Here is a 137,943-nt window from a genome sequence, read left to right on the forward strand (position 1 = left end):
TGACTGAAGACGCCTCGACTCGACGCCAATCGAAGACTGACGACGCCGACTGACGCTGGCGACAACGGTCTTCTCAGCTCTCATCTGATCTGAGGATGGAATCGGTATGGAGAGTTAGTTCGATTTCGATTTCGAATTGATTTTGAGTTGGATTTTGGGTTTCAGCTTGTTTGGGAGCATCAGTTTCGGATTGATCTTACTTGGGTTAAATTTTGGTTCAGCTTGTTTCGATTTGATCTTAAAACTCCATGACTGGTTCTTGGAGATTGGTTTAATCTTTTGATGAACAAACTCAATTCTCAGTTTCTTGGATGATTGTCTTTGTATATGAACTATTACCCTGCATCATTTTCCGTTTCTTGGGTTTGTTTGTGTCAAAAATGTTACTTGGTTGGTTCATAAATTTGGTCATGTTTCTTGGATTTGTTAGTTTTTGAAGAATGAACTTGATCTTAGTTACTCTGCATTCTCTGAAAATGGGGCATTGTTCTTAGCAGCTCGATTTTGGGTTCATCAGTTTCTTACTTACTGTTTGAGAATTGTGGTTTGATTGGGAATGTTCGATTTACAAGTGTGTTTTTTATTTTACTGTCAGGAAGTGGAGCATCGCAAACTCCCAATGCGACACCAACTGGGTTAAGCAACCGGAACAACACCAACTGTTTTTTAGTTTTGGAAATTGCGTTTTGGTTTGAAATGTTGAACAGTTCGAGCAAATTGTTGATGTTTGAATGTTTGATAGTTGATCTGCAGGTTTGACAGTGTTAATGTATTTGTCTAGTTGAGAACTTGAGATGTTGATGTCATGAACAGGTTATTTGAAATGTTCATTACTTAGATTTAGTGAACAGATTATAGTGGTTTTATTTTGTTGATATTTTGATAGTAATGGTTACTCATTTTAGAATAGCTAAATTTGTCGACTTTGGTCGAAATATGCGAAAAAATAGAAAGTCGAACACAACCGAAACCGATCCGCACCGCACCGCAAAAAACGGTGTAAACCGAAGTAAGCGGTTGTAGGTTTTTAAAATGCGGTTGCGGTTTTAAATATAGCACACAACCGAATGAAGCGTTCGGTTGCGGTTTTGGCCTAACACCGACCCGCACCGAAACCGCGCCCACCCCTACCGACTATCACTTTAGTCCGCCAGTGAATTTTTTCGATAAAAAAAAGTCACATGACGCCTAACATGTCATTTTTTAAGGGTTATTTTCGTCCTATTAATTTCAGAAAATTTCAACTTATTATTCAAACCAAAGGTCTCACATCTCTTCACATCTTAAAATAACCCTTGAAAATGACATGAGAGGCGTCATGTGACTTTTTTTATTAGAAAAATTCACCGGTAGACTAAAGTGATAGTCGGAGTTTAAATTTGAGTGACTAAAGTGAGATTTTATAAACATGAGTGACCAAAGTGTCAATCAAGCGAAAGTTGAGTGACTAAAACTATATTTTTTCTGAATTTTAAGTGAAACTTTTGGATATGTTTGTTTTATCAATTATCCACTATACTTTTATAAAAAATCTTAAATAAACATTATTACATAGTGAATGTAGAAATTTAAGATGAAATATTATATGCGGAATCAAATAACAATTCTTATATGCTACATCATTTTTTTTCTTTTTTCTATGACTCAAAATCCAGTCACGCTTAAATACAATTTTTATACATATCATACAATTGCACATTCAATTATAGAATAAAATTTAAAAGGTAGTTGTACATTTTTCAACTAGTAGGTAAATCTAAATTTTCGCTGAAAGTTGTTTAATAATAAAAAAGTTTTCACAGTCGTAGAGAAAGTATTTTGTTTATATAAGTCACAGACTTAAATCATGCAGAGAACTAGCAGACTTGGTTAAGTCCCTTTTGTGATTCTTAGCCAAACAGGGTTCGAAACTTGCCAACCACCAATTGCCAGCCTTTTTTTATTTGAATTAAAGTTGGAAAATAACTCAAGCAAGTGGGAGAGAGATATGGAGCACGTGGCAATTAAGTATAAGAGTAATAAGGTCACGTGGGCGGGTAAGTGGAGAGAGAGAAGGAATATTCCCAAAATATTCTCCATAATCTCGAATATATCGTGAACTTTTGCGAAATACTGAGAGATTTCAGGAAATATTGTAAATTTCGCACGAAATTTAATTGTACCCAACAGAAATATCGGGACCTTAAAAAAATGAAAATTTCGCCGAAACTTCGGCAATTTTTTTGATTTTTTTGTTATTGAGCGGGAGAGTATTAGTGCACCGATATGCACTTACACCAACATGAATAGACAGTTAGATAACATCAAGTATATTTTTTTGGTTATTAAAAGAAAGGTCACATATAAATATAAACGGCTGAGATTTGCTGGATTTGTTGATTCACAACGAATAAAAAAGTTATTGCCCGCGAACTGATAAGCTATTGTCGTTATTCAAAAAAGTTATTAGCATTCTCCCCAAGAGTCACTCTCATCTTAGAAAAGTTATAGAAAGATTGTCTAAGAGGGGTGAATAGGCAAAAACATAAAATAGCTAGCTATTCCTAGGATCAGAAATCAATTAAACTAGCACTGCAAACAATAATTCAATGCACAGAAACAATAAATTAAGGAGAGATAAACACAACAATCCAAAACTATTTTTGGTGGCCAAAGGAAGGAAGCGTTTTGACATGACTCTTCGACATGAATTAGTCTCTGGACCTATAAAGCCTTTGAGGATACCATGTGATCTCGATAAAAAAAAAATAACAACAATTGTTTGCACAATAAAACTCCGACGGTGAGATAAACAATTGGGACCTTAACTCTTAAAGACCAATTGCTTAAGTAAGCACTATATGAATATAAACAAATAACACAACAAACTTACAATCGTCGCAGATAACTTTGAACTCAACTATCTCTAACTAGACTCATTCTAGCTAATTAAAAAATATTTCACCTATTTGTTCACCACTTCTAGATGTCCTTGCAATTGTCTTAATGATTTGAGTACTTCTGATCATGACAAACTGAAAAGCTATTGTTAGAGAACATAAAAGATGGTGCTCTAATCCAGAAACTACTGACCCATTTTTAGGCCAAACCTAACCTGGTTTGATATCCGCTGTTTTGCCAACTTTTAACAGCGAATTGGTGTTGATGTGTTCCTCTTGCCAGTGCGAGTCTATCCATGCCCATGGCCTATGGATCGGCCATCACTTATATTCCATCTTTAATATTTCTCTCTCTCTCTCTGCATCTCTGCGACTCTTTTTTCTTTTTTTTTTTCTTTTTTTTTCTTTTTTACATAAGTGTTATGAGGCTTGCTCACTTAAGGGATTGTATTAAGGGACTGTGAGTGACAAGTGAATCTGACGGCTGAAAATAAATGCACAGTTTAACTTATTTTTTTTTTAGAAGTAGATAATTTCATTACTTATCCATAGCCAGAAGGCACGTACATTATATGTTGTCTCACACCCAGCAATCCTAGCCGGTCTAAGCTGTTAAGCACATAACAGGTAACCCTCATTAGGATCAACTTGAGCACAAATTTTGACCTAGCCATAAGGAGACAAATCCAACAACTACCTAATTCAACCCTTGCTAGAGTAACTCTAATTGCCTAAGACCTCATTTGGTGTACAATCAGAGAAACTAGACTTAAATAGCAATAGACTGGAATCAAATGCTAGGTGTTTTAGCCTAAACTAGATTGGGACAAAGCCCACTAGCACACCAGAAAAGGCCTAGAGACCAAGAGGTAAGGATATCACAGCCTCAGTTTAGGGCCCAGCCCAATTCTGACTCAGCACAAGCATTGGGCCGCCTCCACCAAAACTGGGTCGCCACCGCCCGAGACCGATCGCGCCCGCCTGCAACGGATCTTCCCATGCATCCGGCCATCACCTGCAACGGTCCACTACCTGCATTGAAGCTTCCATCGAAGCGAATCGAAACCTGCAAACAGATCGCCGCCCGCCACCGCTCCAACCCAATTGCCCCAAGACGCTGATCTACCAGCCACCAAGCCTTGATCGGATCTGGAAAAAAACTCCCATCCCCAAACCAAAGCGGATTAACTCGCATCCACCATCTACGAGTAACCAGACTGCACAGCGCCACCTCGGATCCGACCTCCATAATCCATCCGACCCGCCACATCGTCCTGCCAGAACTGAGCATCACCCACCCCTCCTCTACTAACACCCCTGCCACCGGATAACTGACACCTTCGATCTGGAGCAAGAACCCCCAGTAAAGGAACCTTAATTGCATAGCAATAGATCCCGTCCGACGACAGCGTCCTTAGACGGGGCCGCCGGACGGATGTAGACCAAACTTTCCAAAACCCTAGTTTTGCCTGGGCAGAGAGAAACTTTCGAAAACCTTTTTGCACAGTTTAACTTATTATAAGTTAACCTTTTTATTTTAATACATGTGGTTAAGATGCATTTGTTCCTCATAGTTCCTTAAAACTGTCTCTTAGGTGAGTAAGCCTGTAAATGTTATAATATGATGGTCTAATTGATAATGATATAACTCTTAGAAAGGCATTTATGACTAATTTGCTAAAAGTTGTGTTCAAACCGGTTTTTGACTTATAAAATATGTTTGTAGTTTTTTAAAAACTATTCGTATGTACATGTATTTTCGACAGAAATAATTTAAGTTCTTTTGCAGAAGATACTTAAGATATTTGTTATATTTAACAAAACTGCTTCTACTAAACCACTACTTAATTAGCAATAACACTCTTAAATAATTTCTCTGGCAATCAATTTCAACGAGAGCATTTCTTTAATCGCGGTATCCCAAAAGATTTTCTAGACCCAAGGACTTATCCTTTTGGGGCTCGGACGACCAATAAAGCATTGCAGCCCCTCCACGTATATAATTCAGCAATTACTCTAAACGAACCCAACATTCAAATGCAGGATGTGGGGATTCCACATCTTGAATGTTCCTGTGGGAAAACCTAGTGCATCTACTGAGTCACTTGTTGTGGGTAAATAGAAAAGCTTTGCCTTGCTCACAAGCGGGATAGGAATTCAATAAAATTTAATAATTCATGTTAGCCATATAATCACTTGATCTAAAACTTTTGTCATTTACTTAATTTTGAGACTTTGTCTTCTATAATTTTGTAGTTTTCTTTATAGAAAATTGAATGCATTTGGTAGTGGTTAATGTTTAATTTTGAATATGTGATGTTGGATGAAATTAAACCATGCAAGTTTGTATATCAAAACATACAAAATAGCAAAAGAAGCAAAATGGTTTCCATATGTAGATCTAAAACATTAGTATATAATGTAGGAGACTATGAGTTTTAGATCAATACCTTTGGTGTGTGCAAATTCTGCCTGAAAACTTCTGCTTGTAAATTCGCAATCTTGAAAATCCACCGAAAATCTAGTAGAATTTCTCTAAAGAAATCCACACTAGGATTAGAGACATATACTATGGTGATATGGTAGTATCACAATCCTAGAAACACAATTTGGAGTTAGAATGATAGAGAGAGAGTTTTGGATGAGAGATGAGATTGATGTAGGAGGCTACAATGAGAAAACCCTAATGGAAAATCGGCTTTGTGAAAGATTATAAAGTCCACTCTCTTCTAATCTTATCCATTCATTTGTCTCTTATAATCCTAACCCTTCATTATAAAATTTTTCCAGTTTTTCCCTTTGGTTTTAAATTATTTTAAATTATTTATAATTGCAATATACGACCTCGTGTCTGTTTGGAACCAAAATGAACATTTTGGCCTGACAAGGCACGTCTTGGAGAAATTGAGCCAATATCAGTGGCTCAAGCTATATATTGTCGACAAGCTCGAAATATATATTTAGAGGCTAAATAAAGCCTGCTATGGAAGTATGACAAGTCAACTTTAGCATATTCTCCTACTTCGGCTAGGAAAAACCGAGCTAGACAAGGAAGGAGGGGTGGCAGACTAACCAAATGAAATCGAAATATGCTGAAACTTTCCAGATCCATTCTAGACAGCCCAAGGATCATTTCTTATGAAGAGTGCAAGAGCTTTTTTTGAGTGGAAGGCCTTCAAACAATCAGCCCAATTTTCTACAAAAGCAAAACTGGAAAACTGGACCTGTAAGAGGTCCAGCAGCATTTTCGGCCCAACCACATGGAATAAAAATCTGAAAATTTGTCAGGATGATCTACACTCATAGTGGAACATTTCATATGAAGAAGTCGAAGGCATATAATGAAGTCTTGTTGGAGAAATAATTGAAGGAATAAAGGGGCAGAAACTGATCTAAAACCAGCTCAATATTCACATGTTCATGTTTCCTACCCACATGAAGAAAGCTAGATGCTTTTCTCTTTTTCCTTGGATATATTTTTCTTCTACAATCTCTTTAATAGATCATCACCACTTCCATGTTGCTGCACCTTCATGCTTTGCTTTCATTTCATCTTTTCTCTATCTTTTCCATATTTTACAAGTGAACTTAGATCTACTTTCATTATTTTTCTTCCACTCATCATTTCACTCTTCTTTTTCTTCCCTATATAAACACCTTCTCCTCTCATTCTAAAACACACATTCACATTCAACAACAACATCTCTAAGATGATCTAAGTTCTCTATAGAGCAAACCTCTCTAAGAGCAACTCCTCTCCTTCTCTTTCTCTTACCGGTGATCATACTCCTAGTCCTAGTCTTCTCAGAAGCCGACTTTCAGTGCCACCAAACCCTCTGTCAACGTGCTTCGGTCCTAGTCTCCTCGGGAGCCGACGGTAGTGCCGCGACCATAACGGTTACAGAACCAGCCAAGCAAGGGTAACGCCCTAGCAACCCAGCCAAGCTAAAGTCACGCTTTAGCAAGTTCTCTCTACTTCCCGGTGGTTCTCGCTCTGCTCGATCTACAACATCGAGTATCGATTTGGTGACGCAAGAAGATTAGCAAAAGTCCTCACCACGAGGCACAAAGAATCCCACGACGAGGTTGGTGCTCTCCTCGTCCACAATTGCTTGAAAGAAGTCAGGTCAAGGGACACCCCCGACGACCGCACCCGAACGGTGCTGGCACGCCCGCGCAGAAAAGAGACTGTTGACCAGCTGCAACAAAATTGGAGCCAAACATTTTGGCACGCCCAGTGGGACAAGGTTAGAATTTTTTTTTTTTTTCTTTTCTTGAAGACATTCAACCACCGGGCTTCAAAACAAACATTTTGGCACGCCCAGTGGGACTACATCAGAAGTTTTTCTCTTGAATGGGATTACACCAGAGTCTTTTTATGTTCACCATCATTGGGATGCCAGAGGAAATTCTTTACCAAAAGAAATTCCTGAAGTCATGGCGACGATAGAAGGCTATGTGCCCATTCCCATTCCAGAGAATGCGAGCATAGAAGAGCGGCTTGATATCCTTCAAAAGAATTCTACCGCATACCATGAGAATCTGAGTAAAGCTCTCGCGGAGGACCGTCGACGGCTCGATGAGTTCACGATTCCAGAACCTGCTCGCGAAGAGGTCATTTCTGGGACTAACTTGCCTATAGGTGGCAATCAACGTAAGGGTTTCACTGTTGAGTCACAGCCTTACACAGAGGTTGTGCATGGAGAAGACGGTCCACAAGAATGTTTTTCTGACAATGAAATTGTCTCTGAACATATGGTTGTCAATTAAGTTGTGCATGGGGAAGGTGATCAAAATCAGGACCAACTTAATTATCAATTAAGTTGTGGCCTACAGAAGCCAATCTGTGGCTTTATTAATCAATTCAACTTGAAGTTCTTCATATATTCTTCAAGGCCAAGCGGTGGCTTTGATATATGTGGAGGGCACATCTATAACCCACGTTGCATGAATGGCCAGAACAATTATTCTAGTGGCCAAGTTGTCCTTCACAACTGTAAATTTGAGTATCATCAATACAAGTTAACTCTTATTTATAATTATCCAACAAGTGAAGCTCTTGATGTGGAGAATTCAGACCAGCAAGTGGTCGTCTATAATGGCCAATCTGTGGCTAATCCTGAAGACACCATGTTCTATGACATGGTAGTTGGCAACAAAGCCGATCTTGGAACATCTTCATCGCCAAAGGTGCAATTGAAGATCATGTTTCGCCAACCAACAAAGATACTTGGGGGGCAAGATTACTCCTCCTATAAGCCAAATTTTTCCCAAGTTTTCGATGAGAAGTATATTTGTTCTTTTCCTACAAGCTCTCACAGGAGGGATTTTTACCCTACAAATTTTGATACATCGGAGCTTGGAATGAAGCATAGATGGCCTCCCCCGTGGTCTTCTAGAGGTTAGCCAAACATGGTGTTGCTAGCTTCTTTCTTTCTTTGCTTTTAATTTGCTGTTAATTTTTCGTTTCTAGTTTTCTTTTCATTAAAAAAAAAATAAAAATAAAAAAATATAAAAATGGCCTAGTTTTCTAATTACCAAAAATGAATTTGGTAAGGGGTTGTGAATCATAAAGGAATAGGTGAAGTCTCTTTTGTTAATATTGGCCTAAACTCCTTATTGGTGCCTAGTTCAGGTCTCTTAAGGTTAAGGGCGGCTTTTATTAACACTTGTTGAACTGTCTTCACACTTATGACCTTTCACATCTTAGTAAGTATAGCCTATGTGAAATGGTGTCTAGAAAGGGGACAACGTTCATGACAGGTTCTTGAATCCAGAAGTGCGTGCAAATGGGCCTAAACCACTATGTGGGAGTAGCTCATGCCAAAATGGATTCTGCCTCTCTTGTTCGCCCTCCCCCACCTGGCCATTTCAGTAAGGTTGCCCAAAGGATTTGAAAGAAAATTTGTGTCTAGGCGACTATACTTGGGCCGCATGTCTAAACCTTGATTCACATTGTCTTATTGAATTCAACTACTTATAAAATATATATATATATATATATATATATATATATATATATATATATATATATATATATATAAAATAATAATAATAATAAAAAATTTAAAAAGTCATAAATACAACTCTTAGGGAGCAATTCTAAGTGTTCCTACACTCGCAAAGCTACTAAGCCGAGTCAGCGGCTCCAAAAACTTTTTCCAGCTTTGCCCTCGCAGGAAAGGCTGAGCTCAAGGGAAATGTAAGAGCCACCACCGTGACCGCCACCTCCATCGGAAGTAGTCTTCATGTTGCCAAAGATGTCCTCACCATGCATGGGAAACAGAGGAAGGGTTTCAATCTCCATGTTCATAGATCCATAATCGCCATAGTTCCCCATCTGCCCGTTAAAAGCAATCATCACACCAGCGGAAGAAGAAGCAGGTGCAGAAGATCCAAAGTTAATATACTGATCCTCATGTTTCCAATTGGTAACTTTGTCATCACCAACAAGCCCTGATCTTTGCATGGGCACATGAACATCCGAAGTGGACCTTTTCTTCTGCTTCTCTCGAGACCTTTGGTTCACGAACCAATAATAGACGTTCTTGAACTCGATCTTGCCGTACCATTTCAGCTGGAGACAGATCCTCTGAACCTGCTCTATAGTTGGGGACCTAACTCCCTTGTTGTAGAAAAGCTCATTGAGGATTCTTATATGATCTGTAGTGGGAGTCCACCTGCTCCGCCTACAAAGCATGTTAGCACTACTCCCGGCTGCTTTGTTGCTTCCTCCATCCACGGTTGGTTGCTGGGTTTGTGGTTCCATTGGTGATGGATTGAGAGAATGCGAGAATTGAAGAGTGATGATGATGAGTAATTGCTGTTAGAAATATTCGAGTTGATGATATGATTTTGGGATTGGAAATTTGGGTTTATAATGTGGAGGAAGATATAGGCATGCAAATATCCACCCTTGGATGGACGGTCAAAGAGAAGAGTCAAACTAAGTGTCAGTAAAGCGTGATTAAAGTTGCCTTAAATCTCGGAAAAGAATGGATTATTGGCACGTGGGGAAACCGAACGGTTTCTGAGGAGGTAACTGTTCTTTTCACGAGATTATTTTTCATGACTGTTGTTTTTCAACGAGTGATTAGTGCCTTAAATCTCGGAAAATAATAAGTTATTGTCGCTAAGAGTTTTGAGTTGGGAGCCAGCAAGTGGATCCAAAAGATACATATGTCCTCAAAAACCTCGCCACGAGGCTCTTTTTGACGCGGAACATATTTTAAAAGTTCATATTATTTTCAATATACAACTATGGGGGCCTATATTTGGGGCCTTGCGAGACACAATTATTGGCTTCTCACGGATATTTGGATATCAGGATAAGAAAATATTATTGTATTCATAAAGTGGCTTTGCGGCCAAAAGCAATACATTCATTACAAAGCCAAAAGTGGCTAGAATACAAAACAAGAATCTTCGGATTATCTTCTAAATCTTTTCTCAAGTGGAAGCAGCTATGAAATCCAACGTCGGGTTGAGCCGCGCCATTATCTCAAGGAGGGGCAGACTTCAGGGAAGGAAAAAGAGGAGTAACGGAGCCCCCGCGCCCCTTTACATGGAAGCGGTAGAGGAATACAACATAGGCTTGGCCAACACCATTATTCATGAGAAGGGGAGACTCCAGTAAAAGAAAATGGAGCCTCCAAGCTCCCTCAATTGGAAGCAGCTATGGAATCCAACGCCGGGTTGAGCCGCGCCATTATCTCCTGGAGGGGCAGAGAGTGAAGGAACCAAATATCAGCTTGAGTCTCTGCACCCCCTCTAGCCTTGGTAACCACCTAGCTGGACGTGAAGTACAGGAACAGCCATTCTGTAGCTTGAACCCATTCCTTCAAAGAGTCCATCCCTTCTCATCCCTCCAAGATTCTATCAAGAAGAGAAAGGGGGAGAAGGAGGTGAGAACCAAAGCCCCTTCCATCTGGAGGGCACAACACGGGCCAGGTCCAGAAGAAAGGAAACAGAGGAGGAAAGATGAACCTCAGAGTGGCCGTCCTCCCTCTCCCCGTTTCGCTCCGCGTATGGGATTTTCTCAAAAAATGATCTTACATGACCGGAGATCCCACACTTGGAGCCCCCTCGTGTTTCTAAACCAATCTGAAGCCTGGCATTTTTGTTGCAGAACTCCAGAAGGACGAAACAAGGGGTTGCCTAAGATTACGCCATGAGGCCTAACCCAGGCTTAAGATTACGCCATAAAGCCTAAAATTTAGAGGCTAAAGGTCATATCATGAGGGAAGATTTGTGAAGAAGGAGAAAAAGAAGCAAGGATTGAAAGGCCATTTCTCGAATATTTCAGAAAAGTTGTTGTGAGTATTCCCTTCCTGAAATACAACTATTTATAGGGACTTCAGGCAAATCCCCACCCTTGGATGAAGCTCAATTTCAAAACCGATGTCAGTAAATCGAGATTAGTGATTCCAAATCTCGGGAAAAAAGGGACTAGCAGCATGTGAGGAGCGATTTTTGAGGAGTTAGCTATTATTAGAGGAATAATAGCATGTGGGGAAACCGAACGGTTTTCAAGGAAGTAACTGTTCTTTTCACGAGATTATTTTTTCACGACCGTTGTTTTTCAACGAGTGATTAATGCCTTAAATCTCGGAAAAGAAGGGATTAATAGCATGTGAGGAGACCGAACGGTTTTCGAGGGGGCCTATAGAGATTGGCCCGCGAATCTCAATCTCAAGCAAAGTTCCTCCACGCGGAGTTCCGCCACAATGGCACCAGCTTCGGCCTGAGTGGCCCATTCTCTGGCACGGGCCAGGTTGCGGCCCATTTCTTCAGAAGCAGCCAAAGGTTCATCGAGTTGGGCTTCTTTTGCAGCAGTTGCATTCTCAACAGAGAGCTAGCAAACAAGGCAGATACTTGCTGCTATTCACATGGTGAAGCTACCACCAAGGAAGAGAAAGATACTCATTCGCGATCAAAAGCAGTCTCCTTCGCATGGGGGGCACGCAAAAGTTCTGATCTCCTACAACCTGCCCAAGTTTCGCCAGATCCATGGGGGGCAATAAAGTTGGCAAAGGAAGCATCAGTTCATAACAAAGGCAATCCAGATTGTGGCATTCAAGCTTTATGGCCTATTTAGAGGCCTATATGGAATCAGTCAAGTATTATCAGTCAAGCCAATACAAGTGGCTTTGGAGCAACAACATTATAAGAGCAGTGCTGATTCAAGACCTCTTCAGTCAAGACGAAGACCCTTTGACTTCGAGGTCTGGGGGGCAATGTTTGGACCCAAAATGAACATTTTGGCCTGACAAGGCACGTCTTGGAGAAATTGAGCCAATATCAGTGGCTCAAGCTATATATTGTCGACAAGCTCGAAATATATATTTAGAGGCTAAAAAAAGCCTGCTATGGAAGTATGACAAGTCAACTTTAGCATATTTTCCTACTTCGGCTAGGAAAAACCGAGCTAGACAAGGAAGGAGGGGTGGCAGACTAACCAAATGAAATCGAAATGTGCTGAAACTTTCCAGATCCATTCTAGACAGCCCAAGGATCATTTCTTATGAAGAGTGCAAGAGATTTTTTTGAGTGGAAGGCCTTCAAACAATCAGCCCAATTTTCTACAAAAGCAAAACTGGAAAACTGGACCTGTAAGAGGTCGAGCAGCATTTTCGGCCCAACCACATGGAATAAAAATCTGAAAATTTGTCAGGATGATCTACACTCATAGTGGAACATTTCATATGAAGAAGTCGAAGGCATATAATGAAGTCTTGTTGGAGAAATAATTGAAGGAATAAAGGGGCAGAAACTGACCTAAAACCAGCTCAATATTCACATGTTCATGTTTCCTACCCACATGAAGAAAGCTAGATGCTTTTCTCTTTTTCCTTGGATATATTTTTCTTCTACAATCTCTTTAATAGATCATCACCACTTCCATGTTGCTGCACCTTCATGCTTTGCTTTCATTTCATCTTTTCTCTATCTTTTCCATATTTTACAAGTGAACTTAGATCTACTTTCATTATTTTTCTTCCACTCATCATTTCACTCTTCTTTTTCTTCCCTATATAAACACCTTCTCCTCTCATTCTAAAACACACATTCACATTCAACAACAACATCTCTAAGATGATCTAAGTTCTCTCTAGAGCAAACCTCTCTAAGAGCAATTCCTCTCCTTCTCTTTCTCTTACCGGTGATCATACTCCTAGTCCTAGTCTTCTCAGAAGCCGACTTTCAGTGCCACCAAACCCTCTGTCAACGTGCTTCGGTCCTAGTCTCCTCGGGAGCCGACGGTAGTGCCGCGACCACAACGGTTACAGAACCAGCCAAGCAAGGGTAACGCCCTAGCAACCCAGCCAAGCTAAAGTCACGCTTTAGCAAGTTCTCTCTACTTCCCGGTGGTTCTCGCTCTGCTCGATCTACAACATCGAGTATCGATTTGGTGACGCAAGAAGATTAGCAAAAGTCCTCACCACGAGGCACAAAGAATCCCACGACGAGGTTGGTGCTCTCCTCGTCCACAATTGCTTGAAAGAAGTCAGGTCAAGGGACACCCCCGACGACCGCACCCGAACGGTGCTGGCACGCCCGTGCAGAAAAGAGACTGTTGACCAGCTGCAACAAAATTGGAGCCAAACAGTGTCATCGTCATTGACTTTATCAATTGATCATTTAATTATGTGACAAATAACATCTTATTTATCAAATGGTCACACACACACACACACACACACATCTCTAATCATCTCTAAATTGTAAACTCTTATTTTTCCACAGACACAGAGAACTTCAAAACTCTTTGCGATTTTCTCTTTTGTTTTCCATCAAAAACTTCTCTAGCATAGTTATTCTATCTCTCTAATGTGATGCTTTGAAGTTTATTTGGTATAGATTCGTAGTGCCATTAAGTAGCAACAATCTTTTGCTTGAAGTGCTATTGTATTTTCTTTGGATGTAAGTTATGTTCTAAGCGCTCATGTGTTTTCTCATGTAGTTTTCTTCTGCTATTGTAAATTTAACTTTTGGAGATAGATGATTTTTCCTTATTATTTTGAGATTAGAAACAGGGGTTCCAGAGTCTTCTATCTTGAGATTCCTCAGGATATTACAAACTAGATTAACTATATAAAGTATTGGTGGTATCATGAAATTTTGTTGAGGTAATCATTCTACATGATTTAGAAGATGCTGACTAACATTGTTGACAACTGTATGTTCAATCATATTTTGATTATTATAAGCCTTGCATAATACATTTTTATTATTGTTTTCTATTTTTGCTATGTACACTAGCTAGACATAGATTAAAGGGTCAAAAAAATTAGTCATATCATCACTCTACAGAATTTTTTTTTTTGAAATGACAGAATGCTTTATGTCACTGTGAATGATACATTGAATCAATGTTGCTTAATCAGATGTGAGAGGTTTTGGATCTCCTTTAGTTTAAGTGATAAAGGTATATTTAGTTTTGTATAGCAGTCATGACATAACTAAATCTCTAAACTTAGTTACATCGTGATTTTTCATCTGAGCCCTAAACTTTCTGCCGCACTAATTGCAGAACTTTTGACATATTGCACTTCGTCCTGCCCATCAGTTTTTTTTTTTTTTTTTTTTTTTTTTTTTTTTTTTTTCTAATTAGCAATGACATTCACAATAAAAATTGATTTATTGTATAATGATGTTTAATTCACAAACAAAAAATAAGGAAAAAAAAACCCACATTTGTAACCATCGGTGGTATTTTGCTGCCTTCAAAATTTTTTTTCTTTTTGTTTAAATTCCTTAATTTTTAAAATTTAAAATTTTTTTTTTTATAAAAGCAAATTGGTAGTGCATGCGAAGAGGCTAGTTAATTAATAAAGTAAGAGATTCTATTTAGACTTTAGATTGTTTGATTCTTCGGCGGATCGATTTGATTGGTTGTTTAGACTTTAGAATTGGCGCGAGGATCAATTTAGCCAAAATGATAAAGAAATTGGCGCATGTAGGCCGGGTTTCCAATTTTGGGCCCAATTAGAGTGACCCGTTACTCTCAAGCCCAAAATGTATTTGATTAGCTTTAGAAAGGGCGCGCTAAGCCTTAATCCCTTCCCTTCATATAAATAGCCAAAACGCACACACTGAGTTCCTCACTCTCTCTCTCTCTCTGAGGCTCACAGCTCTCCAGCTTCTGCAATCTCTCTCGTACCGGCGTTGAAATCTGTAAGTCTTCTCGGTTCTAATCGTTTCGTAAGCTTAGGGTTTCGGATTCGGTAGTCGTGAAAATCAGCTCGATTTCTAATCCAGTCGCCGTTTGCTTTGTGCATTTCTCGATCGGTTACGATTATCTTCCTCGAAAATTTGCTTAGTTTCTTGTAATTTTGCATATAATGTAATGTAATTGATTACTCCTTGTTGATCGCACTTCGCACAATTGCTTGATTGTTTAGCTCCGATTCGTAGATTATGGTTAGAGTCTAATGTTAGTGTGAAATCGCTACTGTACTTGCTCGCTGGATCAGTTTGATTTCAAAATTACTGCCTCAATTTTCAGATTTTGTGCTTTCTATTTTCTAACGTGCTGTTGTTTTTTTTTTTAAATGAAAAAGACGATTCTGCTCGGAGTTAGGGTTTGCCTGATTTGTCATTGATTCCAATTTTGCTCTTAATTGTTTTTTGCTAAATGAGAAGGTCCTATAAAGAGGCTTATTTTCTAGAATAATGAAAAAGTGCGTAGCAGTTAACAATTTTTACACTAGTTTGATGATGAAACCGAGGGTTCGTATTTTCAATTCTTGTTTTGAACTTCATGTTTCTGATCAGGTTTTCTGTTAGAATTTATCATGTAATTTATTTTTAAGCTTGTTATCAATTGTTACAGAAGTTTCTTTTTGTCACTGTTTTCTCCCTGGTTATATCGGTTACTCAAGAAATGGTTAGAGCTTTCTGTGTGTGTATTTTTTGCTGGGATATTGAAAAGGGAAATCATTTGTAAAATAAGGTTCCTAATTTTCCTTTTCTCATCCTGCAATTGCATGATGGTTGGATAAATGGATAGCAACAAAAATTTGTAATGTAGACGAGAATTGAAAGTGCCTTCTTCTTTTCGGATCCACAATGAAAAGTTACTGTCTATATGCAGAGATTAGTGATATCTACGTGGCTGTGCAAATGGCAGAACCATCAAAAGGGAAATCATCCTCTGCTGATCAAAAGAAAAAAAGCTCATTTCTAGGTAGTCTTTTGGTTTCCCTTAACTTTTCCTTTGCTATGTAAGTCGTTGGATGCTACACGTATGTGGAAGTAAAAGTTACCAGCCTTGAATTTTTCATTTGAAATTAATAGCAGAATCTAATCCTGCGGTTCCTTTTAATAACAGATGAGGAAATTGGTGACGATTTCCTCAGCTCCTGGAAATCAATGTCAGTAATGAAAGATGATGGGATGGATTTCAGCTTTGATACAGGGGCCAAAAGCAAGAAAAAAGTGTTTGACTTTGATAAGCTGTAAGTTCTAGAAATTCTTCTATCTAACAAAAACTACAGAACTTAATTGTTAAAATTTTATGTGACAGTTACTTTCATCTCTTCTGTTGTGTGGTTTCTTATATAATGGTGTATTTGGTTTAATCCTTTAAAGTTTGCTTTTGAAAAGGGGATTGAAAAATGTTTCCCGCAATTTTTTCATATTTCCCTGCTACATACATGTGTGTGAGTCCAAATTCTAGACAATACTTATGAGCTTCCTATTCAGGGATATGGATTTCAATCTCGACGGTGACTTCAACAAGATATCATCTTTCAAAATGGACATGTCTGATTTCGACTTCTCAAGCCCGCCCAAAAAAGATGCGAAAACCAAGGAAGTTGACATGTCAGACCTTGATTTATCAAGCCCTCCCAAAAAAGCTGCAAAAACCAAGGAAAGATCTGAAGAAGAACCTTCCACAGGAAGCCGTCAAGGGAAACAAGACCATTTTAAATTCTCTTTTGATTTCAATGAGTAAGCTTTGGATCTTCTTACGTGTAGTTGTTTTAAGTTAAATGAAATACACTCTGCATTTACAGCAAGTTACCTCACCTATTTCTTCTTTTAAATAGGTTAGATAGTTTTGATCTCGATTCAACTTTGTCGAGAAGAGAAAAGAGTTCTAAGAACCAAGATAGCAGCAAAGAGGTTGTCTCTGATGGAGCTGGGTGCGAAGGCTCTAAAGTCGATCTAGCAGAAGGGATTAGTAAACTTGATGGTGTATCTGAGACAGTAGCCACATCAAAGATTGATACTGTGTTAGTTGATCCAGGGAATACTAATTCTATGAATGACTGTGCATCAGAGTCTGAGACCTCTGGAAATTTTGAATTGCCACCTGGTCCAAGATGTCAAGAACAAATAATGTCTGAAAGCATAGAAGAGTCAAATCAACAAAGTGACGTACCTGAAGAGGCAATGTCCATAGAATCATATGCTGAACAGACAACACATGATCTGCCTGCTGAACTTGTAGTTGATTCAGATGGGGATGCTGGTGTAGACGGAAAGAATGACAAAATGCTGATAGGAGATGGTCCTAATCATGAAGACTCACCTTTAAAAAATTCATCTCCATTAGATATTGGTAGTTTGGGGAGTGGTGATAGAAGTATGTCAGGCAGTGATACTTTGACAGAAAATGATGAACCAGCTAAAGGTAATTTAGATAATGGAGAGGCTTTGGCTACATTGGTCTCGAGGAAGACATCACATGACATCAAAAGTATCAAGGGAACTCAAAACTCAACTTTAAAGCTTCCTTTGTCCACACAGGCCAGGTTAGAGAAATCTGTGAACCTGTACCAGTTGCCACCATTTTTATTTTGATTAAGTTATTCAAGACAATTACTTTGGTTTTGAACTATGAGAACTAAAAATAAAAAGGAACCCTTAGTCTTTCATATCCAGGTTATGATTGCATAGAGCATTTCACTTATGAGTTAATGCATGTAGAACTTTGTATTTTTCTTTGAATGCGTATGGCGAACAAATACAATATTGCATTCAGCAAGTATGTTCATGAACTGTGTAGATAACATTTAATTGAACATCATATATGAGTTTTAGCGTCATAGCGTTTTTTATGTTTTTCGCTCTGGTTGATGCAGTGAATCCACAGTTGGTAAAGTTACGCCTAGAAAGGAAAGCGGAGCTGCAGAACTCTGCTCAAAGATTTCTAAGAGATTGGATGACACTGGACCTCGGTTGTATCAGCCACCATTAATAGGAGCTAAATCTCTCTTGTCTGGAAACAACAAAATTGGTTCCATGTATCTAAACCCTGTAATTGAGAAAGGGTAAGTGATGTTCTCTCATAAGAATTGCAATAGTTGACAGTTAAGTTATAAATGTTCTAATTACCTTTGACAGGGTGAGTGTTAATACTAGTGATGCACAACATGGAAGCAAATTGCTCACTACACCGGTGTTATTTGATAAAGAAACAAAAGTCAGACCTGTAATAGCTGGAAGGTAAAGAATGTTATTAAAAAAAAGTACATCAGTTGAGCTTGAGGCACAGTATTCCCATAATCATTATAAGAAAAATAATCTGGAAGTTCTGAACTTTGACATTCAATGGAATATGAGTTACTCAAAAAGGGAGCAACATTTTAACTATTAGAAACTAGAATACATTCATTGTATGCTGACTGTGTCCTTGTGATCATCGACAGGGAGGACTCTGATTCTGAAGGTGTACCAAACGGGACCAAATTAGTTGGATCTCCACAGCTGTGTGACAAAGAAGTAACAGAAAGGGAGCCTGTAGTAGGAAGTGAGCAGAGAAAAAATCTTAAAGATCTCAGGTGAGGCATCTAAATATGATCCTCTTCGATCATACACTCTGCTGTTACTGTTTAAAGTTGGACTTCTGTGGCTCTTTACATGCAGGGTTTTCAATTTCATCTATGACCACTTGTTATGACTTGGTTATTGCCAGTCTCCTTTTACATTTTGACAATTTTTGGGACAGATTTTCTTTTCTTTTCCACCTACATTTGTGTTTATTCAATATTATTGAACCATAGTTTCTTTGAGATGGATATGATACTGCCAGATCTTTTAAACTTATTCTTAAACTTTCTTTGTTATTGAAAACGGGGCTTTTGAATAATGCTATCATTCAAAGATGGAACTGTGTTCATCTTCTTCAGGCACATGACAACTTATTTTGTTATTTGTACCACAACATGCATAATTGTCCACAGAACCTTCAAGTGAAATATCTGATTGTTGATATAAGCTTCCTGGCCATCTGTTAATTTCTTGCAGGGTTCAAGTGAGTCCTTCCAGCTCAACTGAGAAGACAAGCAAACCCAGTAGTCAGAGTGTAAAACCTAATATCATGCTCCCAAGTGTGCAACCACTAAGGAACTCAAAGATCATTACTTCTGAAGGGAATAAACGTTGTCCTGACAAACCTGCGCAGAAGAAAACCAACATGTCAAGCTGGATATTTTCCAAGTAAGATGCGTTTATCATTGTTTCTCTATTCAGTTACTCTCTAGAATTGTTCTGATCGTTATTTTGAATTTTATTGATATCTAAATTTAGGAATATTGGTGGCAATAAACTTTCTTTGAATGCTGCACCTCAAAAAGAAGTTAAATCCCAGGGGAGTTCAGAGAAAAATAAGGAGCTGCAAGGCAATGTGGAAACGGAAACTAGGAAGATTGTTGATGGCAGTGAGAAAATGCCACAAAACCTTCCCCTGAAGCGAAAAACTTTTGAGGTCATATATACTTGAAAACCATATGTTTTATTTAGGGTATTCTTTTTAGAATGATATCATGGCTATAACATTCCAAATTTGAGCTTCAATCTGTTCTGTCTAAAAGCTTTATGAGTTTTCTTAATTTATTTTTCCAAATTTCTTATAGAAAGTTAATTTTGCAGGGATTAAATCCAGGTTTAGCATCCTTGAAGCCTCTAAAACGCCTCTCTCTGTCACCAAGAGAAACCAGGTCTTCGTCTACTAGTACATATATTGGCAATTTACATTTGCAATCCCAATAGCTGTAGAAATAAATAGTAGTAATGTAGCAGTGATTTTTTGACATATCACATTATTTATCCCAAACACATGCAGAAATTTCACAGAACCTTCAAAAGGAACTGTTGAACAGGTTCGATCTCAAAAAACTTCGTTGAATAAATGTTTCAGATTGACTGCTAAATGTGTACAATTAAAATAAGTGGAAGCCTTATATTGGATAAACTATTTGATACAAACTTCTTTATGTTTTGGATAGGTTTGCACTCATGAAAACCATTTGGAGATCAAGACTAAGAGCCCAAGCTCTAGACTTGGTAGTCCTTGCATGGTGAATCTGATGGAACTTGAACTTCCTTCAATGGAAACTGATGAGAATGTTGAAAAGGCTGAAGCATATACCAAGGAGCTTGAAGATGTGAGTAAACTATGACATCTAGTGCACTGGCTTGCTTGTGCAATATATACAAAGGATTCAAACACTTAACAACAACTTCACTTAACTTATAGAAAAAATTAGGAGTTCATGGCATCATTATCTTCTTAACCTAATCGCAAAGGGCAACCTAAAGCTTTATATTCTTGCTGCCAAGTTCTAGAAAGACATCTCAAGTTTCTAGTATATTATAGGTGGATGTAGATGACCAGGAACAACTCCTAGGTCAATTAAGAATCAAATGTTGGAACCTAATGGGTAAGGATAAGGTAAAGGAACTGACAGAGAGCTTCAAAGACCTAGGTAGGATAGGAGCATTGATAGAGATTATAGAGATGATATAGAGGATCATACTGAGAAATACCGTACAGTTACAACTCTTATTTGAATACATTGATCAAAGCTATATTAGATTACAGACTAGTCAACCAAACTCTGTTATAGTTGAGTTCAGTTATGTCTTTTAAAGGCATATTGATCAAATTTATGGCTTGTATGTAACAATATGGGGAGAAAATATAAGCATCTATAGATATGCTCTTTCCACCTTTTAACTATCTGTAGATTTGTATGGTATCATTCTGAATATTTATGCAGGGGTCATTAATCCAGTATGTAGTACTGCAATATATTTACCATTATGTGGTATAATGGTCTCTCTCTCTTCCTTGCAGATATGCAATATGCTGAAAAAGAAACACGAGGAAGCCAAAGAAATACTTGTAAGAGCTGTTGTGAACAACAATAATCTACTGATGCTTAACCATCCCATCTATGAAGCCAAGATATCCTTTCAATTTTCTTAGCTGTTACTGTGTTGTCATTTTGTCTGCCATTTTGGTATAAAAATAAAGTTGCACATTCCTTAACAACTGAGAACATTCATAAAGTTAAGAAATTTGCTGCGGAACTGGCATCCAAGGAGCTTCAAGCATGTTGAAGAGGACCACCAGTGGGGTCACATAAAGGTATTTTCCGTATGCACTGGTATTTGGCTTCATTATTTTCTTTAACACTGAAAACTGCTTGTCAAAATTTTGGTTCTAATGACTCATTTGAATGTCAGGGACATGTTATACCATGTTTCCTGCTTTGGTTGAGACGAAGCTGTTCTTCCGAACAATCCAGCCAACATGGGCAAAAACTAAAATGGGATGCTTCAGAGGGATTAGTTTGCGAATTCGTTCTCACAATTTCTTCTCTTAAATTGAACAGTTAGAATCTGTACAATATCATACCGGCTGAAAATGTGGCCGTGGTTAGTAGCATCCTTTGTATTCCAGACTTTCTAGTTGTGCTTTCTGTTTGTTTTCCCTTGCTCATTAGATTTACTCTGTTGTTACTAGATAGGGCACAATCAAGTTTCACTAGATTCTGTTAAATCACTCCTGAAATCAGGGTAGGTACTCTTTAAGACTACAAATATATATATAAATACCACTTTCTCTTGTGTGGGTGGATGTGTGTGCACTGTGTTTCATATGGATGATGCAAAGGATCATATGGTGTTTAGATTTGTTTCAAGGTACTTAAGGATTATTGTATCTACATGATTGGTGTAGATAACAAAGATTATTAACTAGAAGGCTATATAAACCACTGCAAGTGGCCTAGTGGTTTTTGCCTAGTTGGGTGTGCTCCCCAACGGCCAACCTAAGTTCGAACCCCGAAGCTGTCAAAGTGGTCAGGCACTGTGTTGCAATGCACAGTTGGAGCATTTCACATGCGCCGAAGGGGTTTATCTTGGGCCTAGGAAGCCTTTGGGTTCCCCTTGACAAAGTAAAAAAAAAAAAAAAGGCTATAATGCATAAGTCCTTTGTTTACTTCATTAATCACTATTAGTTAAGAAGCTGTTGAATGTACCTGGTCAGGCCTTATGAGTCAGTAAAGAGATAGAAACTTCATACGTTATGTTGGTCAAGTGATAATGTTTTCTGGTATCGAGTAATGTTCATTATTGGTTTAAAGCTAGGATTTTCATCAATATACTGAAAAGACCAGTTATTAATCGTTGGAAGATCATTTAAATTTGGTTCTTTTGCATGTTTCATGTTGTTGATGCGATGCTTGCTTCATCCACATCTTCATTTAAGACTTCAAACCCTCGGCATTTTATATTTTCTGGTGTCCTTATTCATGAAGACTTCGTTCATATATTTTTGAATAACCATGTGGAAAACACCCAGAGAAAGTTAAATTAAGTTGGGAGTGGTATATGTAGTTGCTCAGTTATATTAAGAACTCTTGAATTCTTGTAGGAGATAACGTATTTTCTGTTCAAGGTCTGGACATTGTGACTCTGGCAGATAAATTATATACCAGGTGTTTTCCCATTATCTGTCGAGAAGGCCAAGTTTTCTCTCTTTCGTTTTTATTTTATTTTATTTTTTATTATTTTTATTATTTTTATTTTTTTCCAATGTGTGATGAACAAGCTGGACAACAAAGACAATGCATATATATACTCAACCGGGTGAGACTGATTTAGAGAATAGCTACACCAGATGACCACTTAGGTCTCTTCACACTTCCTAACCCTGCAGACCTGTTACACACACACACACACACACTCCAGTGTGCAGTTTCTTTCGGATTCTTTTAATTTGTTATTATAAACTGTAGAATAGGTATCCTGGTGTGTCTAGGAACTTTCATCAGTAGTAACAAACAAAAAGGGTCATATGATTTTTTTTTCAGGATCTAGAAAAAGACTCAATTCGAGGCTAATTTGAGATTATGTAAACTGGTGTGTCTAGGAACTTTCATCAGTAGTAACAAACAAAAAGGGTCATATGATTTTTTTTTCAGGATCTAGAAAAAGACTCAATTCGACAGAACAAGTTAAATTTCATGAGTTTTCGACAGAACAAGTAAAATGAAACACAACCGTATCACATCATAAAAATTATTTTTCGTAGAAGACTAGAAATATATATATATATATATTATCATCATATAAACAACTCAAATGTTACAACTAGTTTTTCGTGAGTTGAACTCACAACCTCCCACTTACGAATAGGAGACTATGCCACTAGACTAAATGGTACTGGACAACTAGAAATATTTTAAGGGGTATTGACCATTTACACAATTTGAGCCTAAAAATTGCCCACTTGCTCCACTAAGAGTTTTTTACTCCCATTTATCCAATTTAACATTTATTGACGGTTTTGCCCTATGAATTAAACTGAAACTCATCGATCTCTCTCCTCTCAGACTCTCTCTCTCTCTCTCTCTCTCTCTCTCTCTCTCTCTCTCTCTCTCTCTCTCTCTCTCTCTCTCTCTCTCTCTCTCTCTCTCTCTCTCTCTCTCTCTCTCTCTCTCTCTCTCTCTCTCTCCCTCTCTCCCCACCGTCGCTGGACTTAGGCTAGAAATCCGACTCCAGACCAGAACTCGACACCGCCAGCTCACCGGACTACAACCCAGACCACCAGAAAACTTGTTTCTGCTCCACTCTAATACGATCCGACAGATGCTCGACGCCGACATAGACCTCGATCAGCCCTGCTATCAATCTCCACATTCAGCCCTTGCTCGACGTCGTTCTCGAGTCTGGCAAGGCGAGGAATCGGAATTCTCTCTTCGATCTATACTGTTTCTGCACTCTCTCTCTCTCTCACCCCTCTCACTGGACCTACCGCTCACCGGCGGAAGACGGCGTCGGCGTACTCACATCGATCTCGCTAAGTGCCTCATCAACGATCAGGAAGGTAGTCGATCTGAACGAGCTCGCGATCCGAGGGATGAAGTGGGACGATGTCTAGAGTCGGAGGAGAAGCTCTACGCGGCGGTTCATGCGCTTGAGAAGCTCTTTTTTTTTTTTTTTTTGGGTAAACTGTGGGCAGAACGAGAAGGAAGATCTCGTTGATGACCTCGTCGGGAAGGCACGTTGATTATTGGGGGCAATAATATGATTACTGGGGGTCAATAATACCATTATTGCGGGACAATAATATGATTATTGGGGGGCAATAATATGATTACTGGGTATTATTAGGGGGCAATAAAATCGGACGCCGGAATTCGGTCACCGGTCCGTTAGGCAGATTCAGGATTCCGGTCACCGGAGTCCTCAGCCGACCACCAGTCACCGAAGTCCGGCGAGGTCTCTGATGACTTCTCTCGCTAAGTGACAAAGAAGGAGATGGCAAAATTGTCCTAAAAATAAATAAAAAGCAATAAAAAAAATACTTAATTGGTTATTAGGGAAAAATATATATAAAATATTGTGTAAGTGGGCAATCTCTTAGAGTGTTTGGGTAAGTGGGGTTAATTAACCCCAAAATTGGGTAAATGATCATTTTCCCATATTTTAATAACCTTGTGTTTGGAAAAGCAGTGAGAATTTTTTTTCAGGGTGAGATCATGGGGCCCACCTAATGGTAAGGATTAAAAAAAAAAAAAACATAATTGACAAAATGCAAATGCTCTATTCGGTATCAAATGTGTTGTTGGAAAATCCAGAATGTTGGGGCGTCTTCACTCTATCATCCAAGACATTAGGCATCTCGCTTCCAGTTTTACCACAATTGCTTTTAACCACACTTTAAGAGAAGCTAATTTCGTAGCAAATGCTCTTGTAGTCACAGGCCATGCGTCTGATGAGCTCAAATCTTGGGATAGTCGATTTCTTTCCAGTGTCACCTCGGTTATGAACTTTGACATGTTCTGTGCGAGATGCTCTAGAGAAGCTTCCTTTTAGTTGTGTTTGCTTTAGTCGTTTCAAATAATAAATCCTCTCTCCGATAAGAAAACCCATTGGCATTGGCCGCGGTATAAGATAAAAACAAAAGCAGAGGTCAGTCTTATTCATGGCATTTTCTTCACTTTTTGAGGAGTAACAAAGTAACCAAAGGTCAAACCCTTCTTGTATCAGCTTTTCATATTTTCAGTTTTATTTTGCTAAAAAATGTCATTTCTTGGTCTATTATGCAAATCAAAACAAAGATTTTTATTCTTCTGTGTCGTGGTTGTCCTCTCGTTCTCCGGCCCACTCTGGTTCTCTGGCCCACTCTAGCCTCTCAGTCACATGAATGTTGTCTCATCCTTCATTAGTAATATAGCGGTTAAACACTCTAGATGAAATGACGGTATTTAACATGCTACAATTACGACGATCCATCCATTTGTGATGAATCTTGAATAACATTTGAAGTCGATCATACGAAGATTTTGTGAATATATTATTCAATAGAATCTGGATAAGTCGTTTAGGAGAACTAAGAACAAAAATTGTTTACGTCTGTTAAACAAAAAACGAATAGTTAAAGAAATATACTTGGCTGTTTTGGAAGTTGAGAAGATATGGACAGTTTAGAAGATAATTTTTAATGTAAAAATACAAACAACTCACTTACACATTTGTATTAGCAAATGTGTTTAAGAAGTCATTTCTTTCTTGCCATGAACTGTTTGAGAGAACATGATTCTCGAGCATGCTACCAAAATTTTGAAAGTCCTCTATGATCATTGGCTGTCAATTGGATTGGTTAAGACGGCCACCAATATTGATAAGGTACCAATTGTGGTCAATAACAACATAGTTAGAAATATCAGAGAGTGGTAGGTGAAGCGACACCGTAGTATATGCCCCAGCTCTTATCCCTCTCATATATCGACACGTGGATTGGGGGGGGGGTTAGTGGGCTAGGGTAATGTAATAAGAAGGGGTAGAGGATGAAACGACACCGTAGTATATGCCCCAGCTCTCATCCCTCTCATTCATCGACACGTGGATTGGGGGGGGTTAGTAGGCTAGGGTAATGTAATAAGAAGGGGTAGAGGATGAAACGACACCGTGGTATATGCCCCAGCTCTCATCCCTCTCATTTCACACACACTTCTTTTTTGGTCAAAAGTTCTCTCTCTCTTTCTCTCTCTCTCTCTCTGAGTCTCTCTCTGTGTGTTAAAATCTAGAGAATCATAAGCGACTGAATTCTTGGTTGAGAATTTGGTTCAAATTTGAGGGTCTTGAGTCATTGCCGGAATTGGTAATTGTTGTTATAAAGAATAGTAGACAATACTGCTTTAAGCCTTTAATTGCAATACGATTCTCTCCTCCTCTGCAAACCTGAACCTTTATCGTCACCAACATCACACTCTGACCTTTAACATACCTTTACTTAATAAATTTATAATCTAATGGTCCATATCTTAAATAAGCCTTTAAAGATCATCTCTGTAAAAAATCAATCGAATCAGAAATCGTTTAATTATCTAATTGAATCAAACAAAGGATGGTTCTAACAACACTTACTACTATTATGATGAACCGTCCATGTATTTCATAGAAATGAATAACTAAAGTCGGATTAAAACCAACCTGAATGGTTTTTTACAGAACTAATCTTTGTATTACGTTATACAACATGAATGGTCGGATTAAAAAATTATAAAGTTATTATGCCTTAAACGCAAGAGAGGGTGAATATGCTCATTCACCCAAGGGGTGAACCTAAGAATTGTTCCAGTATTTGCACCCACAATGTTGTAGGGGTGAGCGTTCGTTATTGCTACATATTAAGGCTTTACCCCGATTAGGTTTGAAAACTGACACTTAAACATATTATAGGCAAGCCAATATGAAATGTACAAAAACATAATTTATTTTAAGAACGACAAACATAAATCATTTTTCTTCTAAAAACTCGATGCATAATCCGAAAACACGTATGAGATTTACCTGATGGCCTGGTCTCACAAGATCAAATAACTGACCTTTTTGGTTACAAGAGCGCCAACACGAGTTTGTATTGTAGTATTGACACTTCTGCTCACAGTGGAAGAGCGAAAACAAGAATACTGGTGGTATTGATTTCTATTCTGGTTGGTTTGGTTGCTATATTAATTTTGTTACTGTGTGTGAAGAGGAAGGTGATTGTCATAAGAAGTGGAATTCCACCGGTACAGATGACATTAGGAATTGTGAGAGAGGAGCAATAAGGTTGTAGAATCAATAAAAGATCAACACCCTAAACCAGTTAGCTGATCCATTTACCAAACCTTTGACTACTGTAGCTTTCCAACCTCATGCTTAGAGTATTGGCATTCTGGCCAGCTTCAATATTGAGGTTTGGTGGGAGCATTGCTATTTCCAATGGGAACCATTGTTTTGCATTAGCTAAATTTTTGTTCTTATTTTGAATTTCTGAGAACTTATTGAGATGTATTTTTCATAGTAATTTTACTAAGTTAATAAATTGAACCGGGTTGGAATAAAAGGCTGCACCAACCCTAACCTACTCGGACCCTAACCAGTGGGTGCGTCCTGTAACGTTTTGCAAAACATTTTTTTAAAAAACAGTTTTGCAAAACAAAAAAGGAAAATTAAATTTTGTATTTTTAGGATTTGAGAATGCGTCTGGTGACTAAATTTTAAAACGACTTTTTGAGAATGAAAAACAGAAAATGCATTTGGTACAGAAATCTCAAATTTGAAAAATTGAACCGGGTTGGAATAAAAGGCTGCACCGACCCTAACCTACTCGGACCCTAACCAGTGGGTGCATCCTGTAACGTTTTGCAAAACATTTTTTTAAAAACAGTTTTGCAAAACAAAAACGGAAAATTAAATTTTGTATTTTTAGGATTTGAGAATGCGTTTGGTGACTAAATTTTAAAATGACTTTTTGAGAATGAAAAACAGAAAACGTGTATAGAAATCTCAAATTTGAAAAATTTAAAAATTCATTCGACAAGAATATTTTGCAAAACATTTTTATATAATATACACAAACTTACTTAAAGAATTAAAAGTCACAAATTAATTTAATATTTATTCACCATACTATCTTCCAACAAAATTGCGATCATATCATCGTCCAATTCTTGCACATGAAAGGAAAAAAAAATTGAAACTAATATTGTAATATCCTAACAAAAATTGCTTGTAAATTTTATCATCACCGAACAATCTAAGGGTGAGGGGTAAAATCATGCCACAAGTCTCTTGCAATTTCATTTCTAACATTAGCCATTTGCGCAAGGTTTTCTTGTGACATATCTAAGTTCACTGGTGTACTGTACGCTTTCCTCCTCAAAAATCATATATTCTACATCAAAAACTTCAAACAATCTGTCGCGACAAGCTTCCTTCCGAATAAAATTGTGTAAAACATGACATACAATAGGGATATGTTGTTGCCTTCTTGGAGGATTTAGGCATATATTTCAAAAGTGGAAAACGGGCTTTCAATACACCAAAACATCTGTCAATTACATTTCGTAATGAACAATGTCTGTAATTGAACAAACGGGCTTTCAGTTCATCCATTTTTTTTTGGGGAAATGATCATTTACCCAATTTCAGCTTAAAAATTGCCCACTTGCACAACGAAGAGTTTAAAAACCCCATTTACCCAAAACACTCTAAGGGATTATTTCCCCTTTACCCAATTAATTCTTTTTTTTATTATTTTTATTTATTTTTGGGACTTTTTTGCCCTCTCCTTCTTTCTCACTTATAGAGAGAAGTCATCCTCCACCTTGCTAAGCTCCGGTGACCAGTGGTAGCCGCGGACTCCGGCGACCGGTGACCGGATTCCGGCAACTGGTCGCCGAAATCTCGAATCTGGCTACCGGACTGGTGACCAGATTCCGGCGTCTGAATTTATTGCCCCCTAATAATGCCCAGTAACTATATTATTGCCCCCCAGTAATCATATTATTGCCCCCCAATACTCATATTATTGCTTTCCAATAATCATATTATTGCCTCCAATAATCATATTATTGTCGTCCAGTGAATTGTATAAACTCCCAAAACCAAAATTAATACCCTACAGACACAATTGATCAATTTATATGCATATTATTGCCCCCCAGTAATATGAGTATTGTCCCCCAGTAATCATATTATTGTCTCCCAATAAACATATTATTGCCCTCAATGCTCATATTATTACCCTCTAATAATCATATTATTGCCCTCAAGTGAATTTCGTAAACTCTCAAAAACCAAAATGAATACAATATAGACACAATTGATCAATGAAACCAATATGTTCAGTTGTGCATATTTTTTCCTCCCCCATTCTCGGAGCTCTTCCCATCGAATCAGAAACAAAAAAAACCATCGAAATCAGGAAAAAAAAAACCATCGAAATCAGGAAAAAAGAAAAAAAAAAAAATTTCTCCGGCCACCCACGCTCCTCCAACCCGATTACGGAACGATTCCGGCCGGATCGCCTTCGTCTTCTCCACGTCATGCACCCCATGCCTTCTTCTTCTTCTTCCTCCTGCTCCTCTTCTCTCTTCACTATCCAATCCGTCACAAAATTAAAAGGAAATGGCTGGGCTCGAAATGGTGCTCCTCGTCGGACATGGCTGGGCTCCGATCTTTGAGAGAAAGAAAGAGAAATGGAATTTATCAAAGGATGAGAGACGAGCAGCGTCAGAGGAAGGGATTGCAGCGGTCTGATTCGCTGATGTCCTGAGTTGTAGATCTGAGTCAAGGAGTGGGCAAATCGGTCGTGGGATTCTTCGAGGTAGTTGCAGTCGCAGAGAGCATGGATGACGCTGCTGAGGTTGAGCGGGTCGGGGCGGTAGCCACAGAGGCGGAGGTGGTAGAGGAGGTGGAGGGCTTGGTCGACATTGCAGTGGCAGGTGCAGAAGAAGAAGAAGATTGAGAGGTGATCGGTGGTGGGAGAAGGAAACGTAGGTGGGAGGGCCGGCGAGATCCAGTTGAGAGAGTGAGTCTGAGAGAGAGAGATGAATGGAATTTATTAAGTAAAACGAGGGTAATACTGTCAAACACTGTTGATTTGGGTAAATGAGGTTAAAAAACTCTTGCTGAAGTAAGTGACAATTTTTAGCCTAAAATCGGGTAAGTGGTCACGGCCCCTTTTTTTTTTAAAGGAGGAAACACCTTTATTCAATACTAGAAAGATTACAAAATAATGGAGTGACTGGTGGTGGACATAAATTTCCCACTCTCCTCCTAAAAAACAACCTTAGTTACCGTTCCGGTATCAATGATAACATCCGTGAGCCAAGCGGGCCCAACCCCTAACCACTTTAATCGCTCTTTAATTCGGGCTACAGAACGAGACCAATCCCAAGAGTCATCATGAATTCCCACTGCCAACAAGAAAAACAACCATGTCACCCTCTTCGACACCGTGTCTTTAAACAGCCAGACCACGTGCAAGGGTAAACCTCCGTTATACTAACAATAAGAAACAACTGGTTTTCAGAATGCCAAAACAACTGGTAAACCTCCTTTATCCCATTACTGTGTAAATAGAGTGGCTGACAGACCAAAGAATAAAGCAAAACCATAATAAGTACAAGTCTGAAAACCAAAGCTTATCCAGGGTAAATATCAGTATCAATTTTGATGTTGTGTACATGCAGAAGCAATTTGTTAAACAGAGGTAACGTCTCATTCGCTCTGTTAAGGTGCATGAACTGATCTAAATCATCTCGTTAGCTACTAGCTAGGTGTGTACATAAATTGTTTCTCCAATTTTTCATGTCATGTAATTCCCATATGCAGGGTATTCAGGAACTGACCAAGTACTTGAATGTTTCTCCAAATCTCCAATGTTACTTAATGATTTTGATGGGTCAGGTTATTCTGCTGCAGTGAGGTGTATGAGTCAATTGATTTTAATTCCCCCCCCCCCCCCCCCCCCCCCTCTTACTGCTATGGGTTCGATAAGGATCCTGAGCATTATATAAAGAATATTTTAGGTTAAGAATTGAAGCTCCAATTGGGTTGGTCTGGTTTCAAATCTAATCTAGCACTTCAGTCACTTCGATACTGGATCTACTTGGCTACTTGCTGGTATATAGTTCGTATTTACTTTATGCTACAAGTAAGACTCATATAACATAGGAAGGAGCTCAAAGTTTGAAATCTCTCCAATATTGCTCTTCAGTGCAGGAAGCATCTTCCATCTTAAAGTTCATTTCTGTAAATGAAAATGGCAGGTAGACCACCAAACCTTCATATACGAATAAGTTACAGAGATGAGAGATCAAAAGTACGTTTTACTTAAATGGATAGTTGATAGACAGATTGGAGTGGACAACTACCCACAAGATGTGCTGATGGAGCAAAAAAAAAAACAAAAAAACAAAATGTACGAATGACCCAGTTGTTGGGATGTGATGTTAGAAAACTGCGATAAGAAAGGATAAAAATAGAATGTGGAGATGCGGGGTATCGATCCCCGTACCTCTCGCATGCTAAGCGAGCGCTCTACCATCTGAGCTACATCCCCTTGTTGACAAAATGCCTATAAGGTTCTTAATGCTATTGTGATAGTTGCATTTTGTTTCACTTGGCTTTGATTATAGCACGAATACTCTTGAAACAATCATAGTTAGTACTTTTGAGTTTTGATCATGCACTGACAATTTTTGGGTGATCAAATAATAAAGAAACGTATAGTTAGTTTGTGCGGGATTGTAAAATATTGATGCAAAAAGAAAACCATAAATAACTTTGCTTGAGACAAGCATCAAAACGTAACCGAATTTACCACAGACATAAAACACAATTGTCAATTTGTCATTGATCCGCTGAAGAAATTCATTTCTCTTTCTCATTCAAATCCAGCTCATAGCCTTTCAAATGTAAAAGAAAGGCCAGGAACGCTTTCCCTTCTCGTCACCTCACCTAATACAAGCAATTAAAACCCCCTAAAAAAAAGACCTTGTTTCTAAGTTCTAAACCCAGAAAAGAAAAGAAATACATCCATAAAGAGATTATCTAGAAATTGCATTAATAATAAATCTCATTCTTCACTACTTTCTACTTTTTCACCTTTTAATTCTATGCCTAATTGGTTTCATGTATTTACCCACATTGTATTCTCTCCTCTCAAAACTTTACATCAATCCAATCCATCACCAGTTTTATGGCAACAAAGAATTGATTTCAACTTTGCCACACCATTTTACTACTAGTAGGAGACCCAAACCATTTCTGCGTCAACATCTTCAACCTCTCATCCCTAACCTCACAAAACATTTCCGGCCACCCTTTCGGCTCCACCGGCTGAAACCCTAACCCCGGAGTCCTATCCTTGGACATCGGATTAAGCCCCTCAGTCCAATCCACCACGTAAGCCGACACCCTTCTCCGGAACTTGGTCTGAAACTCGGGCCAAGCTTGGTACTTATAATGGTTCACTATAGCATCCTCACTGCTCAGTTGCTTTGTTCTGAACTCTTTCTTTATATCAAAATGGTGTATCACGTTGAGCAGCGAGTGCTCAACCGCCTCCAGCAGCACAATCGACTTGTGCCGCTGCTCGAACCGCCTCCGACATGTGTACCCCTGCGTGACACCTTCCAATGGGTGCGTTTTCTGGTTCGAGGGGCCAAACTCGTTGCAGTGGATCGAAACTTGTCCGATACTCGGGTCCTTCGGTATCAGAGACTTGAGCATGTGCCTCCCCGGCGCCGGAGACTCGCCCCATGAATTTGGCGCGAAAACGAACTCGTCGACGTCAATGTAGATCATCCATTTGCACAACGACTTGGCGTACACGGCAGTGTGGGAGAAGCCAGCTTCTTGAGTCTTAGGCCAGATCCAAAACGTCGTCGTAACGTTGAACCCTTCCTGGTTGAGCTGCCGCACCACGTGTTCCAAATCGTCGTCGCTGTCGTTGTCGTACAGAATGAACCGGTCGACGCCGATCCGGGAGTGGTATGTCACCCACTCCCTTAGAAACTTTGCCACGTTGTACACCATCGTGCACGCGCACAGCTCGTGACTAGGCTGCTCCGTGGGGCCCGCGTTGCTGCTGCTGCTCGTGCGTCGTCGTCGTTTTGGGGCGGTGTAGTAAGCCACGGAGGGGATCACCCGGTTCCCATCGACGATTTCCAGTGAGATTCTGGCGTTGGCGTCGTCGTTTAACGCCGCCGTCAGGTCCGGGTGCGGGCACCGGAAGACCTCTTGGTTTGAGCTCGTGACGGCGGTTCTAACGGCGTCGGGTTTGGAAGCGTCGCCGAACACGCACCGGAACTCGCTCAGAGGGCGGTTCACGCCTTGGCGATTGTTGAGGCCTTTCGCCAACAGAACGACGTCGTCTTCGGTGGAGAACGACTCGTAGACGAGGAAAGTCCACCGGATCATCTCCGGAACCGTCGTCGGGCCCGGCGAGTCGTTGTTGATGATCAGCGACTTCCTCGACAGCACCGGCTGGAGAAACGGCCGGAGTCGCCTGACTCTGTTCGGCATCGCGCAATAAAACGCCGTCCGGTTCCTCGACGGCAGAATCCCGGCGAATCTAGCACGAGAGGTGCGGTTGTTCTGGAACACGCAGACGTAACGGTCCTTCTCCGAGAGCGGAGTCTCGGGCGAAACAATGACGAGGACCTTCCAGGCAGGTAGAAGCACGGCGACGGTGGAGACGGAGGAGACATGGCTGAGAGGCGGAGATTGGTCGTCGTGGCGGAGGAGGTGGTGGTCGGCGGCGGGGCTGGGGATGGGGTAGCGGTGGATGAGGTCGGAGCGGGAGAGGTGGAGGGAGAAGGAGGCGAAGAGGAAGAGGGCGGCGATGGCGAACAAAAGCGCAGCGGAGAGAGAGCGGCGCATGGCGGTGAGGGTTTGAAGGGAGAGGAGTGGTGGGAAAGCGTGGGGCTTATTTTGGGTCGTCATTATTTCTGGTTGGAATGAAAATCGGGAATCGTCGAGAAATATAAGGGGCCTCGTTTTTTGATTCGTTTTGACATGAAAAGGAAGAATTAAATTTGTGTGATCTTGTGAATTACAAAAGAGATGTGAAGCTAATTCCATTGCAATCCTGTTTGGACAAGGAGATTGGGTGGCTTTTTCGTCTTTTTCACTACCATAGAAATTAGCACACGTGTATAACGCTAAAATGTCTGGGAGGACCGACCTAGCTCTATATATTTTTGAACCAAATGAGTTGTTTGTTGTTGAAATTTAACCATCATCTTCTTCTAATCATGCTTTTGTAATTTGGTTGTGTACATGTGGTGGTAGTTGAAATTTCATGAATCTAGCGCATTGTTATCCATGCTTGAAAATGTTTAATTTCTCTAATAATTAAGCAATTCATTCATTCGCAACTTAAGACGTATAATTTAATTATTTAATTCAAAGCTATATAAATATATTATAGAAAATTTTTTAAACTAATGGTATTAAATCATATGTAGTATATTGAAACCAGATTTTACAGCTACAAATAATTTAAAAAAAAAAACTAATTAGCGGTTATTCAATACTACCATGGTTAATTGAACACCAATTTAGAGAAGATTTTCTCTTATGATCTGGACTAACCTTATATTTTACTTAATACATGAAGAACACCTGGTTTTCTGGTCTAATAAGTATCCTAAGGTGCAAGGCAGGTAGTAGAGAAAGTCAGAATGGCTTTACAGCTAGGAGTTAGCTTGGCACATTCCCTAATAAGCATAAAGGTTTCTGCTTCCAGTGTACACAAAGTTCATTCCTAATGTTTTATATATGCCATTTTCTTAATTAAAGTGCAAGCTAGAGAGATTATCCTTTAATTGCTCCAAAAGTTAGCTCACATAGTATTTTACTTATATCCATTTTTTGATGTATATTAGTTTAGTTGGATAAATTATTGATGATACAACAAAGACTCGAGGGATCTTTTTTCTCTACTCAAATTATGAGTTTCTAGTGATTTGCTATATATATATTCCACAAATGTATTAGGTATATGGAAAAGATGATCTGACAAGTTGAAAGTATGGAACTGAAAGTTGATCTCATTGGAAGCTGATATATGTTGAAACCTTTAATACTACTTAATTTGGATAGACCCACTTGCCAAAGCACTATCGGGCAACATTTTTTTCGATTGGATATCATGCAGCATATTTTGATAAGGACATTCAAGACACCCTTTTCAATCTTGTTGCTAATTGGAAACTCATTTAATTAGGAGGCGTATTGGAGGTGCTCTTATATAATTAAGATTAGGAGAGTAGTTTCAAAGATATTTTTGCTCATCTAATTCTCCAACTAGCTTTTAACAACTTTTTATCCATTTGTTTTTTAAAAAAGAAAACGTCAATCAAGATATGCATCATCACCACACAAAGTGGCAAGAACTATGACACTAGTCCACTAGCACTGATAGCTCCCTCTCTGGGGCGAAACTAAATATCAATATTGAATAATGTCGGCTAAGAAATTAAACGATGGTAAAGGTCTATATATATAGCTTCATGAAGAGCCTCGATCATCATAATTTGCTCCTCCATTTCTGCACCACTTAAATTAGGGGTTTTGGGACCTTTAGTTTAATCCATGCATTTGATTAATTCACAATACCATATGTCACGCAACAACCATAATACATATTAAGTTATATATATAATTGAAGCTAGAAGATAGCATTTGATTTGCTGGTGTTCAATAATACGACTTATAATATATTGGCTTATCACGCTAATATTTTAGCAAAGACAACGACCGAAGAGTGCTGCTGTTCCATTGGCTTTATGACAAAATTCATGGGGAATTTGTTTCATCAAAGCTTCCGTGCTGGATACTACAAATGACATCTTAAAACTAAGCATATATACATGATCGCAATCTCAAGTAAAGCAAAGAATATATATATTCTAAAAAGCAAATTCTCTGCTGCGAAAGATATGTGGTGACTCATATTGACATCCTGATTTTTTTTTTTTTTTGTCAAGAACACCATCATTAATGATGAACTGCTTACAACGAGTTTTAGGCAATATCTCATACACAGAAATTGCCACTAGAATTCACACTGGAACCCTATAATAACTGACTCAAGGGGCCAAAAAAGCCCCGACTCCAAACTTGCACTACAACTATATGACAATGACAACAAGCACAGGAGCAGTGAATCCTTAACATCTCACCCCTTGTCCAGCCAATACGAACCCTGAAAATAGACAACTCACTTGTGTCAACACTAACTCGCCAACCAGAGTCCACTTGACCAACTTTTGATCGACCAAGCCTACACTCATTGAGACCTAAACCCGACCAAAAGGATTGCCGGACATTCAGACCTGGGACTAAAATAAACCCAACACTGTCACCACCCTATTGTCAACACCGTCAATTCACAACTGCTCCAAATCACCATTGCCTCCGACCCAAAACCAGACATGCAGGAACGATCCACTAGAAGTCCAATAATGCTCGTCTATGGCACAGCCCGACTTTTTCGCTGACCCAAAACCAAATAGGAACGCCCCACTAAAAGGCCGAAGAGAAGATTGTCTCTGCCACATCATGTAGTATCTTATTACCAACAAAACAAAAACATTAAAATAAAACCAAGCGCTAAATCACTAGTAACAGCAACCCAACAACACAACCCGACCCAACAAGTAGCAGAACAATGCCTAATCCACTGCCTAGATTCCGGTGCTTCATTGACATCGATCGCCACCGGCCAGTATCACCCCATCACTTGCCTTACCTGCGTTCACCAAAGATCCAGAAGGGACCGATTGAGATTGATCTGCCCACCCCGAGATTCAATAGCCATCCATCTTCCTTGGACTACGCCTATGCTAGAAGGTCTCACCGCTCCTTGCATAAAGACGTCGCAACCGCCGCCACCTCTATCATGCCACCTATGTCGGCAAACCACCATCAAGTCAAGGTCTCGATTGCCATCACACCACCCTAGCAACCAAACCGTACCAGATCTAGGTTGAACATCCCAGATCACAACCCTCAGAGATCGTGGTCGAAACAGAAGCACAGATCCATCCCATCGCCGCCACCCAGGTTGCTCGTCCCCACTTCTACGACACACGATCAACTCAGCAACAGACAACCCGTCCGGTTGCACTCACCACCCTCCGACGAGGCCAGAAGCCTGCCTCAGCGCAGTGAACTGCCGGACGAGCAGAGAGGAGCACACGAGAACCTAGTGTTTTTGAGAGCTGCACAACATATAAAGTTGTCGCTGTGTTATCTTGATGTTGAATATTCTTTTTATTTTATAATATTTACTACATTATTAATTAATCTAGCCATATTCTATCCCTCAAGAGACATGGCAGAGGTTTTTCACTTTTGTTATGTAATAATTAAGAACTTTCTAATTATGTACTTGAGGTTCCTGCAAAAAGGTTTGGGGACTTCGACTGAAATGCAAACACTATTGTTGTTTTACCGCATTATACAAATTAAGGAGATGCACATATATGACATGACGAGATTTTTTTATTTTATTTTTTTTTTTGGAAAAAGGGAAATTTTATTCGCACATCCCTAAATACTTAATACACACCTCTTATTTAATACACCAACCTTTTGATTTCTTATTCTATCATTTTATTAAATACACCACTCAAACTACTTGAATTATCCTCAAATCTCAAAATTCTATATGAAATCACTATATATAAATTAATATGAAAATCATCATGCCAATCTTTATCATAATCACAACATTCTATATATATCATAATGAATTTAAATGCATTTAATTATCAAAATCATCATAATAATTTTAATTTTCTTTCAATTATTATCATGACACCTGTACAATCTTAACAATTTTGTTATTCAAAAGAGTGATGCTACATACCCCAAATATATTTACCAAAATTTGATCCAAATGATGTGGCAAGTGATGTGTCAACTGCCACATAATGACCTTAACTTGATAATTTCCAACTTGCTTTATTATTTTCACTTTGTGCCTATTATTTTCATCTATTTTCAAGGAAAAAACTGAAGATCATAAACGCAGCAAGTTTCTTTCATATGCAGGCCATTGTTTTCTCTCTTTTCAAACCCTAGAATCGAAGACCATTCTCTTGTAGGAATTAATATTGAAAAAGACATTCTAATTGGTTCCATAGATCTTATCTTCCCAATATGCTCATTCTCTAATTGAAGAAATAAAAAATTCTAAACATCCTTAGGTAGAAAATTGATGGGCAGAAAGTGGACATGTCAGAAACTATTGGGATGAAAATGATTATGTTCAGGTAGGTAGAACCCTAAATTTGAACATTGAAGATAAAAATACCGGAGTTTCTTTTTTCTTTTCTTTTTCAAATGAAAACAAATAAATAAAAAAGAAAGTGGACATGTCAGAAACTATTGGGATGAAAATGATTATGTGGCAACTGCCACATCATTCGGGACTCAATTTTGGTAAAAATATTTGGGATCCCAAGCATTTTTCAAGCAGTTTTCTAAAAATTAAGATTGTTGAAAATAATCAAGAACACATGATGAGGATCCCAACTAGGTTCATAACTACATTGTTGTTATTTTTTCTCCATTAATTATCATGAAACAACATATACAATCATAAGGATTTTGTAATGCAAAATTGCTAGTAGTCAAGCTTGTAGAAGAAGATTCCAATTAGGGTTTATATATATATATCATACTAGTTTTTATTTTCTTTCTATCTATTAATTACCATGAAACAATATGAACAATCATAAGAATTTTGAAATGCATAATTTATAACAATATTAAAAGCTATTAAACATATTCCAATTATAGTTCATTTTCTAATATGGATGTCTTTTTAGTCATTTCATATACCCATATAATCTGATTTTAAATGTAGAAAAATTTCAATGTGTATTAAGTATTTAGGGATGTGTTAGTAAAATTTCTCTTGGAAAAAATAGTAAAATATAAAACTTGGTATATATGCTGGAAAGATTTCCCTGGAACAATGTGTTTTCAGTATATTGACAATTAAGTAAAATTAACATGAAAAAAACGTTCTTTCGAGTACACCCATATAGAGAGTTTTGAATTATTTTCCATGGTGTTCATGGCGGGCGCATATTGCCTAGAAGTGGTTGGAACAAAGTTGCTCATGTTGTGGCTAATAAGGTAGCTTCGAAGTTTACCAACAGTGAGTTAATTATTTGAGGGAGTGGGAGCCTTCTCATCGCTTCCTATTCTTGTAGATGACTTTCCAGTTCGAGTTTGGGGCTTGTGGTACTATTTCTTTGCAAGGTCACGAGTTTCAACCAATCAATGAGTGTGTTTATGAGAAATACAAACCAGCTGAAAGAGTGAAATGTTAGTATAGTCAGATATAACGAGATTGAGAGAATAAATTTTCTGATATTTGATTCATCTCACAGTGGACGTATATAAAGAGGATTACAGGAATACAATTGACTTATGTTTCTATTCTCTACCACACATAGAACAGGTAAGTACTAACTACGATATAATTACAATATATTCTATTCCTAATGTTACGCCATAACTCACGCTAACACTCCCCCTCAAGTTGGTGCATACACATCAACCATGCCCAACTTGCTTAGGGGGTCATAAAACGCCTTCCTAGAAACTCCTTTGGTAAGTATATCTGCAAGTTGCTCTTCAGTTGGAACAAAAGGAAAGCTAATAATTTTGGCATCTAGCTTCTCCTTTATAAAGTGACGATCAACCTCCACATGCTTAGTACGATCATGTTGTACTGGATTTTGTGATATGTCAATGGCTGCCTTGTTGTTACAATACAACTGCATAATACTTTTGAGTTTGAAACCCAGATCACGTAACAGATTTCTCAGCCATAGCAATTCACACACTCTGTGAGCCATACCTCTATACTCAGCCTCAACACTAGATCGTGCCACAACTTTTTGTTTCTTTCTCTTCCATGTAACCAAATTACCTCCCACAAAGGTCAAGTAACTTGATGTCAACCTCCTGTCTGTAATATTTCCAGCCCAATCTGCATCTGTAAAGCCACAAACCTCAAGGATGTTGTTGTGTTTAGAAAACAGTACTCCCCTTCCTGGAGCTGACTTCAAGTACTTTAAAATTCTCATAACAACATCCATGTGACCTCACTCGGGTTATGCATGAACTGACTCACCACACTCACTGCATATGCAACATCTGGTCTAATATGGGCCAAATAAATCAAGTGCCCAACTAACCTCTGATAGCGAGCTTGATCAGTAGGTACTTGATCTGGATACTCAGCTAAACAATGGTTCTGCTCAATAGGAGTATCAATAGGTCTGCAATCCAACAAACTTGTCTCTGTCAGCAAGTCAAGAACGTACCAGGTAGATCCCTTCTCTCCCCCTGGCTACTTCAATTCCTAAGAAGTACTTAAGTTCACCTAAGTCCTTCATCGCAAACTCAGAGGCTAGCTGTCTCTGCAGTCTATCCATCTCAACAATATCATTGCCAGTGATTACCATATCATCCACATAAATAATTAGAGTTGTTACCTTCCCTTGTTGATGCTTGAGGAATAAGGTATGATCTGAGTTGCTCTGTATGTAACCAACCTTCCGCATGAACTATGAAAATCTTCCAAACCAATCATGAGGTGACTGTTTGCGGCCATACAGAGATTTTCTCAATTTGCATACAAATTTACCAGGAGAAGCAACTACATACCCAGGTGGAAGGCTCATGTACACTTCCTCGACTAACTCTCCATGAAGAAACGCATTCTTGACATCAAACTGTCGGAGTGGCCAGTTTAAACTAGCAGCAAACGAGAGCAGAACTTGAATAATGTTCATCTTAGCAACAGGAGCAAACATTTCATCGTAGTCTATTCCCTACGTCTCGGTAAACCCCTTTGCTAAAAGGCGTGCTTTGTACCGATTCACTGATCCATTTGCATTATGCTTCACGGTAAACACCCAATGACAACCTACAACCTTCTTGCTTTATGGTAGAGGCACAAGTTGCCAAGTATTGTTCTTCTGCAACACCTCCATTGCCTTCCTTCATTTTGGATCTCCCAACGCATCCTGCACTTTGTTAGATATTGATACAGCAGATATTTGATTCACAAATGATTCATATGACTTAGACAACCTCCTAGTGGACATATAATTGGCTACTGGGTATTTTGATTTGGCAGTAAGAGCAGGTTCATATCTTTTGGCTGGTTGACCTTGAGTAGTCCTATTTGGTAACACATATTGCCTAACATTAGACTCACTACTACCAGTATCAGTGGGTGGACATACCTCAGATGAATGATCTTCAGTACCAGGAAGCTGTGGGTCAGGGGTAGGAGCGATGGCAGGAGGGGCAGTTGTGTCTTCAACTTCATTTTCAGTGATTGAAGGTGCCTGGATGTCTGAAGCTTCTGCTTCTGGAGGCGACGGGTTGATGGTCTAAACTGGATCCGTCAAAATACCTTCTGCCTGCGTGACTTCTTCTCCTCCTTCTAATTCCTCCCCCTCTCCATGATACAACTCTTCAAAATATGAGTTCTCTTCCTGAAGAGCTGTATCTGAAGAGGAAAAATAGCTCATGTACTCAAAGAAAGTAACATCCATAGTGACATAGTACTTTCTGGTAGGTGGATGATAGCATTTGTACCCTTTCTGATAGCCTCCGTAGCCAACAAAGACGCACTTAAGTGCCCGGGCATCCAACTTAGACCTCTGATTTTTAGGAACATGGACAAAAGCAACACACCCAAAGACACGAGCTGGAAGATTATGAAATGAAGGTAAAGAGACATGAGATGCAAGAACCGCAAATGGAATTTTTCCCTGAAGGGCACTAGATGGAAGACGATTGATAAGATGGGAGGAAGCGTGTACAACATCGTCCCAAAGATTGATACGCTCAAAGCAAGCGCATAATTTAACCCTGAAAAGATCGTTAGTAGTATAAGCAAATAGGGATCGTTCTATTCCGGGGATTGAGGGTACACCTGTCATTGTCAAACAATTAAACAATTAAAATTAAAACAAAGTATAATATTCACAAATGTATTCACAAAATATAAACATTTTACACGAAAAGGGGGGATTTTGTTTTTGGTTTTTTCGAAAATGAAACTAAGTTAACAAAAACAATTAAAATGCAAAAACATAAAAATACGAATGGAATGAAGGAACAAAGATCAAAACCGAAACTTATGATTAAAATTGATTCAAACCCTAATATTGTTCATCTAAGTCATGAGAAAGGAGTTGATCATGTGAAACATTCGAAAGCAAATGAATTCCCATTTTTTACTTTTCAATGCTAATTAACCTAAGCGAAAGCACCTAGATTAATCCTATCAAACATGCAATCAAACCCTAGAAAGCTAGTCAATCATGTCATGTTTAACGCATTACACATAGAGAAAGGCTATCAACTCAAGTGTACAACTTAGTATGGAAAAGTCCACCTAATTGCAATTCTCTTTAATTAAATTCGATCTTTGTACAAAACCTTTACTACTTTGATTCAAGTTTACACAAAACGAAAAGTCGATTTCATGTTCTTAAACCTAGCACCATTCATATCGAAACCCTAAGTGTTTGCAACCACATAAGATTAAAATACAAAAGTTATCTATAACGCAAATTTAATTAAACAAACCCACATAAGCAACTCTCGAATCACAATATATGAATCTGAAAATTCTCAATTAATCATAAAAATTCCAGAAATAATACTTTGTTCAAACATATATGTCAACTAGTTCATAACCAACGAAATTCAAAGCAAAGGTTACAAAGGAGAATAGGATTACACCGTGGATGAAGATGAGATGGATGATTCACGTTGTGGATTCTTGAAACTCGAAAGCAAGCTTCAAGGATGGCTATGGATGGAAGTGCTCACGGCTTCTCTTCTTCTTCTTTGGCCTTGCTTGAACTCGTGGAGATGACTAAACTTGAAACTAGAGGATGGAAAGGAAAATGGAAAGACAAAGAAAATGGAATGGATGAAGGAATGTCCTTTCTTCTTTGTTGTAGCCTCTATTTATAGGCTACCAAGCAAAACTATTTGGATTTAAACAAATGATGATATGTTAGGTTTGAGCATTTAAACATTAATGGAATTTATTAGGTTTGAATATTTAAACACTAATGGAATTTGTTAGGTTTGAATATTTAAACACTAATGGAATTTGTTAGGTTTGAGTCACTTTCTACTCATTTTTCCTTCAATTAATTCTCCACCAAGACTTCAGATTTTGCCCGTGACTTCTTCATATGAAATGATCCATCATGAGTGTAGATCATTCTGTAAAATTTTCAGAATTTATCTCCATGTGTTTGGGCCGGAATTTCTGCTGGACTCCTTACAGGTCCAGTTTTCCAGTTTTGCTTCTGCAGAAAATTGGGCTGACTGTTTGAAGGCCTTCCACTTCTTTTTGGCTCTTGCACTCTTCATAAGAAATGTTTCTTAGGATGTCTAGAATGGATCTGGAAGGTTTCAGCTCATTTGAAGTTCATTTGGTCAGGTGGTCGCTCCTTCTTCCTTGCTTGGCTTGGTTTCTCCTAGCCGGAGTAGGAAAATGTGTAAAGTTGACCTTTTTAGTGCATTTCCATTTTTCTCCATCATTTTATGGACCTAACACTTATTTCATCATCATCTACTCCAATGTACCTAAAAATAAAAATTGAATTAAAAATCGATTCGTTAAGGAATTAACTAAGCAAAATGTGAGGAATTAACTATTAAAATACCACATTAAAATGCTCCTATCAAATTCCCCCACACTTAGCTTTTGCTAGTCCCTTAGCAAAATCAAAAACTAACAAACCAAAAAGACTATGACACAAAACAAAGAAACCAACGAAAAAATTGACTAAGTATGGAAACAAAAACACAAAGACTCAAAGAAACCAAAAACGTAAAACACAAAGCAAAACACAAAGAAAAAAAAAAAAAAAAAAAAAAAACGTCACACATAAAAGAGTAAATTCAAAGACAAAGACCATGATGTTGACATCACAAAGACCTCTATTGCCCTTTAACATATTGTCTCAGAAATCTCATACTTTCAAGACACCAAGATTAGCACTTAACCAAGAATCACATCATCAAGATATTCAAGAGGTAATTACAAAATATAATCCACATATAAGCATGTAAGACTTGGGAGTAAACAATGGTGGTGAGTGGAGCTCAACATATTTCAAACAAGTCATGATTCAAACCTCACATGGATATATCACTCTTTCTTCTCTAAGATTCAAGGCTCATGCTTAAAAGCTTATAATCACTCAATTATATGTGAGAGAAAATATTTTGAGGCAATCAAATAGCTCACATATATAAGAAACAAAAAGCACTTTGTGAATATAATTTTTTTTTTTTTTTTTTAAAAGATCTCATGAAAGATATCAACTACTTGCACGAATGGACCCAAGCCATATGTTCAACTCTTGTAACTCATCTCCACATCAAAGGCTGTCCCATCTTAAGGATCAAGAAGGTCTTCTCAAAGGTTGTAATGGGGCTAAGGCTCAAGGTTTTAAGAAATGAAAGGGTAAGGAATTTTAACAAAGTATCCTAAAAACCTAGCAGAGCTCATGTTGATGTAGAGAGACTTCTAGAAATCCACCAAGGCATAACGTCATACTCATGAGGCTTTATAAAAGGGCTTAATGTCTTCATCTTCATTCTAAACTCCCTTTGATTCTAGTGAATTGGACAAAGACCAAATTTTTCGATAGTGGGCCTTCAATTCAAAACAATCTCCAAACTCACCAAGTATGGGGGACTAAAATCCATAAACATTCTTTTTTTTTTTATATTTTTTAATTTTTATTTTTTTTAATTTTTTTATGGACAAGTCTACCCCCACACTTGAATTTTCACCTCTTCTTAATCCTTGTCACCATCATGTAGTAAGTCTCAAAAGATAGCTCCACTAAGTTTTTAGAACAAAGGGTAGGATTATAACTATACTAAGGTTCAGGGGTTAAGGATTTTTAGGGTGATGAAAGAAAAGGCTTAATGTAGGCTCAAAGGGGTTTATCTAAGGGGGTCCCACGACGGGCACAAATAGGGACACAGGCTTATTTGGCAATGGTGGTAGTTCCTAGGTGCCTCTATCCTTTCCAGAATCAGGGCCATGTATTGACAAAAAGTCTTAACAAGCACAAGAGCGAATTCTAGCATTCTCTAGTCCATTAAACTTAATCTATGGCATGTAATCAATCAAGATGAAAGAATAATGAGATCAACAGAATCATCGCCAAGAAAATAAGAGTATAATTCATTTTTTTTTCCATTAATCACTCAACAAAGAAAGGGCACATGGCTCAAATTCTCACAAGGGTTATTATGAATCATAACTTATCATCCACATGTTCATATTCTGTACCAAAGTTACGCATGCACCATATCTACTACACATTCATATGCTTTTCATAAATCATAATTAACCAAAGAATATCATCAAATATTATCCCAATCTTGTGATCCTCTTTTAGCCTTAATTTCAGAGATATAAGCTCATCCTAGACAGTTAAAAGGGCATCCTATGACTCAAAAATAAAAACAAAGGACTAAGACTCAATAAATAAAATCAACGAAATTTTTTTAATTTTTGACATTTTTCGATTTTTTTGTATTTTCCAATATATCTGACTCAAAATAAAAGACTCAAATATAAATCCCTTCCCCCACACTTAAATATTGCATTGTCCTCAATGTAATCAATCATAAGCATGCAATGAAACAAATAAGCATAGATAGAAGACATTTATGAAAATAAATCCTAAAATAAAAACAAAAGAGAAAAAAATAAAAAATAAAAAGAGATAGGGAAAGAGAAAGCAAATCTGTGTAGGTGACTCCTTCACAGCTACTTCTGAATTGGGTTGCCTCCCAAGCAGCGCTTGAGTTTAACGTCTTTCAGCCAGACAGAATAGAAATTAGAAAGTTAGTAACTATAATTAACTAAGAAATACAAAATATACAATTTGGGAGATATTTTATTTTTTATTTTTTTTATTATTATTTTTTTATTTATTTATTTATTTATTTTTTTTTTTGTAAAAAGCTGAATTTAATAAGACTGAATGAATGCATTTTATTTTATTATTTTTTTATTTTTTATTTTTTATTTTTTTTTATTTTTTATTTTTTATTATTATTATTATTTTTTTTTAAAATATAGGACTCAAAATGAAAGACAAAAATATTTATAGGATTCAAAATGAAAGACAAAAATATAAATCCCTTCCCCCACACTTAAATATTGCATTATCCTCAATGTAATCAATTAAAAGCATGCAATGAAATAAGTGAGCATATAGGGATGAAATTTACGAAAATAACTACTAAAACAAAAAGAAAATGGAGGAGTAAAAGGGGAAGAGAAAGCAAATCTGATTATATTCTGAATTGGGTTGCCTCCCAAGCAGCGCTTGTATTTTACGTCTTGCAGCCAGACGGTACCTACATTAAATAAAGTTAGTAACTTAATATTAACAAAGAAATACAAAAAAAAAAAAAATAATAAACAAGTAACTATGAATTACAAACTACAAGTATAATTAACAAGTATTTTGTACATAAGACACAAGTTAAGTACACAAGTGAGTATAAAACGTAAAAAGTATTTTTACAAGTATAAAGTGTGAAACAACAAAATAATTTACACGTAAAGAGTATGCACAAGTATTTCTTTTGTTATAAACATTATTGATATCAAATCTAATTCCAAGCGGTAAATCAAGTGGACGTGCGGCCCAAGTATAGTCGTCTAGACACAAAGTCCCTCCTACATCCGTTGGGCAACCTTACTGAAATGGCCAGGTAGGGGAGGGTGAACACGAGAGGAAAAATCCATTTTGGCATGAGCTAAGCCCATTTATAAGCACTTCTGGATTCAAAAACCCGTCATGAACGTTGTCCCCTTCCTAGACACCATCTCACATAGGATATTCTTACTAGGATGTAAAAGGTCCTAAGTGTGTTAGACAGTTCAATGAATGTTAATAAAGGCCGCCCTCAACCATAAGGGACCTGAACTAGGTACCAATAAGGGGTTTAGGCCAATATTAATAAACACGACTTCACCTATTCCTTCTTTAATTTACAACTCACAATTAAACTCGTATTCAACAATAAAAAAAAACAACCTAGTTAATTTAAACTAAGTATCAAACAGTTTATATACAACAATTATAAACAAAAACAAGTGATTTTTCAATTCCCCGGCAACGGCGCCAAAAATTGATACGCTCAAAGCAAGCGCATAATTTAACCCTGAAAAGATCGTTAGTAGTATAAGCAAATAGGGATCGTTCTATTCCGGGGATTGAGGGTACACCTGTCATTGTCAAACAATTAAACAATTAAAATTAAAACAAAGTATAATATTCACAAATGTATTCACAAAATATAAACATTTTACACGAAAAGGGGGGATTTTGTTTTTGGTTTTTTCGAAAATGAAACTAAGTTAACAAAAACAATTAAAATGCAAAAACATAAAAATACGAATGGAATGAAGGAACAAAGATCAAAACCGAAACTTATGATTAAAATTGATTCAAACCCTAATATTGTTCATCTAAGTCATGAGAAAGGAGTTGATCATGTGAAACATTCGAAAGCAAATGAATTCCCATTTTTTACTTTTCAATGCTAATTAACCTAAGCGAAAGCACCTAGATTAATCCTATCAAACATGCAATCAAACCCTAGAAAGCTAGTCAATCATGTCATGTTTAACGCATTACACATAGAGAAAGGCTATCAACTCAAGTGTACAACTTAGTATGGAAAAGTCCACCTAATTGCAATTCTCTTTAATTAAATTCGATCTTTGTACAAAACCTTTACTACTTTGATTCAAGTTTACACAAAACGAAAAGTCGATTTCATGTTCTTAAACCTAGCACCATTCATATCGAAACCCTAAGTGTTTGCAACCACATAAGATTAAAATACAAAAGTTATCTATAACGCAAATTTAATTAAACAAACCCACATAAGCAACTCTCGAATCACAATATATGAATCTGAAAATTCTCAATTAATCATAAAAATTCCAGAAATAATACTTTGTTCAAACATATATGTCAACTAGTTCATAACCAACGAAATTCAAAGCAAAGGTTACAAAGGAGAATAGGATTACACCGTGGATGAAGATGAGATGGATGATTCACGTTGTGGATTCTTGAAACTCGAAAGCAAGCTTCAAGGATGGCTATGGATGGAAGTGCTCACGGCTTCTCTTCTTCTTCTTTGGCCTTGCTTGAACTCGTGGAGATGACTAAACTTGAAACTAGAGGATGGAAAGGAAAATGGAAAGACAAAGAAAATGGAATGGATGAAGGAATGTCCTTTCTTCTTTGTTGTAGCCTCTATTTATAGGCTACCAAGCAAAACTATTTGGATTTAAACAAATGATGATATGTTAGGTTTGAGCATTTAAACACTAATGGAATTTGTTAGGTTTGAATATTTAAACACTAATGGAATTTGTTAGGTTTGAGTCACTTTCTACTCATTTTTCCTTCAATTAATTCTCCACCAAGACTTCAGATTTTGCCCGTGACTTCTTCATATGAAATGATCCATCATGAGTGTAGATCATTCTGTAAAATTTTCAGAATTTATCTCCATGTGTTTGGGCCGGAATTTCTGCTGGACTCCTTACAGGTCCAGTTTTCCAGTTTTGCTTCTGCAGAAAATTGGGCTGACTGTTTGAAGGCCTTCCACTTCTTTTTGGCTCTTGCACTCTTCATAAGAAATGTTTCTTAGGATGTCTAGAATGGATCTGGAAGGTTTCAGCTCATTTGAAGTTCATTTGGTTAGGTGGTCGCTCCTTCTTCCTTGCTTGGCTTGGTTTCTCCTAGCCGGAGTAGGAAAATGTGTAAAGTTGACCTTTTTAGTGCATTTCCATTTTTCTCCATCATTTTATGGACCTAACACTTATTTCATCATCATCTACTCCAATGTACCTAAAAATAAAAATTGAATTAAAAATCGATTCGTTAAGGAATTAACTAAGCAAAATGTGAGGAATTAACTATTAAAATACCACATTAAAATGCTCCTATCAAAGATACTTAGGCATATGAGCACTAAAGAGAAGGGCACGATCCATATCAAGTAAATGACGGTTTTTCCTTTTGGACACTCCATTTTGTTCTGATGTTTGTGGACATGTAGTTTGGTGAACAATCCCTTGGGTTTTAAAAAACTCTTGGAAAACATGATTAACATATTCTCCTCCATTGTCAGAACGAAGGACTTTAATGTTGTGGTGGTATTGTGCTTGAATAAGAGTACAAAAAGTTTGAAAAGCTGGAAAGACGTACTTCATCTTTGGTTTTAAGAAGAGCAACCCATGACAATCTTGTACAATCATCAATAAACAACACAAAGTATCTCATACCCGATACAGTGGGCTCTTTAGAAGGTCCCCAAACATCAGAATGAATCAACTCAAAAGGAATAGCCACTACTACAGAAAATAGGTTTAAGGACGTTTGAAAAACGTCCTAAAAAACTTTAGATGACACGCAAAAAAAACGTCATCTATCAAGGAGTCATAGTAAGTCATCTATTAGGACGTTGAAAAAACGTCCTTAAATATCTACAAGGACACTGGAAAAGTGTCCTTGTTTCCATAAATAAACGTCATATAATGTTTATAAGGACACTTGAAAAGTGTCTTTGTTTCTATAAATAAACGTCGTCTAATGTTTATAAGGACACTAGAAAAGCGTCTTTATAACTTAAAAAAGCGTTACCAAATATGTATAAGGACACTAAAAAAACGTCCTTGTATCTTTTTCATGAAACAAAAAAAAAATTAAAATATGCAAATTTACACCATTACTAACCAAACTTATATATAAACATCCAAAATACAATATCAAATGAGCACAGATTTATTTTCCCAAGTGCACTAAACTATAAGTTACAATCTAATCTAACTACAACTTTACAAGTATTGCCGCATCACATTCATTATGAGCATCCATGAGTTTGTCTTGAACTGCAATATCAATCAAATAGTAGTGAAGAATTATAACAAGTGCAAATATAAGCCTTACCAAAAAAAAAAAAGCAAATATAAGCCTTTTTATTGAAGTCTCAATTAAAACCAATATTCTCACTCTCAAATGGAACTGGAGAAAAGAAAAAACAAATTGAACACTAGTGAATTTAAGTACCTTTTCAATCCGAATAGATTTTGCTTCATGTAAATTTTATGGCAAGCATTTGAGAATGCCAAACCTGTGTTCGACAAAATCAATTCTTAACAAACAAATACGTGATAACTTAACAAGATTATGATAATGAATGACATGATTATGAATAAAACATTCATCTATAGCCTTCATAATGAATGTTTTATTTATTCAAAACAAAAACTCAGTTTGACAATCATTAAGTGAAGGACAAGTGATTATAGTGCGCCTGCATATATCACAAATACTAAATCTAAACAAAACATAAAGTTACATAAGTGACTAATTCTCAACAAATGCTCAATCCAGTTTTATAACTTCAACCAATCCAAATCATCTATCAAGTTAATTTATGTTTGGGACCTTCCTCGTCCTCAATTGCTTTCTCAATTAGGCAAAGGCTACTTCCACTTGAAACTTCATCTATAGAAATACATGCTAAAAGATGACTAACTTTAAAGTGGTAAGACCAAATCACATGAATGAACAGAGGAAGACAAATGATTTACCTTTCTTACTTATACTGGAATTGGAGAAACAGACTGAATACAGAAGTCAAAAATAGAGCGATCAGAGGCTGCAAAACAAAAGTTAAACAATTAGAATGAAATATACAAGCTAGAAACTTAGATCTCAAATTGAGAAACAAACCAATATTGCTGCACCAAGTACAAGTTAGAAACTGAAATCCCAACTGAGAAACAAACCAGTATTGCTGCACTAAGTACAAGCTAGAAACTGCAATCCTAATTGAGAAACAAACCAATATTGTTGCACTACGTATAAGCTAGAAACTAGATAACAATTAAGAAATAAGCCAATAACACAATTATTTATCTTTGTTACCAAACTCGAACTAACTAGCCTTCACATATAATACTTAAATTAAACAACACACAATACAAGCATATAGACTACAGAAATAGGAGAATACCTACCATGCAAGCTGCCAATATGTTCAGAGGTGGGTAGAAATCCTTTACTGGCTAATGGAAATATCCTTTTGCATCCTTTTTGAACCATTGACGCTTATCATGGTGACCTGATTATTCATTAAGTTTAAGACTTCAGGGGGCAAAACTTAATCAATAAGCCATAACCTATGAAGAAAAATTAAAGCAAATAATTATTACCTTCACACTCTGTAGTTCCTCTTTAAGATCCCAAGGTTTGTCTTCTTCATCCCTTTTTCTCCTCCTGCACTGCTGAGCTTCTTCTTGTACACCTGATGCTAGTCTTCTAAGACTACTCACTTGATAGTCATAATTAGCACAGAGACGACCAGGTCTATGTTGCCTATTAAGAAGAAGAACTGTCTGAACAGAACCATGCAAAAACCTAAAAACAAGAGAACACTCACTGGGAGACTACTGACTGCAATAACCATATGAAAATGGTAACACATTGAATGAGAGTAATACATCCTTGTCCAAGTCAATTATCTTTCACAAGCCTTAGAAAATTAGATTAGAAGGTAAGAAACAATAATCCATAGGTTATGAAATTTAGAAGCAAAGCAAAAGTTTCTCAGCCAGTTTTAAATCTGAAATTTTAATGCATAAACAAATAGGATATGCATCTGTCACTTATATTTTATGCCCATCTATAGAGTGTAGACCACCTTCAAATTGGGGATCCTCTGGTCAAAAGCAACTTTCTTTCCCTCATAATTTTAACAAGAACTTGCCTTCCAACACTTCCCTGGAAAAGAAAAAATGGTTGAGCAATCATGTGAAGTTAGGAAGATCAACAATATCAAATGACAAATCATGTAGAAACTGGTGAACTTACCATATCTACCAGGACATTTACCACAATATAATTTTCAGAATGGAGAAGAGAGAGTAGTTGGGTGCCTTGTCTGTGGTAGCATACGAGGTGGAATATTCAACCTACACCAGAAAGTAAGAGAGAATTATAATCATAAAAGGAATCAACATGCAGTGTATGAAATAGAATTAAATCTCTACCTTGGTCGTGAAAAGTCATATATGATTATCTGAAGGTGATTGTACTGTGCTTCCCTTGCACATGTTCTGAGAAGTTGAGAGAGATTGGTCCAGCCAGAATTTTGAAGAATCAAACTCAAGATATAAAATTGATAAAATTAAACATATATCTCCTCTGACCAGAACGAACATTGACCCTATAAGAGATAAAATTGATAAAATTAAACGTATATATCCTAATACCCAGTGATTATAGTCATTAGATTATAGATTCACATCAGCAAGAACATACTAACATATACCTCGCTTGTCATAAGGAGTTAGATCTGACCCAGCCAATCTACGGGTTTGGTCGCAATGAATATCCCTCTTCTTTTTTTCTTCTTCGCTGCACCTGCCAATACAAACACAATTGATGGATTAGTGCAAAGACCCAGGATTTTATTCAATAAAAATCATAAATTATCAACAAGTAAGAAAGTGTACACTAAAATCACTAACACCAATACAAAACAAAAACCCAACATGAACCTTCAATTTTGATTGAGCAAGGATTTCACTCGTTTGGATTTTCGATGGCAGGGAAGAATATTAGGGTTTTCTAGGTGATGATGGATGCATCGAGATGAAGGTGAGAAAGAATAGAGAATTGTTGATTGATAGGATGAAATTAGGTGAACTATTTCCATTTGACGGGAAACTTTGATAGAAATTGAGGGAAAGTGAAAGGGAAGGGTTTGAATCTGAGAGGGAAGACGAAAATTTGAGCCATTTGGGAAAACTTGAATAGTGAATCATACGCCTAGCACGGGACTTTTCTATTATTTCCCTTATTCAACTATTATGGTTTTTGGGTATCCGTGATTCGAACCCGAGACCTCTTTGGATTTTAGATGCGTTGGCCTCTGCGCAACTTTTCCCTGTTTTTGCTTTTGAAGTGCTTGAGTGGTGTTGACGTCGTGGCATATATGCAAGGACATTCAGTAAAAAAAAACGTCTTAAAAAAAATTAGTGGGTGTCCCCAATACTGTTTTCTGTAGTAGTGAGCACTTTTATTAGAAACGCTAGGAGAATAAGTAGCACAATGACTCTTAGCCAAAACACATGTTTCACAATGTAAAACAGACTCATCCACACCAATAAACAGAGTAGGCATGGTTTTTCTCATAAGACTAAAAAGGGATGCCCTAAACGGCGATGCCACAACCAAATTTTACTTAACTTATCAGAACTCGAAGTCAAAGAGGCGCGGGACTGTATTCCTGGTTTCTACCCTGCGTATGTTTGATCCAGATGGAACAACCTGCCCCTCAGATACTCCCGACCGACTATCTCCCTGGTGAGAAGATCTTGAAAAATCACATACATATGATAAAAGGTTACAGAGCATTTAGACGTACTCAGTATTCAATTGTGGAATAGATATAAAGTGATGAGACAAGTCAGGCACATATAACACATTATGAAGTTCTAAGGTGGAAGTAATACGAACTGACCCTGATCCTAACACAGGAAAGGCCTCACCATTGGCATTGGTGACACAGGACACTGGTGGGGAAGACAATTCAGTAAAATATGATTTATCATAAGTCATATGATCGGAGGCACCAGAATCAATAATCCATGTATTAGAACCAACAAAGTTAGAAGCCTTTAAAGCCATACCAATTTTACCACGACCAGTTATAGAGGCTGTAGGAGTAGCCCCACCTACCGTATGATGATCCTGTCCGGCCACGCCATAGAAGTCTTGTTCTTGGACCAATTGAACAGCAGCTACCTTCGCCTTAGGACGATAACCCTTCTTTTTAGGGTACCCATTTAGTTTCCAACAAGTCTCTCATACATGTCCATGGTCGTTGCAATAAGAGCATTGAGGACGACGACAGTTGGTGAACCCTTGTTGATGAAGTGGGACTGAACTCTGCTGCTGAAGAAAAGGTGCCGGTGACTTGGCCTGAATGGCTAGGCTAGACACTTCAACCTATGCATGTTTAATGCTTTCCTACTGAGACTCATCCTTGCAGATGTATGTAAAAGCTGTGTTTAGACTAAGAGGGTCTGTTATTCTGAGCAATTCTCCCTTGACACTGCTATGCTTCTCATCTAATACGTGAACCTTTTCAAGTTCCTTCTCCTTTCGGTACTACACAAGATCTTCTTGATTCTTGATCTTGCAAGGATTCTTTTGATCAATTTCAGCCCATACATTCTTCAGCTTGGTGAAATACACAGCTACCGGTTGCCCATTCTGTTGCATACTGGCAGCTTTGCATATAAATTCATGAACCTATATGAAATCAGACTCATTTGTATACAGATCCCATTGGTCTTCCATATTGCTTCAGCAGTCTCACACTCTTCCACCAATTGTAGCATATCTTCAGTCATGGCTTTGAACAAGATTGCCATCACATATCCATCATCATCCTCCCACTTAGTATATGCATCCACATCCTCCTCACTAGGTGTTAATGTTAGAAACCGAAGACTCTAATTAACGTTAGAAAAGAAAGAGAGAAAGAGAAGACACGATGTATAGTGGTTCGACTCCCGTCTTAGCGGGAAACTACGTCCACTTTAATATTGCACTATATGTATTTAGGCCTTGCGGCCTAGCATGATTACAAGAGATGTTGTAATGGGATGTGGAGTAAGTGGGAAGGAGTCTCCTTTTATAGGGAAGGGAGGCTCCTTCCTTTACATTTTCTTCAATGTGGGACAAGAAGTCCCATTCTAATGTAGAAATACATATTGTGGAGGCATATTGGCAAGGCTGAAAATGTTGCTTACTGGCGAGGTCTTGACCGCTTCTGACTACCACGGGGTAGGTTATATGTCGGGCTGCGGTATGCATGTCGTGGTTGGGCTCCACCATGGCTTGTGGGCCCCCTAGGATGGTGTTACTTATACTTGGTGAGATAGCAAATTAGTCATGCATGCTAGTGAACGGTATCTACACTAGGAGCTTTAGTTGTTCCAGTTACATGCCCCATCTTGTGTATGCCACGAAGATGGACAGACATAATTTTCTTCCATGTTTGAAAATTGGTACCATTGAGTTTTGTACCCTTAAAAGAACCATCGTTGAACTTCGGACAGAAACTTCAACCTTTTGGACCTCATTGATCTTGGAACTCTGACCTTCACTTTCATCACCACCCATTGCAAAATACAGTAGAAAAATCACAGCGGAATAAAAAGAACAGGAGATTCCAACAATAACAGAACGTGCAGCAAATATTCTCTCTCTCTCTCTCTCTCTTTTAAAAGAAAATTACACAGGTTGAGACGGTGACCTTAGAACAAAGTGAAGATCCGGTATAGGTTCTCCCTAATTGTTTGGATCAGAGAAACTGTTGGCCTAAACTAGAGGGAGGAATTGAACAGGGTTGAACGACGAAGAAAGAGTGCTGGGCGACAGAGGCACGCGACGGGTCGGAACCCTCGAACTGGATGACGCTGTGAACTGGACGACACCTTGAACTGGTGCGGCGCACGTTCTGGTATGATCTGAATGACTAGTCTGGGGATGATCGGAGACTGAAGCAAAGCTGGAAACTGGAGCAGATCACCGGACGGTGCGGCGGAGGAAAACGATCTGGAGAAGTTCTCTAGTGCCCAAAGCCAATTGTTAGGTCTGAATGGAGGAAGACAGAGGCGGTCTGAATAGAGGAAGACGAATCCGGTCTGGTCATGAGATGGAGAATGTTGGTCTAGCAATGTCGAAGTCCAAGAAGAAGACGTTTTGGTCGTTCTTGGACGGATCGATGTCGATGCAAAGACAGATAACAACGGGAGAGTAACGCCGTTAAGAGGACAATAACCCTATCAATGGGGTTTTTGAATTAATTCCTTGAACTGAAAAACAAGAGACAAAGTCCTCTCGGATCTTTGCTCTGATGCCAAGTCAGATATAACGAGATTGAGAGAATGAATTTTCTGATATTCGATTCATCTCACAGTGGAGGTATATAAAGAGGATTACAGGAATACAATTGACTTACGTCTCTATTCTCTACCACACATAGAACAGATAAGTATTAACTACGATATAATTACAATATATTCTATTCCTAATGTTACGCCATGACTCACGCTAACATGTATTGCAAATTTATCAGGTAAACATGCAGTAGGAAGGATTCATTCCTATTCCTGAAAAGGTTGTGACGACAGAAAATAACAAATGATTTCTGTTGTTACATTTTAATATTTTATTTATTATTGAAATTAAATTTGGGTGAATTTATTTTGTGTTTAAATTCTGAATTTATTTCTGTTCAAATTCTGAATTTATTTTGAATTTTATTTGTAACTCATGTTGTTTTAATGGTACCCTATTAATGGTAGGGAGTGTCCTAAGAGCCTATAAATAGCACCATTTGTTGCATGCTCAAACACATCCTTGCTTTTACGTAATACTATTACGAAACACTACTATTCACCCAGCAACTTTCTTTCCAAAATATCCTAAAGTGTCTTGTGTATTGTTTTTTGGCCAAAGAAAGGTGTTCTTTTGGTGGAGTTTTGGGTTCCTCCAATTTGTGCAGATTGGTGTGAGCCGTACAACTTGTTGTTAGGCTGTTGTATCCTGGAGATGACAAGTCAAGAGATTTCTGGTGCATCAGCATTGTTCCGTAGAGGGCTTGAATCTCCTCAAAGAGAGCGAGATACTCGCGCTTCATATCTCGCGCTTCAGCCTATTGTCAACGAATTTCTCAAGAGAAATTATAATTTTATTGTAATTTCACTAACAATTTCAGTTCTGGATGGACCACATTCTATCAAAACGAGCACCACTTCACCTTCCTTCTTTTACCTCTTTTGTGATGACCTAAATCCGGTGACCTGCGCGCCAAAGCATAGTCCTATGCAATCATCTTAATTGAATGTACTCCGTTTGTTTTTACGATCTCACTATTAGTGTTTGACAGCCATATATCTTGAATGCATGCACACATGCAGTTTCACTTGTTTCTATAAACTTGCAGACACTGAAAAATGCATGCATGGCTTGCAAACATGTTGTATACATGATAGTTATACTACAACATAACAATAGCTAGAATGCATGCGGTTAATTAACTTCAATCTCAGCATGCTCTTCTTCCTTGTAGACACTAGTGACCAGTTTAGGCATGGAACAGATATATCAACATCAATACAGAAATCTTCGTGCTCAAAGCCTATGAATCATATATAGATTCCCATGGCTTTACTTTGAGCTTTAATAGAGGAACAAAGTCTTAGAAGATGACAGATACATCGCGCAATTAAGGGACAAAGGGGATATATAGATATATAAACCACCTGATATATATATCCAAGAGTTGATCCTCTGATGTACTTCATTGATGCTGACGGTAAGTACTACTCTATTTAATTTGTATCATGATTGCATGATAATGTTGGCTGATAGTACTCCGAAAGATATCATGTCGTTCCTGCTCTTCAGATTTGATGTGATATGTGCACAGTTAAGACGGAAGATGGATGCTCCAGATCAGGCCTCCAAAAAATGTAAATATTTCGTTTTCAATCTTTACCATATAGTCACTTTTAACTTGTCTATAAATCACACTAGGTTAGAAGGTTTTTTTAAAAAAAAAAATTTTAAAGGAAAAAAACGTAATTGTCAATTTTCAATTGATAATCAAACAATAATTGGTTAAGAGCTAAACAGGTTACCAAATTTTAAATATTTTAGATAATTGGATATATATATATTACTAATCCAATAGTTCAAAATATTTAACAAAATGAGTGTATGACAAACACCCGGGTACCTAAGAAAATTCCCTAGAAATTAAGAGTCATAAACAAACATTATAGCAGTTGAGTATTTAGAATGAAATTACCATAAGCTTGATTGTTTAAGACCATTAATTAATTGCGGCTAGTTTAGTGAGTTTGGTAAGCACTTCATCTTTTTTGATGCTGTCTCCCCTCTGTTAAGCTCGTCGTCATCTTGCAACAAGTTAAATCCTGCATTGACCAAGGCTGCAAAGAGGTATAGTCAGAAAAAGTCTAGATTATGTCTTTAATTTTCCTCTGAAACTCAAGAACACATGCTAGCTACATCAAAAAGGAGGAAATGTAGCACTAGCTATCTAGTATTTTTATGAGTATATTTGCACCCCAAGTAGAATTTCCCATTGGAGATTGCAAGAAAACTTGATTAGGCTGTTCTAGCTGGGTAAATTAGTATGATTGCTTGGACCGTGGATCAGATGATCGCAAGTTGCTGAATTTTTTTGTCCATTAGTCAAGCTCACAGGTAAGACAAAACAATATTTTAATTGAAGTACGTCAAGACAAAACAATATTTTAATTGAATGGTGCCGATGCATCATCCACAACAATAGACCAACAGTTGACGCATTCTTTGTTATTTAAACCATCCGCTCTTGGTGAACTACAACTACCCATTGCCTTAACCGTTGCATCGATTTCTACTCTTTGAGGGCATGGTACTGAGTTTTAGAAATTTTGTCATCAGTAACGACGATCCGAATGACCCTCTCCATTAGGCTGGTATATCAATAGAGTGGTCTGGCACTCTGTTGTGAAGGCATATGTTCAAAGAGAGATTACTTTTGTGAGAGTACAACAATCCATTGTTGTCCATGAAGTCATCCAGGCCAAGTTGCCCAAAGCACAATCCAATTTGACCTTAGTATGGCGGTTTATCCAACTGTAAGTTGAAATGTCAACCGATTCAACACAAGGTAAGCATTGCGTGAAAGCCAAGGTAAGAAACAGATTTTGGAGTCCTTCTTCTCGCTTTTCATGGTCACCAAAGATGCAATTGAAATAACCATATACTACACAAGGACCATGAAAATGTGCTCTGTCGTTAATTAGGGATATATAAGTCTTGCCAGATAGCTCTGGCTTCCCGTGATCGTTGTCTTTGCATAAACAGCGATGAGAATACACAACATACCATCACGCAAGCAAGAGATCGAGATTTATTGATCTGTTGCCGAAAGCACTAGCAGACTGAGAGCTTCATGACAAAAGCACCATATAGATTGGGGTCTCGCAAGCCCCCATAATTGGTAGCAGCTGGGCGTAAGCCCAACGATCGATCTCCAAACAGAAGAGGAACTGAATCAACTAGTATATATATATAAAAGATTCAGAAATATATACTATAATAAAATGGAGATCACATACTATATTAGCCAACATAGTTAGTAATTTTTTTATTTCTTTTTCAAAAATACTTCCGTGCTTTGTATTTTTGAAATGGACTAGTTAAATTTCCTGTACTTTTGAAACTAAAAGAATTATACACGTACTATAGACGATTTTTACATTTTTTTCCCGTACTTTACACATATATATTATTGAACAAAAATTAATATAAATTAATATTTTTAATTTAAAAAATTAATTATTTAATTAATTAAAATTATTTGTCAAATTTTTCAATAAATTATTTGATAAAATGTCTGAATAATACGCTTATATATTTTTCACGTACCATACACGTCCTATTTTTTTACTAACTATGCTAGCTAGCGCTCTCATTGTTTGCAATGCTACGGGCATTCCAATAGAGCATCTTCATTAAATTGTTTGTGACTTTGTGTTGCTGAGAACGCTAACGCTCATAACGTGTCATTATTTACAATGCTACGGGTATTCCAATAGAGCATCTTCATTAAATTGTTTGTGTTACCGAGAACGCGGCTCTTGGTCTTTAATTTCAGTATTTCACTTTCATCTTCTCAGCCAGTTTACTAAGCTTTTTGGTACGTTTCTTTGACTACAGTTGTAAAATCTCTTTTTTCAAGTGCTTTAGTGGTGTTTGGCAGTTAGACAACGTCATTTTCAGTTGCCATCGAAAGTTTGTACAACTTTCAAACATGTGTGGACGAAGAGCTGGGCTCGCATGTGTTCTTTCTAACTTTAATTACGAGGGAAACCTAGAGAGACACTATCACTTGAGGAAGAATTCTGGGCAACAGCTTGACTTACAATCAGTGGAATTGGTGCCTCTGCATGTGCAACCTGCTTAATACGTTTGCCAAGAACAGGGGTTTCTGAGGTAGTGCGAGCTGCAACTCATTCAGCTAGGGTACGTAGTTCTTTCCCATTTAGCAAGTTAGAGAATGCCCCAATCTTAGGCGTAGCAATGGCTTGATTTGAGGGCCTTATTTTTCAGTGCATGTGAGAGCGTGAATGTCGGCAAGGAGCTGGGTGAGCCCGCACTAAGGAACGACTATGAGTATCTTCACCTTTGTCAGCTGGCCGGAAAAGAGACTTTGCACTTGGAGGCAGGTGGCCAATTATGCCTCACGTACTATAGAATTCTGGCTTTGATTCATACTCAATTATTTAATCTAACAATGTACCAAAAAAAATAATTTAATCTAACAAAAAAAAATCTTATATTTTACTTTGATAATACTTTTAAAAGTTTATCTAATGAAAACTGTTGATTTCATCGAAAGAAGAATCCAGAGTTCTTCCACCCAAACTCAAAACACACTCATATCCTAGAGTTCTAATAACCTGAACTCTAACTAAAAAGATTCATAGAATAACATAGAAAAACTCAAAAAAGTCTAAATCTCTCCCACATTAATCACCACAATCTAATGAGTCGTTGGGAAGATTAATTATTATAGAATTTTTTTGTAAGATCTAATTAAAAGACACGACTTTTCACTGAAGGGATATTTGATGCATATTAACATCCTTAGTTAAACATCTTTCACAAGTAAAATGTTAGCATTGAATCGTATTACAACGACGTGGTTTGCCTCATAATGAAATTCATGTGCTAGCTATCTTTTACAATGTTATAGTATAGATTCAGTTCTAAGTTTTGAGAGACTTGAAACGACATTTTATTTTAACTTGTACTACTTTTAGACAGAAGTAAAAATATAATAGAAAAAAAAGGTATTATGATCAAATTGATATAGATTTATATACAAAAGACATTCAAAGATCTCTCAAAAGAGCAAATTTTGTAAACTACATAACTTGAGGGGAAGGAAATGAAGGAAGTAAGAAAAGGCACCAAGGTAAGATGCATTCATGGAGGACAGATTTTAAAGTTTTAAACAAGTTTAAGAAACAGGTTTAACCCAATCATGATTATGCCCACTAGATCCCCGTAATTAAGTGCATGCATGTATTAAATGGGGCGGTTGGTTACGCCTAATTTACCCCATATTAACATATTAATTAACACAAGGGTCCCACAAATTAACCAAAATAATTCCCTCGTGTACCCCACGCCCACGCGCTTTCAGGATGGGAATGCCCTACGTCACACCTGGTGTGTGACGCATCGGAATCCAAAGGCCGGTCGGAAAAAAAGCGAGTCAGTTCAGATGCTCTGTCAGTGTCACCCACCGTGAAAACAACGAAATCCCAAGGGCAATTCGGTAATACCACCCCCGCGGCCAGCCGGAACATTTAAATCGAAAAAACAGAGAGGGACCGAGAGCGACTCGCAGAGAAAGAAAACCATAAATATGCAAAGCTTTTCAAATTCACGGGCGGCCGAAAAACAAAAATTATTTTAAATTCATATAAATTCGAAATTAAAATATATTAATTGCTGGGGAGGGGGGGCTCATTCTCATTTTTCTGGTTGTACGCGTTGTTAGTTTTTATTTATCTTGCCGTTTTTGCCCTCGTCTCGGTTCCAGAATTTCCAGTCGGGCTTAATTTGATGCGGGTAGTTTTATTCAATGAGTATTTATATATGGTTGTATTAATGGGTGTGCATCTTAGTCCAAATCTAAATCCCAAATATCCCCCATTTGGGTTTTTATAATTTTTTTTCTTTTCTTTTCTGGGGAATTTGGCAAAAGGGTTGAAGGCTCCGGCTGCGGAGAGAGAGAGAGAGAGAGAAGACAAAAGCTTATCTGTTTAGTTTAGGGATTTAGGGTTTTTGTTGGGTTGGATTTTTATTTATTTATTTATTTTAGTGAAAATAGATGATACATGGAAGTTTGAGTTATGAGTTGCTTTGGGTGCTTCAGTCCTCGCCGGAAAGATGTTAGCAAGGTCGAAATTGATAATGGTACTAATCGATCCTCAGGTCTGTGTGTGTGTTTTTATGTCTTTTCAAGTGTCTGTTTCAGTTGGGATTTGTTAAGTTCGATTTTCGCTGAATGTGATAAAATTGCAGGTAGTGGAAGAGGAAGGGGAAACTTTGATGATACTGGTACGGCTTTTCAAGCACCTTGTTTGTAATTGTGTGCTGAATTTGATTTTTTTTTTTAGGAGAAGTTGAAAAATCAGCTGTTTATCGCATTCGATTTTGGGGTTTGACTATTTTTGCTGGGAATTTGTGTACACATTGTGTGGAATTTTGAAGGTTCTTATTGTGAAGTTAGGGCTTGTAGGTGTTGAGTTAATTTAATTTAATGTGCAGAGAGTGGGAAGGGAAAAGGAAAGGGTGCCAACAGCGCACAAAAGAGTGTGGCACGAAGCTTCACATTTCGCGAACTTGCAGCCGCCACTAAGGGATTTAAGGAAGTGAATTTGATTGGGGAAGGGGGCTTCGGAAGAGTTTACAAAGGTCGGCTTGAAGCAGGCCAGGTAAGTTGCAGGGTTTTCCCGACATCCTTATAACCTTTAATTGCGTAATTGTGGCGTTTATATTAGGAAAGTGATATGTGTTGTGATGTATGCTGCTAGTTATTAGGTGAAAGCTAGAACTGTTTTAAATAAACCAGGATTGAAATCTTTAACACACCCTTATGGATGAAAACTTAATCCACTAGATGTTGCTAAAATAAAAGTTTTTATTTGGATTATGTTGAATTCGATGTTTATGTGGTGCAGCTTTTGATTTCTCTGAGCAGGTTGTTGCGATCAAACAACTTAATCATGACGGTCTTCAAGGATTTCAGGAGTTCATCGTGGAGGTTCTCATGTTAAGCCTACTACACCATACTAATCTCGTCACCTTGATCGGCTACTGTACTGATGGAGATCAAAGACTCTTAGTCTATGAGTACATGCCGAGGGGTAGCTTGGAAGATCATCTTTTTGGTAATTTTTCTGATCAATAACTAAAGTACATCCATTTTACATAATCTAATTGATTTCTTTAGTTATTGTATAATCCTTATTCCATAAAAGATTGGTTCTTTGATATTCTAAGTAAGGAGTGGACTATATTTATTTATGTTGGGTATGTATGGGTGTTGTGCACCAAAACAGTTGGTTGAGAGGAGTAACAGAGGAGGTTGAATTGAATTTATTGAAATGCATGATATTAGTATCCTAGTATGTTATTGTCTTTCTATTGAGCATGAATTAAGGAAAATATTGGATAACACAAACATTTAAACTTTCTTTTTTTCTGTACTGTTATATTTCCATTGTATACAACCTAACATATGAGGTACTAATTCAGATCTGAAACCTGATCAAGAGCCACTTTGCTGGGATACTCGAATTAAGATAGCTGTTGGTGCAGCACGGGGCCTCGAATATCTTCACTGCAAAGCTAACCCACCTGTCATCTACCGTGACTTGAAATCAGCAAATATATTGCTGGACGATCATTTCAATCCAAAGCTTTCGGACTTTGGACTTGCTAAACTTGGTCCTGTGGGAGATAACACCCATGTTTCAACCAGAGTTATGGGAACCTATGGATATTGTGCACCAGAATATGCTATGAGTGGCAAGTTGACTCTTAAATCTGATATTTATAGCTTTGGTGTGGTTATGTTGGAGTTGATTACTGGCAGGAAGGCAATTGACAACACTATGAAGCAAGGGGAACAGAACCTAGTAGCTTGGGTTAGTATCGTTTCTATTTCCTGTTTTCTTTCTACTTGCGACTATTTGATATGAATCTCACTTTTTTGTGGAATCTCCATCAATGGGATACTATAGTAACTTATATTTGCTTTTACTTCAATATATTTCTCCCTACATTTCAGTGGATTTATGTAAGGTTTCTCTTTCGCATCATCCTAGAAATCAATGAAACGGTAATTTAAATTATAGTTTTGTTGTGGTCATTGTGAAGTTGCTGCACCTTCTCTAGGACTTGTGAGATGAATACTTACTTTTAAGACATGTAATATGGAACCTTTACTGAAGTCTCTCTTATCAGCTCAACTTTTTTTGACTACTTTCTTCGTAATAATTTATCCTTTTCATTTGTTATAAACTCTTTTCAACACCTTTGTGTTTTTAACTGCAGTCTCGTCCATTCTTGAAAGACCGAAGGAAGTTTGTCCAGTTAGTTGATCCTTTATTACAGGGACGCTTTCCCATTCGTTGTTTGCATCATGCAGTTGCTATTACTGCCATGTGTCTTCAAGAGCAACCAACTTTCCGTCCTCTTATCAGTGATATTGTTGTAGCACTCGAGTACTTGGCTTCACAGAACCACAAACCGGGCAGAGCTGGGGTTCATAGTCCCATTTCTTCATCACCGTCACAGCAGCACAGGGATACTTTTTCTCGGGAATCAGATTACAGAATGAGTTCAACTTCTGGTTAGAAGTTCTTGGGAGCAACCTGCTGAAACACTCTCATTGATGTAAGGCACAAGATCACATGTCTGGGAATCTGCCATTATTTTGGTCATCCTTGGTTTACATAGATAGACAATCAACATATTCATTATTACTTTGAGAAACCATATACGGTGTCATTTACTGGGAAGAAAAAAAAATAGCATATATGATGTCGCTGCATTATATGTATTGTATTACAAATGGAACTCTCAAGAGCTTTTAAAGAAAATAAGAAGGCAATAGGTTCTTGGGTGTGCAATAAGGAACATACATGGTGTCAATTTTTTTCTCCTTTTCCTCATTGTGGCTGATGTTTTAATTGATTTTTAAAGCATACACCATGACTAAATAACCTATTTAGGATGGAAGGAGATCCTAGTATGGCTCTTGTCCTCTATGCTGCGGCTTTTATGCCAAAGTAAAGAGCATGAAAGCGTCATTTGAATCTCATTTTTTAGTGAATCAGTTCAATTATTATAATATGCATGGGTAAGAAATGAGGTGCTTATGGATAAGGGACCTCGCCTGTCTAATGTTATATGTTGGAGATTTATCAGTTGTAGAGGATAGTGTGTCAATGGTTTAGTATACAAATGATTGTCAACATGCTATCCTTAGTATGTAATAAAAATCCACAAATTCTGTTTACTTACAAGTTTTATACCTGAATTTCAAACTTTTTTATTTTTAAGATTTCTTGATTCTTGATGAAAGGAGATTGTTTGATAGTGTAAAAGGAATGAAGATGATCACAGTTCATCAATGTAGCAGCAAGTTTATGTTTTGTGCTGTGCTATGACACAGATGTAACAGCAACATCTGTAATCAAATTTACTCGTCTTTTTCATCTGTCTCCCTTCTAGTTCTAATTTGATGAATGCTTATGTTTCATACAGTTGGTCTGCATATGAATGACTAATTACAAGAGCTAATAAATGATTTCTCTGCATAGTAACTGTAACATGTTCCCAATCCATGTTTGCAGGTGACTAGCCTTGTGAGACTCAGAAGGGAAGAAACAGCTGATAAGTTCCAGATACCAAATGTACACATATGAAGAGTTGGTATGTAAATGCACATGTATGTATATATGTACACTTGGGTTTGGATATGTGGCTTTTTGGATAAATTATAACTCCTGTTCTTGTGGTTGTTTGAGTCAGATAGCATCTTGTGTTGCCAAACTTATGTCATCAAAAATAGTGAAAAGTGAGATTTTTGATTTCCATAGGGTCGTAAAGTAAGGACTTGAAGTAATATTTGGATATGGGGATCAGTGGTTTTGAATCCATGTTATGTTAGATTAGCAATGGTAATATATATATATATATATATATATATATATATATATATATATATATATATATATATTTTGGGTGAGTTATACTCTTAGCTTAGCTATACAAGGATCTGATTGATGAGCAAAACTTAATTGAAGGAGAAGGAAACTGAGTTTGATTGACTAGAGACACTAGTCAACCAGAAGAACCAGAGTTTGGTTGCCTACAAGAGATCTGCTATTATGGGGTTTGAAGCTTAAAATACTTCTTTGCTGATATTTTCTGCTGTTTAAGTCTGACATATCTTTGTTTTGGCTCTAATTTGTTTCTCCTGCCTTGGGTTTCTGCCTAAGCTTTTATTTTCTTTTGGGCTTCAGCCCGCTTTTTTTGTTCTTCCTCTGCCTTTGCTGCTTTTGAAACGTTTTTTGGCCCCCAAAAAAAAAAGAAAAAAGAAAAAAAAAAAGAAAAAGAAAATGAAAAGAAATGAAGGAGGTTTTCTGGCACGTGGATGCCTTGGATTAGTGTAACATGACGTATCCAATATAAGAGGAAGTGTATGAATGTAAGACTGATTAGGATGATAGTGGAATGAGGAACCACATTGTCCCTGTGTCAATTAGATCAATTAGACTTGAGACAAATGCTTTAGTCCTCTCTGTTTGTTCATTTCTTACAAGATACAGAAAATGAGAATGGATTGTATGAGGTGGATGCTTTGCACAGATCACATGTACTGAGGATGTAGGGTCGTAGCTTCAGCCCGCTTTTTTGTTCTTCCTCTGCCTCCTCTGCTCTTGAAACGTTTTTTTGACCCAAAACAAAAGAAAAAGAAAAGAAAAGAAGCAGAAGGTTTTCTGGCATGTACATGCCTTGGATTAGTGTAACATGACGTATTCAATATAAGAGGAATGTATGATTGATTAGGATGATAGTGGAATGGGGAGCCACGTTGCCCCAGTGTCGATTAGATCAATTAGACTCGAGACAAATGTTTTTTTTTTTTGATGATAAGACAAATGCGTCTTAGTCCTCTCTGTTTGTTCATTTCTTACAAAGATACAGAAAACGAGTATGGATTGTATGAGATAGATGCTTTGCACAGATCACTTGTACTGGAAATGTACGGTTGGAGAACACAAATGGAGATTACTGCCCAGTATCATTTAGTTTAGTGGCATAAGTCTCCCATTTATAAGTGAGAGGTCATGAGTTCGATTCACAATAGACTAGTTGTTGTATATGAGATGTTTATTTGATTGAAAAAAAAAATAATGGAAATTACCGATGTCCTTTCTAGTTTTTTCTTTCACTTCCTTTTGGTTTGTACCAATGTCCTATCCTTTGTTTAGAGCTTGGTAGTTTGGTACATGTTTAATATTCTTGCTTTCTTTTCTATTTTATGCTATCAGCAACGTTCTTTTCTTCAACATGTTCCATCAACCTCCTTCTCCTTCCCATTCCTCAAATCTGATTTTATCAAACAAATTAACAATTAGTTAAAATAATTTACTGTTTGATGACAATGAGATATCAATTGACTCTATAATGTCTTGTTTGGTCGATTTTTCATAGACAAGATTTCTAAATGATGACTTTTGATCGTTTTTATTTTCATAAACTAACTTAACAAGCAAGTCTCCTAGAGGTGATTGCGGATCATAAATTTGGATTGTGTAACATATATAGAATAGCTACTATATATTTCTCTGAACGACTTCTTTAGTTCCGTTCAAGAAGCATCCTCGATCCTCTGGAGAAGGGGATTCCAGTTACAAATAGCAGATAAGGTCTTAAAACAGCACTAATTCGTTGACAAGGTTGTTCTCCACCAAAATTAGTGAAATGCGTATTACCTGGACTAATGCGTTTTACCTACAATCATAAATTATTTAAGTAACATGTTCATTCTCATCCAAAGAAATGGAGTAGATTAAATTAAGCTTAATGCTATTCTACCTATCTGATAATAAAAAAGAACCCACATCATGCATGACCACATCTTAGAATAACCATCTTTACATCTTCTGACTTATGTAGCATTGCATGCTTTCAAGAATTTCTTCCAGTCTTGGACAATATTTTTTGTTAAAATGGGACCCCAAATCCCAATCACCATTATCACCACTATCACCACCAAGAAAACAAGAAGCAGAAGAAGGAAGCAAGCTGGGTCAAGGTTCATTCTATCTGGATCCAGCTGCACTTTTGATCCTTTCCCAGGTTGACTGCAAATTTGTTCTAGAAATCAAACTATATATATTGGCTAGTTTCTACTTTCTACGTCTAATGTTTGTTTATAAATTACGAGGTTTTACTTTACTCCCACAAGCTTCTGTCCTTATATGAGCACACCAAGAAAAGTAGAAAAAATTATGGTCAACATAACAACGCCATTTGGCTGCTACTTTTTACTCGTCATTATAGTAAATGTGTTCATACTGAACTTTTTTGGTCGGCAGGAATGTTTTGTCGCAGCATCACGTACATTATGTTATCTTTAAAATAGCATTCTTTTGTTTTCTTAACTTATTTTAATCTAACTCGAAAAATAACACGACTTTCGAATATGATGAAAAATAGTGATGTTGAATTGACTCTAAAGTGGACATAATTATAAATTCACCCGCCAAACACTAATACATCCTCTTGCCAAAAAAAGAAAAAACACTAATACATCCATTGGCGAATAGGTGCCTGGTTTTGATACTATGGGCATGTTTAACTTAGAAAAATTACAATAAACATTATAATTTGCTTCTGAGGGGCGGGTCAGAAAAGGTAATTAGCAAAGTAAATTTATATTTTACATAGAAAGAGCGTAAATAGGAAGAACATCTAAGTGGACATATATCAAGAAATTAGGGTTGTAAATGGGTCGTGTCGTATCGGGTTCGTGTTGTGTCAAGGTATTAAACTTGTCGCAATAAAACTCAACTCATTTAGTAATCATTTTAAAAATGTAAACTCAAACTCAACCTATTTATTAAACGAGTGACCCACGATGACCAACCTAACTGTTTAATAAACAGGTCACGCCGGGTTCAATTTGGTGACCTATTTAAACCGTAAACATGTAACCATTTGAACCATTTAACATACTTTATTGAAAAAAAAAATGCATGAAATGTTCAAATAATAGAACATAACTTCACCAATGGATTCATTTAAGACATTGAAACACTATATATGTTTAAAGTTTTAATAGGTCATGTATGTAAGTTATATACAACAATATCATATTTTTTCAATAATTGGTTATAGGGGTTCATTTTGTGTTGGCAAGTTAACATGCAAAGGACCTGCTTTTTAATCGTGTGAGTTCAACCCACTTTATTTCGTGTGAGTTTTGAGCCATGTTTGTTATTGGGTCAATATCGCAATTGACAATCCTACAAGAAATAATCGAGTCTTCTTTCTAGCTTGAAAAAGTTGAGACTGCTGTCAAGAGTCGAACGGCCAATAAGTTAGATGTCTTTGTAGGGCGCTACAATGGACATGGTTGCAACTTGCAAGTAAAGCAAGCCCAAAATTACCTTTACGAATTGAATTGCAGCAAAATCTTATACAGAAGAGCTCAAGAGTCGGTCGCTTCACTAGCTGGTTATGGAAGAGAATCTACTTTTTTGACCTAGCTGCTTGGTTTAGTTCCACAACTAGGATATTAATCGCACAAAAGGCTTAGGAAGCACATTTAACATTATCGAGGGTGGCAGCCAGTACTAGTGATGATTCTAGTCTCAACACATGCAAACGTCATGCTCGAAGATTGTCTATGCACGGTGAAGTACAGAGAATTAATTTCAAGAAAGTGAAATCGCAACTACTGTTGATGATACTTGATCAAACAAAAATCTTACCTAGCATGGCGAGTCTATCACCTGGAATTCAGTCATCCAGGTCCTGAGCGTCGGAAGTTTGAAGGTAAGGGACTTTGACTCCGAGGCTGGATATATATGGTTAGTACAAGAGAGTGAAATCCACACTCCCCATTTTACAATCCACACTCTTTATTTATTTATTTTTGGTTGAAATTTTGATAAGGAGACAAAATTCAAGTCACTAAAGACAAAATTTATGTTACTAAAAAATGAAAAATAGAGTGTAGATTGTAAAATGAGGAGTGAATTTCACTGCTCTTAGTACATTACTGCCTAAATATCTGTTTTTCTTTTAATCGATGGTTTTAGGCGTTTGAAAGTCGGAGTCTTAATAGACTCTTGACATTTCAACGCACCCTACAAAGTGTGGGTCGAAAAGTCAAGGATGTTCGTGTGTAACCACATTCTAGCACGAACAATAACCTTAATTTTTTTAGTAAAATAATGTAGAATAACGAAGGATCTCAAATTAAAAAATGATAAAATAAACTACAAATTAAGCGATGGAAAAATGATTAATCGATGGTTTTTAGAGAGTTTGAAAGTCCGAGTCATAGTGGATTCTTGACATTTCAACACGCCCGACAAAGCGTGGGTCGAAAAGTTAAGGATGTTTGTGTGTAATCACGTTCTCCCACTAATAATAACCTTAATTTTTTTAGTAAAAGTATGTAGAATAACGAAGGGTCTCACATTGTAAAGGTCATGGATCCGATTCTCACTGACATATGTAATAGTGGGTGGGTTAAGGGTTTTTTATTTTTTCTTAATAATTATTCTATATAAGTGAGAATCGAACTCATAACCTTAATCATATTGTAAAAGTTATAGGTTTGATTCTCACTCATATTAAAAAAATGATAAAATAAACTACAGAATATAAGTTCGTTTATTAATAATTGCATTGATATTTTTTTTCCAAAAAATCTCACTCCTAATGACAATATTAGCATTCTAATGATAAGTGACAAGTCATGAAGCTATGCTATTCCAAAAGTGGTAGATTGTACATCCCGATCACATTCCGAGCCTTCTCGATCTACTAGGGCTTAACTTTTGATGTACTTCTAAAACATGTGCTAGCTCCGGCTTAAACATTAAATGAAATATGGCTTTGCTTTTGAAAAGATCTCCATCTCAATCTCAAGTGAATCTCAAATCAGTCCACTGTACCCAACTTAGAGCAAGTTCACCCGTTGGGTCACCGGGTCACCTACTATTCACTGCTTTTTAGTGTATATTTTCATTCTCTGGGTCACGAAATACACTGTGCCCATGACCCAGGGCACGAAATACACTGTGCAGGTCACCATGGTGACCCAGAGCACTGTACAGGGTGACCTAGGGCACGAAATACACTGTGCTCGTGACCCAGATGGTGAAATTAACACTAAAAAGCAGTGAATAGTGGGTGACCTGGTGACCCAATGGGTGAACTTGCTCTTAGGGATAGTAGCTTGCTCTTTCTTCCGGGTCTTAATGGATAAGCAATTAACAAGCAAAGTTTGATTTTAATAGTTGTGCTAAATTATCATAAATTTATTATACCCAGATATTTAATATGTATACATAACTATGCATGAGGTTCACGATTGAATGAGCCCGTCAACGGGGCCAACAGCTGCAAGAAAATGCTACGTGATTGGTCTGCACTTATCATTTTGTCCATGATTCGCTAACATGAGCTTTCACTATTAATATTCTATGTTTCCCAACTTCCTCCTAAATAATTTAGCACAAATTTTGGGCTGGAAAGAGTAGCAATTAGACGACACAATCAAGAGTGAGAGGAATAAGTCCAAGTCACAAAAGTCCCATATTCCCATATAAGATGGTAGGCTATAGTCCTATTTGTCTATGCCCTTAGTTAAGCTTCTCCTGCTTGGCTATTTCTTGGTTCTTTCTCCTCCCTTTTCCAGGAACCTTGGTGAATCACATCATATAATATCTGCGTCTATCCGAATATGCCTAACTAGTTAGACTTCAGAAACGTACTGCAGAATACAGATCGACTGAACGATCGACTAGTGCTAGCTGTGATCGATATCATCGCGATGGGAAACTGTTTTGGAGCTCGTGTGAACAATCATACCAGCCTACCCTCCACTAAGGCGCTTAGCCCGCCTGGTATATACTCGATCACTTTCTAATTTGTTTATATTTTTGGAGACCTTCTTGGGTACATGCATGTTTTAAAGTTTGATCGACTGTTCGTGTGTTAATTAACTATACGCAGAAACAATGTTAGACATTAAAGGCAGCAAAAAAGATGGATTAGAAGCTGGAAGAAGAAGAATGATCGACTCCAAGAATGAGAGCAGTGAAATAGTGATCCCGAGAATTACTAGTGTTAAAGATCGTCAGAGAGCTGTAGCTGAGGAGAATAAGAAAAACTCAGAAACGGAAACTCATAAGCTTCCATGTCCGGATCCAAGTACTACCGGAAGGATCGTGAAGCCCAACTTGAAAGAGTTTACGTTTGCGGCGTTGAAGAAGGCGACCCGAGACTTTAAACCGGACACGATTCTTGGGGAGGGAGGTTTTGGGAGGGTTTTCAAGGGGTGGGTGGACGAGAACACGTACGCGCCGTCTAGGGCAGGCATCGGTATGGCCGTCGCCGTCAAGAAATCCAACCCTGATAGCTTTCAAGGCCAGCAAGAATGGGAGGTAATGAGTTTGAGTTTATATAATTTATTCTCATCATCTCATGTCATTTCATGTGTAGAATTTCCTGGGTAGTTAGGCTCTTGCCGGCCAAGCAACAATTTCAAAATATAAAGAATTAGATATGATGATCATGATCATATGGTTTTTCAAACAATAAAATAGTAGCTAGTTTAGAGGGATCCTATAACTGTAGAAGTCTCAGTTCCCGGTGTCTAGTAAATTTGATTACTGAATTAGTTGATATAAATTAATTTGTGCAGGCGGAGGTCAATTTCTTGGGGAAGTATTTGCATCCAAACGTTGTTAGGTTATTGGGATATTGTTGCGAGGAAGATCAATTTCTGCTTGTGTACGAGTATATGCAGAAAGGAAGCTTGGAAAACCATCTCTTCAGAAGTAAGCTAGCTACTTAATTAATTAGCTACGTACATTAACTAAATGTCAATTTAGAAACATGTGCATCGATCTTAATTAATTGAATGGATTACATGCACAGAATAAAAGTTTTCATTAATTTTTTTAGGGTTGTTTTTCACTTAATGCAGAAGGTCAAGAACCACTTTCATGGGATTTAAGGCTTAAAATAGCAATCGGAGCTGCGCGAGGTCTTGCATTCTTGCACACCTCTGAAAAAGTAATCTACCGCGACTTCAAGGCCTCCAATATTTTGCTGGATCCGGTAAGTACCATTCTCAACTTGACTCTTATTTAACGATGTTGAGAGAAATACCGTTGCACTCATATATAGTCTATTGTTTTCCAGGACTACAATGCAAAACTTTCAGATTTCGGGTTGGCAAAGCTCGGACCAATAAATGGAAACTCGCACGTAACAACACGTATCATTGGTACTTATGGCTACGCAGCTCCGGAATATGTCGCAACCGGTAATATACCTGCAATTTCCATAGATAAGATTTCTCATATTATCATGCATTATGCATATCTTAACCCTAAGTTGCTTCCATACAAAATGTGATTTTTTTTAGATTGTACGTATCTCATGTGCTCTATAAATACAATTCTATTTTCATAGGCAATAAAGTAAGCCACTTGTATAATATTTGTTTAACCTAACAAATCATCCACAACTATCTTACTGAAATTTAATAAGTCGGAAGGCGAACGTTTTTAAGGTTACAAAGGAGATATATGATACTTTATTTTAGTCGAAAATGTTCTTTTATTAGGCTATTTCCACTTCTTTTTGCTTTCCTTGATCAATCTTTATTACCTGTTGTTTATAATGAAATCTTTTTAATGCAAAAAAAAATAAATAAAAAAAAAAAAAAATCTATACATATAAGTTGGATTTTAGGTTTCCCTAGCTATATCAATCCACTAATCCACTATCTATCTATATTTCAAATAATATCAACTTAAAACTTTATTTTTTTTGAAAGAAAATAAAAACTTACAATGAGAAATCACGACTAATACTCCTGCCCTGTTGATCGAAATGAAACATTAGAATAATAATCAACATAAAACTTTATTTTTTTTGAAAGAAAATAAAAACTTACAATGAGAAATCACAACTAATACTCCCGCCCTGTTGATCAAAATGAAACATTGGAATAATAATCAACATAAAACTTTATTTTTTTTTTTTAAAGAAAATAAAAACTTACAATGAGAAATCACGACTAATACTCCCGCCCTGTTGATCGAAATGAAACATTGGAAACACAGATAGGGGCAAGCAATTAAACCAAATAGAAACATTATTAGACTTATGCCCAAGAGGGACAAATTGATAAGCAATAAAATTGACATCTCTATGTGGTCGTTGTAGCTGATATGCTCCACTAGTGCAACTTGCAAATAGCGAATCATACACGAATATTTCATTGACAATTGATTTTCTTGTGCAATGGTGTACTAGTCCAGGAAATTGAAAGATATTTAAAGATATAAGACACCAATCCATGCCAAAAAATCTCGCTATATATACATGGTGGATGGCTCCTAATTAATTATATGTCCGCGTACTAATCCACATATTAAGCTTTTTATAAATCAATGGTATAACTAAAGAACCTTAATCATAGAACTTTGGAACTTCACAGATAGTTTTTTTTTTTTTTTTTTTTTTGAAAAACTTCACAGATAGTTAATAAGGGGGTTTACTTTTTATATTTTACAAACTGTTTAAACCCTAAACTTGCCATTAAGGAATGTTACATGCAATTTGAGCAATTTGACCTTTTCTTTGGCCATAAAGCACTCAATAAGCAGTTTGGACTTGCAACAAATTAACTTATTTATTATTTTGTAATGAGTCAATACAATGAACAATTCTTTTTTCAGTTTAATTTGGAACCATATATATCGACAGAAGAAGTCCTTTGATTTTTTTTGTTAATGAATTCCTTTGATAGTTAAGTCGACTAGGTGGCTGGTCATTTCAACTACACCAATCACTTTTCTGTGCAGTACGCCAATTATAGGTCAAGAGAGACTTGACTAATTAATTTCATGCAAATGCCAAAAGAAAAAAAAAATCATTTTTATTCATTTTGGACACTCCAAGAAGGCTTGGTCAATACTAGACTAAATATATTTTTGGGTCAATAATATAGACTTTCCACATAAAGTAATCAAATATGATCTTGTGGACTTGGCCGGTAATCACAAAAAAAGTATTGTTTTCACATTTTTGCCGAAAAAAAATTCCTGCATTTTGACTTTATCCTTACTTCTAGTAGTCGAGACATATAGATATCAAGAAATTGTCATCAATTGACTAATTAGCCTCATATTTTTTATGCAGGACATCTGTACGTAAAAAGCGACGTGTACGGTTTCGGCGTGGTGTTACTGGAGATGTTGACCGGACGACGAGCTCTCGACACTAACAAACCGGCCGGTGAGACCAATTTGGTGGAGTGGGCGAGGCCTTCTCTTCTTAAGAAAAAAGAGCTGAAGAAGATGATGGACCCAAAGCTTGGAGATCAATACTCTATAAAAGGTGCACACCAAGCAGCTGAGCTTATTTACAAGTGCCTAGAATCTGATCCAAAAGACAGGCCATCCATGGTAGAAGTATTGGCAGTTCTAGAGAGGGTCAATGCCGTTAAGGAGAAACCAAAAGGCACAAAACTTAATGTCAGAAGACAAGAAGGAAGTTCAGCACGCCAACACCAATTCACAAGTCACAAGTCTCCAATTCACCAAAAGAATGGTGGCAATGGTGTAACTTCTCAAGCTCGGCCACACTAGTAGTTCATTCTTATGGCACAGCGTCAGAAATAGTCATTGTAGTTTTGGGTAATTGTCAATGTATCTTTCAGGAGGTAGATAAGTTTTCAATTAATAACGCCTTTACGGTGAAGATAGATTCTAGCAATTTGTGTCCAAATGTCCAAATTTGGTTGCTAGCTCCAGCACTCTGTATATGATTGTTTACTATGGTATTGTTGTTAACCTTAGAGACGATTGCTATACTTTGTAGTTTGTTATATAGTCTTCATTGACATTCTATTTTTTTTATGAGAAGACGTACAACAATATATTACGACTAAAAATTACACATATTATACTCGTATTTCTAATTCAGCTAGATCTTCGAATCAAGAAAGCTCAAGGTGGTGGTGGGGGATTGGTAACGGTGCCTCGCTGAGAGATGGTTTGATGGTAAAAGTTCTAGTTGATTCGTGAAGTTTCTGATAATATTCATATAATTATAAAACCTTAAAGTTTGTATAGTTTGGACTGAGATGTTAGGACATGAAGATTATTAGATCATCCTCTCCTAATCTTTTGTTTTTTAAAGAGGATCAAAGGGTTTCACTCCTGCCCCCATGGTGACTCGAACCCATGACTTCGTACATAGGTAGTGGGTGCTCTAACCACTGAGCTAACACCACTTCTTCCTCTCCTAATCTTCTTATCTTCCTAACCTACCTAATCTTTTAACACCAAACTGACACATGTCCAAACTTACACCCAATGGCCTACAATAAATTTAGGTTTTTTTATCTCCATTATTATTTGAGTTCAGGTTGCCGCATGATTGGTTTTGTTTCCCTCGCTTTCTCCCTTCTCCGTCTTTTGTTCCCTGGCGCTCTTGATGAAGTAGAAACACACGAGTCTTCAGTCGTGAAATTCAATGGATACATGCAGAGAGATCTAATCAAAATTTCAGAACTTTAGCTTTGATTCTTCTATCTATCTCACTTTCCCTGCATTCCATTACGACATGTAAGTGTAATCCCCTTTTATTTTGGGTTTTCTTTTCTGAACTCTCTTCATATTGTGTGTTTTAGAGTTTAGGAACTCTATATTTGCTATTGACAAAGAGGAATTCTTTGCTTCATTATTACAGAAAAAAAGGACCCAAAATGCAATTTTCATTCAAGTTTCGATCTATTCATGTATCAATTGTCTTTCGTATATTGATATCAAACCATAACAAAGCATCAAGGCGATCTTATTCTTGTAACTTTTTATTTTTTTTGGGACTGATTCTTGTATCTGTAGTTGCATTGAATTTGGCCTTGCTTAGTAAAGTGAAAATTAAGTATGAGAGGGTAGGGGACAAATTTTTTTGCTATATTGGTTGTGTTCTCTGTATTGATTGTATCTTTTCAGTTGACTGTACAAGGAATTGGTTGCAGATGGATAATGCATTGGGTGCAACAGATGTTAATGTAGAGAATTTTGATTTTGATTTGGAATTGGATTGGAAACCAAGAAAAGGAATGGAGTTTGATTCTGAACAAGCAACTTATGACTTCTACAATAGATATGGAGGAAAAGAGGGGTTTAGTATTAGAAGGGAGAGTCATGCTAAGAATAAGAAAACCGGTGAAATCACTTCAAGAGTATTTGTTTGATGTAAGGAAGGTATTAATTCGATCCAAAGATAAGAGGGATTACATGATTAGAAAATCCAGAGCAGAGACACGAACAGGTTGCCATGCTGAACTTTGTATTAAATTGAATAGGGAGAACAATAAGTTCTTTGTTACCCATTTTTGATGAAGAGCACAATCATCCTCTTGTGGTGAAAGAATGTTCCCACATGCTTCCTTCGCAACGGAAAGTACAAGACTGTCAAGGCATTGATATAGACTTAACACACGATTCTGGAATTGGTGTCACGTCTCTATATGAGTTGATGGGTAAGCAAGCAGGTGGAAGAGATGTTGTTGGGTATACAAAACAAGATGTGAAAAATTACCTTAGATCAAAGAGACAAAGAAGCTTGGAGTATGGAGAAGCTGGATATATTATGAAGGATTAATTCCAGTTTACCTACCTGAACTTTCACCCATTCTTCATGTTAGTCCCTGAACTTCCAATTTCATCAAGACTACCCCTGAACTCCCAATTTCCATCAGCCGTGTCCAATTTTCAAAGCTCCGTCCAATTTGAACGTTAAGTGATGACGTGGCAGGAGATGGAATTGCTAAATTCCTATACTACCCCTTGTCAAAGAAAAAAATGAAAAAAACAAAAAAAAAAAACTCTTCAATTTTCTTGGTATGCCTAAGCCGCACAACCTTAAGGTTAACACTGTTGTACATCTTCTCAAAGGTGAAAACCATGGCCGATCTAGACAAGCTTAAGATTTCAATTTCTAGATTATTTTGCCTCTCATGCCCATGCCATGTTAATCACGGTTGGGTTCTTTGAACTTAATTTGCTGCTAAGACTACATAAATTTCTTTTGACTTCGTCAACATGAATTTAGATTCCAACATGAACTCAGATGTCAACATGATCCCAGATTCTAACAAGAACCCAGATTTTATACAATTCCATTAGCAAAATCAATTCAAAGCAACCAAACGATATAAAAATAGAGCAACCCACTCCTAGAACAATCACAATGAAGACAACCCGGATGAAAATTCAATCCCTTTTGAAGCTGGAATTGAATCTGAGCCACAACCAAAATCTCCATTGCAAAAAGTAAAACCAGATTGACCCACAGTATGAAATATACCAAATCAGAGGAGCTTAATCAGTATACCTTGAGGCTCTCTACCACTCTGGAAACCATTTCGTGCTCGAGCCCGGCGTAAGTGCTCTTTTGATCACAGTGATGAATCAAGGTGCAATGACCAAAGTAAATCGATCTAGTACTCTGCCTTTTTGGACTGAGACGTCAAGGAGAGTTGGGCATCCTCGACCAAATCGTGCACGTCTGAAATCGTTGTTGACAAGCGGAGGTTTTGGCGTGATGGCGGTGAAGCAAGGAGGTGTGCCTCGTTTTGCAGGGATAGCGGCGCAAAGCTCTGAGTTCCGATCTATGGTCGGGGTTTTGGGGCTTTGGTCTTTCGTGCAATCCTTACCGAAGTGCAGAGCCAAGAGCTCCGGCGACGGTGCGTGCTTGGGTTTTCCGGCGTCGGTTCGTGATCAAACTTCTAGGTTTTGAGGTTCTAATTAATCTAAACATGTTGCTGATGAAGGTGTGTTGAAGAGATGACTGGAAATCGACGAAGGTCGCCTAGTACCACGGCGGAACTGTGATGTCTTCGCGTGGTGGCTGCAGGCGGTGTACTCCAAGGGCTAAGACAGGGTGTCAGCAATCCTTGCCCTCCGATCACTATCGACCTCTGCCAACCCCCGCATCCCATTCGTCAATCTCCTCACCTCCTGAATCCTAACCTTCTAGATTGTCGGCCACGCCATCCCCACCATCCATTCTCTCACCGAGGCCTTCATTGTTAGAATCGTGAACCCATTCAACTTTCTTTTCTTTTTCCTTCAGAATCGCCATTTTGGGTTTAGAGTTTTTCAGTGAGGGGGTGGAGGGAGGTGAAATGGAAATCGAGGTTAGATCAGGTCAGAGAGGAGAGAGAAGAGGTCGAAGTGGGATTGAAGGAAGAAGAAGTTATATTTTTTTGTTCTGATATTTTTTTGTCTTGAAATGACCATTTTAGCCCTTACAGTGGGCCCTGGCATCAGATTTAACGTTCAAATTGGACGGAGTTTTGAAAATTGGACACGGCTGATGGAAATTGGGAGTTCAGGGGTAGTCTTGATGAAATTGGAAGTTCAGGGACTAACATGAAGAATGGGTGAAAGTTCAGGTGGGTAAACTGGAATTAATCCTATTATGAAATATTTTTCAGACCAAACATTGGAAAACCCTTCATTCTACCATGGGCCGGCAGCAATACTGATTTCAAATCTCAGCTTTCCCATATGCAACAATGGAATTCGGTGGATGAGTTTATCACTGAATTCACAAAACTCTCGTGTCGAGCTCCGGAGTGGTCCGATGAGCAACTCTTACCTATCTTCCTCGGCTGTTTGAAACCCGAGATACGGCACGATGTGATGGCCATGGAGCCATGCTCCTTATCCCACGCTCACCGCCTTGCACGGCGTTACGAAGCTAAGGTCAAGGACCTCCACGCTGCCACAAGCCGACCTTTCCGCCTCCAACCTTGGTCGTACAGTAGACCAGTAGGTGGTCCACCCCACACCCCATTTCCAGCTATGAGTCATGGTCCCACCCCAACAACCCAGCCCCCAAATTCAAATCTTGTCTCCACTGGTCGCCCTGCAGGTCCTTACAGACGATATTCCACGGCAGAGCAACGTGATTGATACGCTCAAAGCAAGCGCATAATTTAACCCTGAAAAGATCGTTAGTAGTATAAGCAAATAGGGATCGTTCTATTCCGGGGATTGAGGGTACACCTGTCATTGTCAAACAATTAAACAATTAAAATTAAAACAAAGTATAATATTCACAAATGTATTCACAAAATATAAACATTTTACACGAAAAGGGGGGATTTTGTTTTTGGTTTTTTCGAAAATGAAACTAAGTTAACAAAAACAATTAAAATGCAAAAACATAAAAATACGAATGGAATGAAGGAACAAAGATCAAAACCGAAACTTATGATTAAAATTGATTCAAACCCTAATATTGTTCATCTAAGTCATGAGAAAGGAGTTGATCATGTGAAACATTCGAAAGCAAATGAATTCCCATTTTTTACTTTTCAATGCTAATTAACCTAAGCGAAAGCACCTAGATTAATCCTATCAAACATGCAATCAAACCCTAGAAAGCTAGTCAATCATGTCATGTTTAACGCATTACACATAGAGAAAGGCTATCAACTCAAGTGTACAACTTAGTATGGAAAAGTCCACCTAATTGCAATTCTCTTTAATTAAATTCGATCTTTGTACAAAACCTTTACTACTTTGATTCAAGTTTACACAAAACGAAAAGTCGATTTCATGTTCTTAAACCTAGCACCATTCATATTGAAACCCTAAGTGTTTGCAACCACATAAGATTAAAATACAAAAGTTATCTATAACGCAAATTTAATTAAACAAACCCACATAAGCAACTCTCGAATCACAATATATGAATCTGAAAATTCTCAATTAATCATAAAAATTCCAGAAATAATACTTTGTTCAAACATATATGTCAACTAGTTCATAACCAACGAAATTCAAAGCAAAGGTTACAAAGGAGAATAGGATTACACCGTGGATGAAGATGAGATGGATGATTCACGTTGTGGATTCTTGAAACTCGAAAGCAAGCTTCAAGGATGGCTATGGATGGAAGTGCTCACGGCTTCTCTTCTTCTTCTTTGGCCTTGCTTGAACTCGTGGAGATGACTAAACTTGAAACTAGAGGATGGAAAGGAAAATGGAAAGGAAATGGAGAGACAAAGAAAATGGAATGGATGAAGGAATGTCCTTTCTTCTTTGTTGTAGCCTCTATTTATAGGCTACCAAGCAAAACTATTTGGATTTAAACAAATGATGATATGTTAGGTTTGAGCATTTAAACATTAATGGAATTTATTAGGTTTGAATATTTAAACACTAATGGAATTTGTTAGGTTTGAATATTTAAACACTAATGGAATTTGTTAGGTTTGAGTCACTTTCTACTCATTTTTCCTTCAATTAATTCTCCACCAAGACTTCAGATTTTGCCCTTGACTTCTTCATATGAAATGATCCATCATGAGTGTAGATCATTCTGTAAAATTTTCAGAATTTATCTCCATGTGTTTGGGCCGGAATTTCTGCTGGACTCCTTACAGGTCCAGTTTTCCAGTTTTGCTTCTGCAGAAAATTGGGCTGACTGTTTGAAGGCCTTCCACTTCTTTTTGGCTCTTGCACTCTTCATAAGAAATGTTTCTTAGGATGTCTAGAATGGATCTGGAAGGTTTCAGCTCATTTGAAGTTCATTTGGTCAGGTGGTCGCTCCTTCTTCCTTGCTTGGCTTGGTTTCTCCTAGCCGGAGTAGGATAATGTGTAAAGTTGACCTTTTTAGTGCATTTCCATTTTTCTCCATCATTTTATGGACCTAACACTTATTTCATCATCATCTACTCCAATGTACCTAAAAATAAAAATTGAATTAAAAATCGATTCGTTAAGGAATTAACTAAGCAAAATGTGAGGAATTAACTATTAAAATACCACATTAAAATGCTCCTATCAGTGATAGAAGAGAAAAGGGCCTCTGTTACACATGTGATGAACCATATTCCAAATACCATGTCTGCAAAAAGCCTTTTCTAGCGATAATGGAAACACCTACTCTGACTACCGCAGAGGAACTGTTCGAATTTCATGACGCAGCCACCTCCTTGGATGAACCACCAACTGCCTCGGAAGAACTTCTTCCCTTACATGCCATCACTGATTCTGCAATTGGGGAAGTGATGCGCATAGATGGGTCCATACTAGACACACCTATCCGGGTCTTCATCGACTGTGGCTCAGCCTCTAATTTTCTAAATCCTATGATTGCTCACCGCCTAGGCCTCCAAATTCATCATGATTCGAAGCTCAATTTTACCTCTGCTTCTGGGCACCATCTACAACCAATGGGTACTGTGCATAACGTCACCGTAACGGTCCAATCCTTCACTTTCACAGATGATTTCCTCCTTCTTCTAGTGACAGGGTGTGACTTGGTGTTGGGTGCTAAGTGGCTTAATACACTGGGTTTTATTGGGTGGCCCTTCGCTAAAAGATAATGGTTTTCTTCGTAGATGGTCAGTGCTACACTCTCCATGGCCTTTCGGCTACTAACCGGAATCCTGATACTTCCGGTTTGCTCGCGTTGGTCCAAGCCGAGCAATCATCTTCTCTTCACCAAACCGGTCTCAAACACACCCAAGTCCACCCTTAGTGTGTCCAGGACCTCCTATCCTTGTTTGCTGATCTGACCTATTTCAACCCCTAACTGGGCTGCCCCCGAAACGGGCCATTGACCACAAAATTACCCTCTTGCCTAATGCTGGCCCAGTCAATGTCAGGCCTTACCTCTACGCCCATTCTAAAAAACGGAGCTAGAAACACAGGTTCAGGAAATGTTACAGGCCGGCTTGATAAGGCCCAGTTCAAGTCCCTATTCTTCACCAGTCCTGCTTGTGAAAAAGAAAGAAGGGACATAGAGGTTTTGCGTCGATTATAGAGGACTTAATGTCGTAACGGTCAAAGATCAATTCCCAATTCTGGTCGTCGATGAATTATTGGATGAACTCTATTGGGCTACATATTTTACCAAATTGGATCTTCAATCCGGATATCATCAAATAAGAATGCACGTAGAGGAGATTGAAAAAACGGCATTTCAGACACATGATGGCCACTTTGAATTCGTTGTTATGCCTTTCGGCCAAACGAACGCCCCTTCATCCTTTCAAGCCTTGATGAATCACATTTTCAAGCCACTACTCCGTAAGTTTGTGTTGGTTTTCTTTGATGACATCTTAATTTTTAGCTCTGATTTACTTACTCATCTTTCTCACATTAAACATGTATTTGAGTTATTGCGAGCTAACAATTTAAAGATCAAGCTGTCCAAATGTGCAATTGCTAAGACCCAAGTTGAATACTTAGGCCATGTGGTCAATGCCAAAGGAGTTGAAATGGACCCATCCAAGGTCATATGCATTACTGATTGGCCCAAACCCAAGTCGGTCAAGAGTCTTCGAGGGTTTCTTGGCTTGGCCGGATATTATAGGCATTTTGTGCCATACTTCGGTGTGATTACACAACCATTGACTGCAATGCTCAAAACTGATAATTTCACTGTAACCCAGCCTCAGAGCAAGCATTTGAACGCCTGAAACAGGCCATAGTCTCTACTCCGGTTTTAGCACTTCCAAATTTCACAAAACCATTTGTGGTTGAAACTGATGCTAGCATATCTGGAATCGGTGAAGTGTTGACCTAGGAGAAACACCCAATAGCCTTTCTCAGTAAGTCACTCTCTCCTAAACATCAAGCTATGTCCACTTATGATCGTGAGATGTTCGCAGTGATGTATGCCATTGACAAGTGGAGACCTTATCTTCTGGGCAATTCCTTCAAAATCCTTACTGACCATCAAACTTTGAAGCATTTGATGGATCAACAAATCTCAACTCCTGCGCAACACAAGTGGATAGCAAAATTACTAGGCTACAATTATACAATTGAGTACAAGGCAGGGAATACCCACACTGTACCAGACATACTTTCACGTCGACATAAGCTTTGTGCCATTCAAACGGTGTCCTCACCGGTCTATGACAGCATCCACCTTATTGACAGAGCTTGTCAACATGATCCTTCAACACAAGAAATCATCGAAGCACTCAAGGACGGCATCCCCACCAACAAGAATTTCAAACTCCACCAGGGAAGACTATTCTACAAGGATCGTATTTTTGTGCCTGAGTCATCAGAATGGCTTTTTAAACTCCTCACTTCAACCTGGACATTTTGGATATCTCAGAACACTCACACGTCTCTCTCGAAACTTTGCTTGGCCTGGAATGAGGAAAGATGTGAAATTGTATGTTTCTTCTTGTGACCAATGCCAGCGCCAAAAATATGAATCAATCCACCCACCTGGCCTATTGCAACCATTGCCAATTCCATATCACACTTGGGAAGACATTTCCATGGACTTCATCGAAGGGTTGCCGGATTCTCAAGGCTACAATGCGATCGTGGTTGTAGTTGATTGCCTATCCAAATATGCACACTTTGTGCCTGTGTCTCATCCCTTTATAGCCTCCCAAATAGTTGATGCCTTCATGAAGCACATCTTCAAACTCTATGGAATGTCTAAACGGATTGTGAGTGACCGTGAGCCTGTTTTCTTGAGCCATTTTTGGACTGCCTTTTTCAAACTACAAGGCACACAACTCTGCCATAGCTCTGCATATCACCCACAATCTGATGGCCAATCTGAAGTGGTTAATCGTTCTTTGGAACACTTTCTTCGCTGCTTCATGCTGGACAAGCCATCTACATGGAAAGAACTACTACACTGGGCCGAGTGGTGGAATAACACCACTTTCCACTCCATAATTCGAATGTCCCCCTTTGAAGCTCTCTATGGTCATCCTCCACCCTCAATTGAGAAATACCTTCCTGGTTCAACAAAGGTGAATGTTGTGGACTCCGCATTACAGAGCCGAGACCTTCTCCTCCAAAACCTCAAGTCTCACATGGCTGAAGCTCAAAACAAAATGAAACAAATTTATGATAAGGGCCACACCGAGAGAGAATTTAAGGAGGGAGATTGGGTCTTCTTGAAACTTCAACCTTACCGCCAGCGGTCATTACTCAAAAGAACATCCCACAAGCTGGCACCACGCTATTATGGCCCATTCCAAGTTGTGAAGAAGATCGGGACAGTGGCTTACCATTTTAACCTTCCACCATCTTCCAGACTACACCCGATGTTCCATGTTTCTTTGCTAAAGAAACACATTGGAGATGTCATCCTAGTGTCACCAACCCTGCCTCAATTTGAGAAAACTGGAGAAATTCAATGGCAGCCCCTCAAAGTACTAGACATGGGTACCAAGATTCAGAACAAGAAACGAATTACCACCTGGCTCATACAGTGGAAAGGCCTACGTGCAGAGGATGCAACCTGGGAAGATGCTCATGACATAGCTGCTCGATTTCCAGTTTTTTGCGCCTGAGGACAGGCTTGTTCTTAAGGAGGGGGCACTTGATAGAGCCTGCTACATTACACTTGTGGTCTATCATCACCTTAGCCCAATTACTAGTAGTAGTCCAGCCCAGCTGCTGAGAGTAGTTAGATATTTTAGCTCCCATGTGGTCCTAGTCTGCCAGCTATCTCTTTTGTCTGTTAGTTACAACAATTCGGATATGTATGGGAAGTTGGGAACCAAGCCATGGAGGCAGATATGAATGAAATGAATATGTTTTGAATTCCTTTTCTCTCTGCATTTCTCGTGTTCTTCACAGTGGAGCCCCAACAGATTCTGTCTCAATAGGACATTTATCATTACTACCTTGTGGTTTAGGTCCAAAATCAATTCAGTCCTTGAACTTCCAATTTCATCAAAAACACCCCTGCACTTTCAATTTTGATCTAATATATCCAATTTGTTAGTTTTCCGACAATTGAGTTATTTAACTTGTTAATGTGGCTCATATATGGCCTATGTTTTATGATGTGATGTCGAGGTGGTCTGCATAGTCAATTTAGGAGTGAGTCCTACTATTAAAAATAAATAGTTTTTCAACAAATAATCCAACTATAACTTGAACCCATAACAGAATATTAACGAATTGGATCTATTAGATCAAAATTGAAAGTGCAGGGGTATTTTTGATGAAATTAGAAGTCCAGGGACTGAATTGATTTTAGACCTAAACCACATGGTACTAACTAGTAATTAGCCCTATCATTAATAATGATACCAAAGTCTCAATAGTTTGCTCCTTCTTTTCAATTTTCCTCTAAGAGTAACTCCAACAGCTTCCCTATAATTTATATATAATATGGAAGCAAAAGTCAAAGTTTTAGCATCTTTTTCTTCTCCAACTCTAACAGATTTCCTATTTTGCAGCAATCTCTAAAATCTCCATATTCTTTCTTAAAATTTTAGAGATTGCTGTAAATATAGAAAATTTGGTTTTCTCTTTCCTCACTTTCCCTAAAATATAGATAGTTATAGGAAATCTGTTGGAGCAAAGAGACTCATTTTTCCCTAAAGTAGAGAAAAATCAAAATATGGGAAAGCTGTTGGAGTTGCTCTAAGTATATTTACCCTAAGTGAAATTTTGAGGTTCCACATTCCATTGAGAAGAGCAGCATTCTCAAAAGCAGCAATACCATCATTTTTTTTTTGGCGAAACAATACCATCATTTTGAAGCCAAGTAGCAGATTTCACTGAAAAAAATATCATTTGAGGTAGGACCCCCAATTAAAGAAAATCTTCTTGGTCTAAAATAGGGAGAGTAATGCTACTATTGTTTATTGTTTTAGTTCCAAGTGTGATGATAAAGAATTATTGATGAAGAAAGAATTTCACTATTGAGAATTATTGAAGAATATCCTGCAAATCACTATTGAGAATTTCACTATCAATAATTATTGAAGAATTTCACTAAACGTCGCATAATCACTTCATCAGGTACCAGGCAGCAAATTAATCTACCAATCTTGAATCCAAGGGTATCAAATAATTTACGATTGTAACATATGGGAATTGACCTAGAAACCATACTCTGTTTTTCAATTGAGATAATAAATTCTTTGAATCCCAACCAATTTCCTGCATTTCCTTTTTTCATCATCAATAATTCTCAAGGAAAAAAAACTTCGCATAACAAAATGATGAAATTCAAATACCTCGATTAATGGAAGGCAATAACCATCATCTTCAGATTGCTTAAGAAAGGCCTAAAAGAATCCAAAGCAGAACATTTTTGGAAAAAGATTACTCTGGATGGTAAATAGTAAAGTCCTTAAAAGTATGGCAATATCCTCATTAATCATTAAAAAAAAAATTACAATGTAATTGTCAGTACACAGGAACCAGCAGATGCACACACTACACCACAATAATAGCCTTCATCTGTAGGAAATTCTAATATGTTTCAACCATCAAAAAAAATCTCAAACCCGTCAGGAATTTGTGATCAGCAATTGCTCAACTGCAGCTCTGTTTCAAGGACAGGGCTGAAAAATTGCCAACTTGAATCATGAAAAGCACCAAAATAATCATCTGAAACTGTCTCGATACTAAATTCATTTGTGAATCTTTGGACAGCCAGGATATAGTTGGTGGAGTGAATGATAGGCGAGTTCTTGAACTCTAACAGATGCTGCTCATATGTCTGAAAGCTATTCCCAAACAATACTATACAATTCAACTGCCGCACTCCCCAATTCGCTTGTAAAAGATTATCATATAACTCAGCCTCACAATGTGGCATGAAAAACATCGTTGGTTTTTTAACCTCACGCCGACCTTGCTCATTAATAGATAACACAGAGCAACCAAGAGCATCCAAAACCCGAGATTCTGTGGAAGAAAGTATAGGATCAAACACCTCTATATCTCCAATCCAATTGAACCTTCTTTTCAGCAAGATGGCGAGGCTCAACTGCAATCGAGGGGATTCATATGATTCAATGCTGCCTATGCCGTATATTACCATCTTCATCTTCAACTCGGAACTCAAAACTCTATGGAAGCAATTCATCATCTCTGGAGTTTGCATTTGATCCAGCAAGGTAAGATAGAATTGAGAAAGCTCCAATTTCTTCATACAGATCTGTATCTTCTGCATCAATTTTGATTCTCGAACAAAATTGATTTCAATATCAGTTGGAGCCCAAGTTTGTTGTTGTTGCTGTTTCTCTACAAGACTTTTCAGTATGGGAGGATTTCTTCTTTGTCTTCCACGACGAGATGAAACAACTGTCCAGTCTCCATTTAATGTACCTGGAGCAACGAGAGTCTTTGCAGAAGATGCCATTGCAATACAATAATTCTTCTGACAATTGTTTGCAAAGCCTAAACAACTGGTCTAGGCAATACAAAGAGCTGTCACAATTTGTGGAGAGAAACCACATAAGGACTGATGCAAGGGACAAATTCAGATTACAATATAACATATATACAAGTTCATTCAAGTGTTAAGCACCAAATAAAAAGTGCTTTTTATTAAAGAATATTGAAGCAAATAATGAAAATGAGCTGCATACATATGAGGAAGTTGAAAGCCACACACATAATGAAAATGTGCTGCAAACAGAATATGAAAATAAAAAAGTTGAGAATTGTATATCAGTTAGAACAACAGTAAGGAACCATACTATCTGAAAAAGACGGCCAAGCTAAAGATAACCTACAAAGTGTGCAGAAAGGGATTGTCTGTAAGGTGTAAGAATGTAAGATTAGGTAAATGACATTTTTATGGAGCTATATTTGGTTATTTTATTAACAGGGCACTGCTTTGCCTGAAAGATTATGATAAACATAGCATTTATGTTCTAAAAGTGATACCCACAGCAGAGTAAGCATCTCTTTAAGAAAAGACCAGGAAATCACATATCATGATTTCAGAAAAGAAAGAATGCAGAAATCTATAAATGCAGCAGTCGTCCCAGGTCAGCACCAATCTGTTTGGAGAGCTTTAGAAACTATTTTTCATGTCTTATGCTAACTCATCAGAATGTGAAGAACTACTGTACTAGAGAATAAGGAAATCTTTACTGATGGTTGGGCTAACCTAAACTCATATCAAAATCTGAACTGATAAGGACACCCAAACTCATATCAAAATCTTTGAAGTGAAAATTGATTCCAACAATGGGATTGAACTGAGAAAGCTACATATGCCATAGAGCATCATTAAGATAATGCGCACAGAAACTCTATGAATGTAACCCCTCCCAGGCTTAGCCTGCTCTTACTTAAAGGCAATCACCATACCCACCACTAATAGTCATTAGCACCTTGTGAAAAGTAACTAGCACTTTTAGTTTCAAGAAGCTCTTGTCGATAGACCAACCATGTTTTGTATATAAACAACAAGGATGACTGTTCCAGACATAACTCGGCCAAAATACATGAGAAATTTAGCTGGGTATATATAAACCAGGGAATGGCTCTTTATGTTCAAAATTGGCCATCAAATGCACATAAATATCTCAGTCTCACTATTTAATTCAGCCAAAAAGTAATCACTGAAATGAGAAATTTAGTTTCTATAAACCAGGAGGGCATGTTCTTACTGTCAAGAATTGGCCATCATATGAAAACTATGAATGTCAAGAAAAAGAAGTTACAATTACAAATTGCTGTTATGGGCCACTACAGTTTTGTTTCATGCTTCTCTTTATGAACTAAATTTGCTAGATAAAAATTTAGTTAACCACGAACATCAAGAAATTTACCACCAGTTCTCAAATGGGCACCGCTTCCCTCATAAACTAGAAGTGTCCCAAAGAAACCCTAGAACCCTAACCTAATTCCTGAACAGGACCAATTCAGCGCCAATCAGAGAGACAGAATTCACACCTATCCAATAGAGAGGGAGACATTTGAACCTCGCATTGGCAAGCATTACTGAGATTGAGCTTTACTGAAGGAGACAATCCTGGTGCACGAATTGGATGCTTCCGCTACAAGCACATGGGTACCAGATTGGGTTCTGAAGAGACATCGGGGTTGATGGAGAGAGAGGCCGGAGCAGTGGGACAGAAGCCTTCCGGAGAAGGAATTTAAGGCATCAACAAAGAGGAAGAGGCGGAGGCGCTGCCGAGGGTTTTGCAGACGGATGAGAGAGAATTTAGGAAGAGAGAGGAGGGGTTGAGGTGTGGTGAGGTGTGAAGTTTAACTTCTGAGATAGGCTTTTCTTTTTTTTTACAAGGAGGTAAGTCGATTTTTGGCCAAAATTTTTGGAGCACTGAAATTGCAGACCAGGCGTGCATTGCCAACACGCCTTACATTTTATTACAAGTATTGAGTTTTACGGCGTGCGTTGCAAATACGCCTTTTTTTTTTTTTTTAAGTGCAAGATTTACATGCACGTCATAAATGATACTCGTTCACGACACGCATTTATTCACGTTGTGAATAATTAGTTTTCCTGTAGTGAGCATACAAAATAGTATTCCTCCTCCTATGGTCCTAACAAAGTAGTCTTCCTAATTTGGTTCCATTTATTCGTCAAATCATTATGTCACAGCTTCAGTACCAAAGGATGTAATACAAATGAAGATTGAATGATATCAAATATACTGACAACGCAAAAGAAATATAACTCATGTGTATGCTTACCATCAAATCTGTTACATATGGTACAGCTCCAATTCAACTCCACATCCAAGTCCTGTAACAACATGCAGCAAAATTAGTGTTCGCAACAAAAGGCTTTCCATGTCCACATCAATTCTTCCTAACTACTTCCAGTCCCTCTGACCACTCTATTTGTGATTCAAAAGATGATGCAGCTAACTCTGTGTGCTTAATATACGTAATATAGCCAAAGTTGCCTCCCAATATTAGGAAGAATTACCAATAATGCTCTAGATCGAAATAGCTATTGTCAAACTAAAATGATCAAAAGCCATCCAAAGTAATGAGAAAGCAGCTGTGTGGATGTTATGTTGAATATGTTTATAAAATTTACTAACTGAAAGGGAAGAATTTACAGTGTAGAAACACAAGAAATTAGATAGTAAAGATTTTTTTGGAAGGTTTATTCTAAATGGGTGCATGGAAATCTACACACACCGTGATCATGATAAAATACAAAAGAAACAAAGTAAAATAGCACAACAATAGCAACAATAAAAATTCAAAGAGCAATCCACAGTCAACAGTAGCCTATTAACTAGAGAACCCATCCACAACCAACACCATCTCAACTTGCAAAGAAGCATTCCAGAAAACATTAGAGTCAAAACCATCTGAATTTCCTTTTTTTTTTTTCTTTTATTAAGAAAAAAATCAAGTGGGAAACCGCCAAGTAACTGTTTAAATTGCTTGAAGATTTTGAGATGAGGTAACCTGCTTGATGTGGCAACGGCGTTGAGGGTGTTGCTTCACTAAGACGTCTGAGAGGGAGAGAGCTCAGCTCTCAGAGAGGCTTTGGAAGAAGGTGTAGAGGTTTAAGCATGACTGGCTTAAGAGAGAGGGTGATAACTGATAAGATACTAAGAATTGTAAAAGCAATTTTACTTTGTCTTCCTTTTGATTCCTCTAACCTTTAATAGTTTTTCGATCGGAGCTCATTCATAGGCAGACAAAGGCTTATTATCCCCTTTGGTACATTGGTATTGACCTAAGTGTTCAGTCTAGCTTTTAATATCCATTTTATTTTGGTCAAAACTCCAGGCACATCAGAATAACAATGACAAAATAATACAAAGACAAAAAAACCATTTTGCTCTGCTCTTGGCCTGTTGATTAATTTTCTCTTAAAAGAATCATATTGAGGAATGAAAAGGTATCACTGTGAAACAACAAAGTAGACATATGAGACACATTTCTATCATTGCAGTCTCTTAAAAGCAGAGAATACACAAGCTAAATGCTCCAAAAACAGAATATACACAAGTATTTCGAACTATCAAGTACATTTGAAATACTATCCCAGTCAGCATAACTCGCCTCATCTACCAACATTATTCCGACCCATTCATGTCAAGCAAAGAAACAGTTCTATAAAACCCACTTCCATTGCTGAAAAGCAAGCACTTCCACACAGGTTCAAAATACAAGACTACAAAATGGAACCGGTTCGAGTACATTTGATAAATAAAACTTTAGAAAGCCAATCCTCCAGAGAGAAGCACAAATAATGTTCATTCACTTCACCAAAATCAAGTAATTCGTTCAATTTTCTTGAGTTGAATTCAGACCCACATAGCACTTTTCGAATTCCAATACATAAGCAATCAAAAAAGCAAAGACTCGGCCAACTCAAGGTGGGATTGGGTAGTCCAATTACAGAAGAGAATACAAAACCAACAATTGCATACAGAAAAAAGAGGCACAAAAATAAACAAAAATTAGAGCAAACAAGATAATTGAAACGATTTACCCTACAGTTCGTGAAATTGAATCAAACATATAAAGAGAGACAGAGTAAACCCTACAGAGGAAGAAGAATGGTACCTGCAAATATTCTGCACTCTCAACTAATCGAAAGAGCAGACTGACAAGAAGGGAAGAAAAAGAGGAGTTTTTTTTAGTGAGGTTATGATGTAAATACTAACTTTTTGGAGGGTATTTTTGTCATATAAAAAATAACTGAACTGTATAAACTCGTCTTTTTTTTTTTTTTTTTCATCGAATAAATAAAATGAGTGGTTCTAGTTAGACCTCCTAATTTGCTATTTGCACCTCCCATCTCTATTTTTTTTTTTAACAAACTTCATATTTTGTCATTGTTTGTATTTTACTTTTTTTTTTTTATATACCTCCTACTATGATACGTGCAGTTTCTTTTAACATTAATTTTTTTTATATTTGTCCGGTAACTAACTATATACATAGAGAGGAGAGGAATGATTAATATATAACCACACTACTAACTTTTAAAGTCTAAACTCTATACATGGCGTGGTGGGTTATCGACAGGTTCGTCAAAAGGGATAAATACAGGCATACAACAGAGTATTTAATTGAGAACTACAAGTGCAATTGTGTTGGAGGATAGAAGAATGACCTAGCTGGAGGATAGAAGAATGACCTAGCTGGAGGATACGTTCTCAACCCAAAAACCCACAAAAATTTCTGGGTTCTTGCATAATTTAAAACCACCTACACATCTCAAGTGATGTAATCCACTCTTTACTCGTTCTTCTTTTCCTCTTAAATTTCTCATGGCTATGGAGTTATGAAGTGCATCACAAATTTTGAATAAAAACAAATAAAAACTCTATGATTCATATTTGTCAATTGGCTAAGAACAATTTCTCTTCCTTAGAGTGTTTTTAGAATAATGACTCTTGCGTATCAATGGTATTCATTCTATATATTCAGTTTTTTTTTAATTATAAAAGAGGGTTAAAATAGGGATTAAATTTTGACAAAAATTTAAATAGGTCCAAAGAGCAAATTGGGAGGTCTGAATAGAACCTCCCAAATAAAATTATAAGGAAGATTTTTTTTTGAAAAATAAGAATTCATAAATTAAAAAAAAAAAAAAAAGGTTTTTTTAAGATTTGATTACCAAACACATTTTTCATCTGGAAAATGCATTCTCTATTGAGTTAATGACCACTAGCTACAAATTCTTTCATTTCTTTCCCATGCGCAAGGGCCACAAACACGGTTCCCGTGCGGTCAATTAAACCTCGCTACAGTAACGATTCAATATATTAAGGACAAAAAGGACAGTGAAATTACAAAAATTGCCACTCATTCTATATCTATCATGATACAGCTCTCGCTCTCTCTTATATCTCTTTCAGATCCATTTCTCCCCAAAATCAAAACCTCTCTTCCATTTCTGCAGCTAAGCAACAAATCAGAGTAGCAAATCGGAGTAGCAAATCAAGGCTCCGATGGCGAAGTAGTCGGTGAGGCGAGGCGGCGAAGCGAGGCGGCAAAGCAAGGCGGCGAGGCGATCGGCGAAGTGAGGCGGCGAGGCGATCGGTGACGAGGCGGCGAGGCGGCGAAGCGAGGAGTCAAAGCGAGTGGCGAGGCCGCATCGACTACCATGGAAGCCCAGAAAAGTGAGACCAGCGGCTCAGCTCAACCTATGAAGCTCTTGTTCGTGGAGATGGGTGTGGGCTACGACCAACATGGGTGAGCTTCCTTTTTCCCAGTTGACTCTGTTCTCGGTTTGTTTCACACACTTGATGATTGCCCAGATGAGAATCTTTGTGTAGTTTTAAGTTTTGATCATAAAAAGATATGGACTTTATGCTAGAACATATTTGATGATTACCCATTGGAGAGTTTTGTGTAGTTTTAAGTTTTGATGATCAAAGATTGGTACTTTGTGTTAAAGATGGTAGTTTTGTAATGCTGAGTTTGATGAATTGTGTGGTGAAACAGGCAAGATGTTACGTCCGCAGCAATGCGGGCTTGTAGAGATGCCATCACTTCCAATTCGATCCCTGCTTTTCTAAGAGGTAAAGATTGTTCCTTTATAGAAGTTTTTGATTGGAGAACTAAATTCTATGCTGCATTTGATGGTTTAGTGTTGAATTTTGTTTTGTGAATACATGTTATGTTTTGATAAAGGGGTTCAGGGTAGTGAGGTTTTGACATGGGGTTAGTTGTTGGGCTCTGTGTATGGAAACCATTGTGTTGGATGGTTATAAGTGAATGTGATCTGTGTCTGTAGTCTTGCTGTGGAATCATGGTTTTAGAATTGTGTTGTTGCTGGTACTATTATTCCTGTTTGTTCAGAATTCTATAGAGATTATTAGAGATTAGGCTCCAAGTTTAGTGACAGTTCTTATGTGTTTGAATGCTATGATTTTTGAAGAGAAAGGATTAGAGTTGTAATTGCCAAAGCAGTTTTGGGCACACTTTGTTATCCCTGATGCTCTGTGTTGTTGGTTGACTTACAGGATGGAGCTAATGAAACTATGAAAGCAATGCTGAAGTGAGCAAATGCAAGAAGGCCAGGCTAGTATACTACTGGGGGTCAGTATACTACTGGGGGTCAGTATACTACTGGGGATCAGTACACTACTGGGGATCAGTATACTACTGGGGCTAGTATATATACTACTGGGGCTAGTATATATACTACTGGGGGTCAGTATACTACTGAGGGTCAGTACTCCAAGAAATCCTGCTGGAGAAACTTCTTCACCATGAGAAGAGGTGAAATTCAAAGCAACTTGTATGTGAAAGCAGCAAAGCCAGAGATAAATGATATAGTGTTCAAGTTTCATATTGTAATATGTATAAATAGTTTTTGGAATTATTAAATAAATGTGTTGTTTCTAAGAAAAACAAAGACGGAATAAATATTTTTCATAATGGTACTGACATTCAGCAGTGTTAATTCACATTATCAAACTCACAAGGACAGATTCGTAATTTACTTGCTAATTGAAATAATTTAAAAAGGAAAGGAATCTGACAGCAAGGTATAATACCTTGCACATGGGCCCTACACACTAGCTCATGGAAATTTAAAAAAACAGGCCTGCTGATGGTAATTTAGGAAAAAAAACTGTAGCTAGTGGTAATTTGCTATTCTCTATTTCACTTTTTCATTTTCAAAAAACAATTCTGAAAATATGTTTTTGAAAACATTACCGAACGGGTCCTTATCTTTACAATAAAAAACTTAGTCATTTCAATGATTTAATTACTCTATAAATCTTAATTACATGTCTATTCCTTAATCAGACAACATATTAATGTCAACATATTAAATTTCCTGATATTACATTAAAACAGCAATAATTACAGTTAATATATTGATTTTTTGTGCAAAAGATATTAAATGAGGGTATATTATGAATGAAAAATTTAGGTGTTGAGTCAGCAAGATAGAAAATGAAATAAATCCAATATGGCAGCGGGGTCATAAAAACCGCGATTAACAAAAAAATTCATCCGGACTACAATCAATATTTTTTTTTTTTGAGTTCAAATAAATTCTAATGATAGAATGGCTAGAACGGCACATACAAACGGTCCATATGGACACCCGGTACCATTCACTGTTACAAATCTTGCTCAATTATTCAAAGAGCTTGCCAAAATCTAAATATACAACTAGGCTTACAAAAATACTTTTGACTTGAGTCTCCCTTTGCCAATGCACGCAATTTTGGTGCGCCAGGAGGTTCAAATATTTAGTTCAAAACATAGCAGAGTTTAGTGTGCAAGCTAAAGACCAACTTACAACTTACTCAATCTCTTTCCCCTTGCCCTTACCCGAAGGGCTAGAGGAACATGGAGAAGCAGGTTTCTTGTCATTCTTGGTCTTTGGTGGAGTTTTATTTCGAGCTCCAAGAGGACGCCCCCATTTTCTTCTTTGTCATCCCGCCGAAGACGACAGTGAACAGGACGAGGTAGTAGAGCGAGGCGTAGCTCAGCTGCTTCCAAACCGTTTCCGTGGACTTGACATTTCGGACGACGAAGCGCGGTGGCCTGAGCGCAACCTCATACGAGGCGGAGAACAGACCGATCGTTTGGAGGCTGGTGACGACTCGAGCGTATTGCAGCATGGCCACGACGGCGAGGACCACCACAACCCCCATGGAATTCACCATGGGTATGCCGTTGTAAGGTTCTGCCGGTTTGTTTTGGCCTCCGGCCGCTGCAATTTGAACGGCGGCTTGATCGGCATTCCCCTTAGTCGGGAGAACTGGTCACCGTTCGCGATGTCCTCTCTATCTAAGCATACCCGCAAGCATGGTGAGGTAGGGTTTGGGTGTCTGAGAGTGGAGAGAGAGAGAGAGAGAGAGTACGGTGGCTACGTAGTGATGAATTCTGCATGACCTCCCAGTCCTATTTATCCGGGACTGACTAGATTCCCCCCGGGCCAGTTGGGTCAGGACGCCACTTGGACAGTGGTCCAGCTCCCGGACAACGGATTATTAAGAGAATTTCTTAGTCTCAATTTTCTCTCGCGACTTTATTTTTATTTTTATTTTTATTTTTATTTTTGCTCAACTATAGTATAAATAATGTTTTTGTGGGTTTTCCCCTTTTCGAGCTCCAAGAGGACTACAATCAATATAGGATCTAGATTTTAGACTATAACTCTAAAAAAAGAAGGATTAAATTATGTTTAGTCTCTGTACTATGACCCTTTTTTCGTTTCAGTCCCTGACATTCTCAATTAATCTGAAAAGTCCCTAATGTCAAAATTTCCGTCTGATTGGTCCCTCCCACGTCAAATTAGGAGTTGACCTTAGGTGAAATGTCCAATATACCCCTCTGTTATTTCTTTTTCCTTTATAATTTCTTTTTTTCCTTTTTTTTTCTTTTTCCTTTTTAATTTCTTTTTTTTTCCTTTTTAATTTATTTTTTTCCTTTTTTTTCTTTTTCCTTTTTCTTCTTTTTTTCTTGTTCCTTTTTAATTTTTTTTTTCCTTTTTTTCCTTTTTAATTTATTTTTTTGCTTTTTCTTCTTTTTTTTCTTGTTCCTTTTTAATTTCTTTTTTTCTTTTTTTTTTCTTTTCGTTTTCCCTACTTTCTCATTCCTCAACCCACCAATCCCATTCTGATCAAACTCCACAACCCATCTGTTTCTCTCTCCAAATTGAAACCAAACCCAGCAAAGACCTAGTTTGGCGGTGCAGAGATGGACATCGAGCAAAACCAAGAGGCTAGGAGCTGATCGATCACTTCTTCACCTTCTCTGAAGCCATCTCCCTCTGTTGGGATCTGCCCTCGCCTCCATCGTCGCAGACGCCATCTCTCAAACACAAGCAGATCCCAATCAGCTCGGAAATTCGCCGCTAAACCACTCCCCTCTTGTTTTCACAACCTATTTCTCTATCTCCCACTCAAATCTCACTTTCTCTCTCCATATCAAGCCTCAATTTGGAAACTTTTCACTGAAAACTACCATTTTTTCAGACCCTGAGGTTTTTAGGTCTTGCTCAAAATGGTGATTTGGATTTTGGGTCTGGTTGAAATGATGGTTTTTTATGGCCAAGTTGACCAAAACCAGAAGTGAAGAAGAAGAATAGTGATGGAAAAGAAAAATGGCCGCCGGCGTGGAGAACAATAATTGGGGTTTCGGGTCGATCTGGATTAGTTCGCCGACGTGGCGCTACCGATGCAGCAGGATACGATGGTCATTAAAAAGGAAAAAGAAAAAAAAAAAAAAAGGAAAAAAAAATTAAAAAGGAAAAAGAAAAAGGGCCGCTGGCGTGGAGAACAAGAATTAGGGTTTCGGGTCGATCTGGATTGGTTCGCCGACGTGGCGCTACCGATGCAGTAGGATACGATGGTCATTAAAAAGGAAAAAGGAAAAAGAAAAAAGAAAAAAGAAAAAAGAAAAAAAAGAAATTAAAACGGAAAAAGAAAAAAAAAAGGAGAAAAAGAAATAACAGAGGGGTATATTGGACATTTCACCTAAGACCAACTCCTAATTTGACGCGGGAGGGACCAATCAGACGGAAATTTTGACGTTAGGGATTTTTCAGATTAATTGAGAATGTTAGGGACTGAAACGAAAAAAGGGTCATAGTACAGGGACTAAACATAATTTAATCCAAAAAAGAAACACAAGGTATTGAGTTTTAAAAACTAATTTCTGATCAACAAGAAAATAACATGAATTATTATTTGTTTTTTTTTTTAGTTTTTTTTTTAGGGAAATGATGGAAAAGGTCATATTAGAATATGAAATGATAAAAATGTCACCTAGTTTCCCACTTGATAAAAAGGTCCATAATGAATTGTTAGTAATATTAATTTAGTCCATATGAATAATAAGGTGATGTTAAAAAAGGTCAGTTTTTAATTTTTTTGATTCCCATTCTGCCCTTAAAGCCAACTCTCTCTCTACCTTCAGTATCTTCTTCTTCTCCTCCACACAGAGACACAGACCTCGAGAGAGTGTGAATGGCGAAGAACAACGCATCTTTGGAATCGGTGTACGAGTTCTTGAAGCGTTGACGACTCGCCGGTAATCAGATCCCTCCAGATCGTTCAACTCAGCTCCTCAGCTTCCTCTCCCTCCGATCTCATCACGTAAGCAACATACTCATCTCTCGCTGACGATTCGAATTTCAAAACCCTCGCTTATCCACTCTCGCTTGCTGCAACGTCGTTTCGAATCGGCGCGCTTTCGATACGCGTCGTCATCGTTGGCTCCACTTCACACCACCATGCCTCGCGCCACTTAGAAAAGAAAAGCGCCACCATCGACTTCTGCCTCCATCACCGTGATGACGGACCAATCACATCCCGCCACCTCGAATTCGGTATCTGCAGCGGAGAAGCCGCTGCCATTACCAGCTGTAGCCTATTTGATGCGTACGTAAACAAGACCTTGGACATGATTGAGGGTTTTTGATTCAGGTTTGTGATTGAGGGTTTTTTATTCGGGTTTGTGATTGGTGGTTTTTGCAGGTATTTTTGCATTGGTGAGCGAGATGGACAGTAAGAGGCATAATACCATTGAAGAAACTTAGAAATGGTCCCCAGTTATTCCTGTATATTTACACTTTCATCAATTTTCAGCTCAAGCTTTATAATCATAGCCGAGAAAGGAATGAATTGTTTAATGAGAAAAAGAGTTTGATGTTTATGTTGACTGGTGGTAATGGATTGAAATGGGTTGTGGGTGCCGTCAATTGGAACTATCTATATAGTGCTAATATACATTGTAACTTAATGGTTGGTTGCGATTTCATGGAGCATATTTGTAGCTTTAGATTTGATATACAATGTCATAGTGTTCAGTTGTTTGTTTGTCTTATATGTTTGCAGACTTGGAATTAAGTTTAGTTCTGTTAGTGTAGAACAACAAGTAAGAGTTTGTTTTTAAGTGAAATTATGTTTACCATAGTGGTTTAGATTATGGAAAATCATACAGGAGGAGAAAAAGAAGTACAATGATCTTGATTTCTACTCTTGCATCTTTGTAGGGATCACTATGAGCTGAGAAGACTAATTGTGCTAAACATATTCCAATGAGTGAGTTGATGGATGGGTCTGAACCTACTGTTGAGATAAAAATAAAGACATTGGATTGCAAACCTATACTCTCAAAGAGCATAAAGAGGTACGTACTCTTGCAACAACGGCTAATATGCAGAGAAATAGTTCTTAAAGAGGTACTATTATAGCTTTCGTTTGATTTAAGGAAGGTCTAGAGTAACCACATTCTTGAAAAGATTTAATGATTAATATAAAGAATCCCTTTGTGTTTTAGCGATGTAACATGAAGGGTAAAGCTTCTCTTCTCTTTGATTATGCAAAGGTTTAGAAAACAATTTGTGAAGATAGCACAATATAAGGGTATGAGTTGACCTTGGTGTTGTTTGATATTAGAAAGGGTTTAGTGAAACATGAATTACTGTGAAGATAATATGTGGATGAGCCTCCTCAAAACCTCTTTGTAGTGCTAGATATGCAAAAGCTCAATTATTGGCCTTTCTGATTTCTACTATTGTCTGCAGAAGCAATTTCTTGCACGGAAAGCACTTCTCATGGGTGGTGTCATGAAGGTGCATATTGTGATCTGAATTAAATCATGCTTTGTTCTATCTTCACATTCTATTGATAATATTATGATTATTCTCTAACTTTTCACATATAATGGGATGCAGGGACTTGTTCATGTGACAGATTGTGGTATTTTTCTCAAGGTTAGTGTTAATGTTATTTTGAACCTTATGTCTGACGTATCCTTTTCTGGTCCTCCCCATCTCGCCTGCATGTGAAGTAAAATTATTGTTTATGAATTATAATATGCCTCTGAATGAATAGGGAAACACTATTGAGCAATGGAGCAAATGTGTGTATTAAAGCCAATGAACCAGTCCTCGGTAGTTTACTTTCTCATTACAAGTTTATGCTGCTTGCTAAGATCTGTCATGTTTGATTTCATTATCTGATGGTGTTCGATATGGTGAATGGTGGTTGTTTGGCTTTCAATGAGAGTTGGAGTACAAGGATAACGGCTCCACTAACAACGCGGTTATGGATTGGATTCATGGCTCGAGTTACTGAACTAATTTTAGCAACTTTCTATTTAAACAGTCAACTTCCTGACTTCCTTAGGGGAGATTGCTCATGTCCAAATGAAGGCGGGTGCTTAGGTCTGCAAGGGACCCTGGAATGATCCAGAAATTATGAAAGTATGATTTTAGTGGAGTAATGTTACTGTCACAAATATTGATACTTGAGATATCAATACTTTGAACTAATAGGGGGATGTATTACGGGCTTTTATTGCCAAAAAATTTGTACCATTACTCATATCACTTGTATTTTGCAGCTTGTACATATGGGATTATTTATGTTGATATGGATATTCACCCTTATTTCTGTTGAGATTATTATTCATTTTTGTTGTGGATGGGGGAAGATTAACAATGCGAAACTTGTTAGTTGTTATGTGATTTGGCTTCCATGATATAAAGGCCTAAAGTTTACTCCATGATATATAAAGTTGTTGACCAATATTGTAGCTGTAATGTACATATAAATGTACAGACAAGTGAACATGTATATTATAATTTTTTAGTGACATTCTGTGACTTGGCCAGTGACGTGCAATATGACATGGCCAATGATAATGACTTGGTCAATTCAGAAGATGCCTAAAACTTGAATTGCTGTAAAGAGTCTATAAAAATAATGGTTCATTAAGAAAAACTAAACACAACAGTGACACGATAAAAAGATATAAAAACTAATTGATCTAATAAGCTCGAGTTTACAATTGGCCAGTGACAAAGCTTGTGACATGAACAGTAACTTGGCCAGGAATTGACAGTGACTTGATCAGAAATTGACAGTGACATAGTAAGTGACATGCAAGTAACTAAGTACCTGACCATGTCACTGTTAATCACATGTCATCACTAACTAAGTAACTGACCATGTCACTAACCAAGTAACTGTCAGTAGTCAAGTCACAAGTTAATAGCCAAGTCACTGTTAATCACATGTCACTAACTAAGTAACTGACCATGTCACTGACCAAGTAACTGTCAATAGCCAAGTCACAAGTTAATAGCCAAGTCACTGTTAATCACATGTCACTAACTAAGTAACTGACCATGTCAGTAACCAAGTAACTGTCAGTAGCCAAGTCACAAGTTAATAGCCAAGTCACTGTTAATCACATGTCACTAACTAAGTAACTGACCATGTCACTGACCAAGTAACTGTCAGTAGCCAAGTCACAAGTTAATAGTCAAGTCACTGTTAATCACATGTCACTAACTAAGTAACTGACCATGTCACTGACCAAGTAACTGTCAGTAGCCAAGTCACAAGTTAATAGCCAAGTCACTGTTAATCACATGTCACTAACTAAGTAACTGTATAAGACCAGGACTGGACGTCCACATTGACACGCGAATCACTTACTAACAACGTAATGTTACAGAATTAATGGTGCGTCTCATGGAACTTTTCCATTTTATGCTTCATTTTTCTAATTTTAAGAATCAAGTTTTCCAGACACCAAACAACCAAAAAGAGAGATTCCAACATATAAATCAATAAAGAAAGCAACTACATTTATTGTTTCGACATTTCTCTTTTGAAGTAGAATTTTATCGCCATAATAATAACTGGAAACCTTATCAATCCAAGCAAGTTGACTCACATCAAACAACTACAAACAAATAAATTAGTTCAAGATCAGGGAAACAAAGTATCATTAACAAAATGGCCAAAATTCATTCACTAAAAGTGCCTCTGGTACAAAACTAGAACAGTTTCTACGAAAGGAAAGATTTCAAAGCTTCAGGTTACAACTTGACCTTCCTAAAAGGCTAAAACTTCAGCAGAGTATTTCTATAAGTACCTTCTGGAGGCATTGGTAGATGGAATATTCATGATCAACGCTGAGCAACATGTAATCGTGTTGTCAAGAAGTCAAACTAAAACCAAGAACCAACCTACCCATTTCAGCACTGTCCCCTAACTGCTATCTAAACCTAATGCCCAACTTATTTCCGTCCACAGATGAACGAAATGGCCAAGCTGATTAAGCAAATTCCAATCACCCAATATCGCCAACCATCGACCAAAAGTAGCCACAGCCAGAAGACCTTCTAGATTTGATTTGGACTCTCTCTTCTATGTTAAGAACAACACCATCCCATCATTACTTTGAGTCTTCCTCACTTCCTTGTCACAGCTAAGGGCTGCAGAGCTCTCCACACCAGTCCTCTCCACCCCACCTTCTACTTTCTTTTGCACCATGTCGCAAAAAAATTTGTCAAAATAGTCTCGTAACCAGGCATCTTGGCATAGCCAGGGAATAATTGATGTCAATGATCAAATAGCGGTTCCCAAACCTAGCGTCCCTTATAACATAGTTAAAGTGGTTCAATTTCAAACCTCGCTGCAACCCTCTTGCAATATCAGTGATAAATAAACTCTGTGGCGGCATCTCTGTATCATCCACATGCATCATCTTGTAATACTTATCATCAGTCCTCTCGTTGGTGGCGAGATTCAAAACCTGGGAAAACGATAACAAGCCGTCCAAGCTCCCCAATTGCTCTTCTTTTGAGACGTTCGGGAGGGAGTTCCTCTTGACACATTCGTGTCGCTCTCGAGCTCGATTTTGAGCTCCGACACCACCTGCAGCATCGAAATCTGGTTGTGCAGGCGCTCGATGGCCTCCGGCGAGTCGACGAGCCTCGGCGCCATTATCACAGATTTCGAGCAGATAACTCCTGAAAACTCAAACCCTAACCTAGCCTCCTCGGTCGCCGCCGCGATGTGGTAAACTCCTAGTCCAATCAAACCCCGACGAATTCAGAAACTGCGAATCAGATCGCGGCGATTGCAATCTCATTATCAAATTGTGGAGAGAGAGAGAGAGAGAGATTGGTAGGCGTCGAGAAGGGTTCAGACCGGATTGGATAACGAGAGGGCGAGGTCGTAGAGCTTGACGGAGGTGATGAGGAGGGAGTCGTGAGATTCGGACCAGGCGACGTCGTAGACGCCGTCGACGGTATCGAAGGAACCATGGCGGTGAAGTCAGTTGAGAGAGAGAGGGGCGTTAATTATAGTCCGAAAATCTGAAATAGATCGGGCAAGAGATCGAGAGACGATGAGGCAATGGCATGAGTTGTAATTTTTGTTATTTTTAATGGCAGCTTGTAAAGAGGTGACCTTAATTATCATGAGAACATTTGTGTGTCCTGAATTATAATAAGACACTTCAAAATAACCTCTTTTATCATTAGCCTTTTTTTTTTTTTTTCTGTTTTATCTGTGCAAAAAAAAGGGTCTTTCTAAATGTACTCAGCAAATTTCTATGTAGACCCAGCAAGTTTATTACATCCAATAAAAAAATAGAATTTATAATTGTACTCAACAACTTTTCCAACAATACCCTTAGCAAAATTCACACCCAGCAAAAGTCATACCCAGCAAATCTCACACCCAGCAAAACTTGGATTATTTCCGCATCAATTTTTGATGTATAGGATCTAAGATGGAAAATGCAGTTAGAGAACTTAGATGTCATTCATTATTAAGAAGCATTAAATATACAAAGGTCAAAGAGCACCTCTTTATACTTTCTTATGACGATATTGGTTGCCTGATTCTTCCTTTCTTTCAAGCCTCAGGAACGTCAACTTCAAAAAGAGGAAGTTTCTAAATTTCTGCACAGAGGAAGTGCGTGCTCAAACTGTTGTTTTATTAATCGAAATGGACTTAAGAACAAGCAAACAATAGAGAATTTTCATCACCTTTGAGAGATCTGTCTTCTGTTTCATATTCATCCACCTTATCATAAATTGATCCCAAAATGGAAATTGAACGGTAGGAATCTAGGGGTTTCTTCTCCATGAAATGTGGGAACTATTTCACCTTCAATTCTTTTGGAACTACGACCTGTTACACAGAAGGTGAAGCATAGTATCAAAGCACAGCCAATCACTTCAACATCAAAAATTGATGCGGAGATAATCCAAGTTTTGCTGGGTGTGAGATTTGCTGGGTATGATTTTTGCTGGGTGTGAGTTTTGCTAAGGGTATTGTTGGAAAAGTTGCCGAGTACAATTATAAATTCTATTTTTTTATTGAGTGTAAAAAACTTGCTGGGTCTAGATAGAAATTTACTGGGTACATTTAGAAAGACCCAAAAAAAAAGATTAATCATTTTTTCATAATGTTCATTTTTCTTACTCTATTTTCTGTATCTCATGATTAATTATTGAAATATTTGTTTAGTTTTTTAAATTGCTAGCTCATTTTTTGTTTTTTTTTACAAATATAATGGATAGACTTATGTTTAGGTCATAATATGATTTATTTTTTTTTTGGACAATTTTTAGGTTCACCCCTAGGGTAAACGAGCATATTCACCCCCGTTGTCGATTAACATATATTTACTTAATAAATTTATAATCCAACGGTCTATATCTTAAATTATCCTTCAAAGATCATTTCTGTAAAAAATAATCGAATCGGAAGTCGTTTAATTATCTAATTAAATCAAACAAATAGATGGTTTTAACAACACTTACTACTACTATGATGAACCGTCCATGTATTTCATAGAAATGAATAACTAAAAGGTCTTCAATTTGATTGATTTTTTACAGGGCTAATCTTTGTATTACGTTATATAACATGAATGGTTGGATTAGAAAATTATAAAGTTATTATGCGTTAATTGTAAGAGAGGGTAAATATGCTCATTCACCCTAGGGGTGAACCTAAGAATTGTTCTTTTGTTTTCCCTCACAAATATGCATTCAACATGTATATCACATTTTTATGCCACATGATCTTAATCATAGTTTTAATTCTTATTAAATATATATGAATGCTTTAATGAGTATGCATGTAGTGAAATTGGAAAATAAAAATAGATAGGGAAAATAATAAAGAATGCAATCTAATATTATTGAATTGGAAAGTGTAGAGAAAATCAATATAATATTTTTTGGGTACAATTATTATCCTTATTAGTCATTTTATAGTAGGTTATATATGTCATTAAATAATTCATAATAGAGTGAGGTCAAGTGAGCAGATTTGAAGGTTCCAATAAAAACACTCTATCAAAATAAAGGACATTACAAGCCAAAGGGGGTAAAGAGTTCCTCCAAACATTTGCACCCGAGTTGTGGTCAGTATAAGCAATGACGTCTGGTAAGAAATTTGCTTTCCTTTTGATATGTCTAAAATGCATACTTTGCAGTTGATTAGCTAGGTAGAGGAAGTCCTCTTGGATGAATTTTATACACCAAGAAGAAAAAATGTTGCTCATGATGCTGTCAAAGAGTAACTTTGAGTCTTGTTCAATCTCAAAATTATGAAAGCCATGAATAACAACATGTAGACTAGCTCTTAGAGCTAAGAAATCATTAAATCCCATATTCTTGGAGGTGGCTAGAACTGGATTGCCTTGATCATTCCTGAATATAAAACCACCAACACTATGCTGATTCATTTTAACTGAACCATCAAAGTTTAGTTTCATGAAACTTTGTGTAAGAGGTGGTCATTTAATTAACTTATTCATCTTGCATTTTTTTTTTTTGAAGAGAGGATCATTAAAATTTCAAAAATTGGAACATAGAGAAGCTACTAAGTACATTACTTGTAAAGGGTTTTTTTGGATATTTCTAAAGATCATATTGTTCCTGGTTATCCATAAGTTGTAGCACGTACACAAAGCAATGCTGAAAAAGTCTTTGTTGTTAAGATCATTTGATTTGGATAAAAGTTTTAACCAATCTAAGAAAGAATGATTCCAATTGGATAGATCAAAATCAGGAAAGGTTAACCCTGAAACTTGAGAGGAAAAAGAGTAATGGAAGAAGAGGTGATCGATGGACTGAAGATAATTATGACAGAGTGAACATGAACGATCACTATTCACATTGGTGAAAAATTAATCTCTTGTATAGTTGTATGTAACATGTGTTAAACAGCGACAAGCGTGACCCGTGGTCCACCATTGTATCGATATTGTCCCAACTTAACCACTCATTAAGTGTTGGGTTTTAATCACAAAAGGCCTTGGTACAATTGGGTGTGATCCACCCACTTATAAGTTATATTTTATTTGTCACTTTTTCAATGTGGGAATTGGATTGTATTGGCGTGAGTCATGCCGTGTAATACTAAGATTGTGAATATTGTGATATTATTAGGATTGTTCTGTAATATTCTATTGTAATTAGTTTCCTAGTAGGTCTTGGTGTATCTTGTATATATACTCCGTTCTTGGAGAAGGTAAATAACACATTTGAAATTCTCAATCACTTTGTTCTATTTGACTACATGTTCCTTATAAGTTGCCAACTAAAATTTTGGTTTTACGAGGAATAATATACAATTTCAAATTTTAACAAGTAAATTTGGATCTAGAATGAGCAATTTTATTATTTGAAACATTTTTTTTTTTTTAATCAAAGGGGTGTCAATTCATTAAAAAGTAGAGAGAGACATACATTACACAGTAACCCACCCACAAAGGGCCCATCAGAATCGAGCTACTGCCTAGAGACCTAGAAAAAACTAGAACCTTAAGTAAGGACGCCTTGGATAGCAATGTAAACCAAGTAACCTTGACACTACCAGGAAAAGAGTCGGACCAGGCCAAGCTCAGATCCCAATTTATTTGTAGAGCTTCTAGGACGTCCCTACACATAGGGGGCTTCCCCAGAAGCACCTACACAATGAGCAAAAAAACTAAAAGCCCAAAGCCCGGTACAAATCGATAAGCCCACAAGCAGAGGCAGCCCTAGCAGTGACACTTGAACCCAGTCACCTTGAACATGACCGCCAGATCCAAATCTGCAGAGACCCGAACTGGGTCAAACCCGACAAGGTCGCATGCTGAGCTCGCCTTGCCCAGCCCACCATGATCGCCGCCGGCCACTACCATGTATAGCGCATGTGCCAGACGCATCCACGCCTCCACCTGTAAGAAAGACATCCCCTTCATACTCGATGAGAAGCCCAGTATCTACACTGAAGGTAAGGTGAATCGAGTAGGAGCCAACATGGCAGTCGGCACCAGCAGCCGATAGATGCTGATGAAACCCTGCACCAATAGAAGAATCGCAGCCGACAGTAGTGGTCAAGACCGGAGATACGCTAGAGGCACCACAGGGAGCAGCACCCGCAAAGAGAAGGAGGCCAAAACCCCCAATTCCAGAAGAAGCCCACGCGTAGCGCAATGACTCTCAACCTCATTAGAACCTGAAGAAGGACAAGGACCTCCATCCCAAGTCATAAAATCCTAGCCGCTGCGAAGAAACCCTAGAGGAGGGCTCGCGGAGAGAGAAAGAGAATATTTTTTTTTAGGTTTACGAAAGGACATGGTTTGGCATACATGAGAGATTTGCCTTGACTAGAGTTAATCTTCATCTTTTGAAAGTGAATTTGCTTTCTAGCCAGCAAGCTTCTTTTGCATTTTAAGAATAAGATCTTTAGTATTAATCAGGTATTTCCAAAAGATAATATTATGTATTCCAAGATATCTACCAATAGACTTATGTTGAATTTGTAGAATCTAGCTAAGGTTATTCCTAATACAACTAGGAACATTTTGAGAAAGGTAATGATAATTGATCTGTTGATCAGAGGCATAAAATGATTCGAGGTATCTAAGAGTTATCTTTTTGTTGTAGGATAAGCCTTAGCAAAGATTAGACAATCATCTGCAAGGAACAGATTAGAAAGCAAAGCTTGAAGAAATAAGCAAAGTAGGTTTCTTTATTCAATTTCATCTTCTTTAGCATGGAATGGGTTTTCTAAAAGGCATTATCTTGAAATAAACCCATTTTTATTTTATATGAGGAATTTTGTTGCTTGTCATCCATGAAGGGATATGAATTTTTTTTTTTTTTTTTTTTTTTTTTTTTTTTTTTTTTTTTTTTTTTTTTTTTTAAAGGGTTTGGAACCCAGCCGAGCTGGGAGGCTCAGCCCCACGCCCGGTTCAAATTAATAAAGGAAGAAAGCAACGGGGGGGACATAACAACCTGTACCCCGAGCTCATTACACAGGAGATCAAGCATCTGAAAAGGAAAGTACAAGTTGGAACTCCGGAAAGGAGCCCATGAAAGCACTGGCTAAAGAACCAATTAAGATCACAGGAAAAGAGAAACTGAGATCCAGCTGTCCTGAATTAAAGAAACCAAACTAACGCACTGAACCAGTTAGCGAAACCGGTAGTCCGTCTGGGCTGAATAGTCATGACCAAAAGCGCTAATCAGGAAAGGCGGAATTGAATCCCACCAAGTTGGACTGTCATTCGTGGCTCCAAAATTAGCCAGCTTGTCGGCCACGCGGTTCCCTTCTCTATAGATATGGGAGATGTGCACTTGCAATTGGTGAATCGAAGCAACACAGTTTTTCCATCTAGTACGAAGACGCCAAGGCACCCTGGATGGATTGTTAAAATAGTGCATAACCAACATTGAATCGGTCTCTAACCATAGAGGAAACCAATTACGATCACTTGCCACTTTAACAACCGCCATTACTGCTAATAACTCAGTGTCAATGGCCCATGGCACAATTGCTTTACATGAGAAGGCGCCTAAGAAAGCTGCATCACTGTTTCGAAAAATGCCTCCAAAGCCAGCATGATTGGGATCACGAAAAGAGCCGTCTGAATTTGCTTTGAACCAATTCTCTGGCGGGGGAGTCCATGTGACTGGAATATAACGAGGTGCCATGGGGCGGAGGGGGGAGATGCCCAATAGGCCGAAAATGAGGGTTACAGAGGATGCCAGGGAGGATGAGGCAAAAATTAGCCCTGCAGATTCCCTTAGTGATAGGGTGAAAAACTGCTTAAATCTTGATAGACAAAAAGCTCCCCCATCAAACTTTCTTTTGTTCCTTTCTTGCCAGATGCACCAAAGGAGGTTGCAGACCGCTATGTACCACAATAACTTGGAGGAATAATCGAGTAGGGATATCAAATTATCAAGGAAAAAATCATGGAGCGACGCACCTGGGGGGAACCGCAATCTGAAGAGATGGTGGAGCCAGTGCCATAATGAACTGGCGATCTCACAAGTCTGAAAGAGATGCATATGTGATTCAGAATTTGTCCCACAAAAGAGGCATCTAGAACACAGACTTGTGCCCCGTTTCTGAAGAAAATCATCGGTTTGAATTTTTCCATGCAAGACTTTCCAAGTGGTGACACTCTTTCTAGGTTGTATTGCAGCATGCCAAATGTGCTTGCACCATGAAGGGCCAGGCATAGAAGGATCCAAGGCGTTGTAAGCATCACTGGATGTCAATGACCCTGACGCCGTTTCAGACCAAATAACCTGATCAGGGGAGGGCTCCTCTGGGAGCTCAATTGAGCGGATGGACTGGGCAAGAGCAGGCAAGGTGCGACAGAAGCTTGATGGTAAGTTCCACCGGCCATTCGCAATGAAGCAAGACACTTTGTCATTCAATAACTTTTGGACCTCTTGAACATAGTTGAGGGAAGTAGCAAGGGTTTCCCCCAACCAATTGTCACGCCAGAATCTAATGGATTTTCCATTACCAACAAGCCACTGAGCCCCTTCCAGCAACCTTGGCCAAGGGATATGAATGGTTATATGTGCATTCTGTTAGCACTAGGCTAAAAAGTTGATCAGACGACAGTTTATCTCCGTCGTCTGAACAATGATTTTTTTGTTTTAATATTTTTGTCGTCTGATGGTTATACTTAGACAACAGAATATAACTATCATCTAACTGGCTTTCATACAATGGATACTAATGAAATTGTGTTGTCTAAATGCATGGGTTTCATACAACGGTTACTAGTGAAATGGTCTTGTTTGAGTGAGATAAAATTGTTGTGCAAATGAAACTAAGTCAGTAGCATCATAAAAAAAAAAAAAATAATAAAAAAGTTTAGATTGCCATTGTTTGTTAATATCTTCTACGTCAACATATGATTTGCACATGTGGTTGAATTACCATATAAAAGAGATTGTGTGCTAAAAATTGCAAATCGACTCTGTAATTCGCATGTAATAGGTGGGTAGTTTTGTAATGTTAATTTCTGAAAACTAGTATCAATATATATATATATATATATATATATATATATATATATATATATATATATATTCACAATTGAAAGCAACAACCATGTTTTAAGCTAGAAACCCTGTAGCGCACTTCTCAATCTCTTTGCACTGCCTGTTCTGGATTTGTCCCGGTTTTCTGCAATGGTTCAAAAGGTTTTTGACTACGATGCTCAAGTTAAGGCTGAACATGTTGAAGAACTCATCCGTGTGGACGATAGCTTTTGGGAGCCTCATCCTCAACATTGTGAAAGCTAAAATTATAGCGATCTGTCTGGTACAAGCCTAATAAAAGACTTGCAATCTGTGCAATTGCTCGAAATTGTGATGGTAGGATTGAGCTGGTTGAGTGTGAATTTGGTGTTGCCTATTCTGCTCTTGAGGCAGAAGCCAAGGCTTGCCTGCTCGGCTTGAGGTTGGCTAATCGCCTAAGACAAGTTGTTCTGGAATCTGACTTTTTCCATTTCAGTTTTCATGTTTGAAGAATTTGGAGAGCATTTGGCACCCTCTAGTTGCTGCATTAGTGTTGGAGTTTCGCGAGCTGAATCTGCAGTGGACCAAATGCCAGAGGAATCAGAACCGTACAACATCCACTCTTGCTGAGTGATCGTTCGACTATCACTAACTGTTTCTACTTTACTTTTGTATTGGGTCTTAGAGTTTGCTGTCCTTTCATTTCAGACATCAAAAAAAAAAAACTTCCATTAAGGTTTTTTTTTTTTTTTGATCAAATAACTCATTCATTAGATGAAACACATATTACAAAGGTAATACAGAGAAACTAGGAGTCCTAGGCCCAAATACCCAATAGACAAACTCATAACTAAACTAAAACTAACTGACAAGCCGAGGCCCAAAAGCCCAAAATACCAGAACCTTAGATCTTCAACCAACATCTTCGCTACAACATAGAATCTAGCCACCGTGAGTACCACCATGACCAGATGAGCTCCGACAAAAGCTTGACTTCCAGATGCCAAATGACTCTCCACCATCATTCTCCACACCGAAATTGCATGCACATGAAGAACAAACAAAGAACTTGGTAAAGGTAGTCGTAGAGGTGGAGACCACCAAGCATCACAACACCACTGGTCCGGCGATGTCCACAAGCTTCGGTGGTTTGCCTGTACTGCTACAATCTTCAGGTGTGAAGTTAAGTGAACAGATCTCTGTCGAGACTCCAAGGGTTGAATGTGAAGCTAAAGTTGTAGAAAAAGAGAAAATTCGGATGAAGATAAGAGGGTGAGGTGTCTGAGATGGAGGAGGATGGGAGGTTTGATAGTAGATCTGGAAATCTGATGAGAAATTGGGCTAGAACTAGGAGAGATAGAAAGAAACAGAGACATCGAAAGAATTAAAACTGAGACCAAGCTCAGAAAACCTCACTACAAAAGGGTGGAGACACACCACAGAGTGTGGAGAAGCTAGAGAGTTGTCGACTCTCAAAACGGCAGAAACTATTTCGGTTATGGTAATTTTCTTTTGATAGCTTCCATTAAGCTTAGTAAATGTAATATAGCATAAAAAAGATACTTGAATCTTTAATCATTATTTTAGGTTAAATGGATCTAAAGCCCAATCCACCAGAAACCTACCATTTGGTTCATTGTTACCATCCATTAAACTAGAGGTGGCAAACGGGCCGGCCCGGAGTCACCGTAGCTCATATTCACCAAGTCTTAATAAAAGTCCTGTTCCTTTTATGAAGATTCGCTCTGATGTCTGGGGTCCTGCGAAAATTCCTTCTCTTTCTGGAGTTTGGTATTTTGTAACGTTTATTGATGATTGCACTTGCATGACATGGGTGTCATTACTGAAGAATAAGAGTGATGTATTTAGGATGTTTACCGAATTTCACAAAATGGTGGCAACTCAGTATCAATAATCCATCAAAGTGTTTCAATCTGACAATGGTGGAGAGTTTGTGAATGGCCCTATGATTGAGTTTTGCCGGTCACATGGAATTCGTCATCAAACCTCCAATTCTTATACTCCTCAACAGAATGGTTTAGCAGAATGGAAGAATAGGCAGTTAATGGAAGTTGTTCGTGCTTCCTTGTTTGGCATGAATGTACCTCGGTCTTATTGGGGAGAAGCAGTGAAATCAGCAGCATATCTTATCAACCGTACTCCTTCACGAGTGATTGAGTTTCAGAATCCTCATCAGAAGCTTCATACACTTTTGACCATCCCTTCTATGCCTAATTTGGAGCCCCGGGTGTTTGGGTGCACAGCTTAGGTTCATATTTCCAAGCCTCAATGCAGCAAGCTTGATCCCTGTGCCCGTAAGTGTATATTTGTTGGTTATGCTGAATTCCAGAAGGGTTATTGATGTTATGATCCTCTTACTGGCACTATACATGTCTCTCTTGATATTGCTTTTCGTGAATCCGAGCCTTATTATTCAGGGGGAGTTTCGGAGTCTTCCCTTCGGGGGGAGAGAGGTTGTGAAGGAAATCCTCGAGATTTATTTGAATTTGAAGAATTAGAAGCATTGGAATCGAGATTTGGAGTTAGGAATTCTCCAGCACCAGTTGACAACGAAACTGAAATTGGGACAGTAGGAAACGAAAAAGAAAAAGAATCTGGGGACATTGAATCTGTTGGCGGTGGACCAGCGGGATCTCCAACTTACCAGGACAGATGCTATGTAAGACCATCCCTTGAACCGAGCCAACGTCATGATCTGTCGAGCAAGACAGACACATCACGCCAAGACGTCAGCTTGCATCCCCAAAGTGACAACGACGTCAACTTGCACCCCAAAGTGACAACGACGCTTCAATGCGTCCTAGAATATATGAAACGTCACAAGCTGACGAATTACCCATTGACCAGCCCAACTGTGATACACCCAATGAAGAGAATATAATTAAGAGTTCTCATCTGTCAGAGTTTTTCCCCCTCTCTACATCATCAACTGAAGAATCCGCTGCGAATGTTCCTCCTCGTGTATCTTTAATTTTGAATGAATTATCTGGGGTAGATAATATTGATTATAGGAAATCACAGAGGGTTACCAAGGGTATTCCTAAGAAACAATATGAGCCAGACATCAAAGCCAAAGCTAAATATCATGTAGCTAATTACATGTCTAACCTTAGGTTGTCTGAGTCATATGCACTTGTTATTGATCAATTATCTACTGTATCTATTCCTAGTAACGTGCAGGATGCATTGACGGATCCAAAATGGACAAAGGCGATGAATGAAGAATTAGAAGCTCTTCAAAAGAATGCAATATGGGAGTTAGTACCTCCGCCGGCTGGGAAGAAGACTATAGGATGTTGTTGGGTGTTTACTGTGAAGCTTAATGCCGATGGAACTATATATTGATAGATATAAGGTGAGGTTGGTTGCCAAGGGATATACACAACACTATGGGATTGATTATGAGGAGAATTTTGCACCTGTAGCAAAGATCAAAACTGTCAGGATTCTAATCTCACTTGCAGCAAAAAAAGATTGGCCCTTGCATCAGTTTAATGTAAAGAATGCGTTTCTTAATGGGAATTTGGAGGAAGAAGTATACATGGATGTGCTCCCAGGTGTTAAGAATCACCCAAGTGACGTTAGCAAGGTGTGTAAATTGAAGAAATCTTTGTATGGCCTGAAGCAATCTCCAAGAGCTTGGTTTGGAAGATTTTCAAAGTCCATGAAAGCCTTTGGGTACAGACAGAGCAATTCTGACCATACCTTGTTTATCAAACGCAAGAATGGTAAGATTACAGCTCTTATTGTGTATGTTAATGACATGATTGTTATAGGGGATGATTCGAAAGAGATGAATGAATTGCAAAAGTATCTGTCAAAGGAGTTTGAAATGAAGGATCTGGGACAACTGAAGTATTTTCTAGGTATTGAAGTTGCAAGGTCTAAGAAGGGGATTTTTCTTTCACAAAGAAAGTATGTCCTTGATTTACTTGCTGAAACGGGGATGCTGGACTGCAGACCAATGGAGACACCCATTGAGATGAATCATAGACTTGCTATTTATCCTGATCAAGTTCCAACTAATAAAGGGAGGTATCAACGTCTTGTAGGAAGATTGATTTATCTTTCACATACTAGACCAGATATTGCTTATGCTGTGAGTGTTATTAGCCAGTTTTTGCATTGTCATTGTCCTAGTGAAGAGCATATGGATGCAGTCTTTCGTATTTTAAGGTACTTGAAGATGGCGTCAGGTAAAGGGTTACTGTTTTCAGAAAAAAAGAAAAAAGAAAAAAAAAGAATTGGAAGTTGTTGGATATACGGATGCAGATTGGGCTGGTGATAAAACTGACAGACGTTCTACATCAGGGTACTTTACTTTTGTTGGAGGGAACCTAGTCACTTGGTGTAACAAAAAGCAGAAAGTTGTTGCTAGATCAAGTGTAGAAGCTGAATTTCGAGGTATGGTACATGGAGTCTGTGAAATGTTATGGATCCGTAATGTCTTGAAAGACCTGGGTTACAAGCTTAAAAGACCTATGGATTTGCATTGTGATAATACAGCTGCCATTGAGATTGCACATAATCCAGTTCAACATGATAGAACAAAGCATGTGGAGGTTGACCGTCATTTTATTAAAGAAAATCTTGACAGAAAGGTTATTCACTTTCCATTTGTAAACTCAGAGGAGCAATTAGCTGATGTTCTCACTAAAGGAGTGTCCAGGAAGATATTTGACAGCTCGATTGACAAGTTGGGCATGATAGACATCTATGCACTAACTTGAGGGGGAGTGTAGAATCATTGTAAATCCGTATGTAATTAGGATTCTTATTTAATTAGGATATCTTGTAATTATAGAAAATCATGTAATTATGGAAAGATTGTTTCCTATTAGAGTTAGACTACTCCTTTGTACTTGTATATATACCCCCATTGTGGGATGAATATAATCATCGAATTAACCCTGAATTGAAGTATTCTTTTCTACTGATAGAAGTAAATTGGTATTGATAAACTGAAAATGGTAAAAGCAAAAGCAAGATTTAAGTAAAGTTTCTGTTTTCAGAGATATGCAAATTGAGATTCGCAGAATTGACTAAATTGATAATCCACAGTTAGAATCAAGTGCAATTAAGTTGCATCAAATTGCTTTGAAGAAAATCCTTGAAGCCTATCTCTCTTTCTCTCTGACCAAGACCTAGAGTAGACTCACTCACTTGGTTAAAAATGATGATACATTCAGATACAATTCAATGCATGTCGGAAATACTAGGCAAGTGTGACCCCTGAAAACACTGCAAGCCAACCTCCAACGACAAACCGGCCTCAGGCCAAACCACGCTTTGACGCGCCGCTCAAAGTCATCCCCTCAGGAATGTTCAAAACCATCAGTATGAAGCATATCAGTCCTACATCGAAAACAAGATTGAGGTCAGTTCTCACTTCACCTATAAAAGGTTTATTTCTCTCACTTCATTTATTACGCATATTCAATACTCACCTACCGATACTCTGTCAACATAAATACATTGTTTGACTTTAGCATCTGTTAATGCTCGCAGTCTGGCGGTAGCCAAACCTTCGTTTAACGCGGGTCCGGCGGGCGGACCGCTACTCTTTATGCTTGGTGATTCCTGCTAGCTGCCAAATGAAAGACAAGGCGTCAGAAGGAGACCGCGTTGGGCGGTCTTCACTTCTCCGATGCCTAAGTCAGTTGGTATATAGGCAGCACAGTAATAAATGAGAGTTAATGCGTAATTTAATGAAGGGAGAAGAGAGGACCTTTTATAGGTGAGGAGAGGTCTGATCTTCTCCTTGTTTTCGATGTGGGACTGATGTGCTTCAGTTCCCAGTTTCAGTAGCTTCTGATGCCGTCTTGGCAGAGTGCGTGGCGGCGCGTCAGCGGTGATCCTGGGGAACTCTTGTGCTCCGGCCGTGGCCCGCCTAGCTGCCTATCTGTGGGTTACTCCTTTGATGATAGTTGGTACCTCTGGCGGTACGATGAGTGTGTCTGATTATAGCTAATTATGCTTTGCAACGTACATGTAGGTACAAGTCCCCCAAGTCCCCAGTCAAGGAGGGCAATCTTGGTTGGGGAGTTGATCGGCGGTGTGAAGCGTTTTCTTCCGCTAGACTTTTGCAAAAGCATAATTAGCGTCAGTGCGTTGTCAACCATGGATATTACTGAGCAAACGCTTTATACCCTTTCGGGTGGGCCCCTGCTAGGCCCCCCAGGGAGTCCCCCACTCCCCGGCTACGATGGACCTCCGGATGGTCGCGAAATTTGTTTGGTGAGGGGGAGCTGCATGGAGCAGAGGGTGTTGGGTAGCGAACCCAATCTTTAGGACCCGAGTGACGGGGGTCAACGTACCTGATCAGGGTCGTCGTAGACTGTTGACTAGTCCTCGTGTCCCGTAGGGACAATCTGACTGTAATGACGCGTGGCGGTCATTTGTCAGAATGAGGCGTGGCCTCGGGATCCGCCGCTGGCGGGAGTCCCCCCGCTGGTTCATAGCAGTAAACAGCGTCCAGTGGACGTGCTTGGCGTTAATTTATTGAGCGGTACCGCGCTGAATAAAGTACGCGATTTGTCAGATAAAAGAGGTTTCCGCTAGAGGTGCGTAGCGGAAGGTGCCCCGTTTGTATGATGACAAGGGAGAAGTGTCGCTTTGAGGAGACTTCGTAAATAACAGCTAGTGAAAAGTTCTGCTGGCGGGGTTCCGCCCAGCGGAGAACGTCACTAGGAGAGGATAAGTGAGAAGTTTCGCTGGCGGGGTTTCGCTCAGCGGAGACTCACTTGGAGAGGACAAGTGAGAAGTTTCGCTGGCGGGGTTTCGCTCAGCGGAGACTCACTTGGAGAGGACAAGTGAGAAGTTTCGCTGGCGGGGTTTTGCTCAGCGGAGACTCACTTGGAGAGGACAAGTGAGAAGTTTCGCTGGCGGGGTTTCGCTCAGCGGAGACTCACTTGGAGAGGGGTGTACCCTGGATTGCTTTCGTGATACGCCTTGACACGTGGCAAGTAACTAGAGGGTTAGCGTGTGGAGACGCGTCTCCTCAGTCCGGCCTTCTTCTCGTCATTAATGCGAGTAATGATGGATTTCGTAACCGAGGCGACGCCTCGGTTAACCCGGAGGGTTAGTGCGGACAGGGGACACGTGGACGACTGGGGTGTGATGTCGTTTTCTAGCGGACGGCCCAAAAGCCGCTGATGTTGACATAAAAGGGGGGGAACGTATTGAGAAAGGAGATCAGAAAATCCATTCGAACTGTTTGTCGTCTTCAAGCTCTGCCCAGCCGAGATTTGCAGAGAGAGTGCCGTGAGTTGGTGGAGTTCTCGTGGTCGAAGAGACGAAAATTTCCGTCGTCGGGGCATAGCGAGCATCAGTACGCCGGCGAGTTAACGACAGGTTAGTGTTCTGGTTACCCTTCTCTTCGGTTTTGTGTTGTCGTCGAATTGTGGGTTTGGTATATGTGTCTGGGATTGGTGTGTGAACTGGGTTTCTTAATGCTCGTCGGGGGTGTAAGATGAGATTTGAGGTAGGTTACGATGCTTTGACAGAGAGTTGACAGTTAGGGTTTTGCTAGATGGTTGAATCTGGGTTGAGGGGGGGGGGGGGGTTTGTTCATGTTTTGGTATTTTCTGGGTAGCTGTTCGTGGTGCTTTGCTATGGCTGATATAGGGATAGGTTAGATCCTTCTGTGGGCTAACTGATTTGGGTTTTAGGGTTTTTGGGATGGCCAACGTCGTAGAGATCTCGAGCAGTGAGGACTCCGGGTCTGACGTGTCAATCAGTGCGGCGGATAGGGTTTTTATTGACTCGTTGCGTCCGTCTGCCCGTGCAGGAACCTCACTGCCAGAGCCGTTAGACATCGAGCCGCTGCAAACCATACCCTGGGAAGTTGTCATGGGCCGTACGTCGCGTCCGGAGAGTTCTAGGGCGGGTGAGGAAGCTGCTGCGCGGGAGAGGAGTGAGGAGCGGCTAGCAAGTAATAGTGCCGCCAGTGGTTCTGCTGACGGGGGAAACGTGACGGGGGAGGAAACAGAGTCGGCGTGGGTGCTCCCGGATGGGACCCCCGTCGACGAGGCGGGAGGGCGGATGACTGCCGCCGTGGTCAACCGGATGAAACGGACATACCGGCTGCCGGGAGTGGTGAAGCTGCGCCAGTCGACTGCGGAGGAAAAGGCCTCAATTCTTCCAGCTGGGTTTGCCGCCGTTCACGAGGCAATATTCCGCCAAGGAGTGACGTTGCCGCTAGTGCCCAACCTTCAGATCCTGGTGTGTGAGTTCGGCGTCGCTTTTGGGCAGATCTGTCCCAACATGTGGCGGTTGATGCTGGCGATGAACTCCTTGTGGCGGCTATCCGGGTGCGAGGGGCCGACGGTGGCGGAGGTTTTGCACTTCTACGAACTGGTGTACATTAATCGCCAAGGGTGTAGGGGGCAAGTGAATTTGAGCCGCCGGCAGGGAGCGCCCAAGCTGATAGAGAATTTGAGGGATTCGATGTCCTACTGGCGGGGGACGTTTTGCGTGGCCACGACGGGGTGGGAGTATCAAGCGGAGTCCAACCAGGGGGAGCCGACATTTAGGATTAAGTCGGAGTTTCAGCCAATCCGAGGTTGTCCGTCGATCTCCGCTGAACATAGCTGGCGGTTTATGGTATACATGTTGCAATCGTTTGACTGACACTGTCTGTTGTTTTACAGCGGGCCTGCGCTACAATCTGACGCGGGAGGAAGAGTGCCGGGTTGCGCGTATCAAAGGTTGTTGGAAGAACCGCAATTTGCTGGAGTTCCGTCTCCTCACCGGCTGGGAGCTGTTGGTCGATCAGTAGCTAACGCGCGCCATTGGTAAGAGGCCTCCGCCACATTGTATCTTTTGATAACTTGGTTAAAGCTGACAAGTGTTTGCATGTTCTCAGAGACTCCGCCAGGCAACAAAGCGAGCCGTGACGCCTTTGACAAAGCCATGGATCGCGCGGAGATAGACAACTTCCTGGAGACAATGTATGCTTCAGGTGAGGCGGCCTAGATGACAGTCGTGAACCCGGAGACGCTGGAGGTGAGCGCATCCTAGGTTGCGGTGACGCTGCCCATGCCGCACCACTCGCACCTAGGGGCCGACGGTCTGCCCAGCGTGCAGGGGGATGGGAATGCGGGCGGGGGAAAAAAGGGATCCTCTACTGTGCCGCAGAAGGAAAGAGCGGTTGGCACTCGACGTGGGCCGCAGAAAGAAAGAGTTCTGGCGCCGGCGGGGGCTGCCGCGACTGCGGTGGGGAGACAACCGCCGACGGGGTCCAGGGCGGCGCCCACTGGAGATGCACGGGGGATTCTGCGGAAGCGGCGCCAGTGTGACTCAGGCGGGGAGGAGGATGATGACGAGACCCTAGAGGTCCACAGGCAAAAGAAGAGCCGACAAGGCCCGTCGAAGGCCCCTGTGACGGCCGAGAGGGAGATGCCCGTGAGCGATCTGGACTCCTTCGCTGCCTTTACCGAGTTCATGACCGACAGTGAGAGGGAGTTCCTATATCACCTGTGCGAGCGGTTGGGGTTTGGCGGCCTGGCAGGGATGACGCGGCCAACGGCGATCGAGCGGTCGCCCTTTAGCTCAGCCTTTGGGCACCTGGCGGTCGGGCTGAACGAAATGTTCTTGGCGGCCTCCAAGCAACCCCGGATTGAGGGACAGCTCCGGGAGGAGGTTAAGAGGCTTGAGAGGGAGCTGGCGGAGGCCAAGGACAGGCTGGCAGATGTGGAACGACGCCTGATGAAGGCAGACTGTGACGCGGCGGACGCTCGAGGCAAGCTAGACGTCGCCATCCAGCGGGACATAGAACGAAATGATCAAGTCTCCCAGCTGGAGCAAGACAAGGCCTTGCTGCAAGAGCGTGTGACCGCCAAGGAGAAGAAAATTGACATCCTGCAGCGGGAGTCTGCCGCCAGGCAAGGGGAAGTGAAGAGACTGGAGGGTGAGTTGACCCGGCTGAGGGATGATGGAAGCCGAGCCGCCGCCGCCGCTGTGGAGAATTTCAAGCAGTCGGCGGAATACAAAAACGCGTTGAATGAAGCGGCGAAGGCCGGCGCCCTGGCGAATGTCGAGATGTTGCGAGCGAAGGGTGCCATTGACTGGGCCAAGCCGTCCCTGCCCAAGGCGCCGCAAGCAAAAGATGTAGCACCGACGAAGAAACCCCCGCCAGTACCCAGTCCCCTAGCAGGAGGTGGCAGCTCAGGCAGTGGGTATCAGACTCCGGCGGATGGGACCATTGAGACGCCAAGTCCTACCGCTCGAGGGACTGACCAAGCAAGCTGTGAACAGCCGTCGCAGGCTGAAGTAGGCGATGCCGAGGCCAACCCCTGACATGCCGGACGTGCCCTGTTTTGACTGTGTAGCCGCTGAGGCTGAAAATATATGTACTTTTGTTGTTTTTTTTTTTTTTTTGAATGTAATGAACAATTTTTGGGTGGGGAGTCCCAGCCCTGAATATATGAAATATGCAATTTTTGACGTTGTGTGATGACATGTCTATACCGCTAGAGTTTTGACTTGGGATGTTCTTTTGCAATCAATGAAAAATTAAAGGAATTAAGATTGGTCCAAGTGCACAACGTAGCGGACGAGGTCCGCTGACGATTGCCGGCGTTGCCAGCTGCCCTCAGTGCTAGACTTGGTAACAATGGTTTGAATAATTCCTCGTTTCATTGATAACTGACTGGTCAGTGTTAACAAAAGTGGGGATGTACCCGTTGGGTAGCTTCCCTTAGCTAAATATTGAACAAAAATTTAGCTAAGTCAAGATGCTCCTGGGTAGCGACATGACTATTTGTAGTAATACCGAAGATGTTCGGTATTCCAAGGGTGGGTCGTAGTGACGCCATCCTTGTCCATTAAGTAGAAGGTGCCTGGGCTAACGACTTCTACTATTTTATATGGACCTTCCCAAGTTGGGCGGAGTTTTGTTGGTGCTGGAATGACTTGCTTCATTACCCAGTCCCCCAGTTGGAGGTTCCGGGCCTTGACTCTGGCGTTGTAGAAACGCGATACTCGTTGCTTGTTTTGCAAGTTTTGCACATGAGCCTTGTGCCGTTTTTCCTCTAGGAGGTCCAAATCCAGGTTGATGCCATCGCCGTTGGTCTCTGGGTGGTAGCATTCGACCCGAGCGGTGGGTTGAGCCACCTCGACAGGCAGAACGGCCTCAGTTCCGAACGTCATACAAAAGGGGGTTTCACCAGTGGCGGAGGATAGAGTCGTTCTGATGGCCCATAGCACTTCTGGAAGCTTTTCCGCCCACAGGCCCTTGGCAGTGTCGAGTTTCTTTTTTAGCAGCTTCTTGATTATCTTGTTTGCCGCTTCGACCTGGCCGTTGGTTTGGGGGTGGGCGACAGAGGCAAAGCTCATCCTGGTGCCCAGATTGGCGGTGAACGAAATGAGCTCCTCATTGTTGAACTCTGTGCCGTTGTCTGTAATGATTGTGTGTGGGACACCATAGCGGCAGTAAATGTTTTTCCAGAGGAAGTGAATGACTTTGGCGGTAGTGATGGCCGTCAGTGGCTCTGCCTCTATCCACTTGCTGTTGTAGTCGATAGCGACAATGATGTACTTGAACTGTCCCTTGGCGGTTGGGAATTTTCCCATTAAGTCGAGGCCCCACGTAGAGTGGACCCATGGACCGATGATGACTGACAGTGGTTCAGCTGGCGCATGCGGGAGATCGGCGAACTGCTGGCATTTGTGGCAAGATCTTGACACCTGCCGGGCGTCCTCACCAAGCGTAGGCCAAAAGTAGCCCTGTCGCATTGTACGATTGGCCAGGGATCTGGCGCCCGAGTGGTTTCCGCACTCCCCGCCGTGGATTCCTGCCAACACGACCTTTCCTTCCTCCGGGGTTAAACAGCGGAGGTTGGGGTGAGTGAACCCCTGTCGGTAAAGCTTGCCATTCTGGATATTGTAGCGGGTTGCTCTCCGCTGAATTTGGCGTGCCTTGACCTTATCCTCTGGTAGTGTGCCGCTGCGCTTGTATGCAGTGATCTCGTCCATCCAGCTGGGGTTGATTTCAATGTTGAAGATCTCCGCTAGGGTTTTCGTGATGCTTGGTTTGTCAAGGCATTCCACCTTTGTGTCCGCTGGACTTTGATGTGGATGGGCGGTTGCCAGTCTTGCCAGGGAATCAGCCTTGGCGTTCTTTTCCCTGGGAATTTGTGTGATGGTGTGAAAGTTGAACTTTTTGAGCAACGTTTTGACATATCCCAAGTATGCCGCCAGCTGCTGGTCCTTTGCCTGGAAGCTGTCGTTGACCTGGTTAACGACTAATTGAGAGTCGCTGAATATGTTGATGCTGTCAGCCCCCGAGTCAATGGCGAGAAGTAGACCGGCGATCAGTGCCTCGTACTCCGCCACATTGTTTGAAGCTTTGAAGTTGAATTTCAACGCGTACTCCACGTTCAGTCCCCCGGGTCCTATTAGGATGACTCCGGCGCCGCTGGCCTTGGTGCTGGCGGATCCGTCCACATGTAGGTTCCAATCCGACTGGAGGGGACCTGCCTCCCCGACGGTTACCACTTCCGCTCCAGGTACCATCTCTACACCGGGTTCAGGTTGACGTTCGGTGAGTTCAGCGATGAAGTCCGCCACTGCCTGGCCCTTTATGGCAGTTCTTGGTTTGTATTCTATGTCGAACTCGCTGAGCTCGATGGCCCACTTGCTGAGGCGCCCCGAGTGTTCAGGGTTCTGCATTACTTGTCTCAGCGGTTGATTTGTTAACACATGGATCGTGTGGGCCTGGAAGTACTGGCGGAGGCGCCTGGCGGCAACGATAAGTGCAAGGGCCAGTTGTTCCAAGGGAGGATACCTTGTCTCCGCTCCGTTCATGCCTGTGCCGGCGTAGAAAACCGGGAGCTCATCTTGGCCTTCCCTTCGGACAATTGCGCAACTTACCACTGATGCAGATACCGCTAGATATATGAATAGGGTTTCTCCTTGGACAGGGACAGAGAGGAGAGGGACTGCCGCCAGATATTCCTTCAGGCCCTGGAACGCCGCCTGACATTCCGGATTCCAGTCAATGACCTTCTTGTGCGTTGTTTTGAGGAGTTTGAAGAATGGGGCACACTTGTCAGTGAGTCGAGAGATGAATCGAGAAAGGGCGGTTAACTTGCCCTGGAGACATTGGACGTGCACCTTGTACTCTGGGTCCGCCAAGTCAAGGATGACCTGGACCTTGTCTGGGTTAGCCTCGATGCCCCGCTCGCTGACAATGTATCCCAGGAATTTGCTAGCGGTGACCGCAAAGAAACATTTTTCCGGGTTGAGGCGCATACCATAGGCCAAGAGAATGGTTACTATGATCCTGAGGTTTGCCACATGTCCGCCGGCCTTTATGCTCTTAACTAGCATGTCGTCTACGTAGACCTCGATGATTTTTCCCAGATGCTCCGCGAACATGGCGTTCATCAACCGCTGGTAAGTGGCACCGGCGTTCTTCAGACCGAAAGGCATGACATTGTAGCAGTAGAGGCCTTTGTCGGTGGTGAAGGTTGTGCATTCCTGGTCGCTGGGGTGCATTTTGATCTGATTGTATCCGGAGAAAGCGTCCATCATGCTGAGGAGCTCATGTCCGGCGGTGGAATCGACCAGCTGATCGATACGGGGTAGCGGGAAACTATCCTTTGGGCATGCCTTGTTGAGGTTTTTGAAGTCAACACACATCCGCCACTTGCCGCTGGGCTTTTTGACCATCACCAAATTTGAGATCCATTGGGGATAGATGACTTGGCGGATGAATCCAATGTCCTGGAGTTTGGCGACCTCTTCTCCGATTGCCTGGTATTTTTCTTCATCGAAGGCCCTCCGCTTCTGCTTGATGGGACAAAAAGAGGGTTTGATGGTCAGTTTATGAGTGATAATCTCAGGGGAGATACCTGGCATGTCCGCGTAGGACCATGCAAAGACGGAGGCGTTATGACGTAGGAATTGAATGAGTTCTGCCTCTACTTCTGGATCTAGTTGGGCGCCTATACGGACCGTCCGCTCAGGGTGCTCGTCCGAGATACAGACAACCTTCAAGGATGTGTCCGGGTTGACCGGCTCCTTCCTTACATACTTCTTCTCCTCATCCCTAGGGTCCTCGAAGATATTTGGTGGCGGTGCCTGGTTTCCTACCGTTAGGACATCATGGCGGCGTGTTGACCGTGCCATAGTCGTTGAATAACACTCGCGTGCCAACTGCTGGCTTCCCCTCACACTGCCAGTGCCGTTAGGTGTGGGGAACTTCAGGAGAAGCATGTACCCGGCGATAATGCACTTAAGCTTGTTGAGCGCCGGTCGTCCGAGGATGGCATTATATGAGCTGAGACAATCAACGATTATAAATTCTGTATGTACCTCCGCCATACACGGACTAGCGCCAATAGTCAACCGCATGTAGTCAGAACCAAGCGGCTATGTGACGTCACCAGAGAAGCTGAGCAGTGGCTCATGATCCTGGAGCAACTTGTTATTCCGCTTGAGATGGCTGTAACAACCGCCGAATATGACGTTGACAGCGGACCCGCTATCTACCAATATTCTCCCCACTGAGAACCTACCAAGAATGGCGTCGACCAAGAAGGGGTCATCATGGGGTAGGTGCACCCCGCGCTCTTCCTCCTCAGACAATGTGATAGGTTCCCAACCAACCTTTGGGACCTTGGCGGATCTCTCGTAACGGATATTGCAGACTTCCTTTGGGTGATTAACGCGTGCGTAACGCTTCCTGGCTCTGTGAGACAAGCCCGTGATTGGAGCACCGCCGTCGATTGTGTTGATGCGGCCCAACGTCTCTACGTTGGCGATCACTGGTGGCGGTTGGCGCACCTTGAACTGTTCCATCTTGCCTTCACGGTACAAGGTCTCAATTGCCGTCTTGAGTGCGTTGCAGCTGTTGGTATTGTGGCCGCTGTCCTCGTGGTATTTGCACCATCTGCCGGTGTTTTTGGGTTTGCCCGTCTTTGGGTTTTTTGCTGGAGGAGGTGGCGGGATCTGATCCTTGCACTGATTGTATATTTCCTCGTACGAGGTTGTGAGGACCGTGAACACTGCATACCGTTGAGAAGACTCCGTTTGCCTGTTGCGGTTATCTTCCTGGGTTGGGCGGTTTCCCTTGTGGTATTGATCCTTCTGTCGCTTGTTCTGGTAGTGACCCTGTGGCCATTCCCTCTTCTTGTCAGTTGGTGATGCGGCGGGTGCCTTATTAACGGTTTCATGACTGGAGGTAGGCTGTGTGGCCTTTGCTGGCGTTACCGGTGGCGGTGGGACATCTCCATATGTAATGAATTCCGCCTGGGCGTGAATGACCGCCTCACTCATGATATGGTCATATGCCGCATTTGGATGATTGTAGTTGAGGTGATAGAGGAACGGCCCTTTGAGGAGTCCTTGCTTGAAGGCCGCCGATGCCATCGATTTGTCCAGATCGCGGCACTGAGATGCCGCCGCTCGCCACCTTGTGACGAATGCCTTGAGTGACTCATTCTCTCCCTGTTTGACGCTGAACAGCTGACTCGTGTTGTGATGTCCGGCGGACAGTAAGATGAACCGGGAGAGGAAGGTATGTGACAGTGCGTTGAACGAGTTGATGGATCCTGGCGGACATTCGAAGAACCAATTCATTGCCTCCCCGTCCAGTGTTTCGCTGAACAAGTGGCACAGAGTGGGGTCGTCAAATCCCTTGTTGTTGGTGACCTTCTTGAAAGTGTCCATATGGACGAAGGGGTCGGTTGTACCGCTGTAATGCGACATTTTCGAAGTTTTTGCGTACGCAGGCCTGATAGCCTGTAGGATTGCAGCGGTGAAGGGCCCTGGTCTGGACGTGAAAAGTGGACTTTGAGTTGATGGCGCGGCGCCCGACTCCGCCCGGACCAGCCTTTGTTCCAACTGCTGCATCCTCTCCAGAATTTGGGCTGTTGCGTCGCCAGCGGGTCCGGCACATGTACTCCGCTGGGTCTGCCTATGCATTGGCGCAGGCGGACCACCCTCAGTTATTGCCCTAATTTCCGAGCGGTTGGTGCGTGGTACCGACTCTGCTTCCTGCTCCAACATGAGTTGGGGAATGGGCGGTGGTCCCATCCCCAGTAGTTCAGGGGGGTCCAGCGGGACCTACATCTGTACAACTGGTTCCGGTCCCAATGCACCAGCGTTGGGATGACTACGCCTTGTACTATGCGAATGCTCGCTTTGTACCGGGTTGGCGGTTCTTTCTAACGTCCTTTTCAGGTCATCAAAACGTGACATCAGCGCAGCCACCTGCTTTTGGGCCTCGGTCTTCTCTCTGCGCTCCTCTTCACGTTCTCTGTTTGCCTTGTGAAGGTCTGCCAGTGCCAACTCGTACATGGCGGCGAGGTCCTGGCCTGGTGGGCGGCTGCTGCCTGGATCCGTCTCACCGCCAGGGTTAGTTGGGGTGTTGAATAGTGCGCGGTTAACACCTACCGCTGGATTGGATGGTTGGGGGATGGCGGACTGGTCTGCCTGCTCATGGGCGTTTCCCCCGCTACCGCTAGTCATGGTAGTTGTGATGGGATGACCTCTTGTTCAAGGATTCCCACAGACGGCGCCAATGTTAATGCTCGCAGTCTGGCGGTAGCCAAACCTTCGTTTAACGCGGGTCCGGCGGGCGGACCGCTACTCTTTATGCTTGGTGATTCCTGCTAGCTGCCAAATGAAAGACAAGGCGTCAGAAGGAGACCGCGTTGGGCGGTCTTCACTTCTCCGATGCCTAAGTCAGTTGGTATATAGGCAGCACAGTAATAAATGAGAGTTAATGCGTAATTTAATGAAGGGAGAAGAGAGGACCTTTTATAGGTGAGGAGAGGTCTGATCTTCTCCTTGTTTTCGATGTGGGACTGATGTGCTTCAGTTCCCAGTTTTAGTAGCTTCTGATGCCGTCTTGGCAGAGTGCGTGGCGGCGCGTCAGCGGTGATCCTGGGGAACTCTTGTGCTCCGGCCGTGGCCCGCCTGGCTGCCTATCTGTGGGTTACTCCTTTGATGATAGTTGGTACCTCTGGCGGTACGATGAGTGTGTCTGATTATAGCTAATTATGTTTTGCAACGTACATGTAGGTACAGCATCAGAGGAGCGAAGACCGCCAACCGTGGTCTCCCCTCTTGACACCAGTGTATTTCATTTGACAGTTAGCGGCATTTTGCAACTTTACAAAGATATCAGAAGATTAGAACTCTCGTCCATGTTATCGGAAACTGACACCAAGTGGCGGTATTCTAAGCATTAACATTGCGCCGTTCCATCTATTCAGTACACCATGTAATTCAATTTTAGTTTGTGTGATATCTCTTTTAAACGAGGTTGTCATTCAATGGAAGTATGGAACACTAAAATGAATTGCATGTATAATTTTTGTATGTGGTCCTTGACTCAAAGCACCAAAATGAGTCAAAATTATCACACTTACCCTAGCAACAAATTTTTATTTCCACTAACCCAATTTAAAGAGAGAAATGACTATTCTGCGCCACTACCACTCTCCTCTCTCTCTCTCTCTCTCTCTCTCTCTCTCTCTCTCTCTCTCTCTCTCTCTCTCTCTCTCTCTCTCTCTCTCTCTCCTCCCTCCCTCCCTCCCTCCCTCCCTCCCTCCCTCCCTCCCTCCCCCTCCCTCCTTCCCAACTCCTTCCTCGGTGTCCGACCTTTTTAGCTTCGCCGGAACAACTCTCTCGAACTTCTCCGACTTCGTCCTCCAGATAGCTATCGGAAACTCCAAACCCGATTCTGAGTCCGAGTCTGACTCAACGCCGGAGTTCGAGTCGGTTTCAGGTTTAAGATCGGTGGCGTTCACCTCAGAGATGAACTGCTTGTTCCTCGCCGGACAGATCCGCGACGCCGGCTACTTCTGCATATCGCTGGATGGATTCTTCTGGCCTGCACAACCTCTTTCCCGCCTCATCTTGACGTCTATCTCTAACTGCCTCTCGCAAACTTATCCGCCTTTCGCTGCCGCAAGGATTGCATGCTGGACCTCCGCCTCCGCCTCTTGGAGGACCAAATCAACACCATCGATGATTATGAACACGATGATGGCATTTATGTATGCTTTTTATTTGGCTTCAATTTGTTTGAGGGAATGCTGTTGCCATGCACAGCTCTAAGATGGCGCTCATTTCCTTATATCAGGGTTTTTTGTCGGGATTGGATTGGTCAGATGACGGATATATACTGAGCATTGAGATGCCGGCCTAGATTTTTAGGTAACTTATCAATTTTTTGTGCTTGTATGGGTTTGAACCAATCTCTCCAATAATGACAATGACGGGTTTTGTTCTATTTCGATGATTTTCTCGTCGTTAAACTTTTTTTTTTTTTGTAAAATAAGGGAAGAAGACCTATAAGGAAAGAAAAAAGAAAAAAAAATTTATCGGGGGACAATAGAGGTCTATTGGGGGGGGGGGCAATAAATGTTTTGAATTGATGTAATCTCCTCTTTTTTTTTTTTTTTCCTTAATCAAAGTTTCATTCGTCTAATTTTAGGGAGATTAGTTCTCATTCCGGTGACCGAAAGGTCTATTAGGGGGCAATAGTGGTCTATTAGGGGGGCAATAAAGGTTTATTGCCTTTATTGGGGAGGCAATAAACCTCTCCGGTCCCCTACGAGATCTCCGACAACCTCTTTGGAGACCTTGGCGAGGTTTCATAAACTTTTATTGTCCCCCAATACATGTCTATTAGCCTATTAGGGGCCAATAGAGGTTTAATACATGTCTATTAGGGGGCAATAAAGGTTTATTGCCTCTCTATTGGAGGGCAATAGAGGTTTATTGGGGGGCAATAGACTTTTCCGGCGACTTATGAGATCTCCAAAGACTCTTTGGGGACCTCTGGCTAGGTTTTCAAAGAAGTCCGGTAGGCGACGGCCGGTGACCGGACTCCCGCGGCCGGTGGACTTTGGCCGATGACCGGAGTCCGGCAAAGTTTCCTATGGCTTTTCTCTCTCTCTCTCTCTCTCTCTATGTAACAAAGGGGTGAGGGTAAAATAGTCTAAAATAAAAACTTAATTGGGTATTAGGGAAGACCTTATTAGAGTGTTTATGAGTAAGGAGAAATTAAAAAAAACTTAATGGAGTAAGTGAGATAAATGATTCTAGAATAAGGATAAATAGACAAAACCCCCTAAATTTATGCATAGTTGAGTATAATCGATCTTTTGTATGAGTTACTAGTTAATTAGAAGATGTTTTTTTTTTTTTTTGTCGTATCTCATAAAAGAAGGATTTCATATGTAATTTTAGGATTAAATTTTGTTTAGTCCTTGTACTCTGCCTCAAACATCGTTTCAGTCCCTAACATTTTAATTTCATCCAAAAAGTCCCTGAGGTCACAATTTCTGTCTGATTGGTACATTCCATCCAATTGCTCCGTTTATATGCTGACGTGACATTAAAGTCAACGCCAACTCAGCCTTTTTAATTGCGAAATGTCCATACTATCCATGCCCTTTATTATTATAATTTTTTTTTTTGTCTTTTTATCTCTTCTTCCCCATCTCTCTTCTCCTTCTGTTTATCTCCCTCCTCTCTCTTTCTGTTCGTCTCTCTTCTCTTCCCCATTCTCTCTCAAATGTCATCATCCACCTCTCACCACCTCCTCCTCGCTTCACCCTCTTCTTCACCACCTCCTCTTCCTTTCCCCCCTCCTCTCTCAAATGATCAACCCCAAATACTCTGCCTCCACCTCGCCTCCTCGTTTTTCTTTGTTTTTCTGAAGGAGGCGATCGTGGTCTACACTGGCCTATCTCCGGCGACCTTCTTCACGCTCATAGCTCTGCTCTTCGCCGCTTACCATGTCTTTTCTGGGCATTTTGGGTCGTCCGAGACCCACAACCGCCCCAGGAGCTTGGAGGAGATACAGCCTCTTCCGCTGCCGGTCCAGGTGGGCGAGATCACCGCCGAGGAGCCCAAGCAGTACGACGGCTCCGATCCCAAGAAGCCTCTGCTCATGGCCATCAAGTCTCAGATCTATGACGTGTCTCAGAGCAGGTGTTGAATCGAAAATTTCAATTTAGGGTTTAACTTTTGGGACTGTGATTGTTGTGCTTATCTGATTTCTGAAGTAGTCAACTGGGTTTCTATTTTGATGTTACTTTGTTATCTGGTAATTTTAAAGTTGGAGACTTGATCATCTGATAGCTTCTGGGTTCTTTAATTGTTGAATTTGGAAGATGATAAAGACTTGGGTAGAAACTAGAGCTGCAAATTGTTTCAATTTGGGGATTGCGAATTTGCGATTTTTCGATGTGGGTTAGTGATTACTATCTGTGTGTTTTAACTTTTAACCAGTGGATGTTGTTTGTTGAGTCTCACCATTGTGATTAACAAGGTGGCTGCTTTTCATTTCACCGCTTGATGAGAAAGTGTTTCTATCTAGCTTGGTTTATGTTAGAGGTTTGATACAAAACAGAAGTGTTTGGAATAGTTTGTTATGCAGCTTTTGTTTATGTATTTGTTAGTTCATCCATGGTGTTCGGTTCAAATTGGTTTCTGTAGAGTTAAATTTGTAGTTGGTGGAATTTGGTTTTTGATGAACTTATGAAATACCTAGATGTTGGATATGTTAGTTTGATTGATTGTGCAGGTATGGTTCTTGGAATTTGCTGATATATGATGGCAATGGAATGGTGGTTGAGCTCGAGAGAGAGCTCGGTGGTGGTGGTTGTGGTGATTTGGGTGTGAAGAAGAAGTAGGAAGAAAAGACAAAGAAATGGAATAAAATAAATTAAAAAGACAAAAAAGAAGGGAGAAAGATTATAGGGTTATATTGGACATTTCACCATTATCGAGCTGACTTGGCATGGCTTGGATTGCCACGTCAACAACTTAACGCCGCAATTTGACGGAATCTTAACGGTGAGGACCTATTAGATGGAAATTGTGACCTCAGGGACTTTTTGGATGAAATTAAAATATCAGGGACTGAAACGATGTTTGAGGCAGAGTACAGGGACTAAACATAATTTAATCCGTAATTTTAATTTTACTATATTTTCATCTTTTCATATATAAAAACACTATATTGAGAAACAATAATATAAAGAAAAACAAAGTGATAAAAGAATATATATATATATATAAATATATATATATATATATATATATATATATACATATAATCTTGCTCAGGTGCGGATATCCGTACCTAAGCAAAAGGTACGGATTTTCGATTTTTACCCAGTTTTTTATCACACATTTACATCTTAACCGTTCAGTTTTTAGGTCTTAATGTATAGATAATCTCTACAAATTTTCAGCCAAATTGATGATCGTTAAGGCATTCAAAACTGCAATTTACACGAACGAACCGAATCTATCGAACTGGAACCATTCGTGCTCATTGTTGTAAATTGCAGTTTTGAATGCTTTAACGATCATCAAATTGGCTGAAATTTTGCAGAGATGATCTATAAATTAAGACCTAAAAACTGAACGGTTAAGATGTAAATGTGTGATCAAAAAGTGAGTAAAAACCGGAAATCCGTACCTAAGCAAAAGGTACGGATATCCGCACCTGAGAAGCCCTATATATATATATATATATATATATATATATATATATATATATATATATATATATATATATGATTCCACAAGCTGCACGCTAGCTGTCCATGCCGATGGCCATGCTTTTGGGGGTGTGTTCCTTTTCTACGACACTATGATGCCCTCCTTCATTAATCTAGCTTTAGCTAGCTTTGATCATCAATCTAGGGGTACCTATTTCATACGTATGATATGTATGGTGGATCCTCGATGATGGGTCTGAAGTTCTCAACTGTGAAAGCTTGGCGCCGCCTGGTATTTCAAATTAATCATTATATCATGATGATGAATTCTGAAATTCAGAATGCGTGATGGGATTTAGCATACTCTCCATTGGGGTTTAGGTCTTGGGGTTCAAACATGAGGAGGTCTAGGTCCACGACAAATGAATAAGTATTCTTGTTTAGTCTCAAATCGAATTTTAATGTTTAGTCTCAAATCGAATTATGTCTTTAGTTCCTATCTAACGTGTTTTTTTGTCCGATCAGATTTGAACTTCAAATATTATTACATTTCATGAATGCGACCTAACACGAACACAAACACAAACACACATGACATGTGTAAAACTACGGCAACATAAGTACGTGAGATTCACTCATAATATGAATGATTAATTGCTAAATTGGGTGTATCGTAACTAAAGACATGTTTCATTCAAGAGTAGTACGTTGTAGTCCAAGCATAAGCTCACAGTATATTTATTGCCTAATGCACGGACTGATAGATCAGAGTCAGAATCACGAAGTTGATAGCATAGTGCTGGATGCATGTGTATGATAGCATAGGCCCAGCGAGGCCAATCTGCCAATGCATTATTTTTCAGAAGCGCAAGATCCCAGTACTTGGATCGTTGGAGGACTTGGACCACTCTCACTTCATTTTTTTGTGCCTTTTCTTTTCATTTTTAATAATGGTTATGGGACCACTCAACTCTACTCCCCTGCAGGACCACTCAGGTTTGGCGCTCCACATTCTCTCCCTTTCTCGGACTATAACAAGTTCTACACTTCCATAGTTCCATGGCAAATGATTCTGCAGCATCCTTAGACCTCCGCCAATTATCTCAATTTTTGATATCTTGATATAATCCAATTTTTTGGTCTGAATACCTTTGATGTAATCCAAAGAAAAAAGGTGGTGTGTGTGTGTGTATATATATATATATATATTTTAGGGAATTAAAATTAGGAGAGAATAAGCTGTAACTTTTATTGATAATAAGGGTATCTTTATTATCAATAAAAGATACCCTTATTATCAATAAGAGTCAGACAACTTCCTTTGATGACTACGATCATGAGAGTTCAGACAACTTTTGTAAATCGATGCTTGCAACGTGTTTCTCGAAAAATGATTTAGGCAGTGACTTAGTGAACAAGTCTACCACATTATCCTCATATCGAACCTAGTTCACTCTGATTTTGAGGAGCTTCTGTTGTTGTTGATTATAGAAGAATTTGGGCGATATATGCTTGGTGTTGTCGCATTTGATGTAGCATTGTTTCATTTGTTCGATACAAATAGCATTATCCTCATAAATGCTTGTAGGCTCATCTGTGGTAGACTTCAAACCACAATTGCTTGGAACATGTGTAATTATGGATATAAGCCATATATATTCATGAACCGCTTCGTGAAGAGCAATAATCTTTGCATGGTTCGGAGAAGTAGCGACTAGGGTTTGTTTTGTAGACCTCTAAGATATCACGGTCTTACCCATGGTGAACACATAAGCAGTTTGGAAACGACCTTTGTGTGGGTCAGAAAGGTACCCAGCATCAGCAAAACCTTCCAAAACATTAATGTCATTTTGGGATGGGGATAGGGAGCGCAAGCCAACGTTAATGGCGTCCCTGATATGTGATGGGTCCGAATCCATCATCTCTCTGTAGGGATAGAACAATCTCATATCAATCGTACCACTGAAGTACCGAAAGATTCTTTAACACCAATCTAATGGCGTCGTGTTGGCGCAGAGCTATATGTAGCTAACAAGTTCACGGCAAATGAGATGTCCGGTCTTCTGCATTGAGCTAATTAAGTACAATAATGCGCCTATTACACTTAAGTAGGGCACTTCTGCCTCTAGTACATCTTCGTCATCATCCTTTGGATGAAGAGGATCCCTTTTAGAATCAAGACTTCGGACGATCATGGGTGTGCTTGAAGGCTTGACCTTTTCAAAACGCCTAAGCATCTATCAACACAATGCTCAAGTTCCAAACCGAGACATAATCGTCTTCTCCCAAGATCCTTCATCTCAAACTCGGATTTTAAGTGTTCAACGGTTTTCATTTAACTCTTTTAAAGGCTTATAATGAAGATCATGTCATCAACATGAACCGCGATAGAATCCAGAACTTGTCATGGAAACAAGCGGGCATTTACATATCCCTTCCCAATCAAGTAGTCACTTAGTGAGCGTTTCAACCTCATTACAAACGTGCTCTGTAGTCTAGAGCCACTTGACTTTGGTAAATGAAGTTCACTATGAACCTTCATGTATATTCTGTATCTAGATCCTTATAGAGATACGTAGTGACCACATTCGTAAGCTGCATGATCAGTTATTTGGAAACTACCAAACTGACAAGGTAGTGGAGTGCAAGGACATCCATTACGAGAGAATATGTCTCCTCATAGTCGATTCCAGGGCGTTTTATGAGAAGCCTTACTCCATAAGGTGAGATTACCATATCTTTTTCTCATCACGCTTTCTAACGAAGACCCATTAGTCAACAAGTTTTATGTCAGGAGGTGTTGGCATCACTGGCTTGAAAAACCTTCCTCTTCGTTAAAGAATCCAACTTAACATGGATCGCATCTTTCCATTTAGGCCAAATTTCTCTACGTTGACATTTATCATTCATCAACGAAGCATAGTTCGATTATCATCAAACTCAACGAACTCATGTGCAATGAAATGCGCGAATACATCATCAATCATGATGGAGTTTTTATCCATGTACACTAGTGTAATTTTCATAGAGCTCTATATTCTCAGGAGCTTAGGCATCCCCCAACGATATCCTTAATCCAAAACATTCTCATGAGACTGATTTTAAGTGTCGATGATCAAAGTATTGGATTGTGCCAAAGTATCATTTGAACCCACGGGCCTCCCACAAATCCTAACTGGGACCATGGCCTGTGACGCCAGAGTGCCACTCTCTATGGCGTTGGTGTCATTCCTATCTCGGTGTAGGGTGGCACTACGTTCTCTCGTAGGGACATCCATCTTTGCAAGCATGTTTGCAGCAGATATGTGTGATCTCGTCGCTTTAGCGTGGATCGAGATGAGACATAGTGGGGACAGACCACGACAATTTCTGTCATTTCTGTTGAACATCCTTGTTCTTATCTCCCCCCTAATGATGGGAAGACTATCTCATCAAAGTGACAACCCGCAAATCTAGCTGTAAAGAGATTGCCTAGCAAGGGTATTAAGTGGGGGACGATTGTTGGAGTCTCAAATCCAATATAGAGCCCATTAGTTTGTAAGGACACATCATGGTGTGCTGTGGCGGGGCAATTGGCACATAAATTGACACTAAAATATGCGTAAGTACAAGATACTAGTACCCAGTCACTAGTTGTAACGTAAAGATAGATTGAGTGGCAGTGGGTTGTAGAAGAATTAGCATACCGGCATGCGATATTGCATCACCCCAAGCCGATATAGAGAGATTGGTGCGCATTACCAATGTTCTGGCTACCATCATAGTCTTTTTGAGAGACCATTTGGGTGTGTATATGGGAATATAATGTCTAATATCAATCCCAGTGTTATGCAATAATCATCGAAAGTCTTCGATGTAAACTCTCTAGCATTGTTAAGTCGAATTGACTGAATGGGATGATCCGAGGAGTAAGCTCATTGCCATATGATCTGTGCTAAAAATGTAGTATAAGCAGCATTACAAGTGGACAATGGAACAACACGTGACCAACGTGTTTGCGTGTCAACCAACATCATGAAATATTTTAACGTCCGCAAGTTGGTTGAATCGGTCCACAAAATCTCCTCAGATTCTATGTAAGAACAGAATGAGTATTTTTCATATTCTTTATGTAGGGCGATCTGATGTGCTCATATTTTCCTATATTTCTATGCCTCTTAATCTTAGTATTTATGCTTAGTCCTCCTTATTTCGAGTCATTTATGTTGTTATAGTGTTTTTGTAGGTTTGTCTCATAAAGAGAAGAAAAGAAGCTAAAATGAGCTAACTAGGATTGAAAGACGCCCAGGTTCCAGAATCTGTCTCTGCAGAACATCCAACTTCGCCGAATTACTGGGAGTTACTCAGATCGAATCAGACAATGAGCCTTATATCATTGGAAAGCTACGGATGTCAACTTTCTGTAGAATTTTACGGATCTCGATTTCGATTCTTCTAGAGCAAGTTATGATTATTTGAGTGAAGATAGGTCGGACAGGAAATCTGCTCGGGAATTTACAACCATTCGTGGAGAACTCAAGTTCCGTGGCACAAGATCATCAATCCTAATGTTTCAAAGAAGTTAATTCAGATGAGGATTCAATGATGAACTTATTCCTACTTCTACAAGAGATATTTCAAGGTTTTCCCATTCCAAATGAAGAAAGGAATCTAAATCCAAGTTTTACAAGGAAACATGAAGCCAAAGATGAGCAGAAATCTTCCCTATATAAGGGAGCACGAATTTACATGAGAAGAGAGTCTCGGAGCACAATGTAGACGCCTAAGGAGCGGAGACGACTCATCCATCTTCCCTTTCTTTTCCTTTCCATTCTTTTTATGTTTTTCCTATGTTTTACTTAGTTATCTTTTGCTAAACCTTTTCTAGCTAGGGTTAGGATGATGCCCTATCATGATTATTTATGTACTTTGATGTTTTATTGATGGATTTATAGTTTCTTTATGATGAATGCTTAATCACTATTTGAATTGATGCTTTATGTTTAAGTTCTTTGATTGATCACCTTAGGGCTTTGCATATAGTAATTGGAAGACAAATTTGAAGCAGAGATGCAATATAATTTGATTAGCTTCTTGTGATTAAGTGTGGTAAATTACATTATTACTTGAGAAAGACTAATGGTTTGCTTGATTCCCTTGTTTTCTAAAGCGTAATGAGTCTTGCATGTTAAATTTATACCTGAGAAGGATAAACTGCATAGTTAGGATATAAGATCTTTACCCGAGAGGGAGAGCATCATACACTTAAGGAAAACTATGGTCTAGAGTACCTGAGAAGGACTTAGATACGGGAATTATCATCTAGAGAAACAAAAGAATCTGTTAATTGCATTGAAACATAAATAGGATTGTTAGCGATTGATTCTGAAACCCTAGGTTTTATCATTATTTGTTTGTTTCTTTCTTTCTTTAATTTTCATATTATTTCTTTATTCAAAAATCCAAAACCATATCTTCTTTAGTTTGATTGCTTATGTGTTTTTGTGTTTGGATTAATTAGGTTAGGATTTAAATTGATTATCAATCCTCAGTTGGAACGACCTCGTACTTGCACACTATACTAAC

General features: G+C 39.3%; 6 protein-coding genes, 1 long non-coding RNA gene, 1 other non-coding gene and 1 pseudogene across 16 annotated transcripts; 4 read left to right on the plus strand and 5 right to left on the minus strand.

Annotated features, from left to right (window-relative positions):
- The first annotated feature begins 14,951 nt into the window (after nucleotides 1-14,951).
- LOC133744156 (uncharacterized protein At4g18490-like) lies at nucleotides 14,952-21,743 on the plus strand. 2 transcript variants are annotated; one of them, XM_062172300.1, is made up of 16 exons: nucleotides 14,952-15,056; nucleotides 15,976-16,068; nucleotides 16,213-16,339; nucleotides 16,587-16,835; nucleotides 16,934-17,641; nucleotides 17,972-18,160; nucleotides 18,234-18,335; nucleotides 18,539-18,670; nucleotides 19,137-19,328; nucleotides 19,419-19,596; nucleotides 19,761-19,828; nucleotides 19,954-19,990; nucleotides 20,117-20,275; nucleotides 20,968-21,078; nucleotides 21,174-21,261; nucleotides 21,360-21,743. In XM_062172300.1, the coding sequence occupies exons 2-15, from the start codon at nucleotides 16,005-16,007 to the stop codon at nucleotides 21,231-21,233; spliced, it is 2,376 nt and encodes a 791-aa protein (XP_062028284.1). In that variant the 5' UTR covers nucleotides 14,952-15,056; nucleotides 15,976-16,004; the 3' UTR covers nucleotides 21,234-21,261; nucleotides 21,360-21,743. The 2 variants fall into 2 exon arrangements, with proteins under 2 accessions (XP_062028284.1, XP_062028285.1); XM_062172301.1 differs by lacking the exon at nucleotides 18,234-18,335.
- A 9,705-nt stretch (nucleotides 21,744-31,448) lies between these two features.
- Nucleotides 31,449-31,521, minus strand: TRNAA-AGC (transfer RNA alanine (anticodon AGC)). The gene has a single exon. It is a non-coding gene; the product is annotated as a tRNA-Ala (tRNA).
- A 293-nt stretch (nucleotides 31,522-31,814) lies between these two features.
- LOC133743651 (glycosyltransferase family 92 protein Os08g0121900) lies at nucleotides 31,815-34,013 on the minus strand. The gene has a single exon (XM_062171648.1). It carries the CDS (start codon nucleotides 33,906-33,908, stop codon nucleotides 32,181-32,183), a length of 1,728 nt encoding a protein of 575 aa, XP_062027632.1. The 5' UTR covers nucleotides 33,909-34,013; the 3' UTR covers nucleotides 31,815-32,180.
- Nucleotides 34,014-49,762: 15,749 nt separating this feature from the next.
- On the minus strand, nucleotides 49,763-53,160 carry LOC133744042 (uncharacterized). 5 transcript variants are annotated; one of them, XR_009863346.1, is made up of 10 exons: nucleotides 52,663-53,160; nucleotides 52,434-52,525; nucleotides 52,153-52,328; nucleotides 51,974-52,074; nucleotides 51,804-51,883; nucleotides 51,316-51,478; nucleotides 51,121-51,224; nucleotides 50,692-50,759; nucleotides 50,165-50,228; nucleotides 49,763-49,986 (listed from the first exon to the last, which is right to left on the minus strand). It is a non-coding gene; the product is annotated as an uncharacterized LOC133744042 (long non-coding RNA). The 5 variants fall into 5 exon arrangements; XR_009863345.1 differs by having other exon boundaries at nucleotides 51,316-51,520; nucleotides 52,663-53,159; XR_009863344.1 differs by having other exon boundaries at nucleotides 51,117-51,224; nucleotides 51,316-51,883.
- An 8,443-nt stretch (nucleotides 53,161-61,603) lies between these two features.
- LOC133743734 (probable serine/threonine-protein kinase PBL21) lies at nucleotides 61,604-65,877 on the plus strand. 3 transcript variants are annotated; one of them, XM_062171764.1, is made up of 7 exons: nucleotides 61,604-62,185; nucleotides 62,294-62,329; nucleotides 62,540-62,706; nucleotides 62,973-63,162; nucleotides 63,530-63,921; nucleotides 64,331-64,672; nucleotides 65,635-65,877. In XM_062171764.1, exons 1-6 carry the CDS (start codon nucleotides 62,122-62,124, stop codon nucleotides 64,631-64,633), a joined length of 1,152 nt encoding a protein of 383 aa, XP_062027748.1. In that variant the 5' UTR covers nucleotides 61,604-62,121; the 3' UTR covers nucleotides 64,634-64,672; nucleotides 65,635-65,877. The 3 variants fall into 3 exon arrangements, with proteins under 3 accessions (XP_062027748.1, XP_062027747.1, XP_062027749.1); XM_062171763.1 differs by having other exon boundaries at nucleotides 61,605-62,203; XM_062171765.1 differs by lacking the exons at nucleotides 61,604-62,185; nucleotides 62,294-62,329 and having other exon boundaries at nucleotides 62,567-62,706; nucleotides 62,953-63,162.
- A 5,718-nt stretch (nucleotides 65,878-71,595) lies between these two features.
- On the plus strand, nucleotides 71,596-75,963 carry LOC133707214 (receptor-like cytoplasmic kinase 176). Its single transcript, XM_062132769.1, has 6 exons — nucleotides 71,596-71,934; nucleotides 72,044-72,474; nucleotides 72,735-72,870; nucleotides 73,020-73,153; nucleotides 73,238-73,361; nucleotides 75,248-75,963. Exons 1-6 carry the CDS (start codon nucleotides 71,862-71,864, stop codon nucleotides 75,694-75,696), a joined length of 1,347 nt encoding a protein of 448 aa, XP_061988753.1. The 5' UTR covers nucleotides 71,596-71,861; the 3' UTR covers nucleotides 75,697-75,963.
- Nucleotides 75,964-77,093: 1,130 nt separating this feature from the next.
- Nucleotides 77,094-77,722, plus strand: LOC133744646 (protein FAR1-RELATED SEQUENCE 5-like). Its single transcript, XM_062172718.1, has 2 exons — nucleotides 77,094-77,283; nucleotides 77,424-77,722. The coding sequence occupies exons 1-2, from the start codon at nucleotides 77,094-77,096 to the stop codon at nucleotides 77,720-77,722; spliced, it is 489 nt and encodes a 162-aa protein (XP_062028702.1).
- Nucleotides 77,723-87,172: 9,450 nt separating this feature from the next.
- Nucleotides 87,173-92,455, minus strand: LOC133745392 (protein SENSITIVITY TO RED LIGHT REDUCED 1). 2 transcript variants are annotated; one of them, XM_062173450.1, is made up of 3 exons: nucleotides 92,383-92,455; nucleotides 90,541-90,592; nucleotides 87,173-88,299 (listed from the first exon to the last, which is right to left on the minus strand). In XM_062173450.1, exon 3 carries the CDS (start codon nucleotides 88,229-88,231, stop codon nucleotides 87,389-87,391), a length of 843 nt encoding a protein of 280 aa, XP_062029434.1. In that variant the 5' UTR covers nucleotides 88,232-88,299; nucleotides 90,541-90,592; nucleotides 92,383-92,455; the 3' UTR covers nucleotides 87,173-87,388. The 2 variants fall into 2 exon arrangements, with proteins under 2 accessions (XP_062029434.1, XP_062029435.1); XM_062173451.1 differs by having other exon boundaries at nucleotides 87,173-88,333.
- A 10,276-nt stretch (nucleotides 92,456-102,731) lies between these two features.
- LOC133744650 (uncharacterized) lies at nucleotides 102,732-107,751 on the minus strand (annotated as a pseudogene).
- Between the last annotated feature and the right edge of the window lie 30,192 nt (nucleotides 107,752-137,943).

This window comes from Rosa rugosa, chromosome 4, assembly GCF_958449725.1.
Source record: "Rosa rugosa chromosome 4, drRosRugo1.1, whole genome shotgun sequence".
Classification (NCBI taxonomy): Eukaryota; Viridiplantae; Streptophyta; class Magnoliopsida; order Rosales; family Rosaceae; genus Rosa; species Rosa rugosa.

Bases quoted from the DNA above. Each gene is read 5' to 3' on its own strand.
- LOC133744156 (XM_062172300.1), top strand. From the start codon at position 16,005: ATGGCAGAACCATCAAAAGGGAAATCATCCTCTGCTGATCAAAAGAAA. The intron at 16,069-16,212 runs GTAGTCTTTTGG...TTTTAATAACAG, and splicing joins GAAAAAAAGCTCATTTCTAG to ATGAGGAAATTGGTGACGAT. The intron at 21,079-21,173 runs ATATCCTTTCAA...ACAACTGAGAAC, and splicing joins ATCCCATCTATGAAGCCAAG to ATTCATAAAGTTAAGAAATT.
- LOC133743651 (XM_062171648.1), bottom strand. From the start codon at position 33,908: ATGACGACCCAAAATAAGCCCCACGCTTTCCCACCACTCCTCTCCCTT.
- LOC133743734 (XM_062171763.1), top strand. From the start codon at position 62,122: ATGAGTTGCTTTGGGTGCTTCAGTCCTCGCCGGAAAGATGTTAGCAAG. The intron at 62,330-62,539 runs GTACGGCTTTTC...TTTAATGTGCAG, and splicing joins GGGAAACTTTGATGATACTG to AGAGTGGGAAGGGAAAAGGA. The intron at 63,922-64,330 runs GTTAGTATCGTT...TTTTAACTGCAG, and splicing joins AACAGAACCTAGTAGCTTGG to TCTCGTCCATTCTTGAAAGA.
- LOC133707214 (XM_062132769.1), top strand. From the start codon at position 71,862: ATGGGAAACTGTTTTGGAGCTCGTGTGAACAATCATACCAGCCTACCC. The intron at 71,935-72,043 runs GTATATACTCGA...AACTATACGCAG, and splicing joins TAAGGCGCTTAGCCCGCCTG to AAACAATGTTAGACATTAAA. The intron at 72,475-72,734 runs GTAATGAGTTTG...TAATTTGTGCAG, and splicing joins AAGGCCAGCAAGAATGGGAG to GCGGAGGTCAATTTCTTGGG.
- LOC133744646 (XM_062172718.1), top strand. From the start codon at position 77,094: ATGGATAATGCATTGGGTGCAACAGATGTTAATGTAGAGAATTTTGAT. The intron at 77,284-77,423 runs GTGAAATCACTT...TAAATTGAATAG, and splicing joins TGCTAAGAATAAGAAAACCG to GGAGAACAATAAGTTCTTTG.
- LOC133745392 (XM_062173450.1), bottom strand. From the start codon at position 88,231: ATGGCATCTTCTGCAAAGACTCTCGTTGCTCCAGGTACATTAAATGGA.